The 144,179-nt window shown below is 41.4% G+C and overlaps 1 protein-coding gene across 11 annotated transcripts; it reads left to right on the top strand.

The window, feature by feature from the left end:
* The first annotated feature begins 19,902 nt into the window (after window positions 1–19,902).
* SVIL (supervillin) lies at window positions 19,903–120,775 on the top strand. 11 transcript variants are annotated; one of them, XM_065731436.1, is made up of 40 exons: window positions 19,903–20,162; window positions 53,632–53,698; window positions 59,272–59,363; window positions 64,821–64,878; window positions 65,004–65,155; window positions 65,511–66,195; window positions 70,777–70,860; window positions 72,423–73,301; window positions 73,632–73,802; window positions 74,435–74,469; window positions 75,524–75,585; window positions 75,999–76,138; window positions 76,874–76,969; window positions 78,174–78,426; window positions 79,823–79,846; window positions 80,914–81,400; window positions 82,798–83,017; window positions 88,468–88,597; window positions 92,339–92,416; window positions 97,661–97,808; window positions 100,299–100,388; window positions 100,477–100,563; window positions 101,618–101,795; window positions 102,062–102,234; window positions 102,779–102,934; window positions 105,685–105,821; window positions 106,330–106,477; window positions 106,606–106,751; window positions 107,558–107,733; window positions 107,832–107,976; window positions 108,318–108,594; window positions 110,335–110,486; window positions 111,510–111,615; window positions 112,401–112,608; window positions 113,265–113,398; window positions 114,059–114,214; window positions 114,612–114,755; window positions 118,305–118,426; window positions 119,245–119,400; window positions 119,515–120,775. In XM_065731436.1, exons 1-40 carry the CDS (start codon window positions 20,090–20,092, stop codon window positions 119,599–119,601), a joined length of 6,912 nt encoding a protein of 2,303 aa, XP_065587508.1. In that variant the 5' UTR covers window positions 19,903–20,089; the 3' UTR covers window positions 119,602–120,775. The 11 variants fall into 11 exon arrangements, with proteins under 11 accessions (XP_065587508.1, XP_065587509.1, XP_065587513.1 ...); XM_065731437.1 differs by having other exon boundaries at window positions 19,904–20,162; window positions 70,780–70,860; XM_065731441.1 differs by lacking the exon at window positions 76,874–76,969 and having other exon boundaries at window positions 19,904–20,162.
* The last annotated feature ends 23,404 nt before the right edge of the window (window positions 120,776–144,179 follow it).

The following is a 144,179-nucleotide window of genomic DNA, read 5'->3' on the forward strand; positions in this document are numbered from 1 at the left end:
CCAATAAAGCAAGTGCTACTCCAGGAAATGGTTCTTATGCAAAGACTGGCATGACAGCTTACCATCATGCCAGTCTGCTGAAACAAAACAAGCAATGTTACAGAACTCAGTTTTTCAAGGAAGCCCCAAAAAAAACTTTTTCCATGAACACGATAGTATGAATCGGCACTCTTCCTTGCACAGGAAACCACAAAGTCTTATTGTGGAAAACTTCTAACTCATGTAAAATAGTCATTAGTTTTGTGTTTTAAAGTTGTCCAGAATGTTCTGGTGTTTTTGGTGTGGGCTGTAGAGGTGCTGTAACAAACTCTGCTGTTTTGATAAGCAGATTACTTGCTCAAGTGTTTGTAATCTTGTGCGTTTCAAGGGCTTGGATGCTTGTCAGATACCTGAAAGCCTGAGACCATCTATATTCCTCAGTTATTTCTACCCTGTCAAGTCTCTAGAGATGGCAGTTATGGCAACTGAACGTGATCCCAGTCTTAAATACAGCCTAGTGTCTGATAAGCTGCTTTGTTAGGGCTTCTGATATTGGCACACTTGGAAATTGCCCATGTGGTTGGGTCACTTCTGGGTCAGGGCACTTGATGTGTGCACACGGACATACATGTGTGCCCACACACTTGTGTGCTTTGGCACTACTTGGCCAAAGTGTGTGTGCAATGTCAATGTGGTGTGCAACCCATCAGTGAGCAATGCATGTGCTGCAGGCTGGGAGCTTTGAGCTGTGGTGACTCAAAAAGTCACTGGCTTTAGCAGTTCCTGGGGTTATACCAAGCTTCCCTCTTTATGCTTTTCATGGATCACTTCTGTGGTTTCAGCATTCTTTTTTTCACCTTGAAGTATGGCCTGATATTCTCAATTTCCTCATCTTTTATTTGATCTTTGTTTTAATCCTTTTGGATTTGCAAGGACCACTTTTTCAGACTTGATCTAATGTAAAGCTCTCTTAGTTATCTGAGAGCTGGATCCTTGCTTTGTTTCTTTCAAGTGCACTGTCAAGAGTATAACTCAAATTATATAGCGCTTTTTTTCCCTCTCTTTTTAATGAAAGAACAGTGGGTAGGGAACTAGCAAATTGACTAAGCTAGTGGTAATAAATAGTGGTTATTATTATTTTGCTTTGCAGGGTGTGCTACTTGTTTGAAACTGATTTATCACATTGTCTGCATCAATGTTTGTTAATGCCCCTCCCTGTAAGTATTCACGGCCAGGCTGGATGGGGCTTTGAGCAACCTGGTCTAGAGGGAGGAGTCCCTGCCTATAGCAGGGGGTTGGAACCAGATGGTCTTAAAAGTCCCTTCCAACCCAAACAATTCTATCATTGTATGATGTTTGTTACTTTCTACTATTTTTGATGTTAGCTGGGCTCTCAAGTACAGGAACATTATTGCTGCTATTTCAGGCAGGACATCTGTCATGGTGTGTCTAGAGTCTGATTTCCCTAAGCCAGAACAATTCTCACTTTTATACTCTACCTATGTAGCTATTGCTTCTTCTACAGACTAAAAATCCTGCAAATAAATAAAGCTGCAGTGAGATTGTACAACTCTTGGAAAGTCCATGATTTTTGAGAGCAGGAACTAGCCAGTAGCTGTACCTGGTGTTGTCTGGGCAATGCTTTGGCAGGGCCTTTATTATCAAGAATTTGCAAAACCCGATTGAACTTCCTTTCCTTAGTGGTCAGGCTTAACTTTCTGTGCTGGGAGGTTGTGCACAAGCTCTGCGCTGAGCTTCTGCTCCCATGCCTTGCACAGGAGCTGCCCTGGGCTCCTCCCAGCCTTGGCACTGGCTGCTGAATTCTGCTATTATGGAATATCCCCTGAGCAGGAGAGCAGGGGAGCCTCAGCACTCATTTCTAGAAGGGCCAGACTTTACAGAACAATCCAGAGAAATGATTTCCCTTCTCTCATTGGAACCCTACTCTCAACGTTGTTTTGGAGGCATTTTAATGAGCACTGAAACCCGCAGTACAGTTCTGAGACCAGAAGATGTGTGTGTGGCTTTGCAATAACACAGTTCTGGGGATGAAGTTTCATGAGCCTAGCAGCACCCTGCTCTTCCCACCCCTCTTCCTTCCTGTTCCCAGCCATGTGCCCGTGCTGATTATTGTGGGGTGGCTCTGTCCGCTCTTTGAACTGCCCTGTAAGCTGTGTTTGATCTAACCACAACATAAACATGCATTTTCCCATAGCACCTTAGAAGCTTTGAAATAGAACTCTGACTAGTATTTCTTTGTTGCTTTAAATGCTAGAATGGATGTTCTTTTTCTTTGTGCTTGTGGCTCCTTCCCCAAGCTATTTTAAAAGGTTGTTTGTTTAAAGGAAGCTTTATGCTTTTAGCTGGGAAAGACCATTGCTATTGCTCTGTGGTTGGGCTCTGTTGGACTGTGTATGGCAAGCAGAACTATTCTTCTCCCAAAACTGCAAATCCTTTACTTGTGCATCAGACTGTAAAGATGCTATGTGATCATCCTAAGGAGAGTGGGAGATGTTGTGTTTTGGAGTTGCAACATTCATGGTGATGGTATGTCTCTTGTTCTCTTGTGTGCTTGGAGTAAATTAAGAAGAATGGGGAAGAAGTACTCAAGGAAGGAGATGTAGGAGAGCTATACTCAGGACAGTAAAGAAGCTTTCTGAAACTCAGACTGACTACTTAAAAATTACTAGAGAGTTATATGTGCTGATAACCTGGTGGATTTGGCTTGTGATCATGAGTAAATACCTGCTTTTTTCCTAGCTTTGCAACTGAGAATTTGCTTTGGCACAGAGGAGATGAGGGTCTTGTTGGTGTGCCTAGCACAAGTACCTGGCTGGATATGTTCCCAGCAATGGTTCGATTCATCCCCCTTTCTGGCACTGCCCCATTGTGCCATCCAGTGCTTATGTAGCCACAAACTCCATCTTCTTTCACGTCTTCACAAAACATCTGCTCACTGTAGAATAAATTGAAGTATTTTAGTTGGAGTCTGAGATTTAGATTCAAAGATTATACCTCCATGGCAAAGTCCGTGTTCCAGTTAATTGTTAACAGGGTGCTCCTGCCTGGAGCTTTAGGGTTTGGTAGCTGGGCACTGCCTGGAGCACATCAGCTGTTCAGGACCTGTTCCTCACGACCTGCAACGCTGACCTGTTTGATTTAGTAGATGTTAAATGTTACCCTCAGATCTGCTGTTAGAACTTCGTGGGGAGTGTTTGCTCACAAATATATCATTGTAATTAATTCTGGAGAAAATAGATTATCTACTTGATTTGTTCTGTTTGATGTACTCTAATTAATGTAAGGGGAAGAAAGCAAACTTTTTTTGATCTTCAAGCACAAAATTACATTTTTTGGTCATTCATGGTAACCCCAGTATTGTGTTTTGTTCCTTTGAGTCCTCTTAATAGATTCTGTTGTGAGTGCTGTAATTTCAGATTATTAAACAAAATATTGCTTGAAAAGTACATTGTTTTTAAACTGAAGGGATTGTTACATTTATTGAATCTATAACTAATGAAATTTCACTACTGAGATTGAAGCTATGAAGACTTCCTTGCAAGATGTTCAGGCAATGTCCAGTTGAAACAGATTGTCCAGCAGTGAAGGAGCCTTGTATTCTGCTGAGTTTGGATGATGTGCTTGTGCATATTAGGATGATTCATGATAACCTGTCCAGGAATGAATCTGTGAAAGAGAAGCTTTCTGAATTAGGTGGTTTCTTGATGGCTTTAGAAGAGGAGTTCCCTGAAAGCAGATACTCCTAAGGAACTGCTTTTGTATTATGGGTCATCACAGCTTTCTCTTTCTGGATTACTCAGCTGTTCCTGCTTTTATTCAGATATGCAAGGCAGTTCTGCCATTTCTGTAGTTACCCTGTGGATGGTGCTGCTTTGGTACAGAACTGTAGTAATTGCTAGTCTATCTGGGGCAGGAAATGCCAGTCTGTCTCTGCCAAATCCAAATTTGATTCCTTCTTTGTAGAGATGTGAAGGAAGTATACTGAGGCTTCTGTGTGAGCAGGTCTTGCAAAATAGCTGTTTGTAACTGAAGATCAGAGCTACCTTCTAGGTTTTATACTGAGTGATATGTGATAGATCACATGCAGACCAGTTTAATGGAAACTTGGTCTACCTTACTGCTGAGAATACACTACTCTTACTGCCTGAAATTGATACCAACTCCCCAATTCAACTAAGAAGGCTCTTATTCAGCAGAGACCTGGAACACGGTTTGTACTTCCTTCTCTTTCTCATTTTTTTTTTTTTTTTTTTATTCAAATAACATTCCTGGACTTCCCACTTCCACATTGGCTGGCTGAGTGCTTGGAGTTGCCAACCATCCTAGCACCTCTATTTCTGCATGCCTTACACCAAAGCCTCTCTTTTGGCTGTGTCTGCAAGATTTTCTCTTCTGACCAAAAGAAAGCACATCTGTTTGGTTTGGTTTATGCTTCAGTCAGCTGCATTGTACCAGGCTGGGGCAGCAGCGTGCTGAGTGGAAATGCTGTGCTCTGGTGGCTAGCATCTCCCTTCCTGCTGCCTGCCAAATAGGAGTGCTCAGAGGGCTGGAACCAACACCACCATCTCTCCTGCTTCTCAGTTAAATACTGAGAATAACTGCTCCTCAGTTAAATAGGATAAATCTGTACAGTGCTCGTTGGGATCGCTGATACTCACTTATCCAATTCCAGAGATGGTTGTTTTGTGTTGATTTTTGTTGTTGTTGTTGTTTTGTATGGAGTGAGGATTATAGTAATCTAAAAACCTCTGCTTACCTGTCATGCATTTGAAACCATTGGTGCCAACATTTCAGAGTTTAGAAGGGGCAGAAGTTTTGTGCATGACACTGTCTTCCAAGTTTCTTTTCCATAGATAAGCGCCAGGGAGGGTCAAACCAAGTCAAACTAAAGAGGCTCTTCCAGTCTACTTTGACAGAAAACTTGATTGATTGCCCCAGATTGGGCAAGTGGTACATCAGGGAGAGAGGAATGACAATACCCTTGATTTCAGTGCTGGGTGTTAACACTGAAACTTCGGGGTAGTTTGAGTGCTGCAGAGTGTGGGAGATAACACAGCTGAAAAATGATTAGGATGGGTAAGAGAAATTAGGTAAATCAAAATGAAGTTTCTGTGTGGTAATAAAGTCTTGAATGTGAATTTGTTTATTTGTGTATTGTTTGTTTTTCAGTTGTGGAATTTCTTAGAGCACTGTAACCTGCAGCATAACCAGATATGCCTTCTGAAGGAAAAACTGCTGCTCTTACAAAATCAGAACATGCAAATATCTCTGAGCCTGAGCAAATGCTTCCAAAAATTCCTTTTGATGACTTAGAAAACAGTCTGATAAGCTTATGTGGAAATCTGTTCCATAGTACTTATTAGGTTCACAGAAGTCATTGTTTTTTATGATGATAAAATATCTCTTTAAGTGCTACAACTCAACAAATCTAAGGACATTATAATTCAGTTTTGAAACCCTTTCAGAAGGCATCCTAAATAATTGATGTTGCTGCTTAAGGAGCTGAAAGAGACTGTAATGGAACTGCTTTGGATGTCCCATTTCAGTTGTGGAGGAGCTTTGTAAGCCATGAAGCCTCCTTTTAATGTAAGCTTCTGTTTTGTTTTGACTAAGAGTGGCATTTATTTCATGGCAGGTTTGCTCTAGTTCCAAGACTTTTGTGAGAAATCTGTGGAAGTTGAAATTGTTCTTGCACAAACACACCTCTGAGCATCACAATTTACCACAAGTGTCATTAGCCATCAGTGTTTACTTTTGTTAGGCAGTGAGGTCGAGATGGACCGCTGCATAACTTGAATCACTGGCTGTTAATCTTCAAACATAAAAGAAAGCTTCTGATTGCCAGGTGTTTTTGGGGCAAAGCTATTGGAGGTATTGAACATGTCAGTGAAACGTGTACCCTTGCTCTGTGTAAAGGCTGCAGTCTTCTTCATCACCAGAATACCCACTTGTGTTGTCCTGAACGTGTGGCAGTTGCTATGCTTCACTTCTTTGAAATTGGACTTAGAGGATGAGAAAGTTCACACAGCTGGTGTTTGGCTGTTACTTTGGTGTATCTATTTGATATGTAAAAGATGAGGAAGGAATTCAAATTGAAGATTATGGAGTAGGTGTGCCTAGGAGAGAACAAACTGTATGATTTGCCCTCTCAACTGGTGATGGATGTTGGGTCTTGGGTCTGCCAGCTGGCTAATGCACATGGTGGGTACTCTACAGCACATAAACTCTTGCTCACAGTTCAGGGTGAAAGCAGAGGTTGATTTCCAGGCTTGCTGTAAACCTAATTCTAATCTTTTTGTTTGCATTGCACTGTTGTGTTTAGCCTGGAGGTAGGGAAATTCCCTCGAACATTGATGAAATTCAGCGATAATGCAAATAGTTAATTTTTGTTTTCATTGAGGTTCTTGCCCTTCATCTAGCCTGGAGGGCGACCTAGCTGGAAGGGAGTTGCCTTTCTGCAATACGGCCAGGTTTTCAAAAGCTTGTTTCCAGCCTGAAAATAACCAAGCTCTCAGGCATTTCAAGTGAAGCAAGACCATGTATAAAATTCAATTAAATGGTACACTGAACTTCTATTTTTTGTTATACTTTTGTATATGTTTCAGAAAATTCATTCATTTGCTCCTGGCTAACTAGCAAACTGATGGTCTGCCCTAAGAATGTGCATCATGAATTTGCATGAAGCTGGGGAAAAGCAGGAGATACACCCCTGTGCAGGGCAGGACTAAGCTGCAGTTTCTCAATAGCTGCAACAGGGAGGACTGCTCTGGATCAGATAGATGCCTTCCCCAGCATGTGGTGGGAGTAGAGCAGAGCTAACTGCTTGCCAGGAATGATAAGGCCTCCAGGTGCTGAGCATGGAAATCTTGTTCTGAGAATCACAGCCCTACTTTCCCAGGAGTTAAGTGAGCAAGAAGGAGCTTCTGTCATTGGTACAGTTGGGAACTTTTTGCCTCCAGCAGCTCCATGACATGCAACTAATCAGACTGTGGCTCTTCCACTGTTACTGGTGTACTGGCTTGTGGCACTTGCTTCTGTTTTCAGAACAGAATTTATCAGTGCAGACAGACTACTTTGCTCTGAAAATGTAAAAATCTTATCTCAAGTGCTTGTTACGTTGTAGTAAACACGCATAACTCACGTAACTTTCCTTTATAACAAGAGCTGCATGTTATGTTTTATTTTTTATTTTGTTTTTATTGTTCATTCAGTAGCCTGCCAATTAGTAGTCATGTTCTGAACAGATATATGCAAAACAGGCAAACTGAATGGCAATAACATTGCTTCCATGAGATTCAGACCATTGTCTTCTACATAGTGCACTTAAGGCTGCTTTGGCTACAACAGAGTGTGCTGTAAGATTGCTGAGATCTCAGGTTAAGGTATTTGTCTCAAAGTTCAAAACGTAAGAAGCGAAGTCCATACGTAAACTGTGGTCAGCATGAACTTTTTAATACCAGAGGCAGCTAGCAAGGAACTGAGCAAATCCCAGCGGACTGGGCAGTCTCTACTGTAATTATGCAGTCAACGAAGTGAGTAAAATTTCCAGAGCTGTGCTGGTAATACTGGTTTGTTTGTTTTGTGATTTCATAGAATAAACAAGGAGACTAAAGGCCCTGGAGGCTACTTAAAGTTCTGCAGATGGGTTAATGGCTACTACTTAACCATTTCAAGTGTAAGGGGATACATGGCAGCCATAGAAAGAATGTCTAAGAGAGAAACTCATCACTATGTATGAGCTGAATTTCTTGACCAGTATAGCTGTTTCCTATTTCTCATCTTCTGTCCACCATAACCTTTAAATGTTGAGTTAGATTTTCACTATATATTCTGCTAGTAGAGGAACAGCCATCACACTGGAGTTCATAGAAAGTTGTAGCTTCTCTTTGGGATGCTTTAAGAATGGACCGGACCTCTTCCTTTTCTTGAGGGAGGAGATATGAGATTCTGCTTTGGAAGATGCCTTATACAGGGAACTTCCTAAACAACTTGTCTTGCTTTTTCCCTTTTTATGGTCAAGTCTTACCCAATCAAGTTAAAGCAGAACTGTGCACTTGTTCAGATAGATGTGCTGTCCCATAGCAAAATACAGGAAGAAGCAGCAGCAAATAATGATCTTGTTGAGTATACAGATTTGAACTGGCTTCTCTGAGATGGGCATTCTATTAAGAAATTCCCTTCCTTAGGGATATCCTCTGAAATTTTGTTACAGAGTTAACGTGAATCTCAGTGCCTTTTAAGCTCTAGTTATTCATCCTCACCAGCACTCCTTTCAGATGTTGGGCTAGGAGCTGGAATATAGGGCAGACTTCCACATCCCAGCTTTCTTCTGTGCATCAGCTCAGTATTTCTGACTCCAAGCTGAGTAATCTGTGTGTTTAATGTGCAAGGAAGCAGTGGAATTATTTTTGTGGTCACTGGTCTGAAATGAGTTAGTGCAGGGCCAAACAAGTTGTGGGGCAAGGACAGGACGCTCATGTAGCCAGGAAGGGGAGTGGGAATGTGGCAGCTGGCAGCAGCTGAGGTCGCTGCAGAGCCACTGACCAGCCCCAGGGTCTCGTTCAAGGTCACACAGACTTCTGCCAGCAAGAAACTGAAACCATGTCATGTTGGACTACTGGTTGGTCACTTGCAATAGCTGGTAGAAAATGACTACAGATTTTTTTCCACTTTAATTTATTGCAGGTATGAATTAATAGATGTTGTCTAGTGTATGCTGAAATCCAAATGTAAAAGCTGGTAATGTAGGTCTCTGTAAGCTGTGTGTATTTGATGAAGAATGTGTAGTCAACTTCAGGTAACTTTCCTTTGGAAATGTGGTTGTTGGATGGACAGCGATCTGTCAAACACAGCCCACTTGTACCTGAGGGCTACTACCCTGAGATAGCATGAGTATTGGTGTGTTTGTCAGAATGGTAAAAATTGGATCTACACACAACTGCATGATAATTCATGCAGTCTACAGCATGGCACTAAATCTGTTGCCTAATAAAGCATTTATTCACTAATCCTGAAGACAGAAGTGTCTTAAAGGATACCACCCCCTGAGCTGTGTTCCTTACAATGATCACAGTGGTGAATGTAAGGGTTTGAGGGCAAAACTTAGGTAATGTGTTCCTGGCATCAGTTTTTGTGGCATGCTTTTGCTTGGGAAGGAATAAGCTAGGAAACTTGAGGGAAGAGTTTAGAGCTCTGTGCTGGCTATGAAGTTGTCTGCTTCTCCCTTGTGTTTTTACACCTCCCTTAGAAAATGGCTGTCCAAATAACAGTTCTGGACATAAACATACGTAGTAATTGCTTGCACTTTGTACACTACAGTCAGTTCAGTTTTAAGGACTTTATCTCTGTCAAATTTTGTTAAGGTACCATTTGATTTAAGTTCTTTCTATGTATTTTAATGTTAGTTGTGGAAACTAATGAAATCTTGTTCCATCTTTAAAAAAAAAAAAAAAAAGCGATGTTGGAGAAGCCTGTCTTCAGCTATCTAATATATTGTTCATCTAGGAACAAATGCATCATATGTGGATTTTTATGTAGGAGGTTTTTTAGCCTGTAATGGTTGGGTGTTAGCCACAAGGTTCATGTGACATGACAAATGTGGAACATCTGTGTACTGATGCACACCACAGTTCTAGAAGTCATTCCCACCACCACATGTATTGAATTAAATACAAGAATTCAGGACAAAAATAGTTGGAAGAACACATTCTGTCAAATACAATGACCAGGATCTGTTGTTCAAGCCATCAGAATTCACTCTGCACTCCTCCATGAATTTTTTACTCAAAGATCTATTGGATGCACTCAGTATGTTAGCTGTGCCCTCTTCGGACAGGGAGGAGCAGCTCTGTGCTTTCCTGGTTGTGGTGAAGTATTTGGTGAATAGAAATGGTAGCTTAGCTTAAGGGATTTCTTAATACAATTTCTTCTCTGAGTGATGTGTATGAAGTAAGTAGTTAGCCAAGTTGGAGCACTTAAATTAGAAGTGAAATGTGGCTGTGTTGCTTAGACTAGTACATCTCATATTAAAACATCATCTTGTAAGGAATTCAGCCCAGAATAACCTTACTTAGTGACCAGTATCCTTGTAAATCCTGAATGTTGCTATTCTGACTGAATGCTATTGTCACAGTATGAGTTTTTGGCTATAGAAAGGCTGTGGAGTAGAACAGCACAGCAATTCTTATAGGTGTTTTTTGCAGTTCCAAGCCAATAGGCAGGAATCCCATTTCTTCTAGAATGTTTAGTGGATTGCATAAAGGCTGCTGTGCTTCATTACAATTTGTATATTTGATGTTATGTCTTAGGTCTGCAGGGTTTAGACTGCAGGATACAGCGTGACCAAAAAGCAGAATTTGGGATGCTTTGGGACGAAGGTGGCTAATTTGGTAAGATGGAATTCATTGCCAGGGCAGCAAAGAGCTCCATGTCATGTGGAAGGCAAATGTGATAGATGCCAACAGTTGTCTTCATCATGACTTGCATGTATTTCAGAAGTCGCCCTTAACATTACATGCTTAGGTTTAAACACATAACTTGGTCACTTTGGGAATGTCACTTCAGTCAGAAATGGTTTCTGAATGACGCCCTGCTCTTACAGGACTTTTAGACAAACTGAATGTCTCTGGGACTTGCTGCCCAAAGTCATCTGGACCGGTGCTTAGGTAATGCCCTATGTTATATGGGCTTCCATTTTAATTGTTATGTTCAGCAACACTGTCTTAGAATTTCCTCTACTTCCTTTAAGTAGACTTTATAATAATAGGACTACAGTCAGCTCATTACAAAGTGCAAACTTTTTAATCGTTAAAGCTGGGTGGAAAAGCGGTTGCTTAAGTTTTGAAGTGGCACTTTGGAAACCAACTTAATGTCTTTTTCAAAAGCTATTAGTCAAAACCAGGCAGCTGCTCTCCCCATCCTATCTGCCTGGCTTGCTACCTGAGGTGTGAGGACTCCTGGGGGTTTGTGCGTACAGTCGAAGTGAATTTCCTCTGCTTCCATCAGGCTTCTTGTCCAGAGTGGCGGGTGCAGGCAGACCCCTGAGCCAACAGCTCTTTCCATGTGCCCTCTGAAGGTCTGGGACAGAACCTGGGCTGATCTTTGTTTGTCAGGTAGAGTTTCCTTAAACCAGGTGTTTCTGTCTTCGATGCCTTTTTAATTGAGCTTTATAAAGATCTAATTAGGAAACAGTTCAATACATCCAGAGTATTTAGAAGTTAAATTAGGCTGGGATTCAGAGTATGTACACACAGCTTTGATGTAAAGTACTTTATGTAAACATAGCACTAGCCTCATATCTGTAGAAGAACTTAAGTTTTGTAGCTTCTTTTACCTTTATTTACCTATTAAGAGTGATTTTGCAGGACCATCTGACTAAAATATGCTATATTTTGTGGAAATGTCCTTTAGAGTATTGGGAAAAGAACACAATAGTATTTTCTAAGGCTTTGAAAAGACTCACGATGTCTTGAGTTTTTATTACACTAGAGGTCAGTGTATGATGGGAGCTTGTGAGGTGGTGTAGAGTTTCTTGCAGAATCCTATTTCATCAAATTTGAAACCAGATTCTAAGGGAAACTGTAGCCTGCAACTTTGGAAAAAAACCCTTCATGCTAACATGTCTTATGACTTTCTTGGCTAAAGGGCTTTTTTGAGCTTCCTGATTTTAATTCTCCTTGCTTGAGGACTATTTGGCATGTATCAGTAATAGTGCTTTAATGTGGTAAGGATGAATGTATGCCCTCAATTGTTCCAACATGCATCTCAAACATTCATGCTGTGTTGCAATAACAGGACTTTTCTTTCAGGCATATTTCTATGTGCAGTGCTTGCTCTAGGAGTCTTCTTTATCTCACGCTTTGTATAAACTCATTACTGATGTGGTGAGAGAATTGTCTGCACCTATTATGCTTTGTGTAGCTCTCCAGGGTGCCAGATCATACCTTTGAGGTGGATGGTGTCACAGAGTCATGCATGATTCTACCATGAGGCATGCAGAGGTTGGCTCCTTAGCAGGTCATTCTCAGTACTGAAGAAAAGCGATCACTTTTAACATCTGGAATGTGCAAAAGCAGATAGCTTCTGAAAATGTCATGGGGTAGGGGGACTGAAACAGATGGAGCAAACCACAGCAGTGCTATATGAGGTCAAATGGTTGAGAAATTAGCTGAAGGAGTATCCTGCAGATTGGAGATGGTTTGCGTATATAAAAATTAACTCATGCTCCAGTGACTTATGGTGCTGTTCTTGCTATTGCAGAGGCTTTGTGTGGATCCCAGTTCATTTTACCTCTTGAAATGAGAAGAAACTTTAAATGTAGTAACTAAGACTCTCGTGACTTGCTGCACTAAATGTTTGAAAGCAACCCATGCTGTTCTATATGACTTTCCTTATTGCTTGGTTCCCTTTCCTATTTGGAAAGGACACATGAATTAATTTTGAGACACAGCTCTCTCTTGTAGTCTTGGTGATTGGAATGTAATACAAGAATGACAGAAACAAAGTTGTTGTGGATAGGCCACACAATCATCCCTCAAGGTCACTTAAATACCCTAGTGATCTACGTTTTTATGAAGATAGGAATAAGCTAAATATTTATTTTAACCAGCTAGTTGCATACAAAAGCAAAACACAAAACAGCATTAAATATCTGTACATAGAGGAGTGAATGCACTAAGAAATCGTATTCAATAGAAAGAGATGATTGAAATAAACTAGAGCCGTTAGCAAAACCTTTTTCTCAGGTATGTTTTTTTCTTATACATAACACTTCAGTGATGTTTTTATTATAGAAAACTTAGTACTGAAGTTTGGCTTACAAAATACCTGGTGATTCAAGTCACCTTTCTTCAACTTGATGGAATCATTTATTTCTTATAAAAAACATACAGAACCTACTGAAAAATAAAAAGTGCAGTTTTAACATTTAAAACACACATCTTAAAATGAAAGTGGGGGATTTGTATGCAATGTTTGTAAGGTGACCCTAGCTTACTGATAGGCTTCCAGACTTTTGCTTCAGATGGTCAGCTGATATTTCTAACCTTAATTTGTTAAAGTGAAACGCTTTCAAGACTGCTCTGCACGTAAGAACTGCAGAACTACAGGACTCTTTGAAGAAGTAGCTTATCTGTTTTGTAGGCACCCTGCATACAACCCAGAGTTGGTGCAGGTTCTCACAAAGCATCTATAGCTCTGTCTGCCGCACACTAAGTGACAGTCTTTCCTGATTTGACTTTCAGGTGATAAATCAGTGCAGATAGCAATGCAATCTATGCAAACTGGAAGTTTGATTCTTTTGGTCAAAAGTGATGCATCTTTATGGCTGCGTGGAAGCAGCTATAGAGTACCCTACCCACTCTTTCTGAATCATAATATCCAGCAGCCAAATAGTATTTTGATGTTTGTCTTTCTTTTGTAAGGAGCCATCTGTTGGGTAACAAAGTGGAATCCATCAAAAAAGGCAAAATTTGTATTTGGAGTGCCTTTTCCTGCTTTTGTTCTCAGCTCTCACAGTGTGTGAGTTGTAAGATAAATGGTTCAAGTGACCTGGCAGACACTTCTCAGACAAACTGGAGAGAGTACAAAAAAATTGCAGCCAAGGTCAGCCTTTAAAAGCTTGAAATTGAATTGTGCTCACATGTTGATTGCTATCGCAAATGTTCACTGATAGGTGCTCTGTATTTCTTGGGCCTTGTGTTTGTCTCATCATGCATTTGTGCCAGAACTTCTTGTAAGACGTCTGATACTAAGAGTAATGCACAGAATATAGTGACATGGGCAAATATCCGAAAATCAACCAACTAATAAAAGCACCAACAAACAAATCCGTCAAGATCCACGCACACCAGATATTCAGGGTCCCTTTGCAAGGGCTGACTTTGACAGGTTTCAGTGTTACAAGCCTTCAAAACTGCAGTGCTGCCATTTTCTCTGTTTAGTTTCAATACACAAATGTAGCATTTGCCAAATCAGAAGAAATAATGAAATGTGCCATGGGAATGTGCTATAGTGGCAGCACACAGTAGGTTTTAATGCATGCTGTGCACTTTAAGAACAAGAAAGACACAGAGCTCTTGGAACAGGTCCTGAGAATGGCCACTAAAATGGCCAGAAGGCTGGAGCACCTCTTCTATGAAGAAAAGTTGAGGGAACTGGGCTTGTTTAGCTTGTAGAAGAGATGGCTCCAGGAAGACCTTGTTGTGGCCTTCCAATGCTTGAAGGGAACATATAAGCAGTAGGACAAACGACTGCTTACATGTGTTGATAGTGGTAGGACAAGGGGGAATGGTTTTAAGCTAAGACGGGGGAGATTTAGGTTAGATATTAGGAGGAAGTCTTTCATTCAGAGGGTGGTGATGCACTGGAACAGGTTGCCCAGTGTGGTTGTGGATGCCCCATCTGTGGAGCCATTCAAGGCAAGGCTGGATGTGGCTTTGGGCAGCCTGCTCTAGTGGTTGGCGACCCTGCCCATGGCAGGGGGTTTGAAACTAGATGATCATTGAGGTCCTTTTCAACCCAGGCCATTCTATGATACTATAGATACTGTCTCTTCCTATCTCATGGTGACTTCCAGGAAACCTGTGAAGTAGTTGACCAAACCTATGGCTACATTTCAGATTCCTGGCTTTTCTCTTTAAGAATGGAAATTCTCTATCATTCATGCATTTCAAATGAGTGTTCTTTGGAATGTTTTAAGTGGGAATACCATGTGGTTTACCACATTCAGGGAATTTTGGAGTAGTTTATTCCAAAATAAAAAGGTAAACGTGAGTTGATGGTGAAAAGAGAGTTAATTAAAATGTGTTAACAGCCGCATAACATTTGGAGCAAGTCTATTTCCCATTCCTATGGACTCCAAAGCAGTCTATATTTTGGCTTTTGTTTGCTTTCAAAAATGAGATTTTTTTTCTCAAAATCAAGCAGAATTCCTGTCTTGTCTTTCTTCCTGCCTTTTCAGTGAATTATTTTTGCTTTGACCTCTTCTCTAGATGCTGTTATTAGTGTCTGACATGTTTAGCAGCTGCAGTGGATGCAGAACAGTGATACGACTGCTCTGAGCAGTTGTTGCCCTGGTTGCTCATGGCTGTTCTTTGCCTCCTTACTTGATTAAAACAGAAAGTTTAATGAAGTGACTCTGGAAGTGAAGGACTTGAGCAGTAAATTTGCCACCTAAGAATAACATGTAAATGAGCTGAGCCTCACCCCACAGGAGTAAGAATATGGTTTTTTGATCTGTTGCTACAGGGAGGGAGAGAACAGTCTGTTTAGCAGCAGGTGCTGTCTCAGGGAGGTCAGGTGTTTGCACTACAGGGCTCTTCTCTCTGGGAAGAAACTCTTGCTTTAGCGGTAGAAAACAGAGTAGAAAGTGTGGAGCAGTTAATTATTGTGGGTTTTTAATGAGTTCAAGGGTTGGCATCCCTAAGGAGTGTTTAGTGCCAGGATAATTCAGCTAGTTTGAAGCAACCTAACTTGGATGCTGCATCAACACAAATCTCCACATGGGCAAAGTCATTGGGCAGGACAGCAGTTTGCCTTACAAGCAGAGCTGGAGGTGGTTTATATTTATCAAAGCAAACACAAGCAGCTGTGGTTGAAGATGTGGGGACCAGTAAGCCCTGTGCCAAGCACTGTGGGCAGACCAGGCTTGCTGACTGGGCCGGTGCTCTCCCCTGGCAGAGGCTGTAGGTCTGTATCCCAGTCACTGTGGCTCTGGAAGGAGAACTGGCTGTTCCAATTGCATCTGTTGATGTTAAAATTGAAGATCTTGAGGATAACTGTCATGTGTCAGATGATGCGATCTTGCCATGTTCTGTGCTGCTTGACCTTACTGGAAGGTATAACACAGACAACATTCTGTGAGATGGTGAAGTTAAAAGCTCAGATTCTGGAGACGCTGGTGGTTCAGTAATGTGTCTAATGTTAAAGGCTTCCACGTTAACTGAGGGGTCAGATTCCTAAGGGTTCCTGGTAAGCATGCAAAGCCTCTCTTTCCATATGAACATAGCTACAGTTCATCAACTGATACATTTTGAAAAGTGCTGTTGCTTGTACTAATGATCTTGCCCATATAAATGAATGAGGTAACTGTAAACTGCTCTCATCCCTGTATTTAGCCCTCTGTGCAACTGCCTAGGAGTTCTAGAGTTGTTTTCATACCCTAGGATGTATGTTTGGGTTTCTTACCCACAGCTTTTTTTTGTTGTTTTTTTTTTCTCATAGGAGGAGGACTGCCTTGGTCATGGTGATACAGATCTACCTGGAGAGTCGGGCCTGGATGACTGGGGTTTAAGGTAAGGCTGTGCTGAAAAAGGTGTGCTGATCTGAACTGTGCACTGCAGTTTTTTTTGTTGGTAGTGGTAATTGTTTTTTTATTTTTTTATTTTTTTCTGAAGCTTGTACCAAACATTTAAAGAAGAATCCAAATACGCCTCCTAATATATGTGTAAGGTATAGCATTAATAAAATGCAGTGGTGTAACAGTTAAGACCCCTGAGTAGTGTTTGTGACCTCCAGGAAAGACTAATGGCATTTAAATACCTTCTGAATGCTGCTATTGCTTTAAAACAAAATGTTATTCAATGTGAAAGTGACAATATGTGTTCCCAAAACTTCACCTCATTGAACAGGCAGTAGGCAGCTGAGGTGGATCCGTTATTCCAGCCCTCCTGTTGTTCCCTCTTCCAATTGTGTGTTAAAATAATTTCAATCATTTGAATGACTTTTCTATCAAATTTAACATTTTAGTTACAGATATGTAGTCTGCCCTTGATGTTGTATACTGTAGGGATTCTGCTTTAGTGGGGTGGGGTGGACTGGATGATCTCTGGAGGTCCCATCCAAACCCTACAGTTCTGTATACATTTGCAACTTAATTCAGTTATTTTGGTTCTTGACTACTAAAACACTTGAATCTGGTAATGACACATGGGGTTTTATGCCTTTATGTTGTTTTATTGAATCTAAATAACTTTCTATATTCTTCTGTAATGAGTGAGGCGTGGTACAAGTTCTCCAGCCATCTCAGAGCAGGCTGCAGCTGCGTGACTTGAGAATATGGTGTTAAGGCATTAAATATCTGCTCTATGAAAGCAACTGACAGAGTACTTTGTTGCCAGCCTCATTTTGTTGTCATGCTCAGCAGTATGTTTTGGTGTTATCCCTGCTTTGCAATACTGAGGAACTGATTCTTTTTGAAAGCTAAAATTGTAAATAGGCCCATGGTTCTCTGCACTTTCATTGTTTGAAAATAAATTGTGGGGTGAGAGTATCTTTCTAACTTCACCTTCATCTATTGTTTCTCCATTACTGAAGAGAAATGAGTTCTTCACCTGTAGCACCTAATCTGTCTGTAATAGAGGACAGCCATTTTGGGAACTCGGATAAAACCAACAAAGAAAATGCCTTTGGTTTGCAAAACACTCTGAAGTATAAAGCTGTTGATATGTATCATTTTAAAGACATTTCAACTCTGTTATTTGAAAGCTTGAATTAGTGTTTAATCCAGCCAGATCTTTCATGTGAGCTACAGTTGTTTTTCCCATGGAAAACTGGAAAGCGTTTCCCCGCACAAACGAAGAACAAAAGGGACCTTTTCTGTGTGTGTGTATCAGGTCCTGCCAATTCCATTAAGACAGCTCTCAAAGCAGGTGTAGAGCATAGGATTAGACTTGCTCTTTGTATTATATACTTACTGTGAGTAGAGAGACGTGTTTTCTTAGAGATGATCAGGAGGATCTCACTATTTTGTATCAGCAAAATAATGGATAGAAAATCCTTTCACAATTTCATAAGCTTCCTTTTACAGAACTGATGTATAATTCTGGCTCTAATGGCTGGTGTAAGAGCTGTGGGTCCCACCATTTCTCTCAAGACAGGTAGCCTCTGTTTATTCTCAGACTGGGCTTCTTGCAAAAACCAAGCATACAGGGAATCTAATCCTCTTGAGAATGGTTTGTTGAAATTTGTGCATTTAGTGTGGTACCTGTTGTGACTAGAGTATTTTCATGCTCACTTTGCCTGAAGATGACTGTGTTAGCATTAGGTTAGCCTGCCTGGTGTCTAGGTGCAAAGAGTGGAGGCTCTCACTTTTTACTTTTTACTTTTTTTAGCTTTGTACTTTTTGTGTTAAGGACCAGCCTAGTTATTTTCTCCATAGTGTTTCTCTCAGGGATTGCAGTGCTTGAAATGCAGTACTCAAAACTTTGATTTTTGTTGGTTTGCCAGATCATTGTGAAGTTTGAACAGAGATGTTGCCAAGTGAAGAAAGATGGAGTAGGTGGAGAGTGTGAAAGCATTTCTCATACTGCTGCACTCTTCTTCAAGCTAATCATTATTAGTAAGGAAAGAAGCTATGCCCTATACAATTCCCAAAAGTTCAGCATGCATCTCTACACATGGTGTGGATTGCTGCCATGTGTCCTTGGCTATTGATTATGAACAACAAAAGAGCAATCTGAGAGCTGTAGACTTCGGATGGAATCACTGGTTCACTAATCTGACGTGCCTTTCTGAAAACAGAAACCTTGTAGAAAAGTTTCTGAGGAGCAGTCTGTCTACCTGAGAAATTAAGTGAATGGGGATGAAGAAACAAAGGTTTTGGGTTTGTTTTCTAGGATCTGAATTACCCATGCCTCTTTCCAAAGCTTTTCTTGGAACATCCCACTGAAAACATCAGAAATCTTTGTGTCGAGGAATATTTTGTTTCCCCCAGACTGTGACGATTCAAGGCTGTTGTTGTGGAGCTGTGCAAAGCAAGGGAAGGTAAAGAAATCCGAGAAGTGATAGCTCAATTATCATGCTTTTGCTAATTCCTTTGAATTGTGGATTCTAACTTCACTACTGCCTTGCAAACATTAGTGTGTGAGACTTGCAACTGATACCTTTTCTAAAAACAGGAGGGGGGAGGAGGAGCTCCATTTATTTCAACAAGCACAAGCAACACTTCCAAAATACACTTGTGGTTGTATCACAGTTATGAATCTTAGGTTATCTCATGGTGACTAATGCGGTGAAATGGCAGCCTAATATGTCCATGCTTTTTTTTAGAAAAGGTAGTTCTTATCAAAAGATGAAGAACACCAGAGTTTCATTCACTGTGTTTGTTGAATCTCTAAGTACAGATACCAGGTCTGTCAACACCTCACGCTGTGAGATGCAAGAACTTGCCTTTCAGAGCTGCACAGTAAGTTCTTGAGGATCGTGTTGTACAGAAAGAGACAAATGCCCTCCACTTTCTCTCCGAGTGTATGCTTTTTAGGCTCTCTTATTGTACATTCAAAGTTAACAACAGACTGAGATGTGCCTTAATCAGATAGAATTGCACTTACACTGTGATACGGTTTGCTTTTTTAAGACTGTATTATCTCACTGGGGTGGTGGTTCACAAATAGATTCTAACAGCTTTCCAAATTCTTTGGGCAGAGCCTAGCTCATACCAACTATTATATTTACACAGATTAAAAACAAACAAAAATACTAAAAAGCACCATAAATGTGACTTTAGCCTATAGAGTTTAGCCTATAGAAAAAGCTTTGGGTGTGCTTTTTCAGTAAGACAGCAATCTGCCTATTTAAAAATAAAACAGATGAGTAAATCCTCCCTGGCAAACCAGAGATCCTCGATCTGGGGGTGTATGCAGTTTGCACTGAAGACAAGCTGGGCTGGAGGGCATAGGCTGTGGCACAAAACTTATGTCCTTACTTCCACATCATGACAGTGCTATGAGACTGGGGCTGGGGGATGGCCTCTCTGCTGCCCACTTCTCCCAGTTCAGAGCTCAGGCAGTGTTCTGGCCCCGTGACAGTCACGCCAACTGCGGCATGTGTCTGATAGTGAAACAATGAATGGCTTGTTCTCTCAGAAGAACAAAAAGTGGGTTGGGTTGAAAAAAGATAAATAAGAATTTCTCTATGGGTCATTTTAGGCTCTCACAGCAACTTGACTGTGCTGAATGAGTGGCTTCTGAACTGAGCCAATGGGGGGTGGTCAGGCACAGGCATCACTTTTATCCCACACGGGGGAGGAGGGGTGAATGAGCTGGAAGATATAAGCTGAAACAAAGCCATGCAGTCCTTTTGAGTCATTCGCATGCACTGGATGGGTAAGGCTTCCTGCTTCCTGGGACACAGAAGTGGGGTCATGATTCTAACAATGGATGCTGGTAAGTTCCTTGTTATTAAATTTGTCTTAGATTTTTCTGGGAAGTCTTGACTTTTCCTCCTGTCTCCAGCTACAGAAGAGAGAGCTGTAAATTAGGAAGCTGAAAGTTAAATAAAGACATGCCTACTTTCAGCTGTGTGCACTCTACTGCATGGTTTTTCTTGACTCTTACTCACAGGAACACATAACCTCTCTTGCAATGCAAGACCATGTTGCCAAAGTTGTGTCTGTTTGTGCATATTTCTGTCATCATTGAGGCAAAACCTGTAGATCACTTTTTTTTATATGATACAAGTCAGATTTTACACTTTCTGTAAGGAGCTAGGGAAAAACTAATGTGCTGGCTGTAGACTGCTTTATTCTGTGCTTACAGGAATCTTGTGCTGGGGAGGAAGGGGAAGAAATTGCTGCATTCCTACAGTGGTCAGTTCTGTTTTATGTTTTTATAGCTAAGGAAGTATGTGTGAAAAGAGTGCATGCAGGATTTTTTTTTTTTTAATTTGCTCTGGAAGTGAATTATTTAACATAATGCCCTGTGTGATAGGGAAGATGAATGCCAGCAGTGAGATGTAGGATGGTATGTCTAAAAGAAACAAGGAATCCAGTCGTGCTCCTTGAGGAGGGGGCTGTGTTTCCATATCATAGCTTGCATCCTTCAAATTCCTCAGCAAGAAAATTTCTAAGATGTTAAATGGTCATGGGTAGGGCATAAAGCATCAGCACTTGTGCTCTGGCAGTGTGCTGACGACTGCTCTTTCTCTTACCAGTTGCAAGCATGCTTGCTGCATTCTGAGTTCTGTTGAACTTTTGTCAGCAATTGGTTCAGCTACTTTTCCACCAGTGTGCAGAAGCAGCAGAATTTGACAAGTTCTACAAGCTGCGTTCAAAGTGATAAACTTAGTCAGGCACATCTTGCAGGTCTGTTTAATCTATTTGTCACATGCTCAGTTTACTCCATCCTAATGAAAAGCTCTCAGTCCCCTGTACATCTGAATTAATTTGTTTGGGCATTTGCTAGGGCCTGAAGGGGAACTCTGTGCCCACTTCCAACTCTGGCTTTTCCGAGACTTGCAGAAAGTGACATAGCTGTGTCTGTGCACTGTTGGGAGGAAATAACAAACCTCTTCTTTTAACCCACCCACACTTAACTGAAGTTACTTTGTCATCCATCGTCACTGCAGACAGGATTAAAAGTGGTCACTCCTGTGTTCAACGTGTATTGCATGCTTTGCAAAGCCCAAACTCTTTAATTGAGGTGATGAGATGAACAGAAGCTCAGAGAGGAATGAGGTAGCATACAGCTGACAAAGGGGTACAGAATTTCCATAATTGGCTGTTTTTTTATAGAGTGCGTTTTATTTTGTCTCTTTAATTTGCTTCTAGGGGAGACAAATTTCTGTCCCTTCCTAAAGCAGTTTAACCAGTAGGAATTAGCAATGCTCTTCTCTCTGCCTTGTGCAAGAAGAACCAAAATGTCTTTGCTAGATGTCACATCTGGTATTGCAGGAACCAATGTGCAGGCTGAAAGTGCTCCCGGCAGATAGCAGATTCAGACTTTGAACAGGGCACATCATCCCCTTCAGAGTCCTAGAGTTCCTGTACTGTATTGGAGTAATTTAACTCTTTGTTTTGGAAAGACTGGGGAGATGTTAATAATACATAGTTAAAAATACATCTGTTGTTTATGTATCCTTACGTACTTGTGTGCTGCTGCTTTGCACTGTGAAGTGAACCATAAAGATAATGCTGTGCTCCCCCAGATCCAAAGGGTGTCTCCTTTCAGCTCAGTGTCACTGCACCGAGCACTCGGGGTCGCAGGGCTCTGGCAGTCCTCAGGGTGCTTTTCACAGTTCTGTTGACTTGCATTGTTAGCAAGATCTTGTTTTGGAAGCTCCTGGGTATTTAAGTATTCTGAAATCATAGACCTGAGCTTCTTGGTGGGAAAATGGTTTGAAAGGAAACATAGTGATATAAGCATTTAACAGTGAGTTCTAGTGCTTTGCAGTTGTGTTTAAGTTACAATAAAAATATGCAGGCAATTCAGTACTTTAATCTGGAGCATGGTTTGCACGCCATGAAGTTTTATCTGCTTATTTTTACCCACCTTTTAAGGCTGAGCTGGCTGCTCTTGCTACTGTTTACTTATTTCAGATTGTATGTTTGCATTACAACTGAGGGCTGATTTAAAAAAAATTACTGGCATCAAATGCTCAAGATGTTTCAACGCAGCAGAACCTTTTCTCCCTAAGAGAACTGTAAAAATACATGCTTATTTGTTTCAGTTTTTATGAAGCACATTTTATTCTGTCACATTTGTCCCTTCAGCATTTAATTTCTTGTAGGAGCAGGACTTTAAAAGTCGCGGATGGGGAGGAATAAAAAGGAAAGCTGCAAGACAGAGCTGACAGTATAATTGGATTTGAAGCAGCTATGGGTTGGGACTGTTGCAACAGCTGATTTGATCCTTCTGAGTTTCAAGAGCTATTTATGGTAGATTAGCTGTATCAAAGCTCTACTGTTCCAACCATAAAAGGCCGGTCCTATGCGAAGTTGCCACACTGCATTTGGCTTAGTCCTCCGAGGTTGGAGAGCCTATAGCTTTTTATGTGGATAAATCCAGTGATGGATGGAAGTACTAAAGGCAGATTGAGGAGTAACACTGTCGAGGACTTCAGACGGCAGCGAACTCTTAAAAGGAGATTTTCACTAATAAATTTTTTGTTCTGACGTTTGGAATCAGCGCTTGGAATATAGCTCCTGCATATACACTGCATTTGGTGAACGCATGCTTTAAGAAAGCGTTGTTCTAAATTTATCTGACTTATCTGAATCATCTTGACTGCACATGTACTCGCCAGCCTTGCATGTTGATATCTGGTAACTTTGTGAAGTCACTTTTCCATTTTATTAGCGGTGAGCGTTACTTCTTTGGAAAGGAACCTTAGGTGAAGTGAGAAACCTCTCTAAAACAAGAATCATGAAATTCTTGGCTAACAAGTGCTCCAGGAGTTATCAGTAAGTATTTTGAAGCTGCATCTGTACCTTCGTTCTTTCCTCCTTTGTGTTAAGGGCAAACAAGTGGACTTTTGCAGGATTCTGAAGTAAGTAGTGTGCCCTTTGCAGAGCGTGTGTGCTGCTGCCTGGGCCAGTTGTCTGAGGCTTCATCAGGTTGAAATGCAAGAGTTTATTCCAGCCTGTGCATGCCACTCATTCAGCCCTCCTTAAGGCATTTTGTGTTTTTATTCTTGTGGTTTTGCTTGGAGGATGAGTTCATTCAGCTATGAATGGAAGGTGCTGTTGCTGGTTGGTTCGTGTGTGAGGTGAATCTTTTTTAGTTTTAATGGATTAACCTTAGACACAGCACTACAAGCAGCAGTAAGAAGTCTCTTAAAAACAAAATTTTTCAGTATCAATTTTGTCCTGTTAGAGAGATTCTGTATACACAGTGGATACTGTTGCACTAGGTAACTGTTGTGTGTTGACACTTGGAATATTCTGAAGAAAGCTTCCTCCAACTTTCCATTCCCTCATTTTTAAATGTTACTAGGACACAACAGGTGAAAGTTACTGGCACTGCCTTTCCATCCACTCCTGCAGCAAAATCAGCTACTAATGGGGAGAACAGTGAGGGCGGGGGTTAAAAGGAGGTTCCTTGCTTCAAGGGTGTTCCAGGTGTTGTATTTTGGTCTCCAGAAAGGCAAGAAGTGTCCTTACCAAGGAAATAAGTTTTAAAAATAGCTCTACTTGTGGCCTCTGTTTCCCTTTCAGGAGCTAGCAATTTAGGGCCATCTTCCATTTTCTTTGGATTGTAAATCTGCATTTGTCTGTCAAATGGCTCTAAAATGTTTGTTCTGAACTCTATAAAAATGTGTTTTAGCCTGGAGAATACCAGAAGACAGAATGTATCCAAATGTTTAAGCAGTATTTTTAGTGCAAGGATTGTTTGAGGGGAAAAAAAAAAAAAAAAGAAAAAAAGAGAGTATATATTTTAAGCCTTTCTTACATGAGCCTTGACAGATACCTATTTAAATACTCATTTCTGTTTGTAGATTTTATAGAGATTAGATCCTTCTGCCCTCAGAGTCAGTGGGAAATAAAAAGTATATCCTCCTTCTGATTATCTGTTAAATTTATTTGTGATACATAACTTAGCTTTTACATTGCTTCCAGTAAAATTAGTATTTTTAATAATTACTCTTTTTATAGCTTTTTTAAAATATATATTTTTTCTGCTTGGATTTTAAAAAGAAAGTTGACATAAATTCAGCATTTTCACATGCCTGTGTGGTCCTGTAAATCTGCGAGAAGGTGTCAGTGCCTTAAAAGCCTTAAATCAGTCCACAGAGACAGCAGATATGAAAGTTGGCTACCCATGGGTTTGCACAAGAGCACGAGTCCCTAATTTGGGTTTCAGGCTGAAGAGCACCAAGGGTGTAGTGCACAAGCTGATGAGAAGTAATACTATCAGCTCCTCTTTGTGCAGCAGATGTTTAAACTGTTCGGACAGGTAAACTTTCTTCCTTGGTGTCTATCTCGGAGTAGAATAGTTAGTCAATTTAAGCATTAATTCTACCTCTTTCTCAGCTGTTTTATCTTGATTGTATTGCTAAATGATGTTCTTGGCACAAGTCTTCAATGTGAAGGAGGTTTTCAGATCTTTAAGGGCTTTATTCTGAGGGACTACAGTTTGTACTTGATGTTTCTTAGCTAAATTCTTTGTATTTGATAGTATCAATGGGATGAAGGTATTGGGGGACAGGCAAGGAGTTCTAATCCAGCAATTCCATCTTTGTTTTTTGCACAGAGATTACAGTATAAATGTAATCTGTATGTAGAGCCCCAGAGAGGGGGGAGGAAAAATGAAATGGTGGTTTACGCATTTCTTCTTCATAGTGAGTCCAAGCAGAGTTGGAGGTGGTGGAGTTGAGCCATTTGTGATGAAGACATTTCCAGAGGCTGGAGAAGCTTACTGCCTGTTCCCTGTGTGGCCGTGTTTGTTCCCATGCATATAACATAATACCCACTGAACTGAGGTTTTTGTCTTGTTTGGAGTTATGCTGATGAAGTGGTTAGAAAGCTTTTTATAATCTTGAGTACATTAGTTTAAGCAAACCATTTTCTGTAGTGCGTAGAACTTTGTACATTTGTACAGAATGCATTTGTACAAATGCAACATCGTCATTTTCTGTGCTTAAAATGAATTGACAAGACATGCTGTTATGTGTGAAGCCTTTCATATCATGAACATAAGTAAAAATTACATTAGCTCATTTAGCTTAAATTGCTGTTGCTAGAGTGCATTTTTGCTCTCCAATTTGTTGGCTCTTGTGCTTGGCAATTTCATTACAGCTTCAAAAAAGCAAAAGCTCTGGAACAGTTTGCAGGATCAGGGTGGCTGAGATTGTTCTCTTTCCAGAGGCACTGCTGTTTCTTGCAGAAGACGTGGGCTTCTGTTTCTCCACACAGAAACCTCCATTTGGCACCGTGGAGGAGAATAGCATGCTGTCAAGGGAAATAGTAGGCAACACTTTCTCACCTTAGGAATTTACTGTTTTTTACTACTTTCTCTGCTATCCGCAGTTTAGAGTTAACTGATGCATTGGAAAGTCTCTGGTTTTTAATGAGCAAAGTATGTCATAGTTGGAATCTGCCCTAAGCAGATAAGAATGCATTGGGTGACTGGTGTTTAAAAAAGAAAAAATGCTTCTAATGTCACCTACAACAAAAACCAGTTCAGTCTACACCAGCAGATGCAGATGATGCAGTGAAGAGCCAGGCAGGCTAATGGTGCTGGTGCCAGCTGAAATAAAGGAGGAGACGGGTCTTCATCGAGCTACTTGCTGTCCTCTGCATTTCCAGTGAGCTGTCCAGCCAGAGATCTCCCAGTGATATTAGGATAAATGGGGGATATTGGAGCTGTGGAGAGCTTGGTTAGGTTAGGTTCTTTGAAGCAGCAGCAAAGAATTGGCTGTCTTGAAATATTTCAGAGCTCAACAGAAGAGCTTTGACTGTAAACTCATGTGTAGCGTACTGAGTACCAGGTAAAGAGTGAGTAGAATGCTTCTCTAAGGATTCTGGTAACTTAAAGTTTAGAAAACTCACATATATGCAAGAGGTTGGCATTTCTGTTCTCATCAGTTATTAGAGAGCACTTTATGTGTAAGGTCCCATTTGTATGTGCAAAGGAAAAAGGTTCCATCCTGGCCCTCATACTCATAAAGGCTTAGTTTTTCCAGTGTTAATCATGTTCTGGGATGTTAGGATTATGTATGTATTCTGGATGTAATGATGCATAATGGTTGAGTCAAAGGTGAAAACATAGCATCAGGTTGCCTGACACACTTCAGTCCAACATTCTGTTCTCTGGGCTAGTCATGTGTCAAAAATTAACTGGGGGGGTTTATAGTGATTGCTAATTGCAGAAAAATATAAAATCATCAATAACACTTTCAGTGCTCTTCATAGCTGCCCTGCTTGAAGCAAGGGAGCTCAAGGGTTGCCTTGCAGTTCTCATGCTTGTAGACTCATGTTTAGGGCTATCTTTTGAAGTGGAGGTTCAGATTTCTGGCTTATAAGTTTGAAATTCAGGTCTCCCTATTTACTGTGGAAATGCCTAGACAGTTTGAACACCATTTGGTGCAGCCAGCAACATTCTTTCCTACTGTCAGCTGAGTTAATAAAAGCAACTATGGTTGCTACCCACGTATGTTAGGCATATTCAAGCACACCTACTGGGTCATGTTCCTGCCAATGTTTAAGGCTAGGCACAACAAAGTAGTTTTTTTTCTGACTGCTTTAGGCAGCTGATGGTTTGGATTTGCAGATGAGAATGGTGGAAATGGCAACCTTGCCTTAAAATACTGCTTTAGGAATCCATCCAGGTCGTTGCCACCCCCCCCAAATTCCTCCTGAACTGTTCTTTCCATCTGCTGTGGTTTACCATCTGGCTGCGTGGTGCTGTGTGAGCGTTGTGCTATTGTTCTAATAATCTTATGTTATATCATTAATATTCTTATGCCTAAAAGTGCTTTCTTATTTTAAGTTTGATTCTTGGGCTTAGCCTATTGCTATTCCTTCTAGCCTCATGTTCATGTTGCCCAGTTGTCTTCTTGCTTCTGCTTTGTTCCTCTGAAAGAGCATCATGGGGACTTAGGTCTGAACAGTCTTCTGCTTAAGATTAGTCACCTCTGCACCTTTCATATGAGGTTTAAATAAACTTTTGTCTTGAATTGCAGAGTCCTTCATGTTGCCTATGCTGATTTCTTTGGATTTAATTAAAAAGAGGTGTAAGTAAAGCAAGGGCATGATTTTGAAGAGCAGGTATCAAAGACAAATAAATGTGATGAAAAAAATGAGCTTCACAACTTTATTAAAGCCAGCACAGAAGTTGCTAATTTGTACTGAAACACTAAATGGATGTGTATTTCTGAGTTAAATGTGGGGCTAGTAGTTGCATAGACTTTTATGATGACTTGCAATTGTCTGATTATGTGAGACTGCATGCAGACAATGACATGTTGTGGCAGCATGAATCTGCGGAAGTAGCTGCCAGGAAAGAAAAGGACTCTGTGCACATTCCTCTAAGCAAACACTAAAGATAGAGCAAGCTCTGCTAGGCTTGGTTGCTCTGGCTTGTCTTCCAAGCTCAGCAAGCAACCTGTCACAGTGAGCTACTTGGTCCCTGTGCAAAACTTGAAGGAGATGTAGGGAGAGCAGTTAGAGCAGTGGATAAAGCACCAGGTTTTGAGACTAAAACATAGAGCTGGTTTCAGGGATATCAAAGGGAACTGCTTAAAGAGGAGCTCTCACATGCTTTTGTTTTTGCTATCTTGATTGGATAAATGAGCTGGTTTAAACAGGATCTTTGAGTTGCCTCTCTGTTGGGAACAGACAGAGTTGGTATGCTGGGATAATAGTCTGAGGTTTAATCTGAGTATTGCATCATGGGATTACACACTAGGAGGTGTAAGTGACTGTTGCTTGACATAACTTCACTCACATGTCACGTACCTAGTGGTGTTCAGCACCTTGGGATGCTTTATTTCTTCATGGATTCAGTGGCTTTCTGCAACCTGCAGATAGTAACAGGTAGCTAGAGTTTAATTGGCTCCAGGTTGATTAACACTCCCAAATCACTTCTCACTTGCACCATGCAGTGACTGGTTGAATTACAAAGTAGTTGTCTGGTGTTTGTGTTGCTTCTGTGAACCTAGATTATTTTATTTTATTTTTTGCTGAACAATAAGTTCCTATTAGCAGCGGAGCAAAACTTCAGAATGGCCTTTGCACGTTACAAGACTGATAGGCAGAAACTTGAACATGACAGGCAGTGCTTCTGCTTGCATGGTGATGCTCTGCTGCATCATGCTGTGCAGGCACGTGGCTCTTCTGAGGTCGTTCTGTAAGTTCCCTGGGGTTATAAAGTACAATATAGTAAGGCACAGTGCAGTCATCTGTACTGTTCCTACAGCCACCAGGCTGCACTGTCTGGGTGGTCCAGCAAGGCAGACAAGCTATAAGCATTAGGAAGTATTTACATAATGCAGGACCCTAACCCTGGACAATGTCTCAATGTCCTATGAGAGAACTGGATGCCAAAAAAACCCTGGGCATCCAGCTTTACCCTGCCTATCTTGTTTTTCCATGTAGCTGAAGGTCCTTCCTACAACCAGCTGCCAAGTGGTGTAGCTTTTCAGCTTTAAGGGCTGACAGCAACCCAAACGTGGTTTTGTTGAGAGCTAAGGATTTAGCTTTCAAGTCCATAAAAATAAATAAAGGAGGGAAGAGGAGAGCAAACTTGTTTTTTTTCCTTCCTTCTAGAGCTCTTAAAAAAGAAAAAATCTAGGTCAAGGATTCTTGAAATTATTTATTGTAACATTTTTTTTTGTTGCTTAAAAACAATAATAACAACATTTTGCTTCTCAAGAAGATCCCTTAGAAGCAAAAAGTTCTCCTCCCCCTTGTACCACAAAGGATCTATCGCTGTTCCCTGTTGGGGCAAACAAGCTGCTGGTGACTGACAATAGGGCTTTGTGTTCTGAAGACATAGCTTGTATTATTCCCTTCTCAAAGAGGTCTCAGAATAAACAACAACAACAACAAAAAATACTACCAAATAGCCTGGTTTCTCTGCAGAAGCAACCAGAAATAGTCTAGCTGAATTACAGTGGTGTTGTGCCTGCTGTACTCTGGCCAGTGCAAGGACTGCCTGTAGTCTTGGAGCTACTCAGCAGGTTTTGAGAAGAATTTACAGCTCTGTTTTAACTCCCAAAGCTATGGCCTGTGAGCTAAAGGAAGCATCAAAATCTCAAGTGATGCTCTGTAAATCATTTTATTGATGGTTCTTCTAAGTTTCTGGACTGGCCAATAGGCCATTGTATCAGTTGCAATTTTGGCCTTTCCCTTTTTAAAACAAGATCGTGATTACATCTCTCAAGACTTTCTGACCTTTCTTCTTGATTGCCTTTGAGTTGTTGGTCTCTGATTTCCCCTTCCTTTCCCTCCAAGGGCTATACCCTTTTATTACTTAAGTTATTCTTTATCTGAGTTTCTGACCCTCTTTTCCCTCGCTAGCTTTCAGTGGCCTGCAGGTTCCTTTTGGAGGAACTTTTTAAATATTACATTTGCTGAATGGTTCTACTGAAAGTGGTTCTACTGAAAGTAACTCTTTGAAACAGAGATCTTTCTGTTGCTCTTTAAATATTTGGAGCAGAAACCTAAACAAAGCAGAAACTTCGAATGCTTGTTTACGGCAAATCAAAACCTTCACGTACTTGTTCTGTAGTGGTGACAGTGAGGGGAAAACCATATAATTGCATAAATTGTTCTAAGGTAAGGATCGACAGTGCCTTCAGGAAGATCTCTTTAAATTCATTTTGCTAGGCGATGGCAAAAGTAGTTCTGATACTCTTGAGCTGTTTCTTTGCTGACAAAGGAGAAGAGCAACCGGGGAATAGATGAGAGGAATGACAAATACCACTTGGCTCTCTGGTTTTTGCTTACCAATTTGCATGAATATTATGAAAAAGCTTCTAAATAAGTAAGTGAAAATACACCTGACTTGATAATCTATAGCCTTAGATTCCGCATGTTTTTGCAAATGGTGCTCTAAACATTTGTTGTATTATTCAAATCCAGAAGAGCTTCTGATACACCTGCTCTGTGAGCTTTCATTGATCTCTCCTTTCAGAACAAGGAGCTGCTTTGCATCTGGGGATCATTGGGTCATGCATCTGTGAAATGTAATAATGCCCAAGTCAGTGGTTTTACACTCCAGCACTACCACAGTACTGAAAGGAGAAAACAAAAAAAAGAGCAATTGTTGAGCAAATGATGTATTTCAGTACATAAGAAGTGTTTATGTCTCTCGGTAGTGGAATGATGTGTCACAAACTTTATTTAGCTGTTTGCAGTGTGCCAGTTTCATCTGACTTGCAGCATTTGCTGAAGCAAGCTGACTGCATGAAATAGCTGTCTCTCCTAAACTCATAAACTCCTTGTGGTCTGGGCTTTGGGAGCACATGGCTGCTCTTACATGGCAGCAGACTTTGAAGGGCTGTCTGCTGCGTGCCTGGCTTCTCATTCCAGTGGCATGTGGGAGGAGAGGAACAAGGAGGAGATAAAGGAAGAACAGGGTTTAAAGGCTAGAACCAATGAGGAAGCATCATGTCTGGTGGGGGATTAATAGGCACCCTTAGCAGGAGCACTCCTATGTCTGCTTTGCCTGTTAATCTCTATGAAATGACCTCGCTAGTTGGACCAACAGCAGGTTTGATGCACTTTCTGACAGCATGAAATTGGTTTGTAATAAATATGCTAAGGAAGCAGCAGGAAAAATGGAACCTATTTGGGAACTGACATGCCATTGGGTTTTCATAAATCCCTGGAAGTGTAATGCTGGCAAATGAATATTCATAAACCAGGTTATTAAAATTTTAAGAGAACCTTGAGGGGGTGATGATGTCAGACTCCAGAGTTAATTATAGAGATGGTAAAATTCTTGGCTAACTAGGCTGAACATGAGCTCGCAATAGTTTTTACATGGTATGGCAATCAGAGGGAGCCACTGCCTTGGATGTAGGTTCTGAATCTCTTAATATATTCCCTGAACTAAAGGTCTACTGCTTTAAAGAAGAGGTACTTACATCTAGCTACTGTGTAAATAAATCATCTTCGAGTAGTTCAGTCACTGATTGTGTCTTTTGTTACTGAGTTGGTCGTGATTTCTGGCTTGCTTGCTATGAAGTACCCTGCTGGGAAGCATGGAGTGCCCCTCCTGAAAATTGCTGGCTGTTGTTAGATGCAGTGTTTTATCTGTAGCATGCACTAGACTTATTACAGGGGATAATAATACCACAGTAACTCACTTTTAAGGATTGTTGCTTTAAGAGACTCTATGCCTCTTGAAAGAGTTATGAAAAATACCTCATTTCTGTTTTGTATTTTATCAGTAGTTTATATTGCTTTCAGAATTGCTGGGGGATGGAGAGAGCTGCAGCAATCATAGTTTTAGTCTTGCTTGTCTGAAACAATTTGAAAAATCTCTGGCTATTGTTGATGGTCTGTTTGCTCGTATTTTTCCTATTGCATTTCTCAGTGGTATTGGTTGAAACTTTAGAAATGCTGAAGTAAATCCTACGTGATCTTATAGTTGTATGATGGACAAAAGTGTTGAACTACTTGGAATCAGGATAGTTAGGTCTTGAATTTTAGGATTGCTGAAATTAATGCTACCGTTCTGCATAAAGCATAATATCGTTTTCCTTTCTTACATAGAGGGGATGCTAAGAAAGGACATGCTACTGTGCTTCTTGAGTCAAGATCTCTGACAAAAGACCCTTTTATTGCCCCTTTATTACAAGAGCTGGTAGGAGGAAGTGGAACAGAAATAATATTTTGATTTATTTATTTTTTAAGTGGTATAGAGGTAAAATCTAAACAGAACTAAACTAGTCATTTGTTTGGGTCAAGGCATTGGAACAGCTGACCATCCCCTGCCTTCTGCCAGAGTAAGGAACAGCAAACACTATAAACATAGATGAAGCACTTTGTTAATGCTAGCAAAAAGTCTGAGAACAATTGCAAATCTCAAAACATGCTGAATAGCATTTGGAAATAGTTCTGACTTGTTTTGAAGTTGAAATCTTACTTAAGAGGAAACCCTTCAGCAGTGAGCAAGTCTAATAGAGATGCCATTATAGCTGTAAAGTTGCAAGAAGCCTCCAATTTTGAAATATCCTGTATGAGAAATAATGCAAGCTGGGGGAGCACAAAAGGAAATCACTGTGCCTAGTGAGACTTGCTTCAATTTTGAGAGAGGGAACACCACTTCTTACCTCAGCCTTCAGCAGCCCTTGCTGTGAGTTGACTGTAGAGGGTATGTCTGCCTTTTTACAGTGGCCTTCAGAATCCTCTGCAAGGAGAAAATATTTACCACATATGTAATTTTGTGGTTTGCATGACTAAATAAGCATGAATCTTTCCATACTTGTCTTCAACTCTGGTCCCTTGCTGAAAAGTGAGTTACAGATGCTCTCCAAGACACTGTGTAGCCTCTCTTTTTGAAATCAGGAAGAACAGAAGTACGCATTTGCAAGGTGTATTTCATTATGGGAAACAAACTTTGAGCCTCTTCTGGATGAGCCTTGAAAAATGTAACTTGCAGGCAGGCAAAATGTTGTTTGCATCTGTGCAAGAGGCAGAAAGGCTGCTCATCAGGGAGGAGGAACTGAACAGATGCCAAACCATCATCACAAGGCTGTCCCCTGGGAAGAAAAGCTATTTGTTTTAAGTCCAGGCTTTTCCTTAGCAAATTAAGTGGGTATTTCCCCTTCATACTACCACAGGCTCATTGTTGTGTTGCTGTTGTACTTGGTTTTCATGGCTGAAGTGTCTGTGCTTTCCAGATGGGGAACTGGCATTTTTAGGAAGATGTGAATCATGTCTGGCTCAAGAGATTCTTTGGTTCACCTCCTGAGGTGAGCAGTAGCCACAGGCAGAGGAACTGGTATAACTAGATCAGGTGTCTGCCAGGCGTTGCATGCAAGTGGTTTCCTGGGACCTTGTGTCTGCCATGGCAAGCAGGTGTTTCTGTGAACACTGCGGTCCAGGAAAGTGGGAAGCAGGAGACCAGCTTTGTGGTGGTGACCCACTCAGCACAAGTGGAGACAGCAATGTCAGAGTGGATAATCCTTCCTCAGCTCAACAACACTGAGCCAGTTCAATGCTCTAGGAGTAGCACAGAAGATAATCCAAGCTGAAGACAACAGAGCTTTGATTTCAGGAACAAAAGTTCGTTTTCTGTGGAAGTTGAAAGTGCATTTAAATAGATATCTCCTCATTCTATTTTGCTTCAATGCTTTTTGAAAAATTTTAATTATTTATTTTTAAAAGATTCCTGTATATGACCTTGGCAGTGTCTGGGAGGGAGCTCATGGAGGCTGAGGGGAACCTGAATGGAACTTGATTGTGTTGTTTTTTTTCCAAAATTTTTCAATTATATATATATTACTGAAAATAAGCCTCCTAGCTGAGAGCATTCCTTGGTATGAGAGAAAGCAAGGTGAAGAAAGGATGTTCAGGTGGATCCTGATGTCAGCTGTGAGGTCAGGTGGGCATCAGAGGTGAACAACTTTGAATTCTCAGGATCTGCTGTTGACACTTGCTCTCCTTTGCTGCCCATGTCCCAGCAATTCTTGGGAGACAGAGGTGTGAAGAAGATGGGTGGCCTTGAGTTCTAGTTCTGGCTGGCCCACTTTGATGAAAATAAACAGCGGGTGTGTAAAAATAGCATCTCTTCTCTGTCTGTGGGAAGAAAGGGGGATGTGATCCCAAGGAATCATCTTGCAAGAGTTACAGTGAACTGGTGAGTACAGTGCCGACATGTGAGCTGATTCCTACATTTTGGTACACTGGTAATGCCCACTTTAAAGCTAGGACAAGAGGTAATGGACTTAAGTAGCAGTAGGAGAGGTTCAGGTCAGATACTGGGAAGAAGTTGTTCTCAGAAAGTGGTGATGTATTGGCACAGACTGCCTTGGGAGGAGGTCACCATTCCTGGAAGTGTTTGGGAACCGTGGAGTTGGGGCACTGTGGGAGACAGTTAGCGGGCATGGTGATGGGTCGGTGATTGTATGATCTAAGGTTCTTTTCCAACCTTAATGATTTTATTCTCAGTCATTTGGCAGCATTTCAGTTAGCTGCCCAACCCTCTCACATTCACAACCACTACTGCTTGTTTGGCTGCAGACACTTACTGGAGGGCTTCTGTTCTCAGGAGCAAATACTGCATTACTGAGGGTAGCACTGTGATACAGGCAACAAGTATCTTGAAGAGTGTGTGAGCTTGCAGGATTTGTAAGGAGCGTTGGTCTCTGCCGACAAGCAGAGACTGCAATTCTTCTCTTCCCTTTAATGATTAATAAGCAATTACAAGGGGTTTTTGTTTGATCGCTTTTTCAGACTGTAAACTGCATTGTTTGTGTGCAGGGACGTTTAGAGCAGCATGTGGCTGTATTGACTGAGCAGAGCTGCCACTCAGTTTGCCCTGTTGTTAGCTCGCAGGGCACGGTGTCTGAAGAAGCTCGGCCCTGCGAGCTCCGGCATTGTTTCCTAATAAAGGCATGTCTGAGTGGGAGCTGAGCCTCCAGCTGCCGGACCTTAGGGGAAAAAAAAAGGACCTTGCCCCGTGGACTGAAAAGAGGTGATTCATCTGCAGCAAAACGTTCCCTCCCCGGCCCCCTTCCCTTTCTCAAATGAAATGAGAAAGTTGCTTTTAAATTAAAATCCTGAGAACTGATTATACACTTATGCTCTGCAGCAAACAGTTGAAGAGCGTAACCATCAGCCCTGGAGTCACCTCAAACTTACTACAATTTGCAATCAGTATGTTTATTTTAAATATTTAGAGCAATTTAGACAGGAAATATTTCTGTTGCTGAAAGTTTTTAAATTAGTGAACCTTTGCTTGTGTATATACCCTCACCTGTGTGATGAGTGGAGAATTTGAACAGGTACCTTTGTAATGCAAGGCAGTAGTTTAGGTGACTTGTTTTTAACTAAGTCAGAAGGTTTAGAATTAGGGCTTAATGTAAGTTTGAAGTGGCATGATAGCACTTTTGCTGTATGATCTAAGGTCATAGCTCACACGGGAACAGGTAATTTATTAGACCAGCTGGTATAGGGGGGAAAAAATGAGACAAGCTTTCAGGCACACCAGCGCTTCATCAGTCTGAAATAGAAGCAACAGATTTCAAGGTTAAACAGAAGTTATGAAAAACTACTCCGTTCAGTCAGATATGCGTTGAAGAGTCAGAGAGGAGCTTGCTCTATGGTGTTCATCCAGCAGAGGGGGAGGAGGAGAAGGTAACTGATTAACTCGGGAAAGAAATAAGGAGTTTACAGGCTGGAGAGGCTATAAACCTGTTACCTGGTGAGCCCATGGCTGTTCTACGTGTAAAATAGTTCTCTACCTTCTCTTGGAAAGGTTTTATTTTTATAGTTTTTTCTTTGAGGATTGAGAATTCAAGATCAGATTCATTTGCACACAAATAGAATCAGTTTTATTTAAAGGAACTTAATAGGGCAAATGTTAGCTTCAGGCATTCTTTGTCAGCTGGTTTCCATCCTTAGGCTATGGTGTTAGCTTACCAAGCTACCTGCAGTCGGTCCATACTCACAAGTGAAAGTGAAATAGTAAAAAGAAAAAAACCTACTGTTTCTCTATTTTTAAGAAGCCTATATTACTTCCAAAATCAGATAAAATCTATTCTAACAAAAGCTGTGGGTTATTTTGTTTATTATTTTATTTTATTCCTTATCAGGAACAAAATCTAGAGTTGAAGCATAGAGAAACAATTTCAAGGCTTTGCAGAGTGACAGAAGCTTTAATTGTCTGCTAGCAAAGTTGGTAATATGCTTTTTTTAGGCTTTGAATTAGGTTGTTTTTTCAAAGTGGTGGTTTCAGTACACATCTGATGATGCACTGTCAATGTGTATTGGGCTGCACGCTGTGGGGGAGTGCACAGCAAAGCTCTCAGTGCTCTTTTTGAAGCTTTTCACTATGTTTTTTTTTCTTCAGTGCTGTACTCTAAAATGATTAATGTATAGTTAAAGCAGTGTGAGATTAAAGATGCTACAGGAAAGGTCAGTACCTTCTGACTTGCTTGTCTGACTTTTTGTTTCCTTTTAATGGGCTGTCTGTACAAATGGCCTCCAAATTAACTCATTATAGCCGTTGATTTAAAGTTGAGATATCCAGCTTTCTCATGCAAAACTGACTCCACATATCGGTATTCAGAGCGGCTGAGGCCAGTGGTGCAGCGAGGGGTCTGGAAGCAAGCTGCTCCCCTTCCCGTGCCCAGGGCTGTGTGCCAGAGGGGCTAGGCTGTGTGCTCAGCTGCGGCCTGCTAGTGCTGCCAGGGTAGCAGAGCCAACCGCAGCCCTCAACCCAAGCTCTGGCTAGGTGGAGGAGGTCAGAAAAGTTAATTTGGATAAAATGTATGCCAGGAAGGGGGGTGTTGTTTTGCTAGTATTTGGCTTTCTATATTACAAGCCAACAGCCTCCAACCTGCTGACCCAACAATGAAAAATGGAGTCTTGTTGGGAATGGGTCAGCAGCAAATAGGATATATTGAAGGAGTGACTGTATTGTCCTCCATGGTCACTGGTGTTGTAGGTACAGCTTATCTGTGTCTGAACTTCCTTGAAGGCAGTTCTTCAGAAACTGTGAAAGATAAAAGTATGCTAAAACATCCCTTTCATGTGGCACTTTGGTTACATGCATCTTCAGTCACGTGGCTGGAGGCAGTTTTGTGTTCTGCTCTCAGTTTTTCAATACTAGAGACTAGCTGTAAAGCCCTTCCACCACTGCCACTGCCTGCTTTTGTAACCCATCTTAAGGATCTCAGGAGGTGTCCTGAAAACCCAAGGAGGATATGAGTCACCCTGCAACTGGTTTTGATGCAACAGATAGAGATAGACTGAGTGCGACCTCTGTGCCACAAAGGAAGTTAATATTAAAAGCTTCAACTGCTATATCATTTTAGTATTTGACCAAAACAGAGCAGCAGCAATACTCATAAAAAAAGCTTCTGATGTAGAACAAGACACAGGAAAAACTATAATCTAAGCGGAGCATAATGGAGTGCAATGGCGCTCAGTTCTAGGAAAGATAAGGGCTTTGTTTGTAGATTGGCTGTGCATCATGTAAGTGGCTTTTATTTATGACAGAAGTAACCGGCGTGCTCTGTAATGTCAGAATAAGAGGTATTAAAAATAGGAGTGGTTTAGCTATCAAATCCAGCCAGGAGTTGAACTTGTTGATCCTTATGGGTCCCTTCCAACTCAGGATAATCTATATTTGTAGCACCAGTAGATGGTGATGGATATTTCTATCCGTTGTTCTTACATAATGGAACCCAAAAGGGGTTCTGAGTTCTTTTTCTCACTATGGAACCCTACCTCTCAGTAAGGATAACAAGGAAATCGAAGTCCTGCTACAGTCCTTAAACTTGAAAACACGAGTATCCTGTATGAGTCTATGCTAGTTTATTTTCTTTGCGGTATAAAATATTAGAGCAAAATAAATAAATTCTGTGAGCAGGAGTAGTTAAGGTATGGAAAGAGAGACAAAACCTAAGTTTTGTCTTTGGGAAGAAGTCAAATTCTGTTGCGTTATTTAACAATGCAGCCACTGGATGTTCCTTTTCAGGTACTTGCCACAAAGTAGTGAACCTGGAATGCCCTCAGTGACACACTTTCACCCTTCAGAACAAAAAGTACAGCCACTGCCAGTGTATCACTAACACAAAGAAACAGCTGCTTGACTATCTACATAAAACAGGCTGGTATACACCAATGCAGATTTCTGTCATTCCTGGTGCTGATTCACCATGTTTGGAAGTCATTTTTCAACTTTACTTACCGAGCTGTCTGCCTTCTGCTTCTCTTTGCTTCCCAATTACAGGATGAGAAGACAGAATGGGTTAATAAGACATTTTCCATCATGGGTTTTGTGTTTGTTCTAACAAAGTGTTTTCTTACAGTCTATGGCTGAAACACAGCCCTACCTTGAAATATCAGAAACTGTGGCTGCTCTCATACTGTTCCTTATAATGACTTGCAAGAAGTAAAGATAATTCTTCATGATCAAAAAAGCTCCAAAAAAATAGGAGTAGCTGAGAACTTGAGAACTTACATATGCCAAAGTCTTTAATATTCTGGGTTTTTTTTTCCCTCTCTCGAGGGAGAAAAGTGTGAATTTGACTGTAAAAATGAAATTATGCTTTCCAAGCAAAATCCCTATATAGTGTCTTCTCTAAGAGCAGTCATCTCGTTTTGTTCAGCCTACATTAAATAACATTCTAGTTCTCTGGATCTTCTTGGATAGGGTTGTGTTATTTTACTGCATATTGTGAGCTAATGCAGCTCCTGGACTTTCTCCAGTCTTTGCTGTCTGAAGTATAGACTTTGGGTATAAGCTGCTGATTATGGTTTCAGACTTCCCAGGAAACGAAAATATAAAGAGCTGAAGAAAATGCTGCAGCTTTTCATAGTGATCTCATGCATGGCCACATGCTGTCAGGATGTTTTAGTTTCTTGTGCTGAGTTTTAATGCGGACATACTTTCCATAGGAGTTTAAAGCACTACTGTAGCTTGACTTGAAGCCATTGGCAAGCACAGACTTAAAAGATAGCATGAATGTCTTGAAATGTAGTCTTGACCGAGCTTTCTCTCTCTCTACTTGATTATTTAAGAACTTGAAGTCCAAGGAAGATGCATATGCTGAAGGACAATACGGATGTTCAGTTATTTATTTGGAGAAACCGCTGGGTTTTCTAGCTTTTCTGCTGCTTTCTTTTATTCAGTTTTTCCATTAGCACATATAAGAATCAGGCCAGTCATAGAGAGGCAGTGAAGAAAACAAACATCTTGCTTGGGCCTCCAAATCCTTTGTGTGGAGTGCTGATATATCAGTTCAGTAGTAAATGTGCCAGTACTGATGGTGCCGAAATAGTTTCCAAATGGCTCCTGGCAGCTCCTTCCTGTGGGAAGGAGGGCTGTTCTCATGCAGTAAAACAACCTTGTGCAGCAGGCTTTGTGAGCAGGGCACTAGCAATAAATGAGGTGGGTTTCTGTGGATTTCTTGTGTGACTGCCCCATACATGTTTGTGAAGTTTGTATCTTGCTACACTACAGTGCTTGGATCAGGAACTGAGGCTGTAGTTAGCTGTGGCTGTGATAGCTTGGCTCATGATGGACATTTTAACAACATAATTTCTCAGAGTTGAGGTAGTCTTAATATTTCCTACAGGTTGCTACCTCTCATTGTATCAGAAATAGGGTTGCCAGCAGGAGTAGGGAGGTGATCATCTCTCTGTACTCAGCACTGGCGAGGCTGCATCTTGAGTACCGTGTTCAGTTTTGAGCCCCTCACCACAAGAACGACATCGAGGCCCTGGAGTGTGTCCAGACAAGGGTAACAAAGCTGTGAGAGGCCTGGAGCACAAGGCTGATGGAGAGTGGCTGAGGGAGCTGGGATTGTTCAGTCTGGAGGAGACTCTGGTGACCTTACTGTTCTCTATAACTACTTGAAGGGAGGTTGTGGTGAGGTGTGGGTCAGTCTCTTCTCCCATGTAACTAGCAATAGGATTAGAAGGAATGGCTTCAAGTTGCACCAGGGGGCATTCAGGCTGGACATTAGGAAATACTTCTTCTCTGAGAGTGGTCAAGCACTGGAATGGGCTGCCCAGTGAGGAGATGGAGTCACAGTCTTTGGAGATGTTCAAGAAGCATTTAGGTGTTGTACTGAGGGACGTGGTTTAGTGGGTTGTAGGTTGACATTGGACTGGATGATCTAAGAGGTCTCTTCCAACCTTGATGATTCTATGATTTTTTCCCAAGACTGCCAGGACTTGAATTTGGGGCAGATGTTGCAGGTGGGAAGTCATGCTGCAGGGAGCTGTTTCCCTGCTGGGTTCTACAGCCCATGCTGAGCTCTGTCCCCTGCTATCTGAGTGCTGCTGCTGCCTTGCCTGAGCTGGTGAAACACTTAGCTCAGCAGCAGGCTGAAGCCACACATGATGTGCTCTGGTGAGTGTGGATTTGCAGCATCACCTGGCACAGGACTGTACCCCGCTGTGCCCTGTGGATTAAGAAACACTTTGTGGTTTGTGTCTGTGATTTACCTGATACTGTACTGCTTCTCAGGATTGTTTTTCCATTCTCTGGGACAAGTAATGCTGTAGGTATATTTTTAAAACTGTGGCTATAAGGTCTGCCTTTGCAATGACCTAGTCCAGACTTAGCAATATAAAATTCTTTCTAAAACTGGTTGTTACTGTATTACTGTAATAACTGGTGGCCATCAAGACGTCCAGAGAGTCCTTCATTCTTTCCAACTCTAATTTGTTCAAGCTGGCTCTTCTCTCTCCTCTAAGGGATGTCTCTTTTTCCATTACACATGCTGAGTGCCTCTCTTCCATCAGCACAGCATTCCTTTGGTGCTATTCATGGGACAAACAAGTTGACTGATGAAGGGAATTTACCTGCAAAAAAACAGTGTCCAAGATTATCTGCATGCTCGCGCCGTGACCTGCAGTTGTTGGCATGCTCTGTAGCTTGTTGCTGAAGCTCAACTTCGTATGCTCCGAGTTGGTTCAGCTCTCACAAATGCTGTAGCTCAGCATACCTTCAGTTTCCCGTGTGCAGATCTCACCTACTGAAGGGGAGGGTAAGTATTGAGTCTGCTGGATTGGACCTAGAGAAGGTGTCCTGGTTTGGAGCCACGAAGGTGGGACTGGGTGTGATGGGGAAGTCTGCAGTAGGAGCTGGGGAAGAGATGGGGGAGAAATTGAAGTCAATTGGAAAGCACTAATGAACACAGATGTGGCAGGGTTACCAATAGGATAGGGGTGCAGGAGGAAGGTAGAGATATAAGGAAAGCAGCAAGAATAAAAGCCAAAAGAGAGGAACTAGCAAGGGTAAGAGCTAGGGAAGTGAAAGGAGTGTGGCTGGGAATTTAAGAATGTGTCTTTAATCTCAGAAAGACTGGTGCAATCCGGGGCAGCTGAGCTACTCCATGTAGGATGCACTGTGGAGTAGCAGAGCAGACTTAGTGGTGTCAACTTTATGTTCTCAAGGTGTCCTAGGGAATCTTCTTGGAAAAGCATAATGAACCACTCAACTTCTTTCATTTGTAGGATCTCTGTTTTCTCTGATCACTGCATTTCATTTTAACAAACCAGTGATATTTTGCATTTAATCAAGTTTAAAGCAGGGGAAGAACCACTTCATTATCTCACTAAGCCCCTATTTTTCTTCAGTCCAGAGATGTCCCTGCAACACATAGCTGTTGGTTACATGGCAGATGTATTTCCGCTCATGGGCAATTGAGTGGGAGTTGACTCTTGTAAGTTCACTGGAGGAAGTGTCCTGGCTTGGTGGGGGGGAAAGCCCACACCTATTCAGCCTTGATTTAAAGCAGAGGACTTATGTGACTCATTCATTACTCTGTTCTTTAGTTGTCACCTTTGATATGCATAGATTTTTCTTAAGTAGCCTTCCAACTTAATTCTTGAAGAGGATCGAGTTCTCAGTCCTAGCTCTGTACCACTTAGATACAGCTGAGTCAAAGATCTGTGCTTTGCCTTGAGCAATAAAAAAGTCATGCTTTCTGGTGGAGGTGACTTCTGGACCCAGCACTTAAGATTATCAGCATACAGATACAAAAATGTTAGTTGTCTTTTTTTCCTTTTTTTTTTTCTGTTTTACAATGGATAAGATACTCCCATATTTCTAAACAGACCCCAAAATTGCTACCTAAAGTGTGATTTTGGAATTCTTAATGTCTGTGAGCAGAGATGGACAGTGTGAATGTTACAATGGGAAAATGTCAGCTATTACTTTACCTGTTTGAAATTAAAACTGCAAAAGCGTAAAAGCCTTTGGAAAGTATTTCCTAGTGTGCAGTTGCAAAAATGGCCCTAAATTAACAGGTGCCAAATTATCACCTGTGAGAGTGTAACAGTGGCTTTCTGGATGTGTCTGAATTGTTGGAGGTTCTCCTTTTTAATCAAAAAGGAGTTCTCCCTGGTACTTGGGGTTTGTTAGTGTGTATTCTGAGAAACTAGAAAAATCTTGAAGTCTTGAAATCCGTTTCTGTTAGAAAGTAGTGCAAGCCTGGTAGATTTTGTTGGTGTTAATTGTGACTGATCCCATAGTCCAGTGTTATTCTTTGTAAGACTGTGTTGACAGGTCTGTCTAATGCATGCACACACCAATCCATCTCATTCCCTGTGAGTTATTTACTTTTGTACAGCTTTTGTTATTAATACTACATAGTAATGAGAACATACTGTGCTGCTGATCTAAGCAAATTGCGCACAGAGTGAGTTAGCTTATTTTTAGGACTACTGATGTGTAATTATTCCTGGCTCTTTATTGAACGTGCCCCATTTCTTTGGATTAGCGAGGTGTATTTTAGCAGAAAATCAGCAGTTCTGAGCCAGGGTCTGTGAGTGCATCTGGGCACGGCTTCATCCTGAGATGATAATGGCTGAGCTTATGCAGCACCAGCATGATTCACAGCTCTATTGCTTAATGCACACTACTGAAAGAGCGAGTCACCAAATATGCTCTCAGTTTCAATCTGACAGTGTGAATGTGGGGGCTGTTGTGAGAACTGGGCATACCTGCAGCAGTTTGATTTCTTTCACTGGGGTGATAATCATGGCTCAGTTTTAATCACTGTGTTGGAGGTCTTTCTAGCTGTGAGAAGCATGGCCCCTAAATGCTTTCTTCCATACATCTAGCATTTGGTAGGCACTGAACAGTGTTTGCTCAGTCCTTCAGAGCTGTGGGACCGAGTTCCACATTTCAAGGACTAAATTTCCCAGGGTGGTAGGCAGCATCCCCTGCACTGCCTGCTGTGTGCACCACAGACGTGTACTGATGGGACAGCCAGACTGTGGCCTCAGCAGCACGCTCACCAGTGATGCTTCATTCAAGGCAGCAGAGCACTTAGAAGATTGGATGCCAATTTTAGAAATATCAGGGTACAAGCAGCATTTGAACTGCCTCTGTACTTTACTGCTCAGTGCCAGACAGGGCGTGGAGCTGTGTCTGCACTGAAGTGCTGCCTGCTGGCAGCAGCGGGCAGAGGTGACCTGTGCTCTGTGGCCCGGCATGGCCTCGGGCAGGTGCTGTGCTTCCTGCACAGCCTCTGCTCTTTGAAAGAGGAGAGCTGTCCAAATCTAGTCTCTTGAAATTACCTGGGGAGTGAGGGAGGAGTTAGCCAGCATTACAAAAGAGGCACCAAGCAGCAGGTTTTTTTGCTAGATAGTTCTTTTGGAGAGAGCAGATTGTTACTTTTGAAGCCATCTGTCTGAATTGCAGCAAATCTCACCATAACTGATCAACAGTATTAAATAATTTAATAGTAGCATTCAAATGAGTGTCTGTGCTTTGCTTTTATCTCGTTCATTTGGTTTCTGTGCTTGACAAGTACCTGCCTGGTGGCTGGCTGCACCCGCGCTGCTGGCCTACTTTTGAGCGATTCATGTAGTGAGAAACCCCATTATTTCAGCAGCTAGCAATCCTAAACAGTGCTGTATGGAAAGCCACCCCACAGCTGCCCACAGGCTCGTGCTGCCCTTGGCTCACCCCAAGCTACATGGCTGCTTCTCCCACCCCGTGCTGTGGAAACCTGAGGTGGGCGGGCGACCACAAGGTAAGCACTGGGTGACCCATAAGGCAGCACAGAGCTCAGCGTGGCCTTATTAGGCTGTGGCAATGGTGTCTGGGGACAGGATGTGCTGCAGGGCAGTGAGGAGCGCGCAGCCCGGAACAGATCCAGCCCAGGCCCCGAGGGACACGGCCCAGTACTGCCATGTGCTGCGCCTGGAGGAGCTGCATCCTGCTAGAGTTGGCTCAGGAAATCCTCCAGTGTAAATCCTTGCAATTGCAGCTCTCTTTCCTGAAGTATTTCTCACAGATTCAGTTATATCCTAAGATTCACATTGCTGTCCCACATATTGAATGCCTTGCGGTGGCCGTTTAAAGTCTGCGTTCGTTCTTTGTCATGCTGTGTGGTTTTAGGCATGCACCTGAACTAAGAGGAGTGTTTTGTTTTTGTGGCTTCAGGACTGTTTCTGCTCTCCTGCAGTTTATGCCCTTTATTGGAGGGCTGTATTTTGTTGCCTAAAGCAATGCTCCTGTTCCCAGGAGCGGGGCAGTGCTGGCAGCTGTTGCCTGTGTACAGACCAGGAGTCAACGAGGTTTCATCATACTCCCCTTCTAAAAGCTGACTTTTATGTGGACAAAGGCTTAAAAAACAAGTCTGTGTTATTCCTTCAGTGAAATCCCCCTAGATTTAGTCAAGTTTAGTACAGCCAGGTAATGTGCAGCTCTGGTAAGGCTCTTCAGGTCTGAAGCTGATTGCCTTGCTGTTATTGATCAGCAACCCACTGAGCACTGTGCACACCTGGGGTCTTTGCAGGGAGTTTGGGAGCTCATGTGGGCAATAGAGAGAAAAGGTCTTGGCTGCTTTGAGTTTAAAGCAGCTCTCCAGGGGAGTTGCTCCAGAAATGCAACATCACTGTGCTAAAGATTTCCTTTCTTCCTGAATTTGTGCTTAGCAGTGCTGGATGCAAATTAAACCTCATGTATGTGCTTATTCAGAGTGACATTTTTTTCAGTGGTGGGGCTTGTACTTGAGCTGTGTCACCTTGACCATCAGCACTAGAATAGGCCATATTTTTGTTTGTTTGTTTTACTGAATATTTAATTTGCTGGGAAAGCATTGCAACATGCTATAAACAGGATGGGAGCTGGATCTAGATTTGTTGTCCACAAGATTGTTTTTTTGTCTTGAGGCTTAAAAGTGAGTTATATTTCAAGGTAAGTATGCAGGGCTATGAAGTGGTCTGTGAAATATCACATCACTGTGGTAAACAATATCAATGCCTTCCTTAGATGACTATCGAGAAGAGCCAAGGAACTTTGTTATAAATTCTTTCTTGTGGTATGCATGCTTCTCTGCTCCCTTTTTGGGCTTTAAATGTGAGCCGATGGAGCAGCCAGGAGGAATCTTGGTAGCATGGCTGTGCTTTTAATGTCTCTTTACTGCTCAGGACCACTTGCTGCTGTAGGCAAGGAGACAGCCCTGTGCGGGCTGTGTTGCAATCTGGTGAAAGCTTTCTGGAGATAGAAGAGACTGTAGTTGACTCAAGATGAAGAAACCTGTCCTAGACAACTTGGTAGGAGAACAGGATCCCTACAAGCAGTCCCTCTTTTGTACCCTTGGTCATTGCAACAAGATGGGGAAACCTGTCCTAGACAACTTGATAGGAGAACAGGATCCCTACAAGCAGTCCCTCTTTTGTACCCTTGGTCATTGCAACAGCAAAGCTGTCATGCACTGCACTAGTAAACAAGAGGCTGCTGCCTATGACATGATGTTGATGGTGTTTGCAGAGGCTGACCCTGTGCCTCTACAATCTGACTGCAGCTTCTTTACGTCAGGCTCTGGTGCAAAATGCTTAGCCTTTATTTTGCTAGGCAAAACCTCTTTTTCCTACAAGTTCTTAGACTGCTTGGTTACACAAATTGCACATCCTGCTGGGACAGGAGCTCCTCCCATATCCCTTGTTTCCAGCAGTTTGCTCAGTACGTCCTTAATGGTGGTGCACACTTGATGTGCTCTTTTACAGATTCAGGCTTACAGATACAAAGTCTGATTCATTTTAGATAAACCCTATGCCTCACTGGTGTGTTTGATTACCACAAGTGAGAGGAGTGTATGGACCTCCAGCATCCTCCTAGGAGCTAGTCTAAAGAGGAAAACCTTGAAGGTGTTTATATTTGCTTCAGTCTCAACATAGTGTTTGATAAACAGTGATCCAAGTTGTGGGAACGTCAGTGAGAATCACCTTTGCATTTCCGAATAAGAAATGTGTTGTAGATTGAAAGGGGTACCAGAATCTCCTTTTAGGACTAATTAACTGCTAAAATTAATGGGTTGGCTGAAATTTTGTTAAATCTGAAATAGTAATCAGTCTGAAAGCTTTTCTTAGAATACACATTTTCCACAGCATCAGTAAACACATGGTACCAAAATATGATCCATATTTTTTAACACATCTGTTGCCTTACACCAAAAATGCTTAGTTCTCTTTATGACTGTTACTAATCAGCTTTTCTGATCTTTGCATGTGACCTGCTTTAAATTGTCACACAGGTGATGTGATGCTGACATTTATTTGAAGACTTGTCCAAAACAAGTCTTCAACATGTAAGTGTGAAAAAGAAAAGTGGTAAGGATTAAACTTGGTTCCTGCTGGAGAGATGGCACCACATCAGGAAACTTTATCCTAATTTAAGTCTTTATAAATGACTTCATTTAGAAAAGAATTTCACTTGTTTGTGAACCAGGGGCTTTGGGTTGAGATGACAAAACCCACTGGTGCTGCCAATCCCAGATACACTGTATTTGCAAGCAAGGATACTTGAAGATGACTTGAGGCCTTAACTTGCTGTTAAGTGATTATACTGTGTAAGTTATCTCCTGTTAGATTTTTTGATGTGTCTTTAGCTTTAGGTTAAATCATTTCTTGAAAACTTTGGCAGAACTCACTGGAGAGTGGGGAAAAGGAGAGATAAGAAAAGGGAGGTTCTCCCAGTGCCGCAGTGCTTACATTTAAAAATACATACCCATGGGCTGAAAATCATCTGGGTATGCTTGGGTGTGTGCGTGGCCTGGAGTCTGGGAAGGGTCAGGTGGAGGGAGGGATGGAAAAGAGTCGTCTAGTTTAGTCCTTTCTTCTAACCTTCATTCCTGAGCTCATCCACAGCCTCTCAGATCTCAACACTGCTTACTTGGACTTGCTATTCCAAGTGCATTCTCTATCTATCTATCTATCTATCTATCTATCTATCTATCTATCTATCTATCTATCTATCTATCTATCTCTATTCTCCTATCCAGGAGAAGAATAGCGGAGTAAAATTCATGAGCTTCTTTCGACCTCACTCTACGAAGCATAGATACAAATATTATTTCATCATCTTGTTTATACAGATCATCTCAGTTTTCCATGCTGCTTGGTCTCGTGTTTACCTAAATAGCATGTTTGCTGAAAGTTTCTTTGCAATCACTGTAGTGGTTTGTTTTTTGTTTTTTTTCCCCTCAGCATTCTTGATTAAAAAAAAAAAAAAAAATTTTTTTTTTAGACTTTCTTCAAACAGCTGTCATGGGCTTTCTTTGATTTTTGTTTTCATCATAACTGCAAGTCACAACGAAGTATCTGGTTCTCCTTATTGCAGGGAACACATCTAAATATAAATTCCTATGTGATCAAAATTTAGAAATAAAAAGGCTTGATCTTAGTGGGACCTGATCCATAACTCTCCAGTGCTATGGGGCTGGCAGCCCTGTAAGTTGGGAACAGCTTTGCAAGCTGTTTAAACTCCAACTTTGATTACAATTATTAGTTTTGCCAGACAAAAGGAAGATATTTTCCTTCTCTTCCTGTGGGATGCTTCGGAACAGCATTTAGCTGCCAGCTGGTGTTTCGTGAGCAGTCTCAGACTGGAAATGTATGCGTGCTTAACCTCCAGCTCTTTGCCCAGATGACTGCAAACTTCACCTCCAGCTGGGTTTGCCCCCCTTTCCAACAGCTCAACTGTTTTTGTTTGCTTATGTTGGAGGCTACAAAAGCTCAGAAATTAATGATGGCAGGGGTGGACAAGAACATTACTACTGATTTGCAACAGCCTTGATAATGTAGTTTGGCTGAGCATACTTCTAGGTCTTGGAGTTGAGATTGCTTTAAAGGAGAAAAGGCTCTTCATCCTTCCTTCCTCAAGTACTTGGAGATGGATTTTTTTCTTCTGGGAAAGACTTCCTCTCAAACCCACTGTTTCCAAACAGGCAGCAAAAACCTAAATCCAAGACTTATAACTTTATAAGACTGTTTGACCCTTCTGACTTACTGTTTTTACCAAGGTGTCTTCTCCACTCCTAAAGCTGATTAAGGGTCAGCACAGAGATCTCTCTTCCAATAGGAGACCTTTTGAGATACTCCTTTTTGATGGAAAGGCAGGTCAGTATGCAGACTGACCTATGTGAAGTGCATAGCCTTGGTGTAATATCTTAAGGCTCCAGCTCCTCATGACTTTAAGACCTTTAACACTGATAGCAGCATTGGCACACAGCCTTTGTCTTGAGGAGAAGCTGATGTCACCCTATGGTTGCAGGTTGTGTGCTGTATCAGATTTTCCATTTTTCCATGCTTCTGTGTGCTTTACCTTTTACACATGCTTCACCAGAATGATGCTGGAGACCTACAGCAGTGAGATGTGGAAGCCTGGCCTTCCCTCTACAAATGCAACGGTGCACCCATCTTCTCTGCCTTATGAGACAGCACAGGCATGGGGGTGATGTTTGAGCTGAGCTAGCCTCCTTTGATAGCCAGAGATTTTGCTCCGGTACCTTCAGGAAAGCATACACAAAAAATAGAAGGGAATGTTAATATGATTGTGGTCATACCAGTGAGTCACTAAGACTAAGCTGTCAAGTCTAACTTCTTCACCAACCTTTCTAAAGACCATGGTCATGAGATTTATCAAATTATAATTTCTTATCTGTGTTTTATGGAAAAAAGCCCACACCTTATTGTGTACTGAGTGAGTTACAGGTGCTTAAAAATGCTGCAGGTAGTAATACACTCATTTCATGAAGTCAAGCAAGAAGTTTTCATATGAGTAGTATTCATAGAGGCAGAGTTCGGACTATAACGTCCACAGGAGGTGCTTACTAGCAGTTTGTGTTACCTCCACACTTGCTATCTCATTTGTGTTTTAAGCACATCACCATGTATGTCTAGGCCATAACGTAGGTTTTAAGGTTAATGGCAAGTTTTCAACAGGTGTTGACATTACATTTTTTGTCACTACTTTTAGATTTTCTAGGGCTGGTACAGCTGGTCCATGCAGCACAGCAGTGTTTGGGTTCCTGTTCTGTGTAATAGTGCTGTAGTGGTTAGAATTAAATGCAAGAGTTAGTAAGGTTACAAGCAGAGAGAAAAACAGGGTGCATGCTATCAGAGTATGTATTGCTTGGGGAATTAGTTGGCTTCAGTGACACGTCCTAAGTTTTGGACTATTCTTGCTTGAGGGAGCTCTATACAGTTGAAAGATCAACCAATAATCATGCTTTTGTTAAAGCCACTCAAGATTGGTAATAATTAAAAATAAAATAGCAGTAACATTAGACAATACAGAGTGGATATTCTTACGTACATTGTAAGAACCCGTTAGCATGAAAAGCTGTGGTTTTGATAACCTAGAGAAGCTATCTACAGCTTCACAGTGAGCCAATTAATACTGTTAGTTTTTCCATGGATTATATTTTTCACTTGTAGTTTCTTTCACAGCATTGGTGCTTATATTTTTGCTGGTATGTGGACATTTCAAGCACGGATCAGGGTTCTGATATAACAGGTGCCATAAAAATGGGTAAGCCAAGTTAAGAACTTCTGTTTCTAGATTTTTTCAGTGTCCTAAGAACGTCATCCTTGTGATGAGTTTGCTGCTGCTGGCTAAAATCTCTCTGAAGATAACGAACAAGTGTGTTTGGGACAGAAAAGCCAGCAGGCAGCTTCTGTCCTCTGTTGGATGCAGTTCAGTGTGTGGGTCTGTCTCGGTCAGGTATTTATGTGGTTGGCTGGGATGTCCAGGTAGAGCTGTGGAAGGCTGAGCCAGGGCTCTTGCCCCATTTTGAACAAACACTTCCAGACTTCCACAATGAGCTGTAAAGAATTCTGACTCCTCTCTTGGATTGAAAACCCATCAAATCTGTTTAATAAAAAAAATGGTAGCTAGACAGACAGTACTTGTGCAATTTTACACCTTCTGTCTCAAATGAAAATATTTTGAGCTGCAGTGTCTGTTCTTAAAATCCCCACCCCCACCAGTAGTTTTGCTCACATGTTATCCATAAATCTTGTCTGTTTTAAACGTTCCAACTAATAGTTGGGCAAAACGTTTAGCATAATGATATGATTAACAGAGTCCATTTTTTGGCAGCTTGGATGCAGTTTTTCTTCAGCAAGCATTGCAGCTTATCCTGAGCAGAGATGGAGAGGCATTATTCTTTTTGCAGAATTCTTTCTTTTTATATGAAGATTTAGATGTTCTGCGTTCATCTTGCAGGAATATAACGTGTGATTTGGCTGCATCTTTGAAGTGGGTGATATTATAAATCTTCCAATCACCATTGCCCAATCTGTTTTAGCATTCATGTGCCTAATTTCTGTTTGTAATCTGATTACTGGCTTGAGCTGCTCCAGCTTGCAGCCTATTGCTATGCATTTACTGTACTCCCCGGGACGCAGTAGCCTGACAGCTCCAGTCCTGTGCTATGAAAAAATCTCTACATGATATTGCTCAGACAGGCCTAGGGCTGTGGCTGGTTGGGAATTAGCTGCTGTTGTAGTTTCTCTTTGCTGAGTCCTTTGTTTGTACAACCATGTTCCGAAATCCTTGGATCTCCAGCTATTTGGGAAATGTTAAACACGCTGAGGAGCAAGGTAAGAGTTCCAAGTAGATAGGGGAAATGCAGTTTGTTTGTGTGCTTTTAATCTCTCGTACAGTTGCATGTGTAAATATTGTTTGACTGGATCTCCTTCAGCTACTTTAGTGATCAGTATGCAGTTAGTCACTTTGGCTGTTTCATTATTTCCTAAAGGACACTTTTGAAAGATCCGATTAGATGGATCTTCTAATTAGCTTAGCTTGCTACCGACTTAGGGCTTTTAAATATAGCAAATAGCAGTGCAAGGTTGCATCTGGATTTTTTTTTAATTCAGCATTTTTCATTTCCTATGTATTAAACTGGGGACAGTGGTTTTATCTATTAGTTTGCCCCCTTGGGGGGAGGAAATAAGACTGAACAAAGGGTTAAACTTGTGAGCAAGTTCGATTTATGCTTCAGTAAATATACTCTCAATTTTAAATATAAATATTTAAAATTGTGCTAATAGGGTTATGTGTATGTTTATATTTCAGTGAAAGAAGGGACAAAATGATGTTGCAATGATTTTCTTTCTGTGTATCAGGTATTATGAGGGTTTCTTTAAATTAACCATTGAAATGAGACTGATGTTCATTTTGTGGGCTTATTTATTTCCTTTTGAAGCAGAATTATTTTTACTTTTTTTGTCTGCGCTTGTATTTAATCTTAAAGCTTCCATATTACAGTCAGTAAGTTTGATTGGACTTTAATCCTCCCACATGGGGTTTAATTTGAACAGGAGGAAATTCATAAAATATAAGAGCTGTGTAGCAGCACGTAGTTCTCTGTTTATTTGTGTGTGGGAAGAGAAGAGCTTACCCTACAAATTACAGCAGAGTTTTAAGAGGTTTTTGAGGCATAATAAATACGGTGTGTATGAATATTACTATGTGTATTTATTGGGGAGCAAGAGTCCTAAAAGCTTTAGTGCCCATCTGAGCAGCTTCTCTCCCACTGCAGTGTCGAAGGCTGCATTCTTCCCCTCTCGTATCCCCTCTTTATTTTTGGCCAGGGTAGAGAGCGTTTCTCTGTGGTCTACTTGAGGGCCTCGTGGTGGACAGCTGTTTTAGTGCCAGAAATTATAGGATGAGTGCTTATCCTGCTGAATGGCTGTGTGTTGAAGATATGCCTGGTTCTGATTAACTGAACTGACACCGAGTTGGGCTTGTTAAGCTGTGGCATGCTGTTCTCACAGTGATATAAACTTGCCTTTTTAGACATACTTACAGTAGTAGTATTATTTTCTTTCTAATGTCCTAGTGTAAAATGCATTGATTTATATACCATTAATAATGTTCCCTGAAATACTCTGTTTGGTCTGACAAGCTGTTTCTGTGTAATCTCTTGTGCTTTATTCTCCATTTGCTTGAGGAGAGAAAGTGAACATTAAGAAAAACAGGAAAAAGTTGCTTATTAGCAGCATTCTTCAGTGTTAACACAATTGCTTGAAATCTACAGTGACTTAGAGCAAATGCCAAAAAATGCCCTTCTGTACATTTTAAGCCTTATATATAGAAGACGTTAAACTTATTATTTAAAAAAGAAAAAAAAACAACATGGACCTGAAAAGGTGACAGAGTGGAAGAAATGGAAGAGCAAAGGAAGGACAAAAAGTTTTGAAAGCCATTGAAAGCCATTTCCTAAATTCAGGCTGATGTTGTCAGCTATAATAAGCTTTTTAAACCCTTTCTGCAAAAATAATAGACATCATACCTAGATTTTAAAATACAAACATATTTTTGCTTGCAAAACAATTTCTTTATTTAAATAATACAACAACATATAGCAAAATATATTGGCTGATTAACTCTTCCTTGAAATAGTTAAATCTGTGTTCTGCACTAGAGTTTGAAGGGTTATTGCTACTTTTGAATTGTTTTGAAGTTTTTGTCTGAAGAATAAGATGAATAATGGTTTATTGATTTTGAATCTTGGGGGTAGTTGGCTTCACACAAATGGAGAAGCCTATTTAAAAGCCATTTTCTCATCGGGAGTACACTTTTAGCAGCTTCATGTTTTCTTCAGCAGCAGTAACAGACCAGACTACCCTGCTTCCTGGCTATCCGTTCTGTAAGGTCTCCTAATAGCATCGTCACTGCTGAATGGAGGCAGTCATCATTTATAGACCTACAGTGATGTTCTTGAGTGCAGAAATGAGGAAGTTACATTTGTGGGGAGAGAGGGGAGGTTGCCTGTTGCTTGCTGCGGTTCAGAGGGAGGTTTGGAAACCAGTGGCTTTGTAATACATACTTCCTGAATTTAAGACTGCATCTCATGTAATTTTGCTCATGTAAACATGTTTGTTATCAGAGTGGAATGCAGTACAAGTCCTACGGTTACTCAGAAAAAGATAGGAGTTTCCAAACAGTGGGCAACCTTCAGAAATGCTTTTGTCATGGATGGTGTAATAATGTTGCTACCACAAACCCTCAGCTGGGTATCTCTGATTTCTGCAGTGATTTTGCAGTTTCTAGAGTATTGCCTGGCTGCAGCCATAAAGGCTCTTCTGCATTTTTCATTATCTAAGTGCTTTATAAACATATCTACTGCACATTTTATAAGGAGGGAAACCAAGTCATGCAGTTTAAATGATACCCCCCAAGCTGAAGTGTTACACTGAATTAGAATTAATTGAATTGGATTAGAATGTCAAAAGCTTCAATTCTCTATGAAATTGCTGTATATTTTACTGCCTATACTTACTTTCACAAGGCTTTTGTATGTCACTACCTTGGGCATGCCAGCCTATGCCCCTTTGACTAGAAGAAATGCCTTTGTACAGTATTTTCCAGTGGAAAGGAACTATTGATGGAAGGTAGAAGCTAGCTTCCTGAAAGTTTCCTATTTATTTATTAAAGCATTATTTTTATTTATTTATTTATTTATTTTATTTCACAGGTTTTGACAAGGGAAACTCGGTTAGATTTAAACCTTCACGATTGCTCCACAGGAAGAGAGCGTTAAGGTAAGGCCAAGTTTGACTTCTTGCCTGGTGAAGATAATTTGTTGCATGATTGTTACTTGCAGTCATGGCATGAATCTCCATTTTTTTTCTTTTGTTGGGAAAAATGATTCTTGGTCCTCTCACAGGATCAAGCCTTGGTCTGAACAGTTATTGAAAACTGCTTCCTAAATAATCATGTAAATTTATGACATTCACTGCTAAGGAAAGAGTTTCACTCTGTACTGCAGCCTTATGCTGGTGCAGTGAATCATAGAATAGTTTGAGGTGGTTGAGGATTCCAACCTGCCTGCAATAGGCAGGGATACCTCCCTCTGTACAAGGTTGCTCAAAGCCCCACTTTCCTGAAAGGCATGGATGCAGTACAGACATCTAGTGAACCTCGTAAACAGAACCTCGTGTCTGAAAAGTGAGGTGGTCAAGGAAAGGGGAATTACTGGTCCAGTTGTGCAGAGAGCTTTGTCATTATATAGAAAGGGACTTGCAGGTGAAGTTGCGAAGAGGGGTGAGTTGGTTGATTCCTTGTAGGGCACTGCTGCCTCATTCTTGCAGCTTTAAGGGCTGGTCATATGGGGCTGGGTAAGGTTTTGCTTAGGTAAGCAACGTGGCAGGTTGCATTCCCTCTCTGTTCCCTTCCCCATTTCATCTTTGTTTTCCACCTTCATGCTTGCTGGACTCACTCATTACAGAGCATTACAGGCTGGGAAGTTGGGAACTGCCCCCTGTGCTGTCAAACAGCTGTTTTTCTGGCTGAGATCCAGCCACCAGCCTTGGGCACTCAGACTCATGTCTGCAAAAATCTTTTCAGTGTACCCCTCCCCCCTATCAATACATACTTCTTGAGTGTTTCTAGTTCCCTGCTGTCTTGTGTCCTAGACATTGTAGAAAAACAGGGAGCAGGTGTACCAGATGCAGTCTTAGGGAGCGCAGACTGGGGAAAGCTGGGATAAGGCAACTGGAGAAAGATGCAACCATGGAACAGATCTTTTATTTAGGAATTCAGTGAAAGAAGAATAACAAATGCCAGGCCCATTCTGGCAGGTATACAAGTGAATTTTCATGTATGTCTTTCAATCAGAAAATCTCATTATGTCCTGTAGTTTTAATCCAGATGTGAGAGCAGTGTTACCATTGGCATTTGGATCAAACTTCTGCTTGCTTTTGGGCATGTAACTAGGTTAGTGGGACAACTATTTAGAAACCGTATGCTGCTACTGCAGCAGATGAAGTTTTCAAATTGGAGTCCCTCGTGTATAGAAGGAGCCTGCGCTTTGGAACCGGCAAGGCAGTGTACCTACTGAGGTTATCAGATGCTCTACTAATTCCAATTCTACAATGTTTTTAAAGAAAAACTACTGAGATTGTGAAACACTGTCTGTGTTTTAACAGGAATTATATGAATTCCTGAAAATTGTAGAGCATGAGTTCCTTGGCAACCTGAGGCCAAACCACAAGTAAATCCTCCATGAAGCGAACTTGTGGGACCTCATGCTGTTGATTCTATTTCATGAATCATGAACCATAAACACAGGCTATATTCCAGGCAAGCAAAAGAGGAGGAGTTCCCCCTTTGGTACAAACTTTTATGGCCAACCTCGTTTCAGTGGTCTGGGGGGACAGGACAAGGGGAAATTGCCATAAACTTGAGCATAGGAAGTTCCATACCAATATGTAAAGGAACTTCTTCACAGTGAGGATGACAGAGCACCTTGAACAGGCTGCCCTGGGAGGTTGTGGATTCTCCTTCTCTGGGGATATTCAAGACCTGCCTGGACACCTACCTGTGCAGCCTGCTGTAGGGAGCTGCTCTGTAGGGGGGTTGGACTCCATGATCGCTGGAGGTCCCTTCCAACCCCTACAGCTCTGTCATTTTCTGTGGTTCTGTGATACCCCAATTTAACATGGACTTTAAGAAGAAAGACATTCTTGCCCTCTTCTATAAGTAGGTGGTTTTCTTCTTTGATTTAGAAGAGCTCTGATATGCTTATATTACTTCAGTCATAAATAGTCATAGCCTGACTGTGAAGTGCAGAAACTTCTGGTAGTGCTGATCAGAACCTTCACCTAGATTTGTAACACGACTTGAGAAATTAAGGGAAAAAAAAAAAGTTAGTAGATGTTTCTGTTCAAGAAGCGTTTAGATGAGGTGCTAAAGGACTTAATTTAGTAGTTGGGTAGAGATAGTGATAGGAGGATGGTTGGACTAGATGATCTTATAGGTCCTTTCCAACCTTATGAACTTATGAACTTATGTAGTTGAGGTCCTTGGGAAAAAAAGGGGGGTGGGTGAGTTTGAAAGCACAGTATACCTGACAATCTAAATAGGACTGTCTGACCTTACATAAGCAACTAAATTGTTGATGCTCAGTGGGTAAACAGTCCCACTCCCCTTTTTCCCTCAAGGGGATCTATCTAGAAGTCTTGATATGGAATTGTTTATGAGTATATTTTTTAAAACTCTTATGAATAATTTCCCAAAATTGTTATGTTTTAAAACTACTTGGCATTGCTTTAACATCATTCTGACTCAATTTAGGTTCCTAATGAATGTTCTCAGTGAATACTGTGACGTGTCCTAAATCTGTCTACATTCATTTTTAGAACAAATTTTATATATGTACCTATAAATAGCCAATTATTTGGACAGACCATCATCTTCAGAACAGTACTCTTGTCTCTGAATTCTCTGATCAAGTGAAAGAAATACAATCGACACGTTGGTTGAAAACGTTTTGTTTCTAATGTGTAAGTATTTAAAACAAGCAATACTACCTGCAGCAATGTGAGAACATACCACAAAACTGCCTCCAAAGAGAAGCAAAAGTTCTTCTCTGTGAATAATATAGTCACTAGATTAAAACAGTTAATTATTAAAATAAATAAATAGATGTTGGCTGTGTGTCTCAAGGAAGAGGGTGAAGGAGGGTATTGGGGAAACTGAAGGGATGTGAGAAACAGGTAGCCTATGATGTCATGTAGCCCAGCAAGGTGAAGCTTAAGGAGTTTGTGATTATTACAAGAATTCTAATGAAATCTGCCAATGAGCAGAGTACAAAGGAAGGTGTTCACATGCAGGGGGAACTGGGTGACCTTGAGGAGGAATGAAAAAAAAAGGGATGTAATAATACTAAGTGCACAGTTGTACACTGGGGGCTGATAAATTTTTCTGTCACTTGCAACTGTTGAAATCAAAGCCTTAGCGTATTAGTTTCTCTTGTGGGATTGAACAATTAATATAGTATAGTTATAAAAAGGCAAACATTATAGAGCTCATCATTCATCTAGCTGGTCATGTAATTGTGCTTTCTCCATTAGAAGTCCTGTTTTTACAGGACATTAAGAGAGCCAGGCCTAGAGTCAAAAAGTTCAAATTCTGGTAACCATTATTTAAAAGATGACTTAAGATTGAAGCAGGTAGACAATATTTTTTTATGATGATCTATGAAATTGGGAGAGCTTGTATTTAAAAAAAAACAAAAAACTGAGTAAATGTGGAAACTTCTGTTAAGGATTAACTTAACTAACTATGGTGGCAAGAGAACAAATGCGTGCAAACCCTATGAGAGACACTTGGGCTACAATTGAAGGATCTCTAGCTTCAGAGTCTTTGTTACAGTTTGGCTGAAGTGGCCAATGGGAACTGAACTAGTTTGCAGTATTTGAGAGTTTGTTGACAATCCACAAGCCGTCCTATAATGTCATTCTTTTTGCAACCAATATGCTAGTACTAGGCATGATTCTATATGGTTCTTTCTTTGGAAATTCATATGTGACTCAGGGACAGTGGTGGATGTTAGTGTGCAGTTAATTTAAACAAGGATTTTGTTGTGTAAGTGAATGCTGAGTGCCCTACTTTAATGGAAACAGAGTACCATACTGACACAAGCATTACGGAAGCTATTAGAGATGCTGTCAAACAAACCCCAGATATTCAAAAGTCACAAGCTGGATCCCTCAGCACTTTGAGATGAATCTTAAATGATCAAAATGTTTTGAGAAAATGATTTTGGTTTTTATTTATTTATATTTTCCATTCTCAGCCAAAAGGAGTAGAAACTGCTTTCAATTGAAACAGAGTCTCTCAACCTTGGGGTTTCTCCAGAAGCTGTCTGTAAGAAAATAGAGTATTGTGAAGCTAATAAAAGCCATGAGTGCTTGCAGTGTGGGGTTAGGCATGTGGAAGTGTGCAATTAATTGGCTGAGTCCCTGCCCAGTCTCAGATGGCATATGTGCCCATTTGCTTGTGGCCACTATGGAATTAATTTTTTAACTCCTGTTAAAAGGGTTTTCACCCTATAAGGATGCACAGTTTTCTGTAATGGACAGTTTACTGCTGCTCTTAATCTTATATTTGCTATTGCTTTTCTGTGGTGGCTAGCATTCCTTCTCTTGGCAGCATCTTGAACAATTACTTTAAGTGCAGTTGTTGAAGATAATTTGCGGCAGGTGGCAGGGTGCCTGGACGTGACACAGCCAGTTCTTTATAGTCATTTCAAGAGTTTAATTCTCCACACAGTGCCTTCATACAAAGGAAGATTATTTGTAAGTGATTAAGAAACAAATATTTCTTGGAATTCATGTAAAATATTATTTAGTCATTATACTTCAGAATTTTCAATGAGAAATGTTCATCTGGATTAATTAGTCAAAAAAAGATTAAAAGACTTTAAAAAAGAATTAAAATTTCTTTTTTTTCTAGTCAATCACCTTTGATGAAGAGATATTTAGCTATTCAAAAAGCAATTTAAAAACTGTCCTAAGAAAAGATTTTGCAGTGGTAAGGCTGTGTAATTTGTTCTATCAGAATGACAGAAACTTGTACAGCTTATCAATTCAGAGGCAAAATGAAGAACCCAGGATCACTGTAAGGATTTGCATCTGTTACACCTGTCCACATAATTTACTAAAGCTTTTAAGAGTACAGTCAGTTTTCTTATGCCTGTCTGGGATAGATTAGAAGTCACAATGGCAGAATACAGCATCCATTTTTAATAGAGTAGATCCCACAGGGAGGAACACCTTTTTTCTGAAAAAGTTACTATAGGCAATTATGATGCTTCCATTTCAGAGTTAAAATTTGTTTGTTTAATGAATGTATTTAAGAGATTCTTTCTCACCTAATTGGGCATTTTTGCTCTTGAAGTGGCAAGATATAGGACTGCATGACCTGCTAATATTAAGTGTATTGCGAACCATTTATTATCCAGAGCAGCAGCAACGACGAGGTGTCTGTGCAACAGGCTTCTGGGTGCAGAGTACATTCAGTACTGCGTTTGATGAAGTATGTTTTAGTATTTGTGGCAAGTCATTCCATATAGATTTCAAATGCAATTACTAGTTTCAAAGACAGTAGGCAATTTAATGCAAAAATGTGTCATAGTCAGTTCCAAAAAGTTTCAAATGATGTTAGGTTTGGCTTTGTGAGTTTCTTGGGGTTATTTCTTATTTCATTCCCATGGAAAGTAATTTCTTTGGTATCTCTGTTGGACTGTCGTGCAGAAGTTGGTTACATCTTGACTGTATTTGATTTGTAGCAGAAACAGTCACAGTTCTGTAAACCAGATGTTGCCTTTCAGTTTTCAGAAGGAGTTCTCATTTGAAGATAAAGAAGAACTTGCAAACAGCACAAAGGATATTGATGCTAACCTCTTAGCAGTACTTCCAAAAGGTAGGTAAGGGAGACATTACGTACACAGATGGTAATATAACAGCGTATGAAATTTAGTCTATGCAAGTGCATAGCACAGTTAAAATCACTTAGGTGCAGCTGTTTTGTAAATGGGTTTTCTTTTCCCTGAGAAGTATGAAAAGAGGATGAAATGGGATGAATCACAGTGCTCTTTTACAAGGCCTTATATCCCTGCTTCATAAAGCTCAGTTTTGTTTACCTTGTTTTGAATAGTTCAAAAAGTAGCTGAAATTCGAAACGTCTGAAGCATTTCTATGTACAAGCAGATGAGTACTGAACTGAAAGGTATGAAGTTGGCTTGTAGTTACAGCTCTTTCCAGGCACTCTCAGTAGCTAGTAGAATCACCGTGTTTATGTGAATGACTGACTACACAGAGAATTTTGATTTTTGCATGCCAAAGGACCTGTACTACATAAGGTGCAGTTTATAGCTGATGAGACCATTTTGTAGCAAAGCAGAGCAGCAGTATTCCCAACACTCTTAGCACTAACACTGTTAAGCAATTCATCAGGTGTGCTGTGGCTAGTTCTGTGACTTGACTCATACAAGAAATGCTGTTTACAGTAGATAGTAAATCTCACTGCAACCAAATTATTCAAGAACTAGAGGCTCTGGCATAATGTATTTTACAAGTAAGAAAAATGACTCCAATATCCTGTCTCTCCTCTGTATTTAAGGAGATAAATATTCAAAGAAACCTAGCAGCTGTTTTTGTGCATTTTGGGATACTTTTTGTTTGGTTTTAAATTTCTGTCATCTTACTTTGAATAGCTCAAGAAGACATCAGTGTCATCTTTATCTTTTGACACAGCTGAGGTAGAGAACTGAAATTCTCCTGCATTTGTTAGAGGAAGTCACAGTCTTTTTGGTAACTAGATTAAAAGATTACATTTGAAAGAAGGACTCTATGTAACTGGTGTAAAGATGATCCCTTTGTTTCAGGAATGTTGTAGATCTCAGAACTTTGATCAAAATTGTGTTTGTACTCTCTAAAAACTGATGGTATTTACCCTTTTCAGATGGAAGCCCACAAGGCTAGATGCACTAATTCCAGGAAAATGGAACTAACTGGCTTTCTCTTTAATGTAATTTATTGCAGCTTACTTCTCCCAGCATAGCATTTAAGTGGTGTGCTTGTTCTTTTAGTGCAAATATTTAGAAAGAGATTTCATTGGCACATTGATAGAATATAATGATATGCATTTGTACAATACAGACTACTTAAGAGTACAAGCCAGTATGAATAAATAGTCCCTCATTACTCCACATACTTACCTTTACAGTCATGCTGGCCAAAATGGGCAGTAAGTTAATTGTGAGAGCCTTCACTTGGGAAATCTTCTCTGCAAGTTACTTCTCAGTGAACTACTTTCTGTTCCAAGATGTCTCCTTTTGGCTGAAGAACTCATTTTTGTAATTAAGTTGCTAGATTTGGCATGTACTGCAGCTGATTCCTACATTCTGAGGGCTGCATCACTTGAGCCTATTTTCCCCATCTAGGGGTCATCTTTGGTCCATATTTACATGTGTTGGAAAATGGGAGAAATATACTTAATTTTCAACAGATAGGTAAAGGACTAATGATCAAAAAGTCTAGTTGAAGTCTCTCATGTTGCTAGTTATAATTAAACATTAAGTGTATTAGTGTGCCCCTGCTAGCATGAACAGAAGGCAAATGCTCCTCCAGCCTGATTTGCAGAGCATCCTCTTCCCAGGTGGGAGGAAGAGGTGAAAGGAAAAAGGCTGGTTGGCTTCACTACTGTGCTCAACATTCTGAGGAAAATTTGTGTTGTAATGAATATTTACAATTTCTAAGAAATCATGGCTATTGCAGGTAAATTTTGACCCACCTTTTTACAGACTTTATAAGCCTATACATCTGTGCAAGCTTTATAAATGTATATCTCTACCTTCTACTAGAAACTTTTCAAAGACTTGATTTAGATTTTACAGCTTCTATATTTTAAAAATAATATTGTCACATACCTACAACTTCACCAACATGTTTCTGCTGTGCCATTACCAAAGAGGGCTTCCAGCAGAAAAGTTTATATTGTGTAAGTAATTTTTCTGAAATATTCCTGAATTTTCTAAGAAATCTCACTCAAATTTGAAGTGCTGGGGTTGTGTTTGCTTGCTTATTAAAATTCTTGTAATGTGAGCTCCGAATATACTTTATAAAATTACTACTCTAGGATGAGATGTGGAAGAATACTATTTTTGCTAGATACCTGGACTTAGAAGGTTAATTCTGCTCAGAAGGTCTACAGTTACCAAAATTAAGATGCTTCCTTGATAGTCTGCCTTAGAGGATATCTTCCCATAGCATCTTGCTCAGCATCCTGAAATAAAGCCTGAAGCACAGGACAGTTCCTGAACTGTTGTTGTTCTTCTTTTTCTTAACTATACTTACTAACAGTGCATATGAACTGTTAGCATGATCTACCTTAGATAAGGAGCTTTTACTGTGAAATGAATTTTACTCTTTCTTGTGTGCTGAATCGGATCTTGGTGCTACCTTTTAGGAAGAGGTGTTATTATTCAACTTTGTCATGGATGTCTCTGAGATGAATGTTTTTCCACATGATCATTAGAAATGACATTCATGAACAGATGGGAAACTGGCACCACCATATTCAAACTGGAAACCAAAAAAGAGAAATGTGATCACCTAAGAGTGCAAAGGCCAGAAATTTAGGCATTATTAGGGCAGAAATTTTTCCAACTAGCTTTCGTAATTTGAAGTGGTATATATTAGTTAGCAGAAAAATCACTACAGTAATAAAGACTTTCTGCGTTCTTTTTTTTTTTTGGGGGGGGGGTGGGGGGTGGGGGGGTTATTTATTTTTATTGTGGAAGTTATTTTATTTTTTTCATCTTAAAGAATGGTACTGAAGAACAGTATCACTGATACTGTTTTCACAAATGAACTCTGCAGGTATTGGTCAACCTAGCTATGATTGCTGTCTGGATTCTCAAGTGTGGAAAAAGTACAAGGCAGTGTAGAGCAGTCTCATGCTATTTTTGTCCCATGTTGTTTGGGAAGGTGTTGAAGTGATGCTTTGTGAGTCCAATGCTCTTTTTAGGACTGCAGAGTGGTAGTAGAACCTCTGGAACTTCAACTAATATATATTGGGAGGGTGTTGAGCTAATGCTGCTGGGAGTTCTTTGGATGTTCCGAATTTCTTGTATAAGGATGACTTATAGCCAAATTTCCTTGTTTGAGGGGGTGGGGGGAGGGGGAAGAGAAGACTTTAATATATGAATCTGTGCTTCAGAGCTTGACTAAAACTCTATAAAAGACCTGTATTCTGATGTTTTAAAGCGCTGAATAAATTGGTTATTAGGGAAGAAAAATGATCAGGGTTTGGGTGGAATGTGGTTTTATTAACTGTGAGTGATGGAGGCCTTTTACGTGTTTGAAGTAGCAGAACAATTATGGCTTTTGTTTCAACCATTTCTTGTATGTATAGGGAACAGATGCAACAGAAAAACCCTAATATCCAGAGGAACAAACTGAAATAGAACTACTTTTGATAGAGGTGAAAAGCGAAGTATTTGAGAAATTGTTTCCTTTAGTGTCTGTGTGGAACAACTTGTTTTCACATGGATAAAATCTTTCTTTAATACAGTTCACTGCTAGCACACCTGAGTGGGAAGAGCAACATGAGAATTGCTCATGAACTGAGAGAAAAAAAGCTATGAAAACACAGTGTAAGAAATCATCTTTGCTTTAATCTTGGTGTGGGATGCAGATTTTCCATTGGTCAAGTCCAGTTCTCATCTGTCTGCAGAGATTGCCATCTGGAGCTTTCTAGCTTTCGGGGGTTGTCTTCACGTGTGGTCAATTTGTTCAACAATTAAGGCTTCCCCCTGTTTTGCTGCAGATGCTTAAGCAAGATGTGGGAGGTGGTTAGCCCTGTTAGAGTGGGACATCTTAGATTTTTATGGTGTGATGACAATCAGTTTGACATAACCTGCCTTAAAAAATTTGATAGTTTGTCTGTGGTCTGTAAAAATGTAGACTCAGAGAGAGCCCCAGATGATTTTTTTTTCCTGTGTGTACTGCATTCCTGTAGGCATCCATCTCTAGCATCACACAATATATCAGTACCTCAGTCATTTGCCTCTCTGAGAAGTAGAATGAGAATGTATTCAGTCTTACTAATCAGAGGCCTTTTACCTGGAGTCCTAGTGGCTTTTCATCACGTCAGCATGATGTGACAGACAGTGTTAATAGTTCCTTTATTTTCCTAGCTGTGATGTGATGTACAAACATTGATATTGACTACAGAAATGTATGTGTCAGCTGAAACACTGACTTAGATTTGCTTATGAATTCTTATAGTTAAGAAGGTGCACCTGACCTTTAAAAGGGTGGTGTTTCAATAATTTTTAACCTACGAATATCTAGAACTGTGAAATTCAATAAGGAATAAAGCTGATAGAGTCACTTCTACAGAGGTGTGCAACAGTGTCTTCTAGATCCTTCTGAGTCATCAGGTGTTTCAGATGGCAATCTTAGACTGATTTCACAGGCTGCATATTTTAGTTTACTTCAGCTTCTGATTCCTGTGTGAACAGAATCAGAAGACTAGAGATACATTACCTCAAAATAAGTTAACAAAGCTTTTAGCACCATGTCTTAGCCAAGGCAATGACAGTCTGGGGACTTATAACATTCGCAGTCCCACAAATTCACTGTGTCCATTGACAGCCCAAATGGCTTATTTTCCTGGTGGTAAGAAGTGACACCACACTTGAATATGAAGCACTTGCTGCTCCAGTGTGGTTTGCAAACACCACTGATAACTCTGCACATACGTGTATATATAGAGATTACTTCATCCATCATGCCTCCTGTTGGTTCTCTACTATTTTGCGATCTGTGACAGCTGTCTGCTAGCACATAACACCACCAAACAGTTTAGGGCAAGAGAAGGAGAATGTGTGCAGTTAGAGCTACAAGGGAAATCTAGTGAAGTGATTAACCACTTAGGAATACCAGAAGAGTATGTGGTATTTTGTACAGGTTATCTCCAAACTTGAGCTTAGTGGGGACTAAGGAATAAGGGGCACTTTTTAAGCGTGATCACCAGCTTTTGTGTAATGAGTAAACTGTAACTCTGGTTTTGAAGTAGTTAATATAGCACATAAGCTTGGTCTTAGCTAACAAAAATATAACTTGCCCAGTTTACACTGGATCTTAAAAGCTTGGAGAACTTGGTATTTACATCTGTTGGCCTAATGCACTTTCGACAGAGCAAGCTTAGTAAACTAGGAAAACAAAAGGTAAACACTTGTTTCCAGACAAAAACTATGTGAGGTCTCTTAATGTTTTGACTGTTCCTTCTTATTCTGAAGCATTTTAGAAAGTTTCTTTGAGTTTCTGAAACTTAGCAGCTTATAAACTGTATAATCTTTTGTTGTCTCAGTTTCAGAATTAAGAAAACTGTTTGAACCAAACAACCAAGATTTTTTGGAAATGAAAAGGTAAAAAAGAAAAAGTCTTTGGCCTGTAAAACAAAACATACAGCTTGTTTTGTTACCTCCTCTTTGAAACTCTCCCTTCAAATCTTCAAGGATATTTGACTTCAAATGTTTTGCATCTTTTTCAGGAAAGAGAGAATAGCTAGACGCTTAGAGGGGATTGAAAATGATACGCAACCTATGCTTCTGCAGAACTGCCCAGGGTCAGTTGCACACCGTTTACTAGAAGAAGATACACCAAGATATATGCGTGCAACTGATCCATACAGCCATCACTTAGGTAAGTAGTGTATTCCATTGCTGAATTACCTCATTTTCTACCCCATTGTATGTTCAGTAGCAGGAGAAGACTTTTGTAGAACAGCTGTGATCAGGATTTTTTTTTTTGCTTAACCTTCCTGTTATATAATAATTTGATATGAAACTCTTAGAGGGCTACAATTAATGTAAGCTTCTTAATCATTTTATGTGCCTTTGAAGACTGTAGTGTGAAACTGTAATATGTCTATGCAGTCACTGGTATGTTTTGATTTGTAAGAAAATGGAAATCATTTACCCACCATTCAAAGTAAGTGAGCTAGGGTACTTGATGGAGTTTTGGATGGATTAGTCTGTACGTGTTGTTCTTTTGGCAGGAAGATCAAATGAAGAGGAGGAAACTTCAGATTCTTCTGTAGAGAAACAACCCAGATCATCCAGATACCGTGCAGAAATAACAGGAGGAAATACAGAGTCCTTGTACAGTACAGGAAACATGGATACCCATGAACTAGAGTCTAAAGCAGAAAGAATAGCTAGGTACAAGGCAGAGAGACGACGCCAGCTGGCAGAAAAGTATGGATTATCTCTTGATTCTGATTTGGATTCTGACTACTCATCCAGATATTCCCGGGCAAGAAAAGATCCTGACAGTGTGGAAAGAAAGGGATTGAAAAGTGAAAGGCACGATGATGAAAGCAAGGACTCTGGCTCCTTGTATTTGTCCAGGACTGAAGTGAAGGAGTCAAAGAGTGTGATTTCTGAATCCAGGGAGTATTCCAGCCATGAAAAAGATGGTATTCCAGCTAAAGAAGAGCTTTCAAATGAAAAGAGTGACAAAAGGGTAGATGATGACAGTGCCATTAGACAGGCTTCTGACCCTTCAGCAACCTTGGATAGTTCTGTCTCACTTAAGCTTTCTGGACGAGAGTCTTCCTCCTATAATGAAGTGCCAATATCACCAAAGCAAACCCCCCGAGAGTCCCTTTCTTCACCAAAGCGGGCAGCCTCACCAATCCACTTGCAGAATGATCAGCCCTTGCACAGTAACATCAGACAAAGGTAACAAGGATTTTTTTGTTTGTTCTTACAATTTGTTTGTGTAACTTGATCACCCACCAGATTGGTTTGCCTACAGCCCCATCCAGACTGGCCTTGTACACCTCCAGGGATGAGGTATTCACAGTTTTTTTGGGGGGCGAAGTGTTTCAGCACTTCATCACTTGCATAAAAAAAATTTCTTCCTAATGTCTAATCCAGATTGCTCCCTCTATAGCTTTCCTGTAGGCCCCCTATAATTACTGGAAGGCAGCTGAAAGGTCTTGTCAAAATCTTATCTTCTCTAGGCGGAACACCTTCTCCCAGCTTGTCTTCTCTGGAGATATGCTGTATCCCTCTGCCCCCTTACCAGTCTACTTACAGACTGGATTGGGCTTCTTGAATTGTGATGTGTTTGTGATACAACAATGTGGTTATCTGTATTTCTGTGATTAGATATGTTCTTGGTTTTCCTTTATGCTTAAAACAGTTTATGCTAAAATTAGAACATCCTGGAAGAGTTGAATAACTGATATTTTCTTAAATGTCTTTATTTACAGACAAACTAGAAATGGAAGTAGATATGGTTCTAAATCCACTTTTCTTTTTTTCCTTATTACCTGTCAAAGCAAGCCTTTAACTTTTTCCTTCTATATCCAGTAATGGTTTGGATTCAGTTTCCAAGCAAATATGAGTTGTTTTGTCAGAGAAGATTTGAATAGCTTCACGACAGCTTCTGCCAAGATAAAATAGGCCTCAGTGTTATAAGCTGAGAAGTGCCTTGGGTTAGCTGAAAGGATAGTTGTATCCCTGCTGTGAAAATGGAAAACTCCCTTTGAACTGTGATAGTTAGTAGCTCAGATAGTATCAGGGTATTTATGAAGGGGCAGAGCAGGAGTAAAAATTCCACGCTGAATTGGGACAACACAGCCTCCCTCTTGATATGCTGAATTACTTCAGATTTGACAAATCAAATGTTTAAAAGGATTATCACATTTTTCCAACTGGGAAAAAAAATGTAATTTTTACAAATTCCACATCGTAGTTTCACAACATAATTTTAAAAACAGACTATCAAGGCTATCATGGTAATTGAAAACAACAAGTGACCAAGAATTTTGGTTTCCTTCAAGGTCAATTTTTTAATTTCTAGAGAGGTGCATTTATGAAAAAATAATAACTTTAAGCAGAAGTTATGTTAGAATGCTGCAGATAGAAAGGTTAGAAATTTGAGTGTGAACTGTACTCTTAAGCACACACTCATCATAGATCCTTGGTGACTGCTTCTAGGCAGCTGAAATGCTTAAGCTGAAAAAATTTGGCCATTGTAACTACAGAAGCAATGAGTTCAGAAACAAGGTACCTTGAATGGACTTCTTTATCTTTTCCATCAAAATCACAAAAGTTGATTCTTATATGAAAGTGGTTAAATGGTTAAAGCCTTCCTTACTAACTCACATAACTGTACCTTGAAGTTTGAATGATGAAGCAGTCTTCACTGTCAAAGGTTAACAGCCTGATGGGTTGATCAAATCACCTATGTACCCTGCCTGAAAACTGCTGGAAGGTAGTTTTACTTTCCTTTTTTTGTGTTTGCTTTACTGAATAGGGAACACTGGCGATGGTCTTTAGTATTTTTTTTAACCTCCTTTCATTATTCACTTGCCTTCTAATGCTGCTTACCTTCTTCCACATGGGTAGGTGGATATATGCACTACCACTGGAATCCTCCAATTCACATTAGATTTTAAAGGAATATTGTCATTAAAAAAAAAGCCTTCAGAAGGAAGTCAGCATGCTTGGGAAGTTACTGTGATTTGTTGTAATCTTACAATTCTGCTACTAGAGCAAGGAAAGCAATCATTGTAAGGTCACCCATAAGAATGGAGAATTGTATTGAAGCTTTGAGCTGACTGGGTTATTCCAAACTCCACAAATCTCAGAAGCAGACTTGACTAAAATGCTACAAAATATTATCCCTTTGTTTCAGATGGTCAATTTGAGATAAATCTCTTGGCTAATCCAATTACTGATAGGAAGGGATACTGAGCGATTGGAATTCAGTAATTTGGCAGGTTCATCCTTAATTTTGTAAGTTATTTTCTTTGCTTTATAAGGTGAAGGAAGGGATCAAGTTTTCAACCTTGGAAAAATAAAGAGAATGGCATATCAAACTTTATAGCCAAGAATGTGTCAACTGCAGTGTAAAAGGAACTTTTATTTTCTTAAAGCAACCACAGTCTGTTTTTCTGCATGGGAAAACCAGTGAGACACTGAAATGCTTTCCAGAGTTTTCTTTTCTAGCTCAAGATTAGACAGACTACATGCAGCACTGGGAGGGCAACAACTGTCCTGGCAAAGCAACTCTAAGAGAGCTCTTTGTGGTCCTGTTCGAAGATGAGCTTTCAATGTGGACAAGTCTGGCCTTCCCATAAAGCTCTTGTCGTTTTTAAATTCTTCTTTTTCAAGAGCAAGGACTGGTTCTCACGAAAATAGTTTACCAAAATCTGTCTTAAAGAATTCGGAGCTAACAAGTGTGCTTTTCTAGTGTACCTGTATAAAATAGCTACAAACTCAGGCTGAGTGGGATGAATGTGTATCAGGTCAATTCGTTCCAACTGCTTCACTTTAAATCTGCCACTGCAGGCATTACCTATTTCTATGATAAAAGGTCCTGCAGAAGTTGGGCTGAAGAGAAATGACTAAAGAAGCAGTCTTTAATAGAGACAGACTTTTTCATCTGTTAGAAGTTTTATGTCCTTCTGAGATCTAATGCTGTGTGTTTCACTATGGGATCGGTTGTATTTGGCATGAACCGGAGACAGGTTCCAACTGCAAGATTTTCCTGGTTTTTTGAGACTTAGTTGTTTTCTGTTCCAGGCAATAAAGTACTAAAATCCATTTTCATGTAGAATCTGATGTAGGAATCCAGAGATTTACACAAATAAATTAACGCCTAAATCTCAGTTTCTAGATCAGTGCCAATCTGAAAGCAGCTTCCCATCATATGTGTTGTTAGATTTTTTTTTTGGTTAAATTTTAGTTAGCTGAGTTCAGATTGGAAAATAAATGCAGCTTAGTTTGGAGTAAGTATGGAAGCTCTGTGCCTTTAGCCTTAAGCGTATTAATAATCAATCCTATAATCCATTGTTGAGAAGACAACAAAGTGCTGAGAAGGTATTGTTTGACATTGTATATGTTCTGCTGCTGTGAAGTTGCTGATTAACTCCACATTCAAAACATGGCTTGAATTCTTCTGACTGCCCTCTTCGAAGGATGAATGATGAAGTACAAATACAAGTTGCCCTGCCCTGCCTGCTATAAAACAAGCCAAAGTACATATTAAGAGACAAGAGGGAAGTTTACTTTCCTCAGAGCAATTTCAGCTACTGGGTCAGCTCCTGTTAAAGCTCCTGTGAATGCCTCCTGTTTGGTCACTTCCTTTAGGAATTCAGGAACAATTGGAAAATGAACACAAAAGTTATTTCAGCAGTTGATGTTTGGCTTTGTTCTTAGCTTGGCCTGAATGAGGTGACAGCTGTCGGTGAGTTCTCAGATTTGCCAGTGTTTTTACTGTAAGTAGGTTTATATTAAGGACCATCTTTGATTTGTCCTTTTCCAACTGTTCTTATTAAATGACCAGCTAAGAAAAATTGAAGCAGAAGACCTGGAGCTTGGTGGGATTTCTAATCCCAAATGACTGTAGTGTAAGGTGAGGAGCTCTTTCAGACCCAGCTGAACATAATGGAAAGCAGCCTGCGTTGTCACTCTCCAGGAGTAAGCACCAGTGTGGCTGGACTGTGATCTCTTCCTGATCATCATGCGTTGAAATGGGCAAGTGCTTGTGAAAGAAGGGGGGTAGCCTGCAAATAATGATCCCTGTAGGGCTTGCAAGTTCACAGGCTTTTTTTCTTTATATGCCTTTAACTCCAACACTGAAGCAGAAGGAAGTCAGGGGATTGCTTTTCCTGTTCCTTTAGCTTTCTGTCTCCAGTTGCACAGTGACACAGCATGCCTCACATAGTGTCTCTGAGAGCTCATGGGATTTGCACTGCTGAAGCTGCTGTATGGGAGCGTTGGGAAGAAGGGGGATTCCTGCTACCCCAGAGAGTTTCTTAGGAAGCACAGTGTGCTGCCTGAGTTTCTAACTTCATTAAATTGATATTACTTTTTTCTTTTTGACACACCAGGATATGACAGGTTCTTACCACTAAAGAATTAATTTCAGCAAGTTGTAGGGATATCCTTACGTATAGCCTTCAAACCTGCAGTGACACTGGCAGAAATAAAATTGTACAGTAGCTTTCACTGCTGAAATTCTGAACAGCATACACTTAGCAAACTTACCTTTGCAGGAAAACTCAGTGCTCAGAACACAATGCAGTCATCTGGGGAAGTGTGATCGTCTGTGTCGCAGGTTGCCACCTTGTATTTTTATTAATGTGTTGTACTTTCCTTTTCCTTAACTGTCTTCAGTAACAAAGTAATCACATCATTTTAAAAAATAAGGTTTTGAGATGAAGATGGGGGAGGGAAGAGTGGGAGCTGAGGGTGAGCATGTGTTGCGATCTTCTCCAAAACTACCTGAAGTTCTGTTTTCTGTAGTAGTGCAGGGAAAGCAAAACCTGAATGGTTCCTTCAGAAAGATTCAGAAGGGGACACACCATCTCTTATCAGCTGGCCCTCCAGGTATCACATAGCTGTGTGGCTAACAAGTCGACTGTGAAATTCCTCTTTACCCTGTCATAACTTAACATTTGCCCTTTATTTTCCCTTAACAGCAGTGAGTTGGAAAGTATTGTTCTTTGCAGATAAGCTGTTGAAACTTTTCTGAAGCATCTGCTTTTATTGTGACTTGCAACCAATTGATATTCTGATGAAGAAATACAAACACCCCTCACTTCTTCCACAACTGTTATCATATCAGCTTCCATCATTTTTACAACTACTTATTTTATCTCATTTTGCACTCTGCAAACCAACACATATTTCCACCTCAATCCAATCTATGTTAGCCTTCCTTACTATTAATTCCTTGAATTCCAAAGGCAACGGTGTGAGAAAAGTAAAAATTTAACACTGAAAAATACATCACGCTCTTGATCAGAGCTAAGAGCAGCTGCTTCCTCCCATTCAGTAACACATACCTTTAGCCCATCGTGCAAAGCATTGCAGGAAGACTCTACCGTGCTCCTAGTGAAAATAATTCTTATAACCCAGTACTAACATCATTGTGGATGTTCTGGAAAATGCTTGATACATGCATTATAGTTTAAGGAATCACTTTATCAGACTGAATAAACTTTGTGTTTGAGTAAACGTGGAAGTTTCACTAACAAGTGCACAAGTTCTCGGAGAGAAAAAAAAATAGCTGCAAGGAAGGTCATTGTTTGGATAACTTTCGATAATCCTGATTTATCTGATCAACGTTTTTCCTTTCGTTTAAGTAGTACTTTTTTATTTTTTTTTAGTAACATAAACATTCCAAAGTCTGATGGTGGCAAGCCTGGAATTGCACATACTCTGAGCTGGATTGCTTACTTTCAAGCCATAATTTTTCTCTTTTCACTTTGATCCCCTACAAGCCCTCCAAACTGTGGCAGCCATCTCATAGTTTCACCTAAGGCTTTGAAGCTTGCATTTATAACATTTTTCTTGCTTACCATAGGAAATGATGCTACCTGTAACATTTTAGTTGTCTTAAATGGCACCAAGAAGTAAATGAATGTCTAACAACATTGGAAGTTGTAGGTGGAGATACCAGCACTTGTTTCCATCCTCTCTAGCACTGCGCAGCAGCCTCTTGATATGAAGTAAGCATGCCCATGTTTGGAGACCTTTCAAACTCTGAATACAGTGCTGCCAATGGAATCTGCAATTTCAGGCTGAACCAAACACTTTAATAACATGATGAGCTTTCATCAGCTTTTTTGTCTATTCGAGACTGCATATGTCTCTTGGCCACATTAGTGGCATGATAGGGCTGTGCTGGCCATTTTCAGGGCTTGCTCAGTTACCTTCTCAGGAGCCATGCATGTTTAAAGGCCTGTGAATCTCCTGAATGTTTTTATGCAATATCATTGCTAATACTTGGGGGGTAGGAAGAGATTGCATTATAACGTGACTTCCTTATGTATACCATTTGTTTTTTTATTTTAAAGATACTGCTGTCTATACCCACAGTAGGTGTCTGTGTTCCTTCCCATTTTGGTATTGCTGTTCACAGCTTTAATCCTTTTTCTTTCTTAAAGAGTAAAAGTTAGAGAGAAACTGGTGAAAGAGGAAAGTGCGCGTGGAAGCCCTGAACCTGTCACAGACAGTGTGTCTCAGAGAAAATCGCAGCCAGTGCCAACCCACTACATGCCTCTTCAGACAGAAACGTCTGCCTTTGACAGGGTTCTCAATCAGCCCGTCAGCACGGTCCGCCAACCAATACATGGCTATATTCAGCCTGCTGGCATTGCACACACAGCTCAGCTGATGGCAACAGAAGAACCAGAAAACATCTTCGTCGGCAGCCGCCTCCTTCCAGACAGTGTCAGCCTCTTAACGAAGTCAGCAGCAGGCACTGCACCGGAGAGTAAAAAGAAAGAGGCACTGGCTTACGGAGCAAAGCCTGGTGAAGAAGAATCCCCAGAGGGTGAGCAGGCTTCCAAAGGCAGAAGGCCAATTTTACCATCTGAGATTTGTAAGCAAGGGAAGAGCCACGAAGGCCTCTTTGGAGAAGGAGAACTAGATACTGGTATGGGGAGCTCCTCGTCTGCAAGCAAGCTGAAGGTCAGCTCAGATGTTCAGCGGGAGCAGGAGTGCAAAAAGAAGCAGGTGCCTGAGCAGCAGCTGAAGACACCTGAGAACATGGAGAGGAGCGAAGCTGTCATGTACATACAGAGCGGGTCTGTATCGCAGCCAGCTCAGGGAAAAGGCCCCGTGTGGAAGGTGTCAAAGCATAAAGTCCTGACTCGCTCAATGTCTGACTATACTGTGCCTCCTAAGTTAGAAGCTTTTCATAGTAAGAGCATGGAAGCAAACGCAGCAAATGGTGAGATTGGCATGGTTGACACAAAAGTCTCTGTTGCCCAGCTCCGTAATGTCTTTCTGGAAACTGCTAATGCCAACAAGAAAACGGACCTGTAGGTGACATTTCAGACATATTTTCGTGTGAAACTTGCACGTCCTTGGCAAAATGACACACACTCAACATCAGTTGTGTTCGGCACTTACAGCACACAGCTTAGCTCTCACCAGTGTGTATTGGAGGCTGAGATGGTTTGAATCCTGCTTCCGTGCTTCTGCTTGCTAGTGCGAGGTGTGGTGTGGGGAGCTGGAATGTGTCCGTCCGTGCATGTTACCGGAGGAGCATGCAGAGTGAACTCTGGTGAACTGCTGAGATACTTACATCTATGCTTTACTTCTCTCTTCCATTTTCTTTTCTATGCACTTTCTATCATGTGGTGTAAAAGCGAATCTCGGTTTGAGATGTCAACGTCAGGCAGCGCTTTGTCTGCCGGTGGTGACCGTGAAAGAGGGCCACGAAGGCCAAGGCGCTATTTCACTCCTGGTGAAAATAGAAAGACTTCTGAGCGATTTAAAACCCAACCTATAACGTCAGCAGAACGAAAGGAGACGGATAGGTAGGCACGTGTGCAGCTCTGCATAGCGTTCTGGTGCAGGTAGACATGAACAAGCTCATCAGGAAAATTTTTTCATTTCTTAGCATCAATATTTTAAAAGGTTATCATTTTTCTTTAAAACATGGATCAAGTACTTCATATAGAATAAATTCCAATTGACTTGGGTGTGAAGTTTCTTATAAAATGAAAACCAACAAAAAGCGATTTGCTGCAAATCCCCCTACGTGAAGTGGTGAGCAGTCAGTCGTGAAGTATTGCAGCTGTCTGGTTCTGCCTAATGATAAATGATTTTGTCTGTTATTTCAAAAGAGTTATATAGACTAGAGAGTCCATCCTACTCTGTTTATCAATTGTAATCAATCAAATCTACTTATCCGATGTTAATAGATCAAGCAGCAAATCTTAGACCTTTGTCTTCTGTGAGATAAACTGGAAGTTATTTTCCTTTACTAAAGTTGGATATGATTGCTTGCCTTTCTGCTTTGTTTAAGGATGTTATAAGTGGAAATTATTGAAAGTTGTTGAAACTTGAAAGATAGGTATGGTTTTTCTATTCTTCTTCTGATGGAGTTTGAATTTAATTGATGTTTTCTTTCAAGCTAACTTGCTTCTATTTGATTTTTTCTCACTAGGTCCATTTTGTGTGCGGAAATACCAACTGCTGACGGTATGTCACTATGCTATTTTCTAAGGAAGAAATGGGAATGAATATGCTTTTTTATTCAAGTAGTATTTGATAGTGCAAAAAAAGAAGAAAAAGTCTGAAAATAAGCATCAATGCCTATGAAGTGCCACTTTTCCTTGGGCCACATCTGCTACAGACTTGATTTCTAATTCATTTAAGCTTGAAAATCTGTGGATATCTAAGTATATATGGGGCAGAAGATGGAGTGACTTGCTTTTTCAACATATTTACATTTATCTGGTGGGAAAAAAAAAAAAGAAAAAAAACTTGTTTTGATCAGTGATCTAGCTTTAAGACTAAAAGCCATTTTATAATGGGAAAATGGTATTGGTGAAGTATTTTCTAGCTAAGGATGTTGGAAGATGCTGGTTATTAAATTATATAATTGTCTGCCATCTTGCCTAAGTTTTCCTCTTGTCACTCTCAGCAAGTCTGGCACAAATTAAGAAGCTAATCTCATGAGTACCTAAATTTAGATTTAATGCCTTGTGCTATTTGAAAGCTGATACTCCACAGCTTTGAGATGCTGGCTCTTGGATATGGAAGATGCTGATTTCAGCTCCCAAGGATTCCAGTTGAACCTCTGAAAAATGGGGAAACAAGGGGAATTAGAAGGGCCAGCATGTCTAGCCAACTGAGAGAAAATAGATGCTCTATGCAGCAGGATGAATAATGAGCCTTAAGACAGTGCTCTTAGTCTAAATACTTTCTTAGTCTGTGTGTTATCATACACTACCATAATATATATGATCATTCCTAAAAGTTTTTTTAGTTAACCCAAAAGTACGTAAGCTGTCCTGCAGAAAATTCTTTTGCTTTAGAAGGTCCTGTTCAGAATTTTTCTCTGATGCAATATGTGTAAATACAAGTTTATACAATTTGCTTCACAATATATCTTCAACTGAAAGGGAATACAGGCAACTTTTGACTACAAATGTTTCTTTATTAGTTAAATGTTATTTAGTGTGAGTTCAGAAATCATTTAGTCAGAAAAACTTTCACTTCATATGAGCTTTCTCTTTTTTGCTTTCTGTAGATGAAGAAAAATTAGATGATCGAGCCAAACTAAGTGTAGCTGCAAAGAGGTTGCTTTTTAGAGTAAGTATTAAACTTTTATAATAGAAAATAGAGGTAAACATTTCATGTCCAAGATGCAGAAGATTGCTGAGTTCATAGCTAAACATTTCACACTCAAGATGCTGATGGTCACTAAGTTGATAAGAATGAAGTGTAATGCAGTTGAACAAGTCCAAATGCATACACATGTTTTTTTAAATTTCTCATCTACTTACGCAGCAGACTTGTTGCTTTAAAGCCTTCTTTGAGAACATTATTTAAAGAGATGTGTAGTTAATTTTATCTGCATGATGCCTACTGTGTGATCATATCCTGCTTTTAATTCAGAGATGGACATTCAGCAAAACTAATGCTTTGCATTCAAGAAGGTTTAAAAGAAACTAGTGTTTAGAACTTCTCTTCCATGGTTTGAATTCTGACTTCTGTCCTCTTAGGAAATGGAAAAATCTTTTGAAATGAAGAATATTCCTAAACCACCTACAAGAAGCTCAGCAGTAGAGAGAAGAATGCGGCGTTTGCAGGACAGATCACACACGCAACCAATTACCAGTGAGGAAGTGGTCATTGCAGCTACGTAAGTCTTGTGCATGTGTTGGCTCTAAACTTGGTTCCTGTGTTTAAATCTGGGAATAAGTTCCATATATGTGGTATTTACAACTTTGTAGTGCTAAGAATAAGGACAACTTCCTTGAGAACCACAGGGGAAGCTATATTGAAATTCTTTCTTTGAAATAAAGGCAATTGTAACGTATGAACTGTAATTTAGCAGGTCTATGAAGCTGTGGATTAGGAAAACAGGATTAATCATAGCATTGATTTGTAACTCAAATGAGAAGGGTACTTTGCACTGAGAGAAGTCTGCACAGTTTCTCTTGTAATGTATTTGTATTGGGGTAAACCTTTTGGAGTCTGGAATTTGAAGTCTACATGTCAAAAATGCTCTTTTGCATTCTGCTCGTACATCACAAAGCTTTCCTGAACAAAAAGGAGAATATTTTTGGGGGGGGAAATAGGAAAATTGAAAGGCAAATAGACATCCGCTAAAAGATAACTTACGTTATGGATAACAGCAACTTCAAGGGACAACCTGTTTGCTCCTCTAAGCTTTTAGTTCTTCCAACGTGTTTGATGTTAATTTGCCAAGTTCATAGCAGGTAACGCCGTTAATTAAAAATCATCGCTGTTTGTTTTTTTTCTGTTTTGTTTTGTTTTTGGTCTTTTCTGTAGTTAACACTTAATGTATTGCTTTTCTTAATGCTTTTTTCTTCTCTCTCCTTGTGAATTTTCCTTCCTTGGCAATTCTTTAAAGTGAAACTACCCCTGCTTCACGTTCTGTGAATACCCACACAGTAGTGACAAGAGTACCTAGTCCCACTGTAGTTAAGAGCACTGTACAACCTACCAGGTACTGGGGGGGATAAACATGCATGTTACATGGAGCACAAGATTCCTCAATAGCAGATGCATCTTTAAAGTCTTGAATGCCTTTTTCAATGTGTTAAGTCAATACTCGTTTCAAGAATATTTAGAACACTTGTCAAATTCATTTACGTTTGCATGATGAAATGTTGCAGCTTTTATTTGTTAAGTGTCTGTATTTAGGACCTTTCTAACCACACTCACCTACTCTTATGTGTGAGACATGAAATTGCATGTGAGCAGACCTGGCAGAACCCTCTTCACTCTGTTACATTTTTATACAATAATGTCATCCTGACATGAAAAACTGAAGCTGGGTGCTTGACTTCACAAGCAGTACATATCCTCTTTGTCTGTCTCTACATATATATTTTTAGCTTGCAAAATTTAAGGAAAGATAAGAAATTGCACCACCTATAGGTAACATTGCAGAATACTGTTTGCCTGTCCTGAATAAGAGAATTTTATCAAAGAGCACGACAGAAAGTATATATACTAATTTCGTAAACGTGGCTGAATTTAGCTAGAGGTGAATAAAATGTTATTGTAGAGACAAATGCAGTTACAGCTTTTATGAATGAATGTGTCTGCTTTCAGCATTGGTCATACAATCTTAAAAATTAATGGAGTATATTGCAAACATTTTTTATTACTGAGTCACCCTATATAACTCAAAACAATAACAAACAGGAATTCTCCTTCAAATAAAAAGAGACATTATGATTCATGTGAACCTAAAAGCCACGCTAACTTAAAGTTTAAATCCATCTTTTGCGTATTTTATCAAATATGTTCCACAAATTATTTGTAATAAAGCTGAATGTTTCATGAACTGCAGTGTAGGACAAGTGTTTGTTCTACAGCAGATTCTTAAATGTCTCTCCATAGATCTGTATTCTGTATAGAGTGATAGGTCTCAAAAACCTGTCTTCAGTCTTGAGTTTCCCTTTCCAAAAATTGTGGTATCACAATAAAATGAATTTGTGATTGAAAAATTAACGTTTCTTTAAATCTTCAGCTGTTTAATTGGAAACCTTCGTGCCAATGTTGAACCACTGCATAATCACGTAGGCTGCTACATTACATTGGCTATTATGCTTCATATGCAAGTTCTTCTGCATCTCTCAGGTTAAGATTTTAAAACTTCATAACAGCATCTTCAAAACTCATTTCCAGTTCTGTTTCTTCAGCTTGCAGGCATCAGCACACCAAAAAATACTAGCTAAAGAGGAGATAAGAGCAGCCAAAGAAGCGATGGGGCAAGATCAATCTGATGAACCAGATTCTTCCACATTAAGCTTGGCAGAAAAGATGGCTTTGTTTAACAAACTGTCTCAGCCAGTATCCAGGGCTATCTCCACAAGGAGTCGAGGTGATATTAGGCACAGGAGGATGAATACTCGTTACCAGACTCAGCCAGTCACTCTTGGAGAAGTTGAGCAGGTAAGTGCAATCTTAGCTGTTTCTTGTTTGTGTCTTTTTATTGAAGAAAACAGCTTCTGCATAAGATGCCATGACAGCTGGCCTTTTTTTTGCCCCAAGCTGCACGCAGGGGTCATGACATATTCACAGGAAACAGACACTGAAGATCAACATCCTCCAAAATGTTTGAGTTCGTTGATAGAGTTTTCTTTTTTAGTAATTTAAGAGTATGTCATCTTCCTGATGAGTGCATGCTGTACCTTGCATAGTGTCTGTCTTTTCCCGTGCAATACTGTATATGTCTTCTGAAAGTAAATTCATGACCAAAGGGCTGAAAGCCGTGACACATCTCATTACTGAAGTCTATGATGTTCATGTTTCAAATCCTGAAATGAAGCCATTATTTATTTCCATTATCAGGACTCTGTTCTGTCAGTTTTACATGGGAGGGGGCATTGATTTTTTTATTTTTTTTTCCTTCAAAGCAGAATACTTCTGAAATTTAGAAATTTGCAGTCAAAGTGATTTAATTTGTGGAGTGGAATTGGGCTTCTCCTTCCAGAATCCTTCAAATAGTTGAGACTGGAAAGGAATTCTTCTTTAGTGAAGTTTGAGAGCAGAGTGGCCAGTATTTCAGAGCTGATGTTCAGTAAAACAGAAACATCGGATCCTTGGGGACCAAAGTTGCATGTTGCGTTTCTACAAATTTGGATCAATCTGAGATTGAGAAAGTTTATACTCTTCTCTTTCCTTATCTTCATTCCTGTTTATACATTTTCCGTATAATAATAGAATAATAAGAAGGTAGGATTCTTAAACCACATTGGTGCAAAGCTGCATGAGTATGTTACTGTACATTATGCCTAATTTTCTTAGGCTTGAAGCAGTAGTAAATATTTTGCATATATATCTAAAGATTTCTTGGCATTACAGAGTACTGTTTCCATTCATTTTCTACATGCTAACCACTGTCACAGCCTGGACTCCTTAACGATTGAGTCACTAACTTGTTTGGGGCCCAGGAATGTGATCAACAGAACTGCACTGAAGCAGATGAGAAAGAAGCTAGTGACAAATGCTTCAGTTTGTCAGGCTTTTACAAGATAAACTTAGATTTCAGACAAGGAAATGCAGAGGAAGCATGTTTTGTCATCTTTTTTCTGAACCTAGCAAAGGAAATCAGGCTTGCCTCTGAACCAGAGCACAATAGGAATGTGTAAAAAAGACTTCATGTAGTGCCCTGTGCATCTGAAGATTTGAGTGGTAGCTCTGGCTTTTATAGGAAGAAACATAAGTACGGTAACAAAAAGGGCAACTGGATGTTTCACTCGCAAAATACATAATTGCAAATGTAAATATCTGGTAATTAAAGCTGAGAACTCTTTGCTGATCTCCTCTAAATTTCTGATTCTGATAGATGCAATGGAAAAAGAGTAAAGCGGTAACTATTAATGTTTTTTTTGGAATATTTGAGCTAGTGTAGTAGCCTTTGCTCTGCTTTCTGATGTGATTACGAGTGTGCTGTCTACTCTTTGTGGAGCTTGCATGTGCATTTTCAGTTTTTAATTCTTTTACCTCCTGATGGTGTGTGATTTTTTGTTGTCTCCTTCTGCATGCTGTTTGCTAGCCCTGCAGCTTAAGAAAACAGCAAATAAGTCAAATGAAAACCATCTCCTCATTTGTTGAAGGCATGCAAGTACCCTCACTGCTTTTGTCCTCTTTGGAGAAGAAAATGCCAAGCTCTGCATTTCAGGGAAATTTTTCATCGTAATTGTCTAGAAAAACTTCATAAAAGTATTGTAACAGCATAGAAAAGTCAATTGTTGCACTGCAGAGGCCACCAAAACCTATTGGGAGTTTCTTTTAGTATTTTGCGCAGGGATGTGTGGGACAGCAAATGTTTGATATCTGAAAGTCTCAGACTAACAGTCCTGTGTGAAGGTGATTTATTTAGCAAAAGTGTCAGGAATGTGTGCCTGCTGTCTGACAGCACAAAATGCTCGCTCTGGTGCTGTGCTGGCTCCAAAGCTGGAAGCTGCATGACCGTATCAGAGCAGAGTTATGCCAAAGCTAATTAGCCCTGCTGAGACACAGAGTTGATTAGCCTGGGCACATGGCGTGTCATCCAGCGTCTGGAACTTGAACTAATTTCTTTTCCCTGTGTTGTGCAGCACCAGGTCAGTATGAATATTTTCACGGAGCCCTGACACATCATATTGCATGCTATGCATATACCCTTTACTGCTAACGATGCTGCTGTTGATGTGCAGTCATTTTTATCCTGGGTGGAATCACCTGTTTGCAGACAAATTATGGGGCATTGTTGTTCTCCTTATCTTTTTATAGAGCAGTGTATTCATATGGAAGCACATCTTCTGTTCTGAGGAACTTAATGCGATATACTTTTTTTGTTGTTGTTGTTGGAATGGATGATTGTGACTTTTCTTGGAAATGGATAATTTTGGAGCTCTCAGGTCATTTTTTATCTTATTTTGTTGTTGTTCATAGGTGCAGAATGAAAGTGGAAAACTTACTCCCCTGTCAAGTACAGTTTCAACATCAGTCTCAGCAATGGCTTCTGCCCTTTCTGCACTGTTTGCTGGAGACATGCGTGGGAAGCCACGTAGTGATGGAAGCATGAGTGCTGCCACAAAAGATGATTTGAGATTCCACTCTTCAGCAGAAAACTCAGACTCGTCAGGAAAACGCATACAGAAGTCAGAACAGTGGCAGCCCTCAGTGGAAGTGCTAGATAGCAAAAGAGCATCAAAGAAGCATGAAGAAGAAGGAAAAAGATTTCTAGCACATGAGCCTAATGAAATTAGAAAGTACAGCTCCTTTGAGGATGAAACCACACATCCTGTTCTTGAAAAAACAGGAGACTATCATAAAGAGGCAGCCTACAGCTTCCTGAGGAAGGGCAGCATGGAACTGTTTAGTTCACAAGCACTTTTTCAGCCTCTTGAGCGGAAGGAAATCGATACCATCATACAAGGTAAATGGGAAGTCACAGAAAGCCCCTCCTTTGAAGAAAAAATGGATTTGGGAAGTGATGCAAAAAGCAAGACTTTTCACAGAGGTGCAGTATATATGCTAGTTTTTGGTGTAGTCTGGTTCAGTAAGCAGTGTTTCTGTTTTACAACTTCTTCATTTCAAGCATTATCAACACTTTCATTTTTATTTTTTAATACTGTTTGATCCAGTGAAAGCAGTAGTTGTCACGTGTATTTCTCAGCCTTTAAGTTTTGCAAGTGAGGTTTTCTTAGTTATTCTTATAGCTCTTCAGGCCTTAAAGACAACTTGTTTTTACTGATATTTTCCTACCTTGAAAGAAATCGTAATATATACTGAAGTTAAGATATATTCTTTCCTGCATTGCCCTTGCCCCTGTCCTCCAAAATCCTGAACACACTGAACTAGCTGTTCTGGGTCAGGTCTCTGCTGCAAACTGTGGAGTCTGCTTGGAGCCATCTTCATCATGTTAACTGCATATGAATATGTGTAACTAGTTGTGGATGGTTTTTGAAACATTAGTATTATTTTCCTGTCAGTGCTGTGACAATGTAAATCAAGGAATTCTCAGAGCAATTTCTTTTTTAATAGGTTGGGGTAAAGGTCAAAAGAGTGCTCTGTGGTGCTAGAAACAGTTTTGCATTTGACCTGTGAAGTTAATTTATTTTAAATTAAAATGGTCTCCAAACAGATGTAGGGAGGAAGGCACAGTTCTGCTTGTATTCCTCAAATTAGTGTCCATTCTAATAAAATTTGTCTGCTGGAGAGATAGAATGGGTAAAACAGAAGCAGACCTGTAACAGGGAACGTTGTGCTTGTAGTATTTCAAAATGAAAAATTAAGGTAACGCGTTTATTTTTTCCTCAGGGCAGTTTTTCCTGTGGTTTAGTTGTGGCTCAGGAAAATAATGTCCCTAAGATCTTCCTAGAAAACAAGACCGTTATTAAATTATTAAATGTCTTCCTAGTATGGTACATCAAAATGCTTTGCCTATATATTAACTTCATTAAATTTTCCTTTCTTTCCCTTGCTCTTTGTTCCCCTCTCTTTCATCTGTATTTTTTTTCCTCCTGTTGGCATGATGACAGGAGCAGCAGTTTGTGCCTCATCCGTATGTAGTTGTGAGTTGAGTACTGAACGTGATACTCTGCGGCTTCATGTGGACTTCAGTCAGAAGGGGCCAGTCTATGCAGCAGATAATGTTGAACAATTAATCTTTCTATGCTAGCTCAGACAGAAAAGTTTTTCTCTGTTAGAACAGCACGTGATTTGAATATCAAACAGCAGATCTCCTGCTTTAGTGTTAGTAATGTAAAAAAAAAAAAAAAAGTTTGAGAATAGTGCTAAGTGTAATTCAGCAATTTTCTTTTGACTGGGCAGACCATGTTGAGCCTACATCAGAACTCAGCAGCACACCAGCAACAAGGACAGTTTCACAGACTGCAGCTGCTGCATCCTGTAGACTACAGGAGCTATCTGAACAATTGGAAGGAAAATTCTACAAGAATTCCTGTGAGATGCTTTCTTCTGGAGAGAACAAAATACAGACAACTGAGGATGTCCTTGATAGTTCCAGCAAAACAATGTCAATTAAGGAAAGGTACTTAATTTTTTTTTTTTAAGTGGTCTCTATAAATAAAGTTATTACAGTGATGATATAAGAAAGAAGCTTTAAACCTGTTTCTCAAAAAGCTAAGCAGTCATTATTGGGCTTCATTAGATGTCAAAAGCTAACAGTAGAAATATGCAGCTAATCTGCTTGACACACCTGTAAGACAGATGATGAATGAGAATTACTGTTCGAGAGATCATGATAATCTGTTTTTGAAAGAGCCACCTGGATGATCAATAAGAAGGTCAGAAAATGAAAGCATCAAAAAAAATACATTCAAATTAAATTTATGCTGATATACTCAACATGCTTCCCCAAGTTCTTGAGGTACAGTTGTTACAGTGTGTTGTGTTTTTTTGTCAAATGTCTGTTTCTTTGTTGCTCTATGGAAATAGTCTCTTTTTTGTTATCTGAGTACAGGAAATCAGGATATGCTTTGTGGTTTTTCCCACTTTACTTCAGAAATACATAGTTGATGTTTTGACCTCTGAGATTTGCATAGAGATTATTAAGGATGATGAACTTCATGGGTTTGTGAGAGCATTAGAAATATTTATTCCAACCTAAAACCATTATAATCTGAAATTAAATGATAATTACTGTGTGCTTATAGTTCTAGCTGGAACTACAATAGCTGCTTGTAGTACTTATGAAACTCATAATAATTTAGTTAAAACTTTGAGAGTATAAACTCAATCACAGAGAATAAAAGGATTCCGGTCGCAGTCCAGTGAGTAAAGTTATGGTGGTTTGCATCAGGTTGACAAATAGCCTAGTCCTTCATCTTTTGAACAGTGAAAATAGAAACCTATAAATCAGAGTAGCTTCTTGATTTAACTTTCACTGTGTCAAAGTATTCTATCACATTGTGGGGCAAGTGTGATATTAGGGAGGGTTCCAAAGCACTTGCTTGTGTATTTCTAGGTGTGTGAGTCATCCTTATTTTTAGTATCCTCACTCCCTTTTATCCCTTTAACATAAAATGGAGAACAGAGCAACTAGAACAGCTGTACAGTCTTGGATCCCTTTCTGAATTATGCACTTAGCCACTTCAGTTTACTGGGTTTTTCTTTATTTGTTTTAATGCAGTTCCCCCTCCCCCCCTGCCCAATCCTTCTGTACATATGTAACCTGTCTGGTCAGATAAGATTTAAGTCCAGTAACTTCTGATTTATGGGTAGTAGATGATCTGCCTTCCCTGAGCATAGCGAGGAAGCAGAGGTTGGAGAGAGGGGAAGATCCAAGTGTTACCAGCTGTTTTGGACCTAAATTTAATGCTTCAGTTGACTTGGTCTCGTGAGGAACTGATGTTCCTGTCAGACTGTCAATCACACTCACAATCTGAAATTGCTTTTGTTAAACCTCCGTGGCTGTCTACTCAATCCCGAAACTGACACCATAAAATACCTGTTGTCTTGTCAGGAATTTATTTATTCTGACTCTGCAAATGTCTGTAAATGACAGAGCTGGTATCAAATTGTTTTTGCCATCCAAAATAGCACAGTAGTCTACTTCTTGACCCAGAATTACAATAGAATAAAATAATAATGACTGTGTCTTTTTCTTTAGTTTTTCCGTAGCTGATGCCAACTATTTATAAACCTTAAAGAGAATTTCTGCTAAAAATTATCTTTAAGCTTTGTGTTTTAGGTGTTGGGGTTTTTTTTTTCTTTGTTTTGTTTTGTTTTGCTTTTTTTTTTTCCTTTTACATTCATGAATTTCATCTTCCTATGCTGTGGGTTTTTTCTGGCTCTGTCAGACATTCTTTCACCTTATGGAAGAACAGCTTTTCCACAGATGTAATGATATTTGGGCAGGACACATGCTTGTTGATCTGGATGAAAGTGATTTTCCACAATGACTTATTTCACTGAAGTAGTATTATCCTTGCGGGGTGAATGCATACCTGGCTTTTTCAAAATTACCAATTTACCATGTCAAAGAATGAATGATTTTTCAGGAGAGAAAATACACCTGTTCTGCCAATGTGAGGCTTGGAGGTGAGAGGGAGTAAAGGCTCCTATCTTACAGCAGTTTTGACTGTCGTGTTAGACCGGAAACCTTTTTGTAATTGTCTTGTGTTCAGCCAGACAAGCAAAGAGCCTGGGAGAGGCCTTCAGGAAGGGAAATGTCTTGGAGGACTTTGATCAGTGTCAGTTGGATGTAGCCTGTATCTGTGTGTCTGCAGAGTCTGCAGTTGCTAGAAGGCCACCCATTCTGCTTTTCTGTAGAAGTCAGCTGTATACCACCATTTTCAAAAACCACAGATAACTAGCTGGTGGACTTCCAACTTTCGTTCAGTCTTCAATCAGGTAGGCTAGTCCACGTATGTAGTGAACTCTCTGACCATCAACTTCTGTTTTGTAGTTACTTCACTCAGGTTGCCCCCTAGGGTTTGTGAATGGCCACTGAGAAGAACTAGTCCGTGCAACCAATGGAGTCTGTGTGAAAGCCAAACCTGTATCTGGTTCATTCAGTTCAAGGAGAACGTTGCCAGCTAAGATACTGAAATATTGCCAAAGAAGAAAGATGCATCTTTGTTTTCTTTTTGTCATTTTTGTGTGGGCTTTTGCCAAGGTCTTGTTGTGTTCCTTGTTTAGGCAAAATTATTGTTCAGATCGTGCTCATATCTCCCTTCAGTACTGATCCAATGTTTTGCCTTCAAATGTGAAATCTTTTGCTTTGAATTCATCCTGACACATCTGTATCATTCTATCTCAGTAACAGGTGAAAAAAAGACACAGAGCAAGCTGCAAAGATGGGCAGATATATAATAAAGCTTTTCCTTGCAAGAATAGAGTAAAACATTTTCAGATTGGAACAGGAACTTTTGGATGAAAAGGAAGAAGTATGTAAGGATCAATAAAAGTGTATAATGAATTCTTTATTTATTAAAGATGGAATACTAGATGCATGCAATGAACCTAGTGAGGAGATCCTTAAACAAATTCAAGAGTTACACCCCAAAAGTGTCTTTGTTTTTTGTTTTTTTTTCTCCTTTGTAGACTTTCCAAAGAATCAACTGCTATCTGCCTTCCGAGTTAAGCTATTGATCTGTTGGGCTTGCTTATGTGATACAATTCATTAGCTTTTTGCATCTTTATTTAAACCGAAGAATACCCTCCAATGGCTGCTGAGTCAAAGTGGTCTGAATTTATTACTCTTCTCCATGATTCTAAACAAATGCATGGCTTTAGGTTTTGCACAGCAGTGAAGTTTTCAATGGCATGCTGGGCATACCTATTTCTTTAAGGGGTGATTTCATCACTTGAGCAGTAAGACGTAGCCTTACACTAGGAACACACACTTTCTTTACATGTGCAAGTGGAAGATGAGAGTGAATAATCCATCCTTGTAACAGAGAAGAGAGCAAAGTCTCCAGAGACACAGAAGCAGTCTTAGAATTAGAGATTTTCTCTTCCTGATCAGCTGTTTGGGGCAAAGGTCTTGGGCAAATACACTGCAGTAATGCCAGTTTAAAAAAAAAAAAAAAAAGAGAGAGAGATCTTTTCTACCATGCTGTGCAGCTAATAGGCATTTTTAGAAACAAACTGATTTTAGGCCTAAGCTGATTAAAATGCCTTCCAGCTTCAGTTACTAAAGATCATTGCTAAGCAAAGCTGGTCTGTGAGAACATAACTATTGAAGATAATTCAGTGTGATGGCAATTCAGTCTGATCTTGGTCTCCTGTGCAGTTTCATACATGCATGGATGCACTTTATAAGTTCTGGACAGTGAAATCTTGTATACAGTCTGGAAACAATGACCATGGTCTCAGCTCCTTATTGTGAGTCCTCTTCACCCCTACTCGTGCTGTGCTGTGAGGCACGAAGCAGTGAGGCCTGCCTGCATTATCTGCCTGGGCAGGAACAGAGGAAATAACTGCTTTATTGAATGCTAACATTCTTACTGCCACTGTATTCTGTAGATTTACTGTCTTCTGAATCCTCGGTTTTCTCAGCTGATCACCTTAGGACCAATTGGGTGTCCTTGTATATGGGGTCAGTAGCATGGTTACACCCCCTGGATTTCTGCAGGGAGCTACTGCCTGGAACTTGGCTTCTGGCTAGACCTATTCAATCCCACCCCTTCCTTCTCCTTATGGGTTCAGGACAACCCTCACATAGTTACTGGGAGGGCTGTAGGTGTCTCTGAATATGCATCTCCGCCCCCTGTGATCGAAATAGGTTTCCTACTTGCTGAGCCTAATAAAATGCACATAGTGTTAACAGTCTTAGTATAATTCTTGCTGAAATGCCTTAGATTTCAAAAAGTTAGGTAGCAAATTGTACCTGTTCAACTGAAATGAAAAGATTTAGTGGAACAGTGCAATTGTTTGAATAGGTATTACAAATATACATTATATGGAATACTAAGAGTGATTTCTGGAAGCTAGAAAATCCACACAGATGTTTATTTCCTGATGGAAATAAGATGAAGATCATGTATCTGCAGACCTTCTATTTTTAACTGACTTGTCCTGTGCTCAAAGCTAGTCACCTCAGGGTTTGTATGGACAAACAGGTTTTCAAACAGGTTTTAATTCCAGCAAAACAAACATATATGCTTGCCCACTGGGACAATCATCTCTTTGTGCTGCATTCAGAATATTGGTAAAAATCAGAAAATAGCACTTCTCCAAGATCCATCTTACCTGAGATTAATGGTAATCTACATTTTAAGCTTAAGGCATCCTTTAAACCACTTGAACCTTGCAGATAGTGTTCACAGCTATAGCACAGTGGCAGCAAGTTATTAGTGTTTTGCAACAACTGAATTATGACAGCAATGGCTTTAGATGAGCAAGGAGATGCTAAATGTTCTCTGGCGATCTGATAGTAACTTCAGACCAATTTCGAATTGCAAAGTCATCACTTGATGTGCCTGATGAAACTTTATTGATGGCCTGCTGAAAAACTTCTTCCTTCATGAGTTTTAAAGAAAATATTTTTAAAAGTCTTTTTTTTATGAGTAAATAAGTACCAGTAATAGGATTCATCTCATTGACTTTGGTCATCTACAGCATAAACATCCATAGCTGAGCTAGTCAATCTCTGTACATTATTGACAGGAAGGGGAAAAATAGCAGTGATTCATCTGACCTGCTTATATATATGTCTACTTTAGGATGGTCTGCACTGTACTGTGGCCTCTGATGATTGTATTGGCAGTTTTCACTGGTTATACAAATTAACTGGAGTGCCTTTCTTGGATCTAGATGACTATGTTTTGTCAGATAATTTTTGTTTGACCTGTTCAGTAAGGGCTAATTGTGAGCTTTGTATATGCGTATGAAATGCAAATAACTGCAATCAGTTAGAAAATATAATTTCTAGTGTTCTCAAATGTGTCATTAGTGATGCAATAGAGGTAGGTTATAACAATAATGGAAGGTATAGTACTTAAAGCTAGTCTTTTGACATGGTTTTTCTTCTAGGTTGGCATTGCTGAAGAAGAGTGGTGAAGAAGATTGGAAGAGCAGGCTCAGTAAGAAGCAGGAGTATGCAAAAGTGCCTGCCACTGATCGTAGCGCACAGATGCAAGAAGTTGAGCAGCTGTTGAAGAAGGTAACTCTATCCCTGTTTGGAAAACCTTGTTTGGAAAAAAACATCTTGCTTGAAATGCTTCAGCTTTGAAGATGCACCCCATGAGACAGGCATGCCTAATAGTAGCTGCTAGCTTCTGCTATTCCTCTCGTTGTCAGGCTTGTTTAAAAAGCGATGTCCCGATGCGAGAGCTTCTTAAACAAGTATGTCTTCATTGTTTTCATGCAAGCAGTAATTAAGTGGGCCTCAAAAGTTTCTGGAATAGTTATAAAATTTCTGACACATGCACCAAAATATATGAAAATGGCTTAAGGCTTTAAGGTCAAGTGTTTTCTTTATGGATGAATGTGGAAGAATTTCACATTGCTGAAGTTGTGTTGCCTCTCTGCATATGCTTTTTTTTTTTTCCTTTAATTGAGCAGTAATGTTCGATCATAGAAACACTAAGGAAGTGCAGGCGCCAGAGCATTCCCATGTCATTCATTCAGCCTTTGGTTGTCTTGAGTGATCTTTTTGATGTAGATAGCCAGAACCTCTTGACGAGGACTTTGTCTTGTCAGTGAATAGAGTGGGAAATGGTAGAAAGGTGTGGAGGAAAGGTAAGTTCACATTGTTAGTGGACTGTAGCGATGTCTTTTTGGTTGTGATGGCCATCAGGAGTGGATCTGTAAAGCATAAAAATTACTGATGAGGAACAGATATCTACGCCATACTTGATAGGTTTTAGGTTTGGCCTGACTGCCTGCTAGCAGCTGTGGTGTTAAATGGGAGCCCAGGAGTATGCTTCAGGGCTTAGTTTCATCCAAACGTCTGTGCATTCTGCAATGCGATCCAAAGCACAAGGGAAAAAAGAAAAAGAGGATTACTGAGAGATTTACTTCAAGAATGGAATCCCAATTCAAACTAATGTATTTAGTATTTTTTTAAATGACAGTGTCATTAAGATACATTAGCTGTTCCAAAAGCCTCTAATTTATAAAGGAATATTTCCACCGATAAGATACATAATACAAATTTTACCACAGAGTACAGTACTCTTTGGATCTAATAATTTACCTGTGAAATACCATTTCCATTAAATAGTATAGGTAAGCAAACAGGAAAAACAATCCTCATTGTTCCAACAGTATACGACAAGTAAGGAGTTGTTACAGTCTGTCATTATTAAGGATAAGACTGTGCCTGAGCTCTTCTGTGGTTGTGTGAGCTGTACAGAAAGGCAAGAAAACTGATCTTTGCAGTTTGGACTTGCTGGAAAAAAATAGGTTGCTAGTTTGAAGATGTCCTAAAGCACGAATAGTTTGACTGAGGAAAGTGAAACTGTGGTCACATTTTTTAACAGCCTAGTCTCCAAAATGACAACTGTTGAGATCAGATTGAAAATGTACTCCAGCTAAAGACAATGGGCCTGAGAAAAAGCTTTAAGCAGCTGCCAAGATTTAGGCAGAGACAAAACCTTTGTTCTTTCTTTTTTTATTATTTTTTTGCTCTCCAGCACCCATATCTTCCCTGCTGGGTTAGCAGCTTCACTCAGCATAGCACAAGTTAGGCTTTTGAAGCAAATAAGGGAGCATGAAATGCTTGAAGGGTGTGAGCTTTGATGTGGTAGTGCTAGCAGTGGAAGCTTCTGTGACATGAGGTCACCCACTGTGTTGGTTCATGTTAGCTCTTGGCTATGTAGAGACTAAAACCAAGCATTTGCAGTTCTGTCAAAATGTCAGTGAAGTCTTGACTATGTAAGAAAAAATGTCTGATCAGACACACAGCAATATTGATATTTGTGATGCTGATTTATTATATACATGACAAATAATGTAAAACTTTGTCCAAGCTGACCACGCTGGTTATGACACATCACTGTCAGATGCCCTTAAATCTGGAAATATTATCTATAATTCTTCGGTGTGGTGCTATTGCTCTGTGAGGACCATGAAGCAACATGCCACTGAAGTCTGTTTGTAGAAGAACCTTGAAACTACAATGTACTTAACAATCTTACTGCTTTCTTTTGCTGAATTTACAATAGAAGGACAGATATTGAATTGACCACTGTGTTTTGAGCTAGTTAAAGTACACCTTCCACAAATCGCAGCCATGCATTTGTCACAATAGTGTGTACAGTTCTGTCACACCTTGCTAGTTCACAATAATGCCTATAGTATTTCTAATTGCTTATAGTCACTCTTGTTAACATAGTGAAGTGCACCTTTTTAGGCTTTTTTATGTCCTTAGAAAGGTGGTCCAGCTTGTTCTACAGGTGTGATTACTGAAACATAGCTGTTTAAAATAGAAGTGTTAGAGTAGTTTTAGTTTACTTATAATCATCACATTTGAAAGATTCATTTCAATAGAATAATGATGTTTAAGTAGTGCTAGTCAGATTGCTTCTGCACAGTGGTCTGCATGTTGAGATGTTTCTCCAAAGGCGTTGCAGCTATTTATATACAGTCTAAACACAGAAAAGCCATAAAATAAAAGGAATAGTTGACAGCAACATAAAATGAGAAATAGAAGAATAAGTAATTAAAAGAATAGCTCTAACATTGGTGGAACAATTGTAGGCAATACAGAGTCACACTGTGAGGAATAAAATTAATTTTATTAGGAAAAAAATATTTTGGACTTTATATGTTTGTATTCATCTTAAACTGGATGGAAGAGTTTTTTGTTGTTTTTTTTTCTTCCTCTGTATGGAAAAATTAACTATAAAATCTTTCCTTAGTATCAAAACAGTGAGATTCACTGGAATGAAAATTCCTGTTCTGTTGTCAGCTGGTTTTAATGTAACTCCTGATTAGTGTGATTACCAGCTGTATAGCAGTAATGTTAAAGCTGTGAATGATATTTCAGATGCACTTAATTCTTACAGCAAGCACAGATTGCGTCTTGGTACTGGTGTTAAAGGCTAGGACTGAACAGAGGAAGAGTATTAAAGTCTTATAGGGGGTAGGCCCCTGGAAAGTGACCTTTAGACAAAGAATTAGTCTCCTACTGCAGTAATAGTTTTATCTGTTTCAGATATGGTATCCATGTACTTGCACCCAGTGCTAATCAAAGCTGAGGCTCACATGGTTAGGCTTCATTTCAGGCTGCTCTAATGAGCTACAATTGCCTGCATTCTGTGCACTGTTCTGCATTTTCTTTAGCCTGTTGAAAGGAAGAATAATTATCGATGGTAAAGCCGTGTCTAATCAGCTTTGAGTAAGACCAGCTCTGAGGCAGGGCTTATTTGTAGGCACTGCTTGGAGTAGTGAACCCACCTTTGCTAAATGCCATGGGCTTAGCAGTTCCCTCCAGATGGTTTTTGAGTATCTTAGTTTTACTAAGTATTCCTTCATCTGTCCTCAAAGTAGGTGGCTTGTTATTTATCAGGTTATGACTAAAGCTGCAGGAGAATGATACCCATCATGGTTGATGCGGTTTATCAGTTTAATGGTGCATGAAACAGAGACGTACGCTTTTCATACATAGGTCATTTGTATCTCCTGGCTGTGCTGTTTAGCTTTGTGTTGAGTTGTAGTGATGTTGTTACTAATTTGTTTAATTCTTGCATGGATTGGCTCTGGTAAACATGATGTTGTGTTGTGAAAACATCTTTTGGTCTCTGGCTTTCCAATAGGGAAGATGCTTCTAGAAGATTAAAAGATTGAGATTTAATTTACTTCAGGAACTTGGGGGAAGAGGGATGTGTTTCCCCCATCTCCATCTCTGGCAGTTCAGTTCTTTTCTAATTCCTTCACTTTGCTTCTGTCCTTGTCATAGGAACCGGTATATGCTTCTACTTACTCTCCTGTTATACCTGCTGTCCATAAATTTCATCCTTTTCTACCTATTCATCAGGTGAGCAAAAGTCTGCGCAGTTCAAATGCTCAACAGTGTCCATTAGACTTATTCTGACTCTTTAATAAAGGGAATTAACAGTCCTCTTAGTTGATTAACCAACTTGACAAAGGCTGCTTTAAAGAAACATAGCATTGTACCACTGCGTTGCATTCACTTCTTCGGTATTTCTGCTACTGCCTCATTCTGCTACTGTTTCTCTTATGACTATTTTTCTAAAAATTCATCATCTGCTAGACTACATGAATAAGAAATTAAATGAGAAAGGTGCTATGGCATTAATTACAACAGAAAACTTGTCGCATATTTAAAAAAAACAAAATTCACAGAATGTATAAAATGAACAGCATGTAACTGTGCAGCATTTATTTCAGAATAAAATGCCATGTGCCCTGTCTTCTCTATAAGAAATGTGCATATACAGCTATAGAAGTCTAAAATAGTCTAATTCTAACTGTGCAGAGCAAGCTGCTTCTGTTCAGAGGTGACTTTCCTCTAATGCTTTTTTCCTGTTCCAAGTCTGAAGTCCAGTTTTTGCCTTGGCACATCCTGCCTCTGTTCTCTGACTGTCCCATCTCCTTGCTTTTCTCTCTTTCTTAAGGTCTGTAGTACGAGCTTGAAAGAATCAAGCTCTCTGTTGAACGGCATCCTTGGAGATTGAAGGTGAAATGCTGTACAAACTTCCTAAGTAATTAACGAAGTGAGAAGTGAGACAGAAAAGTACATTCAGATCTAAGATGCACGTTCCCAAAGCAACTTGTGGTAACATAAACTGTGTTTGCTTGGGAATTGGTCTTTGCTGCTGCAACAGTAAACAGTCAATCTTCCTGTACATTTTTCCTCAAAATCGTGCATACGCCTTTGCAAACTCATCAGAAACAATTGGAAGAATTTACTTAGGAAGAAATAATAGATGACAAGAAATATGAAAGAACTTTTAGTACAATTTTATTATTGTTTAGCTTAAGATAACCTGTTCATTTTGTTGTGGTAGAGTTCATCTGTTCTGCATATTGAGAAGGTAAATGTATCTCCTAACTAAATAACATCATATTTCTGCAGAGATCAGGGGCTGTTCACCTCAGCTGCCCTAAAAGAGGAACAGTTGTCCCCAAAACAGAGAAATTATTTTTATTAGAAGGCAGATAAATACTTTTTGGAATAGTTCATGACACTGGTTTTAATCCAGCGTCCCCACTTTGAAAAACACATTTTTAGCATCTGTTCTTGGTTTTAAACTCCCACAGGTAGGGGCCATCATGGTCCTCAACACAGAAATCATGTCAAATCATGTATTTCTTGCATTAAAAAAGAAAAGAAAGCTTTTTAAAATAGAGGGAAAAAAAAAAAAGCAGTCTCCCTGACCACTTTGAACTGTGACATTGTGGCCTAAAGTGATGCAACTAGAAAATCGTAAAAACTAGAAAACAAAAAAAAACCCATTGCCTGAATGTGAACCCTCCCTTAGCACAAATTGATGCTCCAAACACAGCAGAATGACAGTGCATGCTCTCAAGAAATGTGCCTTGCCAGAAGAGGCCAGTATCATCAGCCAGCCTAGGCAATCAGTGGGCAAGAACAGCTTCCAAAGCTATCAGTGTCCTGATAGGTGTGTAGATGCTGGAGATGGATGAGCTATTTCTATAAAGACTCCAATATCACCATCTTCCTCCTCTCCTCAGCTTCTTATTTATACAGGTAATGACAGATTATACCAGCCCTTAGCTACCTTTGTATGTCATCCTTTTTTCAGTTAATTATGTGATCAGAACTACTGTTCCATGGGAATTTTTCTTCTTTTTCTCTGTGTTTCTAATTGGCTTGGATTGTTTTTTTTCCTCATAGATTCTCTTTTTAACTGATTGTGCTCTTCTGGTTTTCCTTTTTTTTTTTTTTTTAACTTTTTTAAATTGTTTGAATTTTTTTTTAAATCTATGTGATTACTGTTTTTTTCATGATGACCCACCCTTCTCTTCTCTCTGTGTGTTGGTGTTATTCTGAGGTGGTTCTCAGCAGAACTGTGACTTTTCTTCCACCTGCATGAAATCTCAGTCAGGGTTAGGGTGAATCGCATCGCTGCACGGCTGTTCTCTGCTTAGAAATGCTTATTTCTGTCAGTTAAATAGTGAGCTGCATTTTTTATAGTGCTCAAAAAAATAGCTTGGAATGTCATCTGTGATTAAGCCAAATATATTAAAGAAATCAGGAGTAACTGTTAACATATTTAATCATACTTGATCTCATCAAACTTACCATTTTGATTAAAGCTGTTTTACATAATGCCATGTGCAATGGCATTAATTATGCAACTGTGTTTTGATTCTTTATTGATTGTCTTACAGCAGTCTTGCCATGATTGTCTGGAACAAAACACAGCTTATGTGACCTGTACTTCTTTGTTTCAATTCTGCTTCTTCTAAATGTTGTCCCCATTGCTGGTTTTATCAATCCTGTGCAATTGTCCATTTTCAGAGATGTTCGTTTGTTTGGGTTTTATTTTTTAAATTAGAAAAAATTGGTGCTTATGCTTGGAGCATCTCCCGTTCCAGTCACTTCTTGTTGTTAGATGCCAGCTCTTCTGAGCTTTTTTGTATTTCACTTGGTTTTAAGATTCTGTCATTTGTCTGTCATTTGACATGCATCATTCAGTCCAAATCAGAATGAGGTTTTAGTTTACCAGAAGGTCACAATTATGCATTTGAGATCTTTATTTTATATCTTCATTTAGTTCTTTCTCCTCTTGGAAATAAAACTTGCACTTTAAAGATTGACAAGTTTCCTATTTCTCACAATATTTTCCCCCAAGCAGAATGTGGCTTAGCCAACTCACTTCTTCAGGAATGCTGCCCTTTGGCAATTGTGAAAGATTTTAAACTACTACTAATTACCATATGTGTTTGTTATGAAATTTTTATGGACAATTCTCTTGGCTCATACTACTTTTCCAGCTAGAGAAAATTGTTCATTCTTTTAAGCACCGCATATGCTTTTGTTTTTCACCAGGATTGTTATGGCAAGTTACATGGCTTAGGGATTGCTTACTGTCTGTTCAGCTTACCATTTTTTTCAGTTCATTTATAAATGAAGATGGAAGTCCTTTTGCATTACAGAGAGACCTGATATGAAATTACTTTGAAGTTTGTGTAATGTACAACTCCTATGATTTCTAGGAAATCCAAGGATGTTTTGCCCAGTGGAATAACTTGAAATCTTCTATTGAAAGAAAGTTTGTTTATGCTGTTAGAGCTACTTACTCTTTTGTCCTTTGACGCTGCTCCGAAGTTGGTCTTTCTTACAATTGGTGTGTGTAGTGATTAATTCAAACACATTCTGGATTTGTGCCTTTAGAATGTCCCATAGCTCTGCACACTTTGAAACTTGATGTATTCTCTGGAGATGAAATGTAAAATTAAGCATTCTGTTGTTAGAGGTTGGGGAAAAACGTATAAAACATATAAAAGAATCCATGTGATTACATCTTCTTGCCTCTCCCTCGCTTCCTGCATATTGTAATCAAACACTGCACGTTGACTAAGTTAAAAAAAAGTACTTGTTTTGTGTGTGAAATTTCACTTGTGGTTTCATTATATATATATTAATTTCCTGCCCAGATCTCTGGTAGTTTGTTACTGCCATTTTCTTCTACTAGCTGTTCATCCCAGAGGTGGTTGAGCTTCCAGCATTGGAATGAGAAGAGGTTCAGGAAAGCAAGTAGAGATTGCTTTCACTGTTTCTATTGAAAGTACTTAAAGGCTTTTGCAGAAGAGGAGCAAGTACTTGAGTAGACTTCCATTTTGTTATTTCTGCAGATCATTTTGGAGGTCCGGGAAAATTCAGTGCTTTTTACTCCGGTTATCATGACCTGCAGCTGTAGTCTGATTGTGTTTCCTTGATAAATTGTGAGCAAACATTACTGTAGAAGGCTGCAGAGTTACACAGATCTAGAGGAAGGACTGGAGAGTTTGCTTGTGGTAGTCATTGTACGGCCATTGCATTTGTCTTTATTCTTCTGACTGATAGATGTTGCTTATAGTACATGCTGAAAGGTGTACGAAAATCTTATTTCACTGCTTCTCCTGTAGTCAGAATAGTTCTTATGTAGTTCTATACAGAGTAGTAACCCTGGACTGATTTCTTCAGTGCTGTTGGTTTAAAGAAAATAGATAAGATTATCTGGGTTATATCCTTTCCTTGCATCCTGACCCCAAGATGAGAGGTTTACTTCATATTCACAAGCTCTTGGATTCTTTTTTATTTAAGCTTCTATGTAGTTAGAAGGGTGCTGTGCTAAAGCACTACCCTTTAATTTTCATGTGGTTTTCAGTTCTTCAGTTAACTTGTGAAGAAAAGTGCCAAGCAGCACGCAACTTGGAAGTAATTCTAGTATTGACAGCCCTATGCACTAAAAGTACTTTCATACTTGATTTCCATTTAGAATAAACCTGAAATGTTGCTATTTTTTTCAAGCTTAGTGTACTGAGTCAATATTTCTTTAGCCAAACCCGGCTATAGCTGATTATGTAAATTCCTTCCAATTCAGCATGCCTTCATCAGTCCTTTGTATTAGGAGGGCACTAAGATGCTTAGTGCTCCTGGCTGCTTCCAGCCACTCAAGCTGTTGGGTGTTACTTTCTAAAGAAGGCAAGGAAAGCTAAGGGTGACCTCCACAAAATAAGTTTGGGGGATAGCAGGGGAAGGAATGAACACAGTCATTGGAAAGGATTGTGGAGGAGCAGGCTGATATAGGACCTACAGTGAGCAGCCTCTGGAGCGATAAGACTGCTAATCCTGCCTGGAAAATTGAGTTACTTATATGAGAATGATTCAGAAATGACAAACTGAGGTTATGCTTTCTTAATTGTTATTCCCAGTGCCACCTGTAAATTTACACTTGAAAACATCTGTTGAAAGTTCAATTCATGATCTCAGCAGTGTAGCAAATCACATTTGAAAAGAACAAGATCTGGAAAATTATATCCAGAGTAAATAGTTTGCTTTGCTTAGGAGGGTGCCTTTGACTTGGCTGGTACTTTCAATAAAAGGTCAAAATGCACAAATTAAAACCTTATCTTCTTAGTGTAATGAAGCAGCAAAACAGTGAGGCTTGACGGGGCCAGGGTCACTAAGCTCAATCTGTAACTATCCTTCAGTAGCTTGTCTCCTGTCTCTGGGGGTCCTTTGCTATATCCTGATCCATTTACTTATTTTTAAACTTTTCTTTCTCTCTACCCTCTGCAAAAGCAGAGGATAGCAGATAATCAGGAGAGCCAGATGACTATAGAAGAAAGAAAACATCTGATCACAGCTCGAGAAGAAGCTTGGAAGTCCAGGGGTAAAGGCGCAGCAAATGACTCCACGCAGTTCACTGTAGCTGGTCGAATGGTAAAAAAAGGTCAGTGATGAAATGATCCCAATATAAACAAGCCACTGCTTGTTTGTCTAGTCAAAATAAAGTCAGGCTAAAGCTAAGCAGGAACACTATCCATGTTTAGCAAGAGGAGGACTGTTATATTCAACTGAACACCATGTCATAAGACTGTTCCCTTGAGCTTCTTGTGGCTCTCGGTATTGATCCATTTTGTTCTGCACTACCGTCCAGTTATCACAGGAATCTGCCTGATTGGTGATCATCTGTCACTTCAATGTTCATTTGCTTCATCTTTCTGTCTGATGCAATCCAGAGGGCACAGTTGGATTATCCTTTCTTATTTATTTCTTGTTTGAAAACCCAGGTGCAGTTTCTATAGAAAAGTTGTGTAATCTTGGTGTTGCTGGCACTTTCCCCACTCCGAGGGTCCCTGGGAATATGTAGGAAACACATGTTATTTTTATGGTTGCTTTTCTGGACGACAACTTAAGTGTTGTGTTTGGCTGAAGAAATCACTGATCATATTTTTGCATAGAATCTGGGAGCAGAAATGACATGGGAGCAATGCTGACATTTTTGGGATCGCTTGAATTCAGCCAGACACTGTTTCCAGATGTAGTCATTCTCCAGAAGTAGAAAGAAATATGTGAAGGTTGTCCATGGTAGAAACACAGCTGTTTACACAGTGGGCCTGGGAAGGTGATAGTTTTGTAAGAAGATGCCTGAATTGATCTCTTGTAGTCAGAGAATACTCAGATCTGTTCTGTGACCAGAAGCTGGCAAAATTTATGGTAGAGGCAGTATTGCAAGAGGGAATAACTCCCTTTGCAATCTAGTCTATATTCTGTTGTCAGGCAAACAGATTGTATTAGGGACTGCGCTTATTAGCAGAGTATTTTAGCTGCTGCTTAGATTGTTTTGCTTTGATAATTGCCAGTGGTCTGTGTTTCAAGATTGACCTATTTTGGAGGGTCACCAAGATGAAGGGTCAGTTGCCCACAGACTGCTGGCTGAGATTTTATTTTATTTAAAAAAATAATTATATATATATGTATATATAGGTCTTTGGAAAGGAAGAGAGGGTGATAATATTTGCTCTTAATGGGAAATGAAAAATGCCCTGCAAAGATCTCTTTAGGTGCTGTGATGTCTTGTGGAGAAGAAAGATATTCCTGTGACAGTGACATCAATAAAAGCAGCCCAAGTGAGATTTTATGCAGATGTGTGTTATTTTTGTTGCCTAGAAGAAGAGATTACCATGATGGGTGTTAAGGGATGATGAGAAAGCACTGCAAAATTAGATCCTATACATGTGCAGAGTTGCTGTATTTTAATTGATTCTTACAGCTTGAAATTTTTAATTCTGTAATTGGGAGGTGATTCTTGACTAACATGTGAAGTACATCTTGTGATCTTGTGGATTAAAGCCTTGGAGAACTGCTTAAAAACTGTGTCCTCTCAAATATGCCTTGCTGAAGGCATTACAAATCGATTTAAAACTTGCTGAGAAATTGAATCTCCAAGAAAGTGGAAGGTAAAAGCAGTGTTTGTGGAAAAGCTAGTGGATTATGTAATAAATCTATCTTGGTGTTTAGCAGTTATGATTTGTTAGGACTTGCATTTAAAGGCAGTGGAAACATGATTAGTGTTTATTCTCTCACCACAGTGCTAGTTTATTTGATCAGAACACCTAAGGACTTAAATTTATGTGGCTCTGTAATTAGTAAGCTATGGCTAGGTGAAGAACAGGCATTAGAGGAAGGCTGAAGTGTCTTTTTCTCCCATCACTGAAAATCTAGGCAGCAGTGGTTAATAGAATTATTTGATACAGTATGCTTTTCCACCTAATTGGAAACACTAAATGGATAGTGTGCCATTTCTTTTACTGGGTCAGTGGATTCATTTCAAAAGAACAAACAATCTGATTTTTATCCACTGAGCTCAAAATAAACCGCTTCATGATAATTATTGAAAAGGAGGGAGGAGAGTATGAGTTCAGTGGGCAGCTTGCTTGACATGGTGAGGACTTCCATTTCTACCTCTACTCCTATGTGCTTTTTTAAAAAAAACCAAAACACCTCAATTGCACATACACAAAAAAAAAAAGAAACATCCATGCACAAAAAAATACTACTTAATCTACAAATTGTATTCACAAATCAGTTCCACCCTGCTAGATCTATTGAGAGTTGGTTTTAATTAAAAAAGGGATAGGAGACGCCATACCAACATCTGGAAAGTTTCGCTGCTTTTTCCATATCTTTTGAACAAAAGCAGTTGTGTGTTTCTAACATGTAGCCTGGAGTAGAACTTGTCTAAAATGTAAACCAAGTGACCCTTCAAAGGAGTGCACTCCAACATCCCTGATACAGCAGTTGCAGAGGCTGCAGTAGGATGCGGGACCATAGGAAATGGAGAGGCTCATCTGCTTTCTCTAAATAGCTCCCCATCATCTCTGTTGGAGATGTGGGCTGATGTGAGACAGCGTTGTTGATGTTCTTTGTTCTTATGCAGGCCTAGCTTCTCCAAGTGCACTAACACCAGTAGCATCCCCTTACGGTAACAGGCAGAAGTCTACCACTCCAGTTACAAAGCCCTTGGAAGGTAAGAAATAAACGTGGCTGAAAAAAGTCCAGGATGTTTGTTTCTAACTTCCTGTCATCCAACAAGTTTTGCTTTCTGTGTTGCTTAGAAATTGAAGCCAGGCCTGATATGCAGTTGGAATCAGATATGAAACTTGACAAGCTGGAGTCATTCTTGGGAAGGCTGAATAACAAAGGTCAGTAGTTACCAAGGAATGCAGTGTGTTCATTCTGACTTTACTAAATCACTTAAACTACTTGTAGTTAAAATATCTGTTAAAAGAAACTCAGTATTTCTTTGTTCAGACTGTGCTTACCGATTTAACAGTTATTTTTTCCTGATTCAGTCTTTGCTAAATTTTAACAAAAAACAAACAAACAAACAAATCTTATACCGTTGCATTACATATATATGACAAAATAAAATCACTACTGCAAAACAAAAACAAACCTTTATTATTTATCCACACGTGCATAAAGCACATGTACATATTCTTCTTGGGAGCAAAGTTCCTTAAGTCCATGCGCTCAAGTCACTCTGGACCATACTGAACATGTGCAGTGAGACAGCTTTAGATGTTGTTTGAACTTACTAAGCTTATTTGAGCTGTTCTCAATCAGAATTCATTCACTTTTCTACTTTTTTGAAAACAAACTTTCTGTAGCAGCTCATACAGCTATCCTGTACAAGTTGTTGGCTATACATGAAGCTATCTGGAGTTCTTTGGCTGTTTCCATCTCATATGTATTCATTGTTGTAAAGACAACCATTCTTTTGTGAATGGTAGAGTTTCAGATACTGAAAATATATGTATTCACATTTCACCAGCAGAGGCACTAGCAGTGTTATGATTGCTTCATACTCTGTAATCTCAAGAAGTGATTTTGTACTTGTGGCTCTGGTAGATCTTTGGAAGGGAAGGAGTTATTTGGTTGGATGCAAGACAGAATATACAAGACCATAAAATCCATGCATCATCCTACCAAAATAACTCAGTTTTAATAGTGCCTAATTTTGTATCTGGCCATATTTCCCAACCAGTTTTTAACAAGGATTAGCAGCTATGCCCCTTTTTTATCATTTATTTTCCAAGAGGCTCTTCTACTGTGCTTCCTTCAAATTCCATCAGTCAATGAAAACCAAACCAAACCAAAACCACAGCAAGCCATATTTACCTTTTACAGACTTAGAATCTAGTGTGATTATTTATTGGGTGGGTTGTTGTTTTGTTTTGGTTTTTTCTCCTACAGTTGCTGGAATGCAAGAGACAGTGCTGACAGTTACAGGAAAATCTGTGAAAGAGGTGATGAAGCTGGACGATGATGAAACATTTTCCAAATTTTACCGCCATGTGGATTTCCCTTCCTCCTCAGTGCCTTTGGACCTTGATGAGGACTTTGATGCCATCTTTGATCCTTATGCACCAAAGTAAGAATTACTCTTTTCACTGCTTTGAATGCAGGTGTAGGAGGGGAGCTCAAAATGTTTGGCTTGAAGTTATCCTGTAGATATTGTAATACTGGTTATGTCTGTTTCTTCTACATTTTTCTAAATCTAGCCTTCTGCTGGGGTCAGTGAACTAAGTCTGATTTCCTCGCAGATGTCACACCCCAAATCAAGCAAAACTCTTGTCATTAAACTCTTCTGAGTCGTCAGTTATCAACTGATAATTTTAAACACCGCTTGTTTTTAAGGTTAATATCCTCCGTGGCAGAGCACAAACGTGCAGTGAGGCCTGTGCGCAGAGTTCAGTCCTCCAGAAACCCCCTGAAAATGCTGGCAGCAAGAGATGATATTCTTCATGAGTACACTGAACAAAGACTGAACGTAGCCTTCATGGAGTCAAAGCGAATGAAAGTAGAAAAAAGTAAGCCAACAAGGTGGTCTGTAGAAGCTCCTGTCTTGCTAATTTAATTAAAACCAAAACTAAACAAAATCAAAAATCACAACTGAAGGAATATAATATATTCTCCAAGAGGCCATAATATGGCAAAGGTATAAGACTGAGTGTAGATTGGCCAAGGAGGCCTAGAAAAAAGGGCTCACTTGACTTCATCAGGGAAAGCTCCCTGCAGCCTCTACCTGTGTGCATGTATTTGTTTTTAGCACTCACCTTGTGTAGAGGTAGAGCAATTGTACTTGCAGGTAAGGACAGGAGATCAAGCAAAGCAAATCTAGCAATATTCTAAAGGGACTAGAGGGAGCTGGGAAGAAACTTAGGTATTAGTAAACTCACAAAGATTTTAGGGTAGCAGTTAATCCAAGTTCAACCTGTTTTTGCTGTTCCTATTCAGAAGTGGAAAATTGAGTAACTCAGTAACAACTGAGGCTATTTGATTATAATTTATCCTCTTTTGTGTGTGCTTTTTATCCAACTCTGATTTGTTTTGTTTGTTTTTTTAACATGCAAGTGTCCACAAACTCAAATTTCTCAGAAGTAGCACTTGCTGGTTTGGCAAGCAAGGAGAACTTCAGCAACGTTAGTCTGCGGAGTGTTAACCTAACAGAGCAAAATTCTAACAACAGTGCTGTGCCATACAAGAAGTTAATGCTACTGCAAATTAAAGGTATGCTAGACTGTATTCATAGTCTGTATATACTAAGCTGATTGCAGTAGGTGGGAGTTGCTGAATGCATAGTTTCTAGGAGGTGCACAGCTCAAGATTTATGCCTAAAAGCTAGAAGAATAGTGAGAACTGTGCAACAAATGAAAAGCCTTTCAAATAGGTTTGCATTTTCATCATTGATGTGTGTTTTCAAAGGAGAAAACTGAATGCTTCAGGAATTGTAGCCTTCTCCTATGGAAATTTTTGAACTGTCTTCTCGTTTTTTTTAGCGTTTAGTATAGCTTGGAAATGCCTTGATAGTGTTCTTGCTCCACTTTCTTCTGTTTCCTTCACATGCAGAAAAAAATGAGAAGAAGAGGAGGCAGGTGACCAGCATGGCTGAGCAAGGACCTGCAGCATAAATTGAAGGAAAAGAAAGAAATGTAGAGGAAGTGGAAGCAGGGTTGTGTAGCCTGGGAGGAATATAGGGACGTTGTCCGCATGTATAGAGATGATACCAGGAAAGCCAAGGCACATGTGGGGCTGAACTTGGCAAGGAACGTGGAAAATAACAAGGGGTTCTACAGTTACCTAGGCAGGAGGAAACAGACCAAGGAAAGTGTTCCCCCCTCTGATAAATGAGGACGGAGAACTGGCTCCCACAGACCTGGGAAAAGCTGAGGTGCACAATAAGTGCTTTGCCTCAGTCTTCACTTGTGACCAGGCTGCCCATGTCTGCCAGGACCTTGATCCTGTAGGTGTGGATGAGAGGAGTGGATTCCATCTCACTGTAATAGTGGAACAAGTCTGAGATCTCCTCGTGAAACTGAATGTATGTAAGTCCATGGGTAATCCCAGGGTTCTGAGGGACATGGCTGATGTGGCTGATGGTTGCCAAGCCATTCTCCATCATATTTGGAAAATTATGGCTGTCAGCTGAAATCCCTGGTGAATGCAGAAAGGGAAACATTACTCCCATTTTTAAGAAAAGGAGGAAGGGTGACCTGGGGAACTACAGGCTGGTGAATCTCACTTCTGTGCCTGGGAAGATCATGGAGCAGATCCTCCATGATCTTAAGATGTTAAGGCACGTGAGACAAAAAGGTGATCCAAGACAGCCAGCATGGCTTCACCAAGGGTAGATCTTGCCTAACCAATCTGGTAGACTTCTGTGATGGGGTCACAGCATTGGTAGACAGAGGAAAGGTGATGGATGTCACCTACCTAAACTTCTGCAAAGCCTTTGACATGGTCCTTTACCACATCCTTCTCTCTAAATTGGAGAGGTATGGATTTGAAAGATGGACTCTTTGATGGAATAAGAATTGGTTGGCTGGTTACAGCTGAAGGGTGGTGACTGATTCTGTGTCTGGATGGAGGCTGGTCACAAGTGGTGTCCCTCAGGGATCCATCTTGGAACCAGTGTTCTTCAACATCTTTATCATTGGCATAGATGATGGAATCAAGCGCACTCTCTTCAAGTTTGCAGATGACACTAAGCTAAGTGGTGCAGTTGATACACTGGAGGGAAGGGAAGCCATCCAGGGGGACCTGGACAGGCTGGAGAAGTGGGCCTGTGTGAACATAATGAGGTTCATTAAAGCCAAGTGCAAGGGCCAGGGCAATCCCAGGTATTTATACAGACTGGAGAGCAGCCCTGCGGAGAAGGACTTGGGGATCCCAGTGGGTGAGAAGCTGGACATGAGTCAGCTGTGTGTGTGTGAAGCCTGAAAGGATAACTATATCCTGGGCTGTATTAAAAAAAGAGTGGCCAGCAGGGAAAAATAGGTGATTGTCCCTGTACAATTAGTAATTTCTTGTCCCTGAGTACAATAACTATACTCAGTTCTTGTGAGGCCCTATCTAGAGTACTGCGTCAAGGCCTGGGGCCCCCAGCACAAGAAAGATGCAGGGCCCTTGGAATGGGTCCAGAGGAGGGCCACTAAAATGATCAGAGCACTACAGCACCTCTCCTGTGAAGAAGAGTTGAGGGAACTGGGCTTGTTTAGCTTGGAGAAGGCTTTGGGGAGACCTCATTTTGGCCTTCTAATACTTTAAGGGAGCATATAAATAGGAGGGGGAACAACTGTTTAAATGGGTTGATAGTGATAGTACAAGGGAGGATGGTTTTAAGCTAAGACAGGGGAGATTTAGGCTAGACATTAGGAGGAAGTTTTTCACTCAGAGGGTGGTGATGCACTGGAACAGGTTGCCCAGAGAAGCTGTGGATACCCCTGGAGGCATTCAAGGCAATGCTGGATGTGGCTCTGGGCAGCCTGCTCTAGTGGTTGGCGACCCTGCCCATGGCAGGGGATTGAAACTAGCTGATCTTTGAGGTCCTTTTCAACCCAGGCCATGCTATGATTCCATGATTTTATGTCGTAGTAATGTATCTGATTATTAAAATGACAGTTATTCTGGCAAAAACTCTTAAAACTTTACTGTGCCATGCCTTCTTGAGTGCATATAAGCAGTTCTGGAATTTGTTTCTCTGTCATTGATTATGTTATTGATTATGTTGAAGGACGTAAAGTTGTTAAAGCAAGAACAGGAAATAATATAGAAATATTAGTTGATAGGAGGCAACAAGTTTTGCTTCCTGTGAGTAATTTCTACTTCCAAGATTATATTCTTAAATTCTTATTTGACAGACTTTTTCCATGTATTTTGCTAACTGTGCTGGGACTGTTTGTCTTTCATTCAAAATGATTAGATCTTGGCACTTGATGGCGGTATTCATGGGAATATAATTAGCTTTGGTTTATCTTTAGGAAGAAGACATGTTCAAACAAGATTAGTTGAACCAAGGGCCTCATCACTCAACAGTGGAGACTGTTTCCTATTGTTAACTCCACATCTCTGTTTCTTATGGGTAGGAGAGTTTGCAAATGTCATAGAAAAAGCAAAGGTTAGTACTAGTTCATTTTTTTTTCTTACTTATTTTTAGAACTGTCACAGCATAAACCTCTTTGATGTAGCTGAGCCTTGGTGCCACTTGTCACAATAAGGTTGTATGCAGCTGAGAGGCAGCAGTGGGTAGATATGCAAGTTTCCTGTAAATATAAATATGTTTTAGCCTGTGCACTGAATGAAAGCTGACATAGACGTGTGTAGCTTGCAAAGCTGCAATAGCAAAGAGGATATCCTCAGGAAATGGATTTGCACACAACAAAAAATAGTCTGAATTGCAGGATGTCCTTTTTATTCCTATACTTGTCAAGATCAAGCCTTGTTTTAAGGTGAATTTTTCTGTAATTTTTCTGTAAATTTTTATTCAGTATCTGTTTGGCACTACAAATAGCAAATAGATTTTACTGTTCTATTATATCCTATCTACTGTCTTCTCTCTAAATGCTGTATGTACAAGTATGCCTAAGACTTATGCAACCCTGTCCAGATAACTGTTAATCTCTTAGGCTTCAGAACTTGCAACTTTGATTCAGACAAAGAGGGAACTTGGCTGTAGAGCTTCTTATATACAGACTATAGAAGAAGGAATAAACACCCATACCCATGCAGCCAAAGACTTCTGGAAACTCCTTGGTGGCCAAGCAAATTATCAGTGTAAGTGTTCTCATGATTACATGTGTTCTCATAATCTCATGTTTTGCCACAATAAAATAATTCAGTTGGTTCTCTCTACAAAAAATAATAATAATAATCTAATCCTTTTGGATAATCTTTTCCTTAAGCTGCTGGAAGTCCTGAAGAGGATGAAATGTATGAAGCTGCCATAATAGAAACTAATTGCATTTACCGCCTTGTAGAGGATAAACTCATTCCCGAAGATGACTACTGGGGAAAGATGCCAAAATGTACCCTGCTACAACCAAAAGAGGTATTGTGCCACTTACTGCTCCTGTGGTAAGTGCAGGAGCAGACAGCTGATGCAACTGCAAATGCTCATGGAGTTATTAACTGAAAATTGCCTTCTCTGTGTTTGTGAAAAGCTTTTGAACATATTGTTGTCTAGAGTGTGCCACAGGTCTTCAAGAATTTGATCATATTAACTTCAAAGTGAAGTACTGTTCTAGGAAATGTTTATCTTTTTGTCAACAGTGGCTCCTTTCACTATGAAGTCGTGAAGTACAAAGCAGGTAGCACCTTCATAGCATTCTTCTAAGTTATAAGAGCAGATGTCCAAAATAAAGACAAGATATATTTTATTGAACGTAATCGTGTTTTGTATTGCTGCCTGTTTGCTGAGCCAGTTACCCAGGTTGTATGTTCTATCAGCCTCTCCCTGAGGCTTACACCTATACTTCTTCCTGCAACAGGGGAAGTTGTTGTAGTCAGATAGCATTTGGTTATAGAACAGAATCAGTTCTTGCGTTGCCACTGCTCTCTGGTCTGCTAGTAACTTAGCTACTGCCTAAAGATACAACTTATAGCATACCCTGTACTTCCAGTCATCCTATGTCATCAATATCTAACTGTCAACGGTGCATACCACTGCCCTGGCCTTGGTTTCATCATAGTGCTAGCTGTTAGTATCACTGTAGGAATTATGACATTTGGAGGAGCTTGAGTTAAATGCACTACCAGCTTGTGGCACCAGGAAACTGGAGGGATCAGGCATTAGCTAACCTGGTGGTGTGTTACTGCAGTGATTTTTGGGGTTTGTTTTTTTGGTTTGTTTTCCAGGTGCTGGTATTTGATTTTGGCAGTGAAGTGTATGTGTGGCATGGAAAGGAAGTTACTTTAGCACAAAGAAAAGTAGCGTTCCAGCTGGCAAAACACTTGTGGAATGGTACCTTTGACTATTCAAATTGCGACATAAATCCTCTGGACCCGGGAGAATGCAATCCCCTCATCCCCAGGTACCAAAATTTGAGTTTAGTCTTATTTCAGAAACATTGATTTCTTGCCCTTATGTCAGTGTTAAATTTGATTCTTTTTCTTGTATTGCCTCATACAGAAAGGGACAAGGACGACCAGATTGGGCTGTGTTTGGCAGACTCACAGAACATAATGAGACCATACTGTTCAAAGAAAAATTCCTTGATTGGACAGAGCTAAAGAAACACATTGAGAAGAATTCTAGTGAATCCCTTCACCAGAAGGTGCATTTAATAAGCATGCTAGGTATTTCAAACTAGATGACCTAGCTGGGATGGAAGCCAGGGAAGCTTGTTCTTAAGGATGCAAAGCACTTTCTTTATCTTGGGGGCTTTGTCCTGGGAATCAGAATATCACCACCTATAGTGTGAAGCCACAGAAGTGCTTTTTATTAGTGCTGAGCAAGTCAGTGAAGACTGACAATGTGGCTTTGACAAGGAATCAGGTGATGACAAGTTATCAAAGTACTGAAATATGCAGGAGTCAAAATATCCAAGTGGAGCTGTGTGGTGTGGGAGGGCAGAAAGGTTGTGCTAAAATAGATCTGTTCTGTGTTTTCTCACAGGAAGAATCCAAATCTGATTCTAAACCATATGATGTCATGCTAATGGTACCTGTGCCCCAGACTGCTGTAGGCACAGTTCTGGATGGAATGAATATTGGCCGGGGCTATGGACTTGTAGAAGGAGAAGATGGGAGGCAGTTTGAAATTATCACTGCATCTGTGGATGTCTGGCACATCCTGGAGTTTGATTATAGCAGACTGCCTAAACAAAGCATAGGACAGTTCCATGAGGGAGACACATATGTGGTGAAGTGGAAGTACATGGTGAGCACTACAGGTTAGTGAGCAATTCTGTTTCATCCTGCTGAAACATGGCTAAGTGCAGATAAAACTGCTGCTGTTAGTGCTGAGATCCAAACATAGATTGGATGTATGTGAAAGAATTGTAAAGGTTTAAAATGCTAATTTAGTCTTCCTAGGCCTTTAAGTAGTAAGAAAAAAAAAGCACACAAAAACTGTAGTTATTTTTCATAGCTCAAATGTAACATGGTCTATCTCTGCTTTTCCCAACAGTGGTGTTGAACATGTTCACAAGACAGCTCATTAAGCCAGAATTGTGCCCACAGCTTAACACCAAAGTAACAAGGCATTTGTGTTAATGACAGTGGGCTGAATGTCTTACAAGAGACATAGGCTAAGCAACCAGGAAAGCCTTTGTTGGGTGATGGAGAATAGTAACAATGACAGGAAAAGCCCTTGCCAACTCATTGCCCTTATTGTCCTTTATGCTGTTTCTGGAAACCCTTTTCTATGGGTTTCAGTCTCGAGCAAAAAATGGTAACTGTGTTCTGACAAAGAGCCTGACAGCAGCAGGTAAATGTTGAGAATGAGCTCAGTGTGCTCAGTGGAACTCTCCCTTCTGGCACTAAATAAGAAGTGGCTTTTGTGGTAAGTATGATAGAAATAAGCTAAAAAATGATTGCTCTGACTAGGAAAACATCAAAGCTAGCTGAAAGCAGTAGAACAGTTATACGGCCTCAGGCTTTTAGCCAAAAAATGTAGGAAGGTCTTACTCAGTTCTGATTGAGTTCTGATACCAGTGAATCCAAGAAAAACACAAAAGCTCATAAGCTATGGGAGAAGTGGATAACACTAATACTGAACTGTAAACAGTCCCTTAATCCAAAAGGCTGAAAATATGTTCCATCACTCCAAAAAAGAATGCATTTTTGTGTAGGAGGCAGTACTTTTATGGGCTGAATGTACAGTTAAGAGTGAAACCATACATTTTAGAAGTGACTAGTAGCTTGAATATTCTCAGTTTGAAAAATAAAACCAGGATGCTTTATTGTTAAGTATTCCAGTTGGGTACTGGTCAGCACATTTTTAGGAATTGTTGAAAGCTCTTCGTTTTGAAAATTCTCAATTATAACTGTTATCTAGTATTCTCCAGAAAGAGTGAGAGATTCCATAGCTGGTTTTATTGTTGAGCTTCACTTAATCTAAATGTCCTTTTAAAAAGCTTACCAAATAGTCTCTCCTTTATGGCTGCAAAATACAACTTTAATTGCTTTTGTTCTGTAGTTTCCCTTTACCAAGAAAGATCTTTCTTTTACCCCTGTAGCTTTCCCAACTGTTGCTATTTCTAGTATTGCTCAGCAGCCAGCTCTTTTGCTGCCAAAGAACAGAGTGTAATGTAGAAAATGAGCCATAAAGCACTCTTCTGGTAACTTGATGGGATGTGCCAGTTCACATGCTAATTTTCTCGAGTGATTTGTTAGTGATTTTGCTCCAGATTCTACCACTTCTTTTCTATATGCTCTCTCTTTTTGGCCTATATAAGAATCTCTGTACTTGGACTTACATCCACCTGATGAGGCAATACCAGCTTTGCACAAGATCATGCTGGCTTGGTGGCCTGATGTTCTTCCAATTGGTTGTTTCATCTTTCCCATTTTGGCCAGGATAGTGCTGAGCTGGCGGATGAGAATAAACCATGTGCAGATGAGAATAAACCATGTGCTAATTAAACCTGTAGCCAGCATACTTTCTTCAGCATGTGCTTTCTCTTTTGCAGTTGGAAGCAGGCAAAAAGGAGAGCAACAAGTAAGAGCTGTTGGAAAAGAGAAATGTGTGTATTTCTTTTGGCAAGGAAGGCACTCCACAGTGAGTGAGAAAGGGACATCGGCACTGATGACGGTGGAACTTGATGAGGAGAGAGGAGCACAGGTGAGCTTCCTGCACATCTAGGTGGGAGTCCTGGCAAGAGCTGCCTGACCACAGAGTCTCTGGTAGAAAACATGGGTGATCGTTTCTGCCTCCTCTCTGTAACGATATCCTTGCAGGTTAAATTAGCTAGCCTTCAAAATTACTTTTTGCTGTAGTCCAGCTTCCAGAAACACATCAGCCTTCTTTATAAAGATTGTATTTCTGAGAAAAGCTGAGGAAAGACATCTTTCTCTCTTCTCTCTTAGAGATAAGTGAAGCACAGCAAATGTGTGCCTTCCCTTTCAGTGTATCCAGATAACAGAATGTATTCCTAGTAATGGGAACAGAAGCACTCTGTTTGCTGAACTCTGTCAGAAGCATTTTCTGCAGAGCTAAAACATGAAAATACATTTGATATTAAATTTTCAATTTGTTTACTCTGTCATTATGGAGAAGACTGTCTTGTTTTGCAAAGATTCTAGCAACTGCAAATACAGCTAATTTAAAGTTTTTAGAGTATAGACCTTGTTGCTAGGCTGAGATCAGCACTGCTGGAAACAGCATGCAAAATGAGGAGATTTAAAGTTAATCTCTGTACTTTGATAAAGCTGTAATTAATTCTTGAACAGCAGTGTAAACAGGACTATTAAGCCGTGAGTTCACAGAGAAGATTTGCAAATACCACTTGGCCCAGTGTGTGGGATGCTGTGCGACCCAGCTGATTTAACAGTTTGCTATCTCAGTTTCATAATCAAAATTTAACAAAGAATGTGCATGTTGTCACATGAGCCGTTTTTACACCATGTTTTAAGCCTACTTGAGTTCTTACAGTATTCCTCAAACAGTTTCAAAGAATATCTGGCAAGATGGCCCAGACTTGTGAAGAATTCAAAGAATGATTAAATTGAACTAATATAAAGTTTGTCTGATATTTTTTATCCTCTGAAACTCTTGATTGTTGGACTCCAGATAGAGGTTTATTTTAATACGTAGAACAAATATGATTATTTTTTTTAATGAATAGTGGTACTTTCCAATTTCCAGGTACAAGTGCTTCAAGGGAAAGAGCCACCATGCTTCCTGCAGTGCTTCCAAGGAGGGATGATTGTGCATGCTGGAAGAAGGGAAGAGGAAGAAGAAAATGCACAAAGTAAGTGTTCATTAAGAGTTTCTGCCCCACAGTCTTTTCTTAATCTGTTGTGAAGGACTTTGAATTCAGTCTCAACTACCATACTCCGTAGAAAAGAGCAATGAATGCCATGAAAACTGTGAGACTGCTTTGCTGTCAAGGTAGTTTAGATCTTCCCTGAGCTTAGAGTGGATTTTGTCAGCCAAGAGCAAGCTGACTCTATTGTATTGATGCATGCATAAATTGTTCTAGTTGGTTTTTAATTAAGCAGAGTGCCTCTTTGCGTTAAAATATTCTTTTCTACATAGGCTAGGAAAAAAGAGCATTTTTATGTGCAGTTCTCCTGTGACTAATGCAGAATTAAGCTTTTGTTACCCATTCATTGCACTTTACAACATATTCCTTGATGTAGCTTGGAAATGTTCCAGTTCACTTCTGAATGCAACCTGCTGTGCTTAAGGTGCACAGAGAAAAAGACACTGAATAGAAAGACTACTCAGTTTGTTTCCCTTTTTGTTCCTCTGAGGAAAACAGGAACAAAAGCTTGACTCTTCTGCTCTTAACAGAGCAGATGTGACTCTTGAAGTCTCTCTCATAGCAAGGTTTCATAAGGCACTTCTTTCTGCAGCAATTTCTCAAGTAATGTTAACCAAACCCAATGCTTAGTTAGTTTATTCTGTAACAATAGGGAAAACACAGTATATGAAATTCATCTGGTATGAAAACAGCTGTTCCAGAGCAGAGGTCTTGAATTTTCAATTCCTGGTGACTGTATATTACTGCTGCACTGTTCCTGTCTGCTCCAGGTGACTGGAGACTATATTGCGTGCGAGGAGAAGTTCCCAATGAAGGAAACTTACTTGAAGTAGCATGTCACTGCAGCAGCCTGCGTTCCCGGACATCCATGATTGTCCTCAATATAAATAAAGCTCTTATCTACCTGTGGCATGGCTGCAAAGCACAGTCTCACACCAAGGATGTAGGAAGAACAGCAGCCAATAAAATAAAAGAACAGTGAGTGTCTGACCTATATTCTGGAGATGTTTATACAGACTACCAATTTACTTAAAATAGTCTGCCTCAAATAATTGAAAAAAACAAAGCTGTCCTCTAAATACAATTGTAGCGTGTGCATGCTTGATGAGGAGGAGGAATGGCAGGTAACTGATTCACTGAAGTGGGGAAAGCACGTGTTCTGTGATCGCTTCAGGTCAAATGCACTTATTTATCCTACTGTACTAATTACAGTTGCAAAAAATGTCTCTTTCCACGTGGAGGGGGAATCTTCATATTTGAGTAGCAAACGAAATCTCAGCTGATAGGATTAGTACCGAGGAGAAAATGTGCCTTGTGAGTACATGATTGGAAATGAATTTAAGAAAGCATGCAAGGAGGACAGCAGTAGTTGCAAACTTGAACAGTGCCTGTGAGTATCTTCTCCTCTTCCTTGAGTATGTGATTAGAAATGCTATGAGAATGGTTGTTGAAATTCTGTGTTTTGTTTATCAATAACTTTTGTCATCATTTTCCAAAAGATCATGATGACACAAGGTATAATAACGCCTGTAAGGGCTGTTTGGGGTTCTAGAAAAACCTGAGCCAGCAAGTTTGTGCAGTGGTAACTGGGGCAGGGAAAAGTTGGATTCACTCACCTTCTTTGTGTTTTGTAGGTGTCCGCTGGAAGCAGGGCTGCACAGCAGCAGCAAGGTGACAATACATGAATGTGATGAAGGGTCAGAGCCTTTGGGATTCTGGGACGCATTAGGAAGGCGAGATCGAAAGGCCTATGATTGCATGTTGCAAGGTAGACCTGCATTCCTGAGTTTGACACTTTCAGTTTACTTGACTGGTCTTACAGTATTGTTAGATTTAATGTACTGGTTTTGAAGAACTTCTTCCCTTCAGTGAGTTGCTACCAAAAAAATCCCAACCTCTACTAAGTTAAGCAATACTGTTCTATAAGAAAGGTGCCAGAAAACACAAGTATTTCATTTTCTTCTCTCCCCCTTCTGCAGCCCCTCTGTGTTTATGTAGCATGGAGCAACAGTTAATGCTGTTACCAACACTTTTTACTTCTGTTCTGAAGGGATTAGGGAGCCATTCTGCAAACATTCTCGTCCAGCCCTTGCTTTGAAACTGCCAGCAAAGGTAGCAGGGGAATTGATTTACACAGTGGAAAGTAGACTTCGAGAAGGGCTTGCTTTCACTTAAGCTGTGAAACAGCCAGTTATGAAACAACTGATAGCAACCAGCCAGGGTCATATTCAAACTGATGGCAGCCAGCCTTTTAGCTCAAGTTCATCACAGCTGCTGCCAGTCCCCCAGGACATCTGCCTGTCTTTCTTAATTTTTGAAAAAACAGAGAATCTACAGTCTCTCTAAATATTGATATATATCAATATATTTTTAATACGTTCATCTCCACAATTTCCTATTGAAAATCTGTTGTTGTTATTCTTTTAAGATCCAGGAAAGTTTAATTTCACCCCCCGCCTGTTCAGCCTCAGTAGTTCTTCAGGAGAATTCTCAGCCACTGAGTACGTTTACCCTTCAAGAGACCCTACTGTCATCAATTCTATGCCCTTCTTGCAAGAGGATCTTTACACTGCCCCACAGCCAGGTATATGCTTTTAATATACTTCAGTAACTGAAAAATAGGCAACTGTATCGTGCCTTGGGCAGCAATTCAGCTACCATGATGACTGCTAACTTAATTTATAGCAGGAAAATTTGTATATGTGATGTTTATACAGCATTAATCAATAAGAGTAATTTCTCCATTATAAATATGCTGAGAATTAATATCTGTATCCCAAAAGCTTGCTATAAAAATACCTTGTTTATATCAGAAAATCAAAGTTCAGCTGAGGTTCAGCTGGATGAATAACAAAAGGGATTGGTAAGCCTCAAAATGATCCTGTTCTGATGCTGACAAGCACATGAGGCTGATGTTGTTCAAGGAATTCCAAGAACCAGTGAGTGGTAATGGTGGGTTTGCTTGTTTTTTGTCTGCACAGCACTATTCCTTGTTGACAATCACCATGAAGTGTACCTGTGGCAAGGCTGGTGGCCTGTGGAAAACAAAATTGCTGGATCAGCTCGAATCAGGTGGGCTACAGACAGGAAATGCGCCATGGAGACAGTGCTCCAGTACTGCAAAGGTAACAGATGGCTGTGCCTGGCTGTTGTGCATGTGCCGTGCTTTTCCACACATTTCTGTCCCAAGCTAGGAGCTGCTCAGTTAGGTGCACTCCTGATGGTGCTGATAAACACCAACGTATTTGAAGATGCATTCTCCACTCTTGATTAGCAAATAATTAGCCCAGTAATGGGCGTTATTCCCAAGTTGCTACATTTCTCTGGTGACACATTTCTCAGAGAAAAGACTTTTTTCCCTGTGCACTCACTGTGGGAACATAGCTCAGACATCAGATTTCTAAAAGGGAGTTCTGAGAACAGAGCCTCTTGAACTTGCTTTTTCTCTAGCTCCTCTTAGATTTCATAAGCTTGTGTGTGTCAAAAGACTGAATGAAAATACCTTTTGCTGATATAACTGGGTTTTGATTTACTGGGGGAGATGGAGAGACTGAAGATCAAGAACAAGTCTCAGAGAAACAGATGGCTATTGGAAAAGCTAGAACACAGAGCTGAGGCACTTGCTTGGTCATTTCCTAGACTCATTTCTACAAGGCAGAGTTATTGCTGCTCAGGGTGCAGTCATTCAAGCTGTAATTGACGGTCATGTAGGAGTACTCTGGCCACATCCACTTCTGCACTAGTAGAGTTTCTTTGAAACGTTGTAGTGCTTTCATCTCATTTAATCTAAGGTTATGTAAGACTGGAAGCAGACCTGGCATCTTCCAACAGACGATGAATAAAGACAGGTGAAGGGAGAAGAAGGCATGGTAACAGCCACGTTTGGTCAGCTCAGGGCACTTCTCACTGGAACAAGTTAGCCAAGTTACTGACTGGTGCAGACTATGTCCTCTTGCAAGGAAAGGCTGATCTCATTATTACACTAATTTTTTTTTCTGTAGCAAATAATCTTTACAATTTGTGATACAACTGGTGACAACTGTAATCTTCTCCCATGAGCATTTGTGTGCTTGAAGAAGGAGAGTGATATCCTTGTTGGATTCCATCCTTATAAGGAACAAAACAGTCTCCTACCCAGTATGCAGGTCCAACAGGACTAGAAGCAATTGCTGCGTTTCCATTCAGTTGCCTGGTGTCACTGAGGGGAATTGGTAACACCTGGGAGAAGACAGCTGAAAACCAGAGGCAGAGACACTGAAATGTCACCTTTATGAGACTGCCTTACTGCTCTGTGTTGTTTATGTTCTGGTGTCCCTCTCACCGCCCTGACAAACAACAGCATATGTTCAGGAACAGGATGCTACAGTCAAGGCAGTAGATGGAAAAGTTTCAGCAGCGACTGCTGAACTCCTGAAGTTATACATCCCCCCCAAGTGTTTTTTTGTTTTGTTTTGCCAGTCAGAATGAATGATTACATGCATCTCTGAGATAAATTCATACAGTATGCTTCTCAGCAGAAGTGAATGACAGCACAGAGGAACAGAGTCCATACAGTGAAGTGCCTGGAGTTGTTCATCAGGCAGTAAAAAAGATGGAAGTAAGATCCCCCCAGGCTGCATTCCCTATGCAGCACTGTAATCTTCTGGTAATAAAAATCATGTTTTCTGGCCCCAGTAAAAATGCAATCTGATACGTGTGTTGAGGTTTGGACACTCTTCTTGAACATCACTGAGTCAGATGATAGGAAGAGGGGGCTGAATTTGCTGCATCTGAGTTTGCACAGTTAAAAGCTCTTCAGTGACTCCTCCTGGGTCGGAAATAAAGCATACATATCACAGGGTTTTTTTGGGTGCTAACTTAGCATCTGATTATAACTTTGCAGCAACGATGGCTTTTTCCTCTTTGGTTGGATGGGTACAGAGCAGGTGTACTGCCCTTAAGGATCAATGCTACTTGTACTATTTCTGTGCTGAAGCTGATGTCACAGAAGCATAGAATATGGCCTTTGCTGGCCAATCACTTCCATGATCTAGCACTGTGCTGTTCTGCCAACCATTTCAAAATTTCATTGCATCAGGCTACCAGGGCTGACTAGATCTTGTCATTACTTATTAAAGGGGGAGAAATTGAAAACCAAGAGATAAAATATGGGAAATACTCTGATTGGTGTATAGTAGAGTGATCAGAAGCATCAGAAGACTCTACTATTTTTCTTTCTCAGTTTCTTTCATCCTCTACTTCCCTCTCACTCCCCTCTTGCCTGGCTTGCAATGTTTAATCACAGGATGGTGTGAGAATGATTTATTACCTCTTCTGAATATCCCTTGAATATACCTAGCAATTTTCCTTGTGCATAAATGTTACCAAAAAAAATTCTGTTTATCCATTAAGTTAGTAGTCTGGGGTACTGAACTGCAGGCAGCCACGAGAGAGAAGAAAATCTGGTCTGACCATCGGTGACTATCACTGAGGAGACCAGCTTGTGACAAGGACAGTGTTCATGCAATGAGATTGTTTATCTGGTTATGCAGGAAGTCAGTCTTACCAGATGGTTATGCCCATGCTGTCCCGTTACCAAATGCAGCTCTCCATTTGTCTCTTGACTGAATGACTGAGACTGGAGCAGTTCAACTAGAGCACACTGGCATGTTTTTTCAAACACAGAGCTTTTGAGTACCTGTTGAATTTTCAAGTGCTTATTGAATCATTCATGGTAGAGTGAACAAATAAACCACAGTGCAGACATGTGGAAGAGAGGACTTAACATCAGATATTCAGATAATAAACCTCCTGTCTAAATTGTTTAGTTATTCACAATCTAATATATTTGTTTGACTGCTCCATAGAGTTTTTATCTCTACTGTTCAATTTCATGCTAACACGCTCTCTAATCAGCTTGCTACCAATACCTGATGTTAAGCCAAACCTGTAATGTTGACATTTTGCAAGCTTTCTTGAACATCAGTGTCCAGCCGTGCTCTCTGCTTGCATTCAGCATAGGTGTTGCATCAGTGCTGTGGGGTACTCCCTAGCAGAGGGTAGGTGGCCTTTTTCTTCTAGATCTTTCCACGCAAATGAAGACCATACGGTGCAGACCATAGTAAGCAAAGTCTTCTTCAGAAGATTTATATTTTCTTGAGGAAATCCTAATTTCTTAAAGATGCTCTGGAATTAAATGTAGGATTTTGCAAGAAGTTCCAGCTTTTAGAAGCGAGGTGGTATGATACTGCTGTTAGTTCCTCCCAGTTCTGGACTTGGCAACATTGTCAGCTTTCCCATCTCCTGTCTGGAAGAGCAATCTGATTAGAGTGATTTGTTTGAACCCAACTAAAGGTACAATATTTTTTTAGAACGATAGCTCTCCCCAGCCCCCACTGCCTGTCTGACTCTTTCCAAGGGCGTTTGAGTTTATTGGTGCTTTTGAATCTTTGTGATCTGAATTCATTCAAGCAACAGGGCCTTCATTCAGCTGTTCTTGGTGTAATGACTTCAACCCTCTCTCTGACACGACATCACTCCCAGACAGGGCTTACTGCCATATGTACTGCTCACCCACATGTTCTATAGAAATGTTAAAATCAGCACAATTTGCCACCTAACTATTGCAATACCTCTTTTGACTTTCAGTGGTGCCATTTTTAATTTCTCTTTTTTTCTGTTTTGACTGTTTTTAGGAAAAAATGTAAAGAAGCCCCCAAAGTCCTATCTCATTCATGCCGGTCTTGAGCCTCTGACCTTCACCAATATGTTCCCAAGTTGGGAACACAGGGAAGACATTGCAGAGATCACAGAAATGGTAAATAGTTTCACAGTGTGCACTGTTTCCTATTGCTAGTGATTATGTCTCATGTTGCCAGTAACATTGCTGTTTTGTGATGTCAAGCCCCAAAACCCCGAGGGTGAGTCTATTAAAGTATGGTTTAAGAATCTGCATAGGAAAAAATAAAAAAGAATAGCAACACAGCCAAATTCTGACTGGCAGCATGGCTATCGGAGGCATTCCCAGTTGTTTTTCATATAACTTCTCATACTGTTTTTTGTTAAAAACAGGGCTGGAGCGAAGTGCTGTATGAATCATCTCGTAGAAATAGTTGTTAGCATTTAGCAGAACAACTGTTTTCAACTTTGGAAACAGGCAGCAACCTTCAGCTCTGGTCAGTCCTCCAAGCAGAAAGAGCTGGAGAGCACTGTGCCCCACAAAGAGCTCCAGCATGCACTTCCCCACCTGGGAAGCACCGTCACAGCTGAATTACACGACTGCTTTAAAAGCCTTCAGTGAAGGAGAATCTCAAGGCAAATCACATTTACTTCTTTGTAAGTCTTCTGCAGTGATCCATAGAGGAAACTGCTGAATTCATGACTAAAAACAGAAGTTGACCTTAAGCTGAGATTCTTAAAGTACAGGATTTCCCTCTGCAAAGTGCAGACATTTTTGTGGCTGTGAAATGGTTATAGGCAAAGGCTGGTAGGCAGTGTGCAGACCTACAGGTACAGCTCTGTGCTTTGTGGGCCAGGCAGCACAGGCTGATCCCACACTATCTTCACACTCACATAAACCGTTGATGGTTTCAGCATTGTGATCCTGAACTGAGTGTTTTCATTCTCTCCCCATAGGATGCTGACGTTTCTAATCAGATAATCCTTGTAGAAGATGTGCTGGCCAAGCTGTGTAAAACTGTGTATCCCCTAGCAGATCTCTTAGCCAGACCTTTACCTGAGGGAGTCGATCCTCTGAAGCTTGAAATTTATCTTTCAGATGAGGACTTTGAGGTAAGGAGGGCGTGGGAACTCTGTTACTCTGTGTGTTTCTGTCTAACCTTGCTGTTAAGTCGTATGATGGTTTTGCTATGAGCCTAGTGGTGTATCCTCTTGTTTTCAATGCAGGTCGCATTAGAGATGACAAGAGAAGAGTACAATGCCCTGCCATCTTGGAAGCAGGTTAATCTGAAGAAGGCAAAGGGACTTTTCTAAGCTGTGTTTATTGGAGTGAGCACCAAAAGGATGTCTGTTTTCACTTTCTATGCCCTTTAGCAAAACTGTGCTCCACATTTAAAAAATAAATAGAAATAATCCAAGGTTATTAGTGACTACCTATCTGGAGGTGTGTAATATTGTAAAAGGCCAAGAGAACTCATTGGAAATGGAATTCAGTTTTGACTTTAAAGGTAACGTTTAAGCTCAGCTCTCCTATGCACTTAAACAGTAGTTTCTTGAGCTACTGCTGTAGCTGTCCTTTGGCTATATCCAATACTTGCCATTTTGGTTTTTGAAGAAGTTCTCTTTGTAAAGTGTTATTTTGTTAGTTTGTGGATTACAAAGGATTTATATTTATATAAACACATAGAACAAGTATGTATTTAACAATGCAATATATATTCACTTTCAAGACTTTAATGTCAGAACTACAGAGCAGTAGCTGGATGGCAGTCGCTTGTACCGAATTAGCTATGCCACCAATATGTATCTCTTGCGCATTCTGAAAGGTTTCTCTTTGCAATAGGTAATGAATTGTTCTCAGTGCTGCTTCAGGTGCTAAACTGAACAAAGCGTTTGTATTTATAGCATGGATTTCTTGAGAAACTATGCGAATCAACCTTTATACTTTAATATCCAAAAATGTATAGTGCCTTGTTTTTTGTGTACAGTTTATATACAAAAAAAAGATTGGTCTGCATTTTGAAGATGGCTTAGAATGGTCTCCTCTGTTACTTTTATAATAGTAGAAATAAAAACATCTCAGTTTCTAATCCTTGTTGTAAACATTAAACATGTCTTTTGTGATATAAGAACTGAAAGTAAAAGCTTCCGAATAAACTCTTAGCAATGCTCTGACTCGTCATTATTTTGTACTGTAAACTGTACAAACTCATTGGAATCTTCCATAATGTGGTATCTTATCAAAATATTTTAACCTTAGAAGTGTACAGTTATCACTGGAGAAGCAGAGAATGTAGAAAAAAGCATTGTATAAGGTAAAGTGAGGTTGTACGACACTTCCATGCTGCATGTTGGAACCATCACACAACTCCTGTATCCTTTTGGTTGCCGTTTTTTTTACGTGAAACCAGAATTATTACACCGATTTTCAACCTCTGAAAACCTTTTCAACCTTTGTGCAATTGGGAGTAAAACTTGAACTGAAAAAGAGTATGGCACTGTGTCCATTCTTTCAATAAGCACCGCAGTCAAAATCACTTTCATTTGGCTACTGAATAGAGTAAGTGGGGGGAAAAATCATGGTTTGAGATACTTCACAGGCACCTGGCATTTCTGTAACAGAAGTCGAGAAATACATAAATAGTGTTCAGCTGCTCTGAGGCGAATTTTCAGAACTGGTTGGGTTTATTTATGCAGGTTTCTGTCAAGAACTGAAAATCACTAACCTAATAAAAGGAGAGCAACAGTATTCAGAGCTAGGGTCCTTCCCACATAGCATTTAAACATCTGCCAGCTCCTCAGAAGTCTTCAGCTATGTCTTCTGGATGGGATGCACACTTAGCTTGAACATGGAGGGCTTAATAGTGGAGAGATTATTGTTCAAGCACTGAGACATTTCCAAAGTCACTGCTGTATTCATGGCATTATCTACGTATTTTTGCATTACCTCTTTCACCTTCTCTGATGATAAAATCAAGCAGGAATCAAGTTTTGTTTATTTATGTTCAGTCTATGCTGTGGGGCTGGCAGGTTTCCTCTGTTTTGATTTTCTCTAACAGAGCTGATTTGCATAGCATGATTGACCTTGTTCTTCCCTCTGTCAGGGTAGCATCATTTGCTTTTGTCTTTTGAAAACAGTATCAGCCTTCCAAGTGCCGCCGCTGATGGGCAACATCCACCTTTAAAGCCTTTAGAAACTCAGCTAAAAGAGAAGGCAAGCAGGAACAGAGACCTGCAGGCAGTGAAATGTAATTCAGGGGTGCCAGCTTTTGGAGTTCCCACAGTGCTTACACTGTGTCTTATGGCCCAGTTTCTAGAACAGGGGCAGGACCCAACTTCCTTAAGTATTCATATAGGAAAGCTTCAAAAGCAGCTCGAAGGTGTGGGAAGAATGAAAATCTTTGTACTGTCCTCAATATTCCTGTTACTAATCAACGTGCTTTCCTGAAATGCAAAGCTGACAATAGGAAGTAAGTCAGTGTGAGGCCTTGGACAGAACGGAGGGGTTATACTTTAACTTTTTGCTGGCATTCCTCTCCACTGCAGGGATGCTATTTATGGCTAGAAATTGGAAAGAGCCATTATCATCCTCTTGAATTGTTTTTACAGCCCTGCATAGGAAACAGAGCTGAAACAGGGTTAGTCTGGGTGTGGGGGGAGGAAGGCAGGCTGTTTGTTGGCTTGGGTTATTTAACGCTGTTCACTCACTTCAAATAAGCTCCCAAAACACAATGTCTGGGGTGAGTTGAAAGGCCAAGTACCTGGTGCAGGGGCTCTGTGTCTGGAAAAAGGCAGTACCTCGAATGCAACCTTCTGCATTTTCCATCAGTCTAGCTCACAGCTTCCAGGCCTTGGGCCAGGATTCAGAGTCTTATCTCCTACGGTTTGAAACTGCTCAGTCCCAGTGCTTAAAAATATTGTTCTTTGATTACACAAACATTCCTGCACGCGTAAGGGTTTGTTAGCAGTGAAATGGGCTGGACACTTGGCACATTAGTATGAAAAAGCAGCAAATAAAATGGAAAAAATTGTAGCCCGTAGTCCTCAGCCAGATGAGGGGAGGAGGGAAAAAACAAACTGATCTGTGGTTGATCCTATGAGTCCAAGATGCTGCTATGGGTAAATAAACATTTTTAACCTTCCCTTTGAGATCAAATATGGAGATAAAGGAGGCTGGAATACAGTGCTTGAGTACCAGGTTGGCTTTCCCATCTCTGGTCCCGTATTTACATGCCCTGTCACGTTGATGCTGGTTTTGTGTTCACAGAATCATATCCCAAGTTGGAAGGGACCCATTAAGATCACTGAATCCAGCTCCTGGCTCTGTACAGCACCATGCAAAATCCAAACTCAATGTCTCAGAGAGTTGTCCAGATACTATTTGAGCTCCAGCACTTGGAGCCATGCCCACCACCCTCTAGTGAAGAACTTTTCCCTGACCTGACCCTTCTCTCGCGCAGCTCCATGCCATTCATTTAGTGCAGTTTGTGTGATACTTGTGGGATCGTGCAGTCAAGTGGCAGCATTCCCTCAGCCTGGAGCTGGCAGCCCTGTCTGCTTGGGAGGACAGCCCTCCTCCACACTGCTCTGCAAAAGGGAGCGCCCCATGCACTGTGTGTGCATCATCATCCTTCCTGCTGCTGGGAGGCTTTGCCTTGGGCCACCAGTGCAGCCATGAAGGCACACAATAGGCTGCCCAGAGAAGCTGTGGATGCCCCATCTCTGGAAACACTCAAAGCCAGGTAGGAGGAGCCCTGGGCAGCCTGATCTGCTGGGTGGCAGCCCTGCTCACAGCACGGATGGAATTGGATGGGCTTTTAAGGTCCCTTCTAACCCAAACCACTCTGGAAGCTATATCTTCACGTGCTTCCACTACAAATCTTGTGCAGCCCAAGGGGTGAAGATGGCCCTGTCCTGTTTCTAAAGCCACAATCCTCATGGAGTGCAGCCCCACAGCCAGAGGTTTGTGCGCAGTCCTGCCTTGAGGACCAGTTGCTCTCAGCAGGACCCTGGACTGCAGCTGATGTAAAGCTGTGTTAATTCTTTCCAGCTCTGTGCCACCTGTTACTCTGCAGTAGAAACCTATTTCCACAGCAAGGACCAGGCCGGGGATGAATTTCTTACATCCCATTGCTAAAAGACACAATATTTATGCAGCAGTAACAGATCTGCTTTCTTTTTTCTCATTACAGTTAGCAAGAAAGAGGGTCTGAGGGCTACCCATCCTGGCTGCAAGCATCACCCAAACAACCCCATGCTCCCGCTCTCTCCTCTGCCAGGACCCATCCTGGGGACCAACCACTGGGTCTGTGAGCCAGAGATAAGTCCTAGACAAATGCAGTGCTGGGAGAGCACAGGGAGAGAGAAGGAAGCAGCCTGTAACCTCCCCACTGTCCACCCTGCTCACTGATGCCCAGTGGATTAACTCAGAGCCGAAGCTGTCCAAATCCCGTTCTGCACTCGCTGAGTGGCTGTGCGTGCTCAGCCCTGCAGCCCCGTTCCCAGGCTGTGCTAATGAGCATGTTCCTTTCCAGTGGAAATCACTGAGCCACTTGTACAGCGATAGCAGCACTCATATCTAATCCCTTTAATTGAGATATTTACTGTGCGAGCTGGTGGCTGTTTACTCACGGAGTTATTAATTGCCTTCACGCGGCAGCGAGCGCAGCCGTGCTGGGACGGCAGCGCTGTGGAGGACGGCTCCCGCCCTTCCACTGCCATGGAAGTGCTAACCCTAACCCAAGCGCCTCTGTTCTCATGGCAAGCATAGTTCTTTCTGCACGTTGTGAACTGCTTGTGACTTAGCGACAGCAAAGTAATTGATCTGGCTCAGTTTATCTCCGGGGGCAAGGCAGTATTTTATCCCCTTACTTCTACGGCTTTTTTGAACTTAAGTCATTCTTGCAAGCAGTCGCCAAGCAAAGCCTACCCTAATTCTAATGCTGCTTCGGACGGCGGTCGGTACCTCCCATTCACAGTCTCACCGTTTACAAGCGCAGTTTGGGTGGTTCTTTTCCACGCAGGAACCCAAGTGCCGGGACCTCAAGGCACAGAGCATCGCAGTGCATTTCCCCATCCCAATGTGTCCAGCTCTGGAAGGACTGTGACGCTGTGATCACTTTACAGCCGCAATTTCCATCACACCGCGGGGAAAGGCCCCGAGGCCGAGGCGCGGCCGGCGGGCGGGGCCGCTGCAGTGGAGCTCCGCTGCCGGCAGGGGGCGCCTCCGCCCCGCCCACCCCCGGCATACGGCGCCCGGAGCCCCGGAGTGATGCGGGCGGGGCGGGGGTGGGCGGGACGCGGACGCTGCCCTTGTTCGTGAGCCCTTTGAAGTGTGTCCGGAAAGAAATGTGACTGTGATAGTGGGGGACGTGGGTAGTGGGCGTGGTGGTTGGATTGCTGGGCTAGCGAGTTGAATAGGATGATCTTAGAGGTCTTTTCCAACCTTAATGATTCTATGATGTGTCCAGGACATGAGAACTAGGAGAATGAAGGCAGAATGAGAGCCCCCAGTTCAAGCAAAGCTGGCCAAGCTCGGCTCCTTCCCTCAGAGCATCAGCTCCTCAGCTCAGGGGCACATCGGGGCAGCTCCTGGGCTCCAGAGCTCTTCCTATGGAGGCAGTGGGGCACAGCACAGGAATTCCCAGAACTCTGAAGGCTGAAAATGGGCTTGTGTGAGGGAAGGCAGAGGTGCGGTGCATCAGAGGCAGTGGGAACGGGCAAGGAGGATGGGACACATGTCTGAGGTGGGGTCACTGGGAATGGGTGTTTATTGGCAGTTTGCTCATTCCTGAGACATAGATCCAAATGGCTGATCAGGCTTGGGCTTTCTTCTCTCACTTGCTATGACTTATTTATAGAATTTATTGCTGTGTAAATAGACGTTGGAGTGAGGTGGGCCTTGCATGTTTGACCTGAAGCAAGCAGCCAAGAGCTGCCCCTGCACAAAGGGCTGGTAACAGTGTGAAGTGTGGCTTGGTGCTGTGCAGAAGTGGCAGCATGGCCATGATGGCAAGACTGTTGCAGTTGCTGCCACCTGAGCTAATAAGCCCCAGGTTGTTAGGCTGGGCACTGTGCAGCACTGACATCAGGGGCTTGCACTGGCTCCCAGCCCACCAGTGTGGATGCCTCTGGGCTGTTTCCCCTGATCCTGGTGCTGTGTAAGCACAGACTCAGGGGCCAGGGTAACTGCTTCGTTCAAACTGCCTTCCCCGCTTTCTTTAGCACTTAAGAAAGATGAAATAGTTCCTCAGCTTTTCTTTTGCCTACAGACCAGGAAGAGGCAAGCTAAGGGAGGGCAAGGAACCAGCTATAAGCAGCTTTTCACTGTCTATCCACTCTTACTTTTGTCAGTTTTCAGCCTTCAGATTTGCAGAGATGCTTTGCATGAGTCCACCTCATGACTCCATACTGGGGCTGGGAAGGGGCATTGGATCGGACCTGCCAGCAGAGCTCCACTCATTGCCACTGCTCGATTCTAGGGGTTTGAATCATCTCATCCAAAAGGAAGCAGGTCAATCAGGTGAATTGCACCCAAAAGATTTTTCCCTCTTGCCACTGACTGTAACTCTGTGGAGGTCTTCGTGAAGAGAGAGCAATCCCTCTGCTGAAGTCTACAGGTGCTGGTGCAGGTGCTCAAACCCCTGCCATTGCACCAGGGCTCCTCACCTCCATCTAAAGCTGTACAGGAGCTCAGCATCCTCCTCCTCTCCTGGAAGGGCTCAGGATGCTCCACTAATGAGTTCAGCACAGGGCACATGAGCCCCAGTCGCCCTCATGTTGAAGCAGAGCTGGTGAAGATGACACTGACATGCCTTTACCCTGCAGTGCTGTACTGTCTGGTGCAGAGCCTTTGCTTTCCAGTCTATCTTCCTGACCATCTGATGATAGCCATCCAGTGACCAATGTATCCCACCTGCTGGGGGAGGAGGAAGGGGAGAGCTGAAGGAGCAGTTAATGCAGGGGGAGCTCAAGTGAGTGACTCCTCTGTGCGTTGCCCAGGCCCCAGGGCTGGGCTCACACCACACTGTGGAGCTGGCCCTGCCTGTCAGACAGCTGGGTGCTGGGAACCTTCCCCACATTAGATCAGACTTAGTTTGCAAGATCATTTGCAGTCTAGTGAAATGTAAGCCATTTCCTGCTAAAGAGACGGTTGTCTAAAGGCTCAAGGCAGGGAAATTAAGAACGTGCACTGCGTGTCAGCAGACACGATGCCTCAGTTGTCAAGTGGGAAAAAGCCCCAGGGAAGTGAGAGCTGCGATGATGAAAGACTGTTCAGCAGCTGCTGAAAACATTCATGAACCGGGGGTAGCTCTACATAAAGAACTAAAAATTAAAGCCTGATTTGATTAAACGGATTCGGGAAGGCCAGTCACCTCCTGGAGAGCAGGAGGTGCGAGATGATCCAGGCTGTTTCTGAAGAGGGGAAACATGCAACAGCTTTCCGGCCAAAGCTCCTGCTGCTGAGGCATGCTGCAGACTCCCAGGGCTGACTTTCACCTCCCTTGGGTCTCCGTGCTCTCTGGCAGTACCAGCGTCCCTCTGCTGTCCCTCTGCCCCCAGACCAGAACACACACCCATGCACAAGCAGTGTGTGATGCGCAAGCAGTTCCAGCACTGTTGAAATCTGATCACCTTCACAAAAGTAATTCCAAAGGTGGAAATTCAAAGGTGGTGAACATTTCTGCTCTCAGTCGAATCTCACCCAAAGCTCCAGTTCTTTAGGTAGTGGGATGGAAACTGTGAGTATTCAATATCTGAAAATCAGAGCCCGTTCACTTTTGTGTCTGACCTGGAAGAAATGCCTCGAAATAATGCCTCATGACTCCCCTGAGGATCGGGGCACATCGCAGGGAGCCTGGAACCTTGATCCTGGACACCAGGCAGGTCAGCAGGTCACAGCTCCTGCCTGGATAACATGGGGCTGCCAGGAGAAGGGGTGTTTGTTAACATGCAGGGTGTCAGTGTCCCTGGCAAGGTGGGATTGCGTGGACTAGGTGACGTCTTTACAAAACAGCTGAGTTCCTGAGTGTGCATCTGGGCTCCTCTCGTCTTTCTCTTTAGTTTGGCCCACATGGGCTGAAAGCAAAGGGAGATTTAGCCCCACAGGGGGAAGCTGGAGAGATTAGAAATACAAGCAGGAAATAAGAAAATAAGACTGTGCCTGGGAAAATTGAACTCAATACATTAGGGGGGAATAATCCAAACCACTGCTAGTCAGTAGGACAGGGAAACCTGGAAAGCAGACTGCTGGTATCCAGCACATTGGTTAGCATCCGTGCTGCTGTGAGCATTTCTGTGCACCTCTGGCCCATGGTGATGCGGGTGGGTGGGGAGTGTTCAGAGAACACTGCCACAAACCTGGGGTGGGAGGGAATGACTCGGTCAGGGAAGGCCAAAATAGTTCTGCACAAACAATTTGTCCAAATGATGAGTCAGGGAAGAGGATGTGATAGCCCTCCACAAGTATTTGGAAGCTCTGAACACTAAGGGTGGCTCATTTAGGGTAAGATTAGATGTAATGGAGTGAATTTATGGACAGAAAAAATGTGTTTTATGTGAGGACACAATGCTCTGAATGGTACCAGAAGATAGTAGTGTTTCCCAAAGTAGCATGGAAATCCCCTTGGCATCCACAGAACTGCTCCTGGTATAAAAAGAATGTTCCTCATTACCTGGAACTCTCTGTTCCAGGAGGGGAGGGGAGGAGAGGGGAGGGGAAGGGATGTGGTATGACCATCTAACATGTAGTGCAAACACTCCATGTAATCTTTATTTATTTTCCCTGAAGCACAAAAGAAGCACATGGACAGGTACTGTGTGATTTAAGTGAAGCAAATATTTTTGTTAGAAAAAAAAAAGTGGTGAGACAAATTAATGTAGAAATTAGTTTTCTGATGTATAGAGACCACCTGTTGGTCCCTTATGGAGTAGGCAGACTGTAATTCCTGGGACTGCAGCTCCCACAGACACCAGGGAAGGGCCACCACTATTCCACCACTTGCTTTTCCTCATGGCACAAGTGAACAAGGCACAGTGTTTCAGCTCATGTTTTATTCAGTCCCCTTGTAAGTTGTGGCTTTTAAAGGTATTTCAAGGGGAAAAAATCCAGTCTTGGATCCAATCCTATCACCTGCTGATGTCTGAGCTGCAGTTGGTATGAAAGAGGCAAAAAAGGTGTTATTTTCCCCCTCTCTCTTTTCCTCTCCCATTCTCCAAAGTCTGTAGTTATAGAGGCCGGGATATTCCGTGCTGCAATCCTGCACTTTGGCTCACTAAGATGACAGACTCACCACTGCACACTCAGTGCACTCGATCCTACTGACATCAGTGGTCAATGGGAGCTGGGGAAGTAGAAAAAATCCCACAACGTTCTTTATGGTGCGATTAGCAATCAGAGTACCTTTAAATTACATTAAATTCAACTCATATCATTAAGATTGGATTTTTCTGCATTGTCTGTAGCTTCTCTTGAGCAGCACCACACAAACCACTTAATAAATATGGAGAAAAGTGAGAAATAAAAGAAATAAATCGCTCTGAGGGGAGCTGGAGGTGCTCTGAGAGCTGAGCACAAAGCTGTCACTCTGCTTCCCATAGAATCATAGAATGGTTTGGGTTGGAAGAGACCCTTAAGATCACCTGGTTCCAACCCTCTGCTATAGGCAAGGACATCTCCCTCTAGACCAGGTTGTTCACAGTCCCATCCAGCCTGGTCCTGGATGCTTCCAGGGCTGGGGCATCCACAGCCTCACTGGGCAAGCTGTTCCAGTGTCTCAGCACCCTCACAGTAAAGAATTTCTTCCTGATATCTGGTCTAAATCCACCCCCTTCCAGTTTAAAACCCCTTGTCCTGTCACTACAGACCTTATAAAAAGTCCCTCCCTGGGGACAAAAACCCTTCCCTCATTTATTTTCAGCCCCACAGAATGGAGTCAGCGTCAACTACAAACTCTGCCTTTCCCCTTGCAGCCAGGCTCCTTGTACTTCCAATCCTTAGTGTGTAAACAAGTCTGCGCACAGAAATAGTGCAGAACCTGAAAATAAGCACTGACATTTCAGTTTGGAAAGCTGACTGCTTGCTGTCTGTCACCTTACTCACATTTATTTATTATTTATTTAATTATATTTATTATTACATTTATAGGCTGAACAGCTGGGCTGAGCTCAATGGGATGAGGTTCAATAAGACCAAGTGCCGGGTCCTGCACTTTGGCCACAATAACCCCATGCAATGCTATAGGCTTGGGGCAGAATGGCTTGAAGAATGTAGAGAGGAAAAGGACCTGGGGGTGTTGGTTGATGCTCGGCTCAACATGAGCCGGCAGTGTGCCCAGGTGGCCAAGAAGGCCAACAGCATCCTGGCCTGTATTAGAAATAGTGTAGCCAGCAGGAGCAGGGAGGTGATCATCCCCCTGTACTCAGCTCTGGTACAGCCGCACCTCGAGTACTGTGTTCAGTTTTGGGCCCCTCACTACAAGAAGGACATTGAGGCCCTGGAGCGTGTTCAGAGAAGGGCAACAAAACTGGTGAGGGGTCTGGAGCACAAGTCTTATGAGGAGCGGCTGAGGGAGCTGGGATTGTTTAGTCTGGAGAAGAGGAGGCTCAGAGGAGACCTTACTGCACTCTACCACTTCCTGAAGGGGGGTTGTGGTGAGGAGGGGGTGGGCCTCTTCTCCCTGATAAATAACGACAGGACGAGAGGGAATGGCCACAAGTTGCGCCGGGGAAGATTTAGATTGGACCTGAGGAAGCATTTCTTTTCTGAAAGAGTGGTCAGGCACTGGAATGGCCTGCCTAGGGAGGTGGTTGAGGCACCATCCCTGGCGCTGTTCAAGAAGCGTTTAGATGAGGTGCTAAAGGATTTAATTTAGTAGTTGGGTTGAGATAGTGATAGGAGGATGGTTGGACTAGATGATCTTATAGGTCCTTTCCAACCTTATGAACTTATGAACTTATGAGGATGCCCATGCTCTCACATTCAGGTGAAGGCATACTTCCCCATAGGTGAGATTTTTCTATCCCCAAATATATCTAATAACGTTTCCACTCTAAATCTGGAAATGTCTTTAATGAAGACTATCTTACTTCTGTTAAACTGATATAATGAAAGCTCATTAAGTATAATCAAAAGATTCCTCTGGTAATAAATTATTGTATTTTATTTTGTATGAAAGGGCAAGTGGTTCTCAGTATTGTTAAGCCACCCATTTGTGAACTAGTCTTCCACAAGATGACCAAGGAATTTTTTTTTTTTTTTCCCAAAGAAAAGTGAAGAGTTAATGCTCCTGCTTCAGCCTTCACTTTCTGCTGGGATGAAGCGCAGGGAGCAGCAGGGGACTGCCACCCGGGCTGGTGCCTGTTGCTCTGGGGGCAGTCCCTGGGAGGGCTGGTGGCCCGGGCCGTGCTGTCTCACACAGCCAACGGGCAGTGCTGAGAGCTGTGGCCAGCAATGTGGCACACAGCATTTAATTATGATGTTAAATAGTCACACGTGCATGTTAAAGCAGTGCCTGTGGAAGAGAAATGCTGTATGACTCACGGCGCAAACGGAGCAGTTTTGTTTTTCTTTCCCTGAGGTTGATTGTTGCCTTTTGCGTTGAAAAGAGGACCTGTCTTTTTGGAATCAGAGCATTCATCCAAATCCCTTGTTCAGTCATCTGGCTGCACCGTGACTGCTGAAGGCAGTGCTGAGAACTCACCAGCTTCTTTGGAACAGCATCCTCTTGTTCTGGGCCCACCGCACCCACAGCTGCCCTGCAGGCATTTTTACCCAAGAAAGAACAAAAAAGCGAAATAAAATCCTTTCCAATCTGCAAGTTGTTCTAAGCAGGAGGGGCAGCAGACACCAGAGCTATGCAGTTGGAGCCTGGCTCTGACAGTGCACAGGGAGCAGTGGGTCACTGGTCACTTGGGCTCAGTGTGCTGTAAAACCAGATTCAATGGCAATCCCTTGGCTGCTGGGAGCTGATAAAGTGAGAGAACCCAGGGAAATGTGTGAGGCAGCGAGGAACCAAGAGGCTGGAGTTTTTAAATCCCTTTCTTCTCTGGTTTTGGAGTCAGCGAGGTTTGGCCTAAGCTGGCACAACAGATCTGGTGTGTTTCCTCTTGCACATGAAAAACGGCATGCACACCAGGAATACCAGTATTATTATATAAGTTTTTCATTTGGACTTCACACCTAATTTTTGTTTAAAATATGCATTTCAAGAAGCATCGTCCATCGTAGGCCCGCTTTCCTCACTGACCATGTCTGCAGTTTTGGGAAGAGTGACGTGATACTTCATCTCCCAGGCACTGCCCACCACTGCCAAGCGCTGTCTCAATGATGCCCGTGTGCCACCTGTACCTTCAGTAATGCCACACGCACCCACAACGCCCACATCTGCTCTTGAGCACTGCAGCTTAAGTGATTTCTCAGATACTCACAGCAGCGCTCTCTACCTGGAATCTTGCTCGGAAAATGCTTGATATTTCTGTAGCAGGCATTTGCTCACTTAGGAAAAAATGATCCAGAGAAAATAAGGGCTGTGCTGCCTGGCCAGCTCCTGCACAGCCTGTGAGCACGTCCTGCACTTGGCTGTGCTGCCAGCCATGGGCTCCTGCGGGAAGGACTCCTTGGTTGCCCACAGGCTGCTCGCTCCCCCATGAGCTCTGCTTCAGTGCTCATCACCTGGCATAGTCTGTGGGCTTTTTTCTTGACAACTTGCTAGCTGAGGACTAGCAAAGCTGGGTTGCTTTTTTTTTTTTTCATTATTTAACTATGGATGCTTATGATTTCTCACTAATGCAACAGCTCCTGTAAGAGGATTTCAATTCCCACACAAATATGAAAATCCCTGACAGGCAGTCCGTACTTCTCACACTTCAAGCAGGTCTTTAGATGCCCGGCTTTATTTTAAATTATCTCATCTTTTTTCTATTTTCTTTTTTAATAGATATGCAGTGGGGGTTGGGCCATACGGTCACATTGTATAAAATCAAATCCAGATAAATACACGTCAGCATGTAGATGCAATCTCCTATGGATGGTTACCAGTACCAGTGTTGTTTCTGGTGGCAGTGCTGTTCTGGGCACTGGTCACAGCTGGGACTGGGTTGTGACACCCTGTGGTGTGTGAAGATGTTGAGCCCAGCAGCTACAGAGTGCATCCTGCACAGAGAAAGAGGGACAAAAGGCTTTGCAAATAACTGCCAAACACACTGGCAAGGACAGGAGGGCAGAGCTGGTGTCTGAGGTGGTGCCTTTGAATAGCTCAGAATACAGAGATACTGGAAGCAGCCTCGGAGGTGAGGGGTTATTAGGGGGTAAAGGTGCCTGACTGCTTCTCTCCCAGCTAACACCATGATGTGTACAGAGAGGCATCCCCCTCTGGCATGTGTATTGCAGTCATACACATACATATCTACAGCAAGAGAGGAGGGAATCAGCACCATGGCTGTCCATAGCCATGTACTGACCAGGGCTGTGTGAGCCCCCAGCTTTGCCTTCAGCCCATGTGTAGCCTCAGGCAGCAGGAGCTGATGGCACAGCATGGCCCAAACATATATTTCTTCCTTGCAAACCCACAGAATGGGGAATTTGATTGCTGTTACCTGGGGTATCATTAATCCATCCTATCTTACACTTTTAATTACACCTCCACTCAAGTATCCAAGTCTTTCATAACCCCAGTACTTCTAAAGTGAGGCAAAAATACTGCAGCTGTGGTGTTACAGGGAAAGGGGATGCAGCATGGAGACTGAATAAACAGGGCAAATGAGAGAAAACTTGTAACACGGCTGAGAACAGAGCCCAGATGGAGCAGGGGCTCGTGCTTTAAATACAACACTAGGATCCTTCTCACTCATGATGCCAGTATAATGGCATTTCCTCTCCTGGAATAGTGCATTTGGCTCTAGCCAGCACCTTTCCCTCTCCAGAAAGTCAAGGGGAGAGAGTGAAAAGGAAAAAAGGCCAGAGAAAAGTAGCCCAAACAAATCTCATTGGGCAGAGTAGCTCTGTACAAGGCGAGGGGCAGTCGTGGGGCTGCAAGGTGCCTGCAGGGGGCTGGGTTCAGGGGATGGGGGCAGCTCATGCTCCGCTGTCCTGCAGTGATGCCTTTAATATCGCTGGGCTTCTCTGCCAGGTGAAAGTGTTGCAGGGTGCAAGATGAACGTGTGCCAGAGCTCGGTGTTCTACACGTGTGCCCTGAGGAGGGACTGAGATTGCTGCCTCTGCCATGAGAGGGAAGTGTGCACAAGGGCAGCTGTGGCACAACAGATGTGGCGTGATGGACACGACATGGTGGACATGGCACAATGGATGTGGCATAAAGGACATGGTGTGACAGACGTGCCACTTGGCCCTCCCCTCAGCTCTATGTACAGAAATCCTGGCAGAGGCAAGCCTTTAGTCAAGAAAACCAAAGCTCAGCTTCATAAACCCTGAAGGCCCTGATACACGATGGCGATAGAAATGCAAAGTGTTCTTTTTTCAAGCCATTATTGTTCCAGCATGATCTGTCTCAAGTACCCCATGCACTTCAGTGTGCAGTCATAAAACAACATTTACACAAAGGAAAGTCTTGAAAAATAGACAAGAAAATAGGTTAATGGGACCAACACAGTCTTTTTAGTTCCTTAGCAAAACACTTCCCAACTGGGTTATAAAAAAGAAATCTTTATCAGAGCTTCTGACACTGTGTAATTACAGAATGGATCTCTTCCAGTTTATGTTTCCAACCTACAGAAAACAGCAATGTATTTAACAAAGATTCTTGGTTTATAGAAAGTCATGCAGCTCAGTGTCAGAGATACAGGTCTCAGTGTGGAGATAAATGAGGCCAAGCTCCCCAGATCCATACAGCCTGCACCCCAGCGGGCTGCAGACCCTTCTGCCCAACCAGGTGCTGCTGTGCCCTTAGCACTATCACCCACTCAGCCCTGTGCTTGTCCAGCTGGCCTGCTGAGTTGCTGTACTGTGGCAGAGACAGAAAGTTCTCCACCAAGTCTGTACTCAAAGGAGTGGCTCATCTGGGTGATCCTCCCAGACACAGATAGGGGAGTGCAATTGCCCAGTTAGAGCCCTTCAGTGTTCCTATGGCAAAGCCCTCCATGAGCAGAGAAGCTCCAGGCTGTCAGCTTCTGCCTCTGTGTTTGGAGATGGGGGAAGCCAGCAGAGCCCACAGCATCATCAAAGCCCAGGGATACCTCAGCCCTTTCATCCCACACACCACCTATCCCAAAGGCATCCTCTCCCAAGCCACATCTCCTTTACCACCTCTGGAAGTGGGATCCTGCCTTCCTTAGACCTGTACCTTTGTCTCTGCAAAGTCTTGCTTTCCCTCCAGGCCCACACAGCAGATTGAGCAATTTATTGTCCTTAGAGCTGGGATCCCTCTGTGAGAAGGCATCTTTTCCCACATCTGCAGGTCATGCAATCACTTTGAAATCTGAGGTATACTTATGGTTTGTCTCCGTTGCTTTCTGCATGTTACTGTTAGTGAATATGGGATTTCCAAGCAATTTGAGAAGGAGCTGCTTTGGTGACCACATCCGTGACCAGCCTGAGCCCTGTCACTGAAGGTCCTTTGGCAGCCTCCAGCCCACATTTTCAGTTTGCACGGCTCTCTCCTCTCATGCGCAGTAGGAACTTCCTGTAAACATTTGCCAGTTTCTCTAAAAATCTCTTCTACTATGATGACAAGTGTTTGCTGTTCATGAGGTTAACAGTGTCCCTTGGTCCCTTGGTCCCAGGCCTGTACTGTACACTGCCTGGGCAGGACAAGCATCATGTCTGTCCTCTGCACTGCACCTGGGCAGGATGGTCCAAGATGAACCATACTGTGCAAGACTGCAATTAAAGAAGCGTGCAAATACTCAGAGCAATGCCAGGGAAGGTGCTTACTGGAGCACTGGTAGGAGAAATCAAGAAATTCCTCTAAAAAGTATGTTATTCCAGATATCTTTCTTTGTCCAGATCAGGCTATCAGGAACTGATCAGGCTGACTGCCTTTGCCCTCATCACACCGTGTTTCCTCACTGACTCCTCAGCCTCTGACATCTTCAGTTTGAGAGTCTGCAGACATAAATCAATTGGAAATAAAAGTTAATTTGCAACATCAAAAACAGTCACATTTGGAAACAGCCTAATTTCCTGACACTCAAAAGCACATCGCATTATAATTTATCAACCATCACATTTTTAATGATGTCAGACATTTGTCATAAAATCACCGTTAGATCGCTATCTAATGGCTTCTAATAAATGTCAAAATGAACTTGCAGATGCCTGTTTGAAATATATGAGGAGCCATTAAACCACAATTAAAAGGAAGTTTCACAAATAATGTTTTATATTTAGTATGTCACAGAGCCACAGAAGGAAGGGACAATGACACTTTGAGGAACCTTTAAAGCACTCTCTTGTTTCATACCCTTCTGTAGCGATGCAGTGTGTACTTCCCTGCAGAGCAGTTCCCATCTGGAGCCCTTCCTGCAGGACAAGCAGGGCTATGAGTGGGAGGCAGCTGAGAAAGAGTCACTGAGGCATCATAAAACGGCTCGGGCTGGAGGGAACCTCAAATATCAACTAGTTCCTACCACCCACTGCAGGCAGGACTCTGGAGCTGTTGTTTGAAAGGTGGGTTTATCTACATGCTAAATATGTGTGTAGATATGTATATGTTTTACATAAAATATGTACCCTGTTATGATGCCCATCATTTCTGTCACAGCACAAAGCCTTCTTCGAGCTGCTGTACCTCGTAGATGTCTGACATTTAACCTTTAGGTGCCAGCAGGAATCCCTTGACGTTCACATGCCTGTATCAGTCCAATCACCATTCAGACATGGTTGAAAGGAAAGACTTAGTCCCAATGTGCTCCATTCTCAAGTGAGGTTCCCTCTCTTTTCACGTCAGCCCCCAGAGAGGAGAAGGGAGGTGAGTGGCTGGTGCAAGCAGTGGGGCAGTGCATTACAGGGAGGTGTGAGCAGCCAGTGGCAGCCCTTGTGTCAGTGCACAGCTATGTTGCTACGTTCCACCTTCCATCCTGTTTGTTTCTTGTGGTACTATGACTACTTTCCTCTCCCCTTTACACAGCTGAGAACTGATCCTGACTCAGAAGGCTGAGAAAGACCCCACTGCCTCCACCCACCCTGTCACCTGCTCCTCGGAGGCCCCATTTATACAGCAGTACAAGAGGGTGTGTATTTGCATATTAAATGGATGGAGAAAATATGTAGCATATGTTGCAAACAGAACTAATGTCTAAACACACATGTAAACCTGGGCTAACGGGTCCTGCCAAAATATTGTAACCATCTGTTTTTACTTAGCTGTTTTTGTACAAATTATGTTTATTATGTTAATTTATTTTACTGTCAACAACACCAAATGACAGAGTTGCTGCTAAACAACATCATTATATATCACATTCTGGCGTAATACCAGCAGGTTTTTTTTTTAATGTGACAGGAATAAATGCATATTAAAATGTCAATTTGTTTTAAAACCTCATTCGGGCTGGTAAATACATCTGCACAAACCCAGCGAGCGCCAACATACACTGTCTGCACAGAGACTCCTTAAAGACAAGGCACTTTGGGGGGGCTTGGAGAAGGACGTGGGGTGCAGGGGTCCTGTGTGGGAGGCCTGGGGGTGGGGAGAAGAGGGGCTGCTAAGTGCCTGCTGTGCCACACTGAAGAGCTGTGAGAAGCTTCCTGCGTGGCTGCCTCTGTTTGCAGCATCTCGGAGTGCTCCCTCTGACAAAACAAGGCAAAACAACTGAGGTCAAGCGTGGAGGAAGCGATCTTCACTTCTGGACCACCTCCCATTCCCCAGCACACTCTGTGTGTGTTCAGGTGGGAGTTCTCAGGTGTGAGGGACAGTGAGGGCTGCTCTCACTAAACTGCACAGTGTCTTCCTGAGGTGGCACAGGCTGCGTCCAGTGGCCACCTCTGCAGTCCCTTGCACGGGGGAAAGACCCCCTGTTCCTCCCAGCCCCCAGGTCAGAGAGATGGCTGGAAAACACCCACCCACCTCAATTCCTCTACTGGGAAATTATGCTCTGGCCCTGCACAGCTGGAAGCAGAGAGCTTCACGTTCTCCAGAAGATGGCTAGGAAAGCGGGAGAAGTGGGAAGATGTGAGCCAAAACTGGGAAGAAGACACTGTCCTGCCCAAATATTCTTCCCCTCCTCCAGAGGAACCTCTTTGGATATGTCTTAAGAAACCCTCAAGGATTGAAATGGAACAGGATGAAAGAGAAGCAAGTGGGAAAGGCCAAGGCGAGACCACGAGGGCAAGGAGTGCCCTTTAGAAGCTCCCATGCCTCTAGTAGTGTGCTCAAGTAGCTGAAGGCACTCCTGACATACAAGCCAGTGACAAGGTGATACATTACAGGATATGGTACAACATAAAATGCAATCATGCTGTGGCCCTGCAAAGACTCGTGGGTTTGTGTAACGATGCACACGAGCAGTGCTGCGAGCACTGCAGGCCTCTGTGGCACAGATGGTTGAGCGCCTGCACAAAGCCCTGTGGAGGTATGGCCAGCCAGGAACTCTTCAGCCCTGAGAAATCCTAGAATAGGCCAATACAGCCGCTAATATTGAATCAATTAACTGGGAAATGACCGGAAATGTGACAGTGCTTTCTGGGATCAGGAAGCAGGCATCTCGGGACAGAACTGTAAGACAAGGAACAGGCTCCTTTTGCTTAACCTCAGGCACAGCGTAGAAATACCCAGCGCATAAATATTTTGATATCTCACTAACAAATATTATAAGCCATCACACCTTTGTTTAAACCTCTGTCCTCGACAAGTCCGGGGCTGATATGCAGAACTGTAAAGCAATCAGTGTTTACAGGGACCATTACAGCACTGGCCCCTGTGATGTGCGGCGCCGCGTGGGGCCGCGCACCGGGGTACATGCTCAGGGCAGTGCCCCCTCCTCTCTCCAAGTTCTGGTTTTACTAAGAGAAAGGTTACAAGGTTTATATTTCAGGAGTTGAAGTTCTGAGAAAATAAACCTCAGTCCAAGTACTTGTCCAGCCTACAACAGATATTCCATAAAGCGTATGGGCTGATTTCACGCATGTGGCTGCTCATTTTACAAGCGGATGATTAAGATGGTCATGGTTATGTTGGCGTTTAGTCCAAAAATGCCTCAGCTGCTCTGGATTGATTTAAAATCATAATGTACCTCTGTGTGCAGAAAGCGAGAAGCCAGCACTCCCCTGCTCTGTAGCCCTGCACACCCAGCTCTTTGCTTTTGACAGTGTTTCCAGCACGGTTCGTTAGACACTGTTTGCTCCATCTCTCTCCTCACAGCCTGCCATCTCCCCCTCCTCTCGTAGCAGAGAGACCCCCAGAGCGGGCAGGGTGCCCTTGGGAAGGGGCGAGCTTCCATTACCTCTTGCTGGCTGCCAGAGTGCAGCCAACTCGGGTGAGCAATTTACTGGCAAGCAGTGGGAGCACAGTTCTAAAGCTTTGCCCCCACAAAGCCCATACGCCCCAGCCCAACGGAGAAAGGAGCTGGCACCGTCAGGAAACCCCACCATGGGAGAAGGCTTTGATGGTAAGCGCATTTCTGGGCTTATTTCTGCCACGGCCTGTCCCCCAGCAGTCACACAGAGAGATTAAAAGGGCAGACTGTGAGTCAAAAGGGGCAACCACCTTTTCCCACTTTAATCTGATTTGGATGTCTCCGGCTCCTCACGCACACTACTTGATACTTCCTGCTCCATGAGATTGCCTGCAGCTGCCCAGCATCCCCTCCCCTCACCTCCTCACAGCTTGTCCTGCTCTCGCTTTATCTCCTCACTGTAAAAAGCAGAGGCATTTATTGCTGCATTCATGTTAAGTGATTACTGGGTAACAGAAATAAACTGCTTGTTCCTATATAATCATAGATCACTTTGCAGAGTGCAGGCTTCAAACAACAGAGGTAAAACTCTGTTTTCCTGTGAAGCAATCTTCCTTTCTTAAAAAAAAAAATACACACAACAAAACCTAAAAACCTGAAGTCGGTATCTTCCCGCAACTGCAGCTGATTTCCTGCGTAAACTAAAACCATGTGATATTCCATAAACGCTTCCAGCTCTAAATTACAGGAAATAAAAACCATCATGGAAAAGGAAAGCTTTGGAAGAAATTCCCAGATCAGCTATCGCTATAACCGTGCTCAGGCCTGATGACAGGTAACTGCTCTTTGATGTACCTGGGAGAGGTTAAAGGGGCTGACAACCGATGGCACGCACTGTCACCCAGCACATGGGCATCTCCCACATCCAGAGCAGTGCTGCTGGGGTGTGCAGCTGGAACTGGGGCCGGGGTTGGTACAGGGAAGATGTTTTTACATGGCCTTTGTGAAGGTCGGGCTCTCAGCCTTCAGCTGTGTTGAACACAGTGCTCAGAGCCCCATCCAGCCTGAGCTTGGGTGTCTCCAGGGACAGAGCTCCAGGCAACTTGTGCCACTGCCTCACTGCCCTTGTTGTAGAAGAATTTTTCCTTATATGTTCAGTCTTAGATATTGAGTCTTGCATCAGCCATGCTGCTTTGGTTTGCAGCGTTAATTCTAACGATCCAGGTTGTCTCCAGTTTTACAATAGGTCCTTTGATGGAGAGCCCCTGCAGCCCCTACGGCTGTGGTGATCCAACCACCACTCTGTGGCTCTGAACATCTCCCTGCCAAGGCCAGTGGCCAGGCTAAGATTTATAGATGCTTCTCCAGGTGTCCTCTTCCCATAAGTGGCTGCAGAAAGGGGACTTTCATTCCAGTGGCTGGTGCATTATGCTCATTTATGTGTACCCAATGACACTAAATCAGCCCAGCACTGCTAAGAAATTGAGATTTCAGTTCAACAAAGTAATTGCAATGCCCTTAGACAATTTGCTAATTTATACGATAGAAATATTTTTTTCAGTTTGTTCAGCCAAAATAACTATAAATTTCCCCTTTAACCAGCGCAGTGAATAATTATCAGACTGAAAAGAAGTTGCTGACATTAAGGAATTACTGACATTAAGGACAGTTCCCAGGTACACCATTCCCTTCTCATTCCAAACGTTAGGGGAGCAAGGTGTCTGCCATCCACCCTGTGCACGTGGCAGTGTCTGACTGATGCCTGTGCATCACAGTGCCCCTTCAGATGCGTTAAGCATTGCTGCCACATTTGGGGCAATCCCTCATGCTGTGGGTGCTAAGATGGATTCTAGCCTACACCTGGTACGAAGGTACAGACAAGTGTATTTCAGCCACTTGCATGTGGGCTGGCGTTGATTTCTGCCTTGCTACCAGCATGCAGCAGAGGGCCACACGTTTGATGCCAAAGGAACCCAGACAATTTGCACAAACTGAAGACTTCAGCCAATAATTTTTATAAGCTGTTCTTGCTGAACATCCCAAATGAGAGGCTTCGATGCCAGCAGAATCATTAAAGTGAGCTGCTTTGCCCGTTCCCTACCCAGCAGATGTGTCTGTTACTGTAGGTCGTTAGTTATTCCTGAGGTGGTTAGGTTATCGCATTGAATCTTAATCCATCTAATTCATCCCAGCACACTGCCATTTGTTTCGAATGCTTGCCTTTTAAAATACCATTAAATCATGTCAAAGGCCTTCTCTGCACCTGCCAAGAAAGCTGCATGCGTGCTGCGATTGTTTTTGCCAGGTGAATTCTATTTAGCATGTTCCTGGAGAAGACAGCTCGTTGCAGATCCCATTTCTCCTTCTCCTGTTTCTCCTTCCCAGGCAGACTTTCTCACGCACTGAGGGGCTTTAACTGCAGCACCACCAGGCTGCTGGTGGATCCCATCACCTCCAGCCAGCCTGGCTGTCCCACTTTCTATGGCTAAGAAGTTGAGAGGAAGAGAGAGGATCACCTCTGATAGTGTAATACTAAAATAAAGACATCCCAACAAAGCCTGTCCTTATTCTGCATAAAGCCCTTTGGTTAAAAATTCTTAGCAGGATGCTAAAAATAGGGAGACTCTGCTGAGATCAATGCACAGCTTTAAACCAAACATATAAATTAGTAAAGAAATTGCATTCTCCATGCTAGATAATCTGTAAGTGAATTAGACCAAGGTTTTACAGAACAAAGGGACCCCAAAAACCCTAATCTCAGTTTGATGGAAAGGAGTCTGTGATCATTCCACATGCCACTTCTCTGTGTGCCAAGAAAAACTCAAGTATCCACCAAAAATACTGAAGGGGAGTTGAGTGTTGCATTACATTTATGTACCACTAGAGACTAGGATTGTATGTGCTGACTGAATTTATTCTGATAATGTAGATGGGAAAAATCCATACCGCAAATCGCCTTACTTAGGTTGGTTTCACAAGAACTGTTTACCCAAGAAGGAAACAGCCCTGAGTGCTGGTTGCTTGTTCTCACCCCAGAAGCAAGAGCTCTGCACGGCCTAAGCCCCAGATCTCTTTCTAGCACATCCCAAGGAGCAAGGGGGCACACCTGGGAGGACAGGAGACGGAGAAGGCAAAGGTGCCAGCGCCAAGGTTGGGCCCTGGGAAGGCTCAGGGACAGAGCTGGGCAAATCCACCTTCCTTAAACACTGCAGGACTTGGAAACCTTCTAGGGATGACAGAGTGTCTAAGGCCAGCCTGCCTTGCAGCTGTGTCTTCATCAGCCAGTTCAGGCTGTGCACTGGAACTGCCAGCAAAGTTTCCAATTAGCACCAATTTAGGGTTTTAATCGGGCAGATACACCTCCCCTGGGAGGCAGCATGAGAACCCCCCGCTCACACTGTGTAAGCCACCAAAAGACATTAAATTTAGTAACCACTTTCAGTCACTACCAACCCACACTAGATTTGAACCATCCACTGAAAGGGGAAAGGTTAATGCGAGCTAATTTTTTTAATCATTGCTGTAACATTAGGAAGAAGCTCTGTTAACCTTTTGGGGACTGCTGACTTATTGCCTGGTGTTCATTTGGCTGATCCTACAGGCTACAGTCATGATAGAGGAGTTTCCCAAGGGAGCAAATAAAATCCAAGAGGTCCATTTTTCTTCTCAGCACTCGCCTGCTCTAACACTGAACCCTTTATTAAAAATGTGATAAGCCATGCAATATATTTTCCTGTACATTATGGCCTTTAATCTTTAATGCTAATGACAGGAATGTTACCATTTGCAGGACGGTATTTTGCTCCACACTTCAGACATTCTTTTATAACCACGTTTTCCTGTCCTCTTTCAGGCAGATGGTAACTATTTCAGCGTGAATTCCATCTTATATTAGCATAAAGAGAATTTGAAAAAACAAACTAGGCCATAACTAAAACAGAAGAAGTCACGATGGTGAAATGTCAAGCTTCCTAGACGTGAGCACATTCTGACTGCTGTTCCTAGGTGAGTGCCTCAAAACTGAAGTGAGTTTTGTAAATACTGCTGACAAAGAGGATTCCAGCCACCTCAATCACCAAGTCACGCCGGCTTCACTTGTGCCCCGCATGAACACTAGAGGACAAATTATTGGATGATCAGCTGGAAAATTCGTGTGTTTATAGAGCACGTAAAAGGCACGTGGGAGAGTAGGGTTTGGTCCAAGAGTTAATAATAATGCTAGTAAAAATGGAATTCCTACAGCCTAATCCCAGCTACGTGTTTCTCTGTGTGCTTGGCACAAATCTTTGCAGCTTCCCCTTCTTTGACCCTTGTAGCTGTTAAACATAGGTAATAGTACTGACTCCTGTAAGTCACACAGTGTTGTGGATTAATGTTGTGAATTAAGGGTGTTGCCCCTGTTTAAAAGCTCACCATCACATTTCCAGTATAGTTACAGACAACGCCCGAACGATGCTATGGGTTAACCACTGCATTTCTCCAGGTAGGATGGCAGTCACAAAGAAATGTGTCAGGTGTGAGCTGGGGACTGTGGGTGGAGGCACAAGAGACCCCTCCCATAGGAGAGGAGGGACACCAAGGCGGGCACGTGCTGTGTACCTCATGTGCTGGCTGCACCAGGAGGCACCAGGGGACTTGAAAAGACAGTTTGAGGGCCTGTCAGGGAAAAGTGATTGGTGGGACAGATCTGCACACCTCATGATCTCCCTGGAGACACGAGCGAAGGGATGGGTTTTAAAGAAGACAAACATTATGGCCTCTAGTGATTTCTGTTACTTCTGCAAGGCCAAGGAAAGGGACAGGGCACTGATACAATGGCAGACATGACATAATCACAGGCAAGGCTGAAAGTTACAGCACTGATACAGCAAAGCAGAGGTGAAGAAGCCTGCTCCTGCAGTGAGCCTACTTTCCTCATTGTCTCTGGACTCAGGACCCGTGGCTTAAGACAACACCTCATCACACTAATGTGCAGGAGAGGCTAAGCACAGCTCCTCTTGCTTTAAATCAGTGCAATGGTGTTGGCACGGACTGCATATTTTAACTTTGAAAATCATTACTTTAGTACTAAGACCTTTCTGCAGGCAGCATGGTTCCCTGGGCAATCCTCTATGCCTGGGCTGTGACATTAGCTCCAGCCCTGACAAGATGGGAGGCAGCGGGGTATGTGAGGAGCACAATGAAGTGAGACTTTCCAGTGCCAGGAAGGCACAGCGTCAACTCTGTGCTTGGGGAAATTCCTGCTGCCTTCCAGGTGCTTGGCTTTTTGTTCAAGGCTGAGGGAACAGGGGAAGAGCCCTCTTGATTTTAAGGCAGTGACATGACTGCTTGTCCTGAACACCACACATTTTAGCCATTTGTGGACAATTTTCACCACTTATATGTGATTTTTGCTATTAATTTTAAGTGGAATAAAGCAAATATTTGAAGATCAGCAGCCTCATAACCACAGTTTTTAAGTTTTTTCCCCCAAACCTAAATTGTTCAGGGTTCCATTTAGAACTGTAGAGGGGTCACTGTGAGAGCTTGAGCTGCTGAGAGCC

The sequence above is a fragment of the Cyrtonyx montezumae genome, unplaced genomic scaffold, assembly GCF_038088225.1.
Source record: "Cyrtonyx montezumae isolate F1298 unplaced genomic scaffold, pur_monq_1.0 scaffold_14, whole genome shotgun sequence".
Lineage (NCBI taxonomy): Eukaryota > Metazoa > Chordata > Aves > Galliformes > Odontophoridae > Cyrtonyx > Cyrtonyx montezumae.

Coding starts and splice junctions, on each gene's coding strand:
- SVIL (XM_065731436.1), top strand. CDS start 20,090: ATGCACTGGATGGGTAAGGCTTCCTGCTTCCTGGGACACAGAAGTGGG. Junction 20,163..53,631: donor GATTCTAACAATGGATGCTG/GTAAGTTCCTTG, acceptor TTTATTTCACAG/GTTTTGACAAGGGAAACTCG. Junction 59,364..64,820: donor CTTAGCAGTACTTCCAAAAG/GTAGGTAAGGGA, acceptor TTGTTGTCTCAG/TTTCAGAATTAAGAAAACTG.